This window comes from Thermobia domestica, chromosome 6 (assembly GCF_964235325.1).
Source record: "Thermobia domestica chromosome 6, izTheDome1.hap1.1, whole genome shotgun sequence".
Lineage (NCBI taxonomy): Eukaryota > Metazoa > Arthropoda > Insecta > Zygentoma > Lepismatidae > Thermobia > Thermobia domestica.
The window spans coordinates 46,947,208-47,079,670 of NC_137459.1; the positions used below are offsets into that span (position 1 = coordinate 46,947,208).

The 132,463-nt window shown below is 35.3% G+C and overlaps 2 protein-coding genes across 3 annotated transcripts; one reads left to right on the forward strand and one right to left on the reverse strand.

Moving 5' to 3' along the window:
* Positions 1–1,502: 1,502 nt before the first annotated feature.
* On the reverse strand, positions 1,503–58,612 carry LOC145687975 (UBX domain-containing protein 7). Its single transcript, XM_081761596.1, has 10 exons — positions 58,419–58,612; positions 51,462–51,728; positions 45,396–45,514; positions 37,525–37,671; positions 32,483–32,686; positions 30,748–30,921; positions 24,189–24,308; positions 21,183–21,378; positions 14,090–14,163; positions 1,503–8,532 (listed from the first exon to the last, which is right to left on the reverse strand). The coding sequence occupies exons 1-10, from the start codon at positions 58,474–58,476 to the stop codon at positions 8,374–8,376; spliced, it is 1,518 nt and encodes a 505-aa protein (XP_081617722.1). The 5' UTR covers positions 58,477–58,612; the 3' UTR covers positions 1,503–8,373.
* Positions 58,613–86,827: 28,215 nt separating this feature from the next.
* Ugalt (UDP-galactose transporter) lies at positions 86,828–121,228 on the forward strand. Of its 2 annotated transcripts, XM_081761597.1 has the most exons (6): positions 86,828–86,982; positions 91,851–91,914; positions 101,215–101,309; positions 109,919–110,038; positions 118,216–118,430; positions 120,582–121,228. In XM_081761597.1, exons 2-6 carry the CDS (start codon positions 91,895–91,897, stop codon positions 121,218–121,220), a joined length of 1,089 nt encoding a protein of 362 aa, XP_081617723.1. In that variant the 5' UTR covers positions 86,828–86,982; positions 91,851–91,894; the 3' UTR covers positions 121,221–121,228. The 2 variants fall into 2 exon arrangements, with proteins under 2 accessions (XP_081617723.1, XP_081617724.1); XM_081761598.1 differs by lacking the exon at positions 101,215–101,309 and having other exon boundaries at positions 86,892–86,982.
* Positions 121,229–132,463: the final 11,235 nt, after the last annotated feature.

Here is a 132,463-nt window from a genome sequence, read left to right on the forward strand (position 1 = left end):
CCGTAAAGTAGCCCAGCAGAAGGGATAGGGGGCCTGATTCATTCACTGTGGCTCAACAAATACATGGAGATCCGGAAATTAAACACTGAAATGAAGGAATAGATTGAAGAGTAGGGATACCATGTACGCAACAACTGAGTAATAATGCACATTTCAAAGACAATAACTTTAAAACCATATGTTTGACGGACAATCTATTACATCATAAGGTTTTGCTGCTTCATAACGACAAGTTAAACATCTCACCCAATGATTAAGAATGTGTTTCTTATGAGGAAAAGCAAGCTGTATGTAAGAAGATAGAAAAACCTATACACTTGATTAGTGAAGAATAGAACCCCGGTCCAAGTTTTCTGTCAGTCCCAAGAGACGTGTTTCTGTGTTGTTTTACAACATTGTTCCGTTCACACTAGTATTTATGAAAATTGAAAAAATGTTAGAAAGTTATATTTTCACAATATGAGGAGGATCTTTAGACTTTTTACTATGTATTATACATAAAAGCAGAAAAAAATATATCAAAGCCTCGGGAGCTTCATTTTTTTTTATTATTTTTTTTTTTTATATAATTTTATTTAAAGTTTACTGTATGGTTTGACTTCAGTTAGCACACAACCTTAAAAAATAAGTTTGGTTCCACTGATTTTAACTGTAGCATGGGTACAATTATATGGGCGCATGAAAGGATGGTTCAAATTAGCAAAATATTGGCTACTTACCGATGAATCCTTCCTTGGAAAGCCTAAATATTTTTCAAACGTTTCGGAACTCCGTTTGAAAGCTGGTTCCGTCCTTAGTGACAAGGTGAAAAGGATAAAAACGGATAGGAGATGAAAGGTGTAAAACCAGGAATACCTACCATTTAATGAATAAATGTAACGTAAAGAGTAGATTCTAAACTGTGACGAGCAGAGCCAAGTTGAAAAGGAGTGAACTGAATGGAACATAGCGAGGTATCTGTTACGTCACTATTGCCAGACTCAAAATATGCATCAAAGGTAGTTAATCAAATTCTATCAATGTTGTCACTATCCAGATTCAAAGCAAGTTTGTATTTATGAATAAAGAATGATTCTTTAATCTCCCGTAGTTTTTTGGTTTTTGCTATTACATTAACCTGTTTTATGTGTATGTTGTTTTAAATGAAGCACCAATCCGGACATGCCCTCTTGTTGTACCTTTTTTGATTATCTAATATGTTCCTTAACTCGAGTGTTAATATTGCGTTTCGTTTGGCCTATATATGAGGAGTCACATTTGTATTGAAGGCGGTAAATGCCTGACTTATTTAGTGGATTGACAAAATAACTTTTAAATTCGGTGAGATGTTTTGGTAGACTTTTTGGGGATACTTGAAAGAAATATTTAGGCTTTCCAAGGGAGGATTCATTGGTAAGTAGCCCATTTTTTGTTAATGTAGCATGGGTAGTTTCATTCTAATTACGCAGCACTAATCAAAGGATTAATTAACTACGTAATTTCAAAAAAACAAAACAAGGATACTTATTTTCATTCTTATTTATTTATCTCCACTATGTAGTATTACCCTATTATACAAAAGAGTATAACTCTGACCTATAGTTTTGAGAACTCAGTATACAATTTGTATTCAAAGAAAATCTTACAAGATATACATCGACAAAGTTTGTTACACACTTTACTATTACGACTGTTTATGTCATTTGATAACATCCTTTGTAATTTAAAAATGGCAGTGAAAACATCTCGTCTTGTCTTCAAAACTAGTCTAAACTGCAACACAATTTAATGCAGACACATGTTTATAGTTTTGAAATAAGTATGAGCTTAAATTTATCAAGATTAAACCAAGACACACCCATTAAGATGATATGAATGTCCATGACTTATATGCAGTGCAAATCCTCGAATATACTTTCCAGTAATATTACAGAATTTTAGTATATGTATATTTAAGAAAAGAAAAAGAACAACAACCCTAAGTTGTATCCCTTTAGTTTCATATTTTAAATTCATACGTGAGCATCAAAACCATTGACATTCGACTACACAAAATGTATAAAAGAATCAGTACCACAATTATTTTTAATTTTTGAATGCTTTAACATAGTCAGTTTATTTCTAGAAAGATTCAGTGAGTTTACTACCATAAAATAAAAGTACTTTTGATTTTTGAAACAGTTCCTCAAAGACTAAAAGGCGTACAGGGCTCACAAGTAGTTCAATTTCCGGTGGAAGTATGTAGGTTCAGATGCTAATATATTTTTTTCTTTCTTTTTTTTTTAAATTATTATTCTAGACAACTTCTGGGTTAGAAAGGGATGTTAAATATGAAATAAATGTTTCCATCTGAATCACTCATCGTGCAAAATGGAACAGTAATTTATGGAAACAGATTATTTTTATAGGTTATTGCATTTATCATTTTGACCATAACAATTTTAACGTTATCCCAGATTCGAGCCAGGTCTCTTTTACCACTATTTTCGAACGCCATTTATACAAATTTATAAAAATACTTTGTGGGATAAGTTTTGTCACCTTTCCGCGACACACTGGTCGAGAACCACTGTCACAGATTTCAGTGACAGCAAATCAAATTCGCACCTATTCACAAGCTAGAAGTTACTGGTTATCTGCCAATTTGTTTACAAGACGACTTTTTAACACAACAGATTGTAGTTGCCATATGTAAAATCATACACAATGAAAAAAAAAAAATAATAAATTTCACTTACTTTACTAAACATTGTAATAAAATCCAATATATAATGACTATGATGTTCTTACTATGAACATTAAAAACGTACGGTACATATATATATATTTGGCTTACTTAAATGGACGGGACATAAAATCCTGTCTCACGCATAGTGTTTAAATGTGTTCCCTGGACATGAAAGAGAACTTAGTCACTCGGGTACAATATTTGTTTATTTTTCGCTCATAAGCATTTCACGTTTTAATAAAGAGAGCAAAATACAACTCGAATTGTTTAATAAAAGGCTGAGACATACAACAGAAAGATCAAATATGGAAATTACACATATGGAATCAAAAACACATATAAAGCTGTAACAAAATCAAAATTCCTTCATTAACTACAAACATAGATTATATAAATCAACTTCGAAGAATTATTTAAATAACACATGGCAATGCGAGTAAATACTAAATTTCAATGAACTTACTTTGTAAACAGTAGCTCGCTCTAATCGAATCATGAAATTTCACTTTCGTAATAAACACAAGAAATTTTTTAACTTGCTTACAAGGGAAGTTCGGGAGAAAGCATTCGCTTGCAGAGAAACTAAGCATGCCATTTGGAAGACCAATTCATGCTGATTACATGCTAATAAAATTCCTGTATGGTTGAGAACTTTTCGAGAGAAGGATGCCAGAAGTATAAAACCGAAGCATTCTCTCCCATGGCGAAGCCTGATAGTTTGAACTTGCTACTGCTTGATCACTGGGGTCCATTCACAGACAAATTGTCCATTGTAAGTTGAACGACGGATGGCAAAGACGTAATGGTTGGAAATATACCAAAGAACTGAACACGATTTGTACAACCATTTGATGTGTTTGGACCAATCAGAGATTATGGCAGGAGATTTGTACATAGTAAGAAACTTTTTCATCCGGACGTTCTGATGTACCAGTGAAATAATCAAATAAAGTTTGTGTCCATGCTAATGGATCAGTTCCAATCACCGCGATACATTGGATTGTTTCAGTTTGCGTTCCACAAGTCAGGTTACCGAACAAATTAAATACCTTTTGAATCACCTGTCGAATTTGGTTTTCGCGTTGGTCATGCGAACTGTTCCGTTCACGGATGCAACTCAATTGCACCTATAAAATGTTCATGGTGCAAGGAAATGTTCATGGTGCGTCATTTCTTCATAGAACAGAAGAACAACAGTGATCAATCTTCATCTCTAGCCTATGATTATTGTAAACGGTATAAGGACTAATTTTGACAAACCCATTAGTTACTGCAAACCCCCCCCCCCTCTTTTTTTCTTTGTTATTCCGATAATTTCAATTCCTATGTCAGTATTCGTTGCTAATAATGTACTTAACACGTTCAAATAGCATGCTTCCTTTCTCTGCAGGCGAGTGCTTTTCTCCAGAACTTCCTTTGTTAATGTAGTAAGCACGGTACAAAAGTGAAACAACACTTAAATGCGATAGTTCATCAACACACAGGTTACACCAGAAAAAAACTTATTTCAAAGAAAAATTTATATTATTCATGCCAACTTTGCTAAACAGCTCGTTTTGTGTGTAATCTAACAAATTTGCATCAGCTATTTACTTCATTCAATTCGTCAAATTACATACACAAAAAGGCCATTTTTTCCTTTCTTTTCCAAACTTTCTACTTTAGATTCAGCTTTGAAAAATCTCACATTTCTCTTGAAGAGAAGCGTTTGATAAGAAAAGTTTGACACATTTTAGGGATTCCTTATCCAAAACAGTTGTATTAACAATACTCAAAAAATAAAGAGATTATAATAATACTTTTTATTAACATTTTTTTCTTTCAAAAAGATGATTAAAAATTTTTAATTGAATTCAAAATTTTTAAAAAAATAAATAAATAATTCTTCTAGACAAAAATTTATTCATGACAATGACTTTGGTTTTCTCTGTTGAGATAAGAAAATAGTAACATACATAAATTTTAATATTTACAATGCGACTTTGACTGTTTTTAACAGGTTGTTTCAGTTTCATTTACGTCTCGTAAGGAACATAAAGTGAGATGTGAAGAATGTTCATAAATGTGTCTTCTACTAGCACAAGTTGTGACTGGTTTTAAAACAAAAATGAGGAACCTTTTTACATCAACCTTACATTTGCACAAAAGGAGAGATTTTTTGATCCCGGAATACCAATCAGTACATTTATGATAGAAGTAGCAAATAGTGGAAAGAAAACTCGAAATATGATACTTGGAAAACTTACAGGTTGAAAGAAAGAAATTCTACCAATAAATCTCAGTTATATTACTTATATCTTGAGTCATTTGACTTTCACTTTCTATGTAAATAGTGATTTTTTTTTTGGCAAGTTCTAAAATACACAACACCTATTTTTAAAAAAAATACAGAAATTGAGCGAAATTCAAACTCTCACACACACATATATATACATACATAAATACACAAACGCACGGTATTCGCAAGGGAATTTAGAAGTTTTATATTGACCTGCATATTATTATTTTTTTCATACACACTGTAGGTTACTTCAAATTTTCTGAAACCATTTCAATTCTTGGTGCCGTGTGCTATTCTCCAAAAGCTTTTTCTTTTCTTTTCTTTTTTAAGAGGAACTTATATTTAGTATTAAATAAAAATAATTATATATATATATACACATAAGACAATCTGTCCCCTTCTGTACATACTCATTTACAATTAGACACACACACACACACACACACGCGTATGTTCAGATATCTAATTAATTACCATTAACAGAAGCCTTAATACTGCAACCTTAAAATACCTTCAACTCTTTCCTGGTTTTAAGCAACAAGTCTAGTTTCCATTTTAAGTCCATATCCCCATTTAGACAAATGTCTCAAGGATAAATTTACTAAATTGTACAGTAATCATCAAAAGTGAATACCAGCCCTACATGTTCTCGTGAGTGAAATGTTAACTAAATGAGCCAACTTTAATAAAATTTTCTCTGACAAAGAAATGATGTAATTCTTTGGCTATTACTGAAGACAGTTTTTAAGTTACATCTAAATGCTTCATTCTGTGTATACTCTCGTATTCAACAGTCTCAAAATTAAAAAAAAAAAACTATTTGTGGCTCTACTTTAGCAATAAATTCAGAAAGACAAAAGGAAGCTTTATTTTAAGCAAATCAGTAAAATTAGGATTATGGGAATTAAACAAAGATAATTAATATTTAATTTCCAATCACTGAGTTTATCGACGAGAAGAAAGGGGAGGGGGTATGTTAACTGACAACAGTGCTGAGGACGGTATTAAACGACTGCTCCTTGCTCTTACTTTCGACCGCTCGCAACACGGCTGATGTACATATCTAAGATAAATTTCCTATTCAGATTATACAGTTTTCTTTTTTACACTTACCCCTTCCCCCCTGTTTCAATTCAAATTTTGAAACTACACAATAAAAGATTATAGAAACCTGTGGTGTTAAAATCAACTCTTTGAGGTTACCACTTAACTGTGTTATTGTACCCGTATCGGAAATATCTAGTCACCGACAGTGAGAAATTGAATTCTGGTACGAGCAAAGCTTTACGCGGTATATTTGACATTTACACCAATGTAATGTACAACGTATTATATTTTCTGTAATCCTTCACGAATATACTGTTGTAAGCATATGAGTTTTCTCATGAGTAGGAGTGCTACCATCGTATGTACAATATGTTCTTAGTACAAATAAAAACAAGAATGGTTGCACTGCTATTCATGAAAATGCTGTCAAAAAACTCATAAGGTTACAAAGTTATTTTTGTGAAGGATTACAGGAAATATATGATGATGTACATTACTTGATATAAATGTCAAATATATCACGAGTAGCTTTGCTTATAGAAAAAAAAATCACACTGCCAGTTACTAGATATTTCTGATATGGGTACAAGGGTATTGAAATAACATCGTTGTTATTCAAGTGCACATGCTTGTAATCAACTATAGAAGTATCTGTGTAATTATCATTCAAGTCTTTAATAAGAATATACAATAAAATAGTGGATTTATCATCAGGAGTGTACAGCAACATACAAGTGAGGGAACAACACCGAAGAACACAGTAACTCATTATATGAACTTCTGTAATTCCAGCATGGCCGTGTATATCTGGTAATTACAATATTTTTACAATGGATTTCGAGCTGCTATTCAAACGTCATGTGCTGAAAATACTTTGTTCCATCTGGGAGAGCCATGAATAGACTTGAATACAAAAATTATTACAATTTTGAGAGGCACAGTAAAAAAAAAAAGAAAGCAAATATTTTTAGTTCTCAATTAATTTAGTCATTCATAATATGTTTTCATGTTTACGCAATTATATATCACATAGAAAATAAATGTTTATATATATATATATATATCTTAATTGATGGTTATTTTCTTCCCTTTTATTTAATTTTCTATACACTAGAAGCATTTTCAGAGGTATTAGCTCTTAAAGATAGATCGAGTTGTAATTACTTCCTTGATTTGTTTACCTTCTGTGCATTTAATGAATTCAACTTTTCACTGAATATTGAAAACAGTGAACACTGAAAAGCGGCATGTAATTACAACTTGATCTATCTTCAAGAGCTGTCTCATGATGGTTCCAGTATATAGGAAATGAAATAAAAGGGGAGAAACACTCTGAACATACGGTACGTACAAGCATTTATTTCTATATGAGAGTCATTCATAAGTCATAAATAATATATATGACTGGTGTATACTTTTGATAAAGACTGTACAATGAGCCATTGTTTTCTCAAATGTAAAAGACACAACAGAAGAAAAGAAAAAGGTTTTTGTTGCATGAATTTTGAAAAAGTTGAATGTACTATGTACATCTTGCTTGTAGAATATGCCAAAATAATTATATTCCTCTCTTCAAGTGTAAAGACGTATTTGAAACGTGAAAATCTGTTATATAATTGCGAAAATTATCTCTATTTTCTCTTACCATGTAAAAGATCTGTCAAAACCAACGATTTCAGGAAAAAAAATCACAACAAAAACAACTTAGTAAAGGCAAGTTAAAAAAATAGTAACAGGCGCATTTTAAAGCTTATCTATCTACTGTTGTATAGAACATGTAAAGGAAATAAAAGTAATATTCTTTTATTTTGAAGTATTATAACAAATTTAAATTTGACCAGTCGATTTGTAAAAAATAACGGCAGGAAAAAAACATCGCATTGTTCTCATTCTGAACGAGCTGTTACACATTAAATCATGCAAATAATTTGAATCGGTCACACATTTTTTTCTTTAAAAAAAGTAACAATTTACTTCACCAATCGGTGAATAGTATCGAAATAAAATTCTTGCAATATATAGTATAAAGTCATCGAATATATATATATATCAAATGTACTAATTCACCAACACAAATCTCGAACATACACGCACAACTTTCATAGAACGAAAGGAAATACGCCCCAATATTCGTAGAACATCATGTAAACATGAAATATATCACATGCATCAGCTAAATGTGTATTATATATATATATATATTTTATATATATACGTAGGGAAGTGGAAGTCCTTTGGAGAACACATTTTAAATTACGAGGTACGACCATCACAGTTGGAGCCAATTTTGGTCCTTACATGGAACATGAAACGAAAGTTCAACACGAGTTGTCTTCAATCACCGTGGGTGAACAAATACAATTTCTTGCAAATGGAGGCCAACTTGCCTCAAAGGAGTATCTTCTGACATTGAGGATAAATTTATTTTGGGAAAATTTGTTATTAATTCATAATCCTCAGTTGAGAAACCTAGGGATACAGCGAATGTCACTAGATCCTGCAAATGATTAAAATAAAGCATATTATATATATTCTACACTATACTTATAAATAAATATGTTTCCAATCTTTTTTCCCCTATATTACACAAATTTACAACTTTTCCCTATAATTTATTCTTGTGCTCCCCTGCACTCTTACCGACTCATCGTATTACCAGTTCTACCTTACTTCACTAAACCACCAAACTTAATCTATTTTCAGTTTGATAACACTAGTGAGACTGCATTCCAACATGGCGATCACCTGGATTCTCCACAGCTAATATGTGTTCTTTCTTTCCTATTCTTCTCTTCAAGTAATGAGACATTCCAGCTAAAGTGCTTAACAGCGTACATCTTTGGTGTATGTGTGTGTGTGATTATGTTTTCATTATATTCTGGTTAAATAATTCATTTTTCAATCCCACTTTGGGATTGCGTTGTTCCAAACAGATGGATGGATGATTTGATTTGATTTTGAGTTGTGTCCCGTTCAGAGGCGAGGCTATATGAGACGTGGATCTATAGTTGAACGTGGGATCCGAACCACATGAACTCCCGACAGGAATCGAACCTGGGTCTCCCACGCTAAAGGCGCGTACGCTAACCGCTTAGCCATGAGGGAACTCCGGATGGATAGATGAATTGAATCGATGATGTTGCTATATTATTATTATTGTGATTGGGCATTATTTTATGTATGGCAAGTGATTTTGTTACTGGTATTAAATGCAGTGTGTCCAGTGAGAACTGCAGATACTTTAGGAGGTGATAGGGCAGTCTGCGCAAAAGAAGAATATGGTAATAGATACTGAAACTGAAATACCTAGTACAAAGACACAATCTGTATTTAATAAGGTGTTGGAGCGCCTTTGGCGGCCACGCAGTACCAACCAACACGACTAGGGAAGAATTGACAGAGGTCCTGCACGTTTAGAGATATTTTCAGCCATTCCTCTTGAAACGCAGTGACAAATTCAGTGTGCACGTGGTGGAGGGAAAAGTTACCTCACTCGTTTCACTAACAAATCCCCATACAGGCTCAAGAATGTTGAGATCTGGTGATTGAGCAGGCCATGACAAATGTTCAATCTCACTGTCATGCTCATCGAACTACTCTGTGACAAGTTTAACAGTGTGAATGGGGCACTTATTATCCTGGAACAGTGCACCACCATTCGGGAAGAGTGTAAATGGTCCTCCAGAAGGTAATATAGTCCTTGGCAGTGACGCGACTTTCTAGAACAATTAGGAGGCTCGAAGTCTGCCAGGATATTGCACCCCACACGGATCTGCCTCCATGTCTGACTGTAAGTACCAAGCAATCGGGGTTGTATGGATCAGAGGGGCTTCTCCAGACGAATACTCTCCATGTTGTTTGGAAAGCAATTTTGCTGGACTCATCCGAGAATGACACGTTTTAGGTCATACAACGTCCAGGTTTTATGCTTCTGGAACCACTGAACCCGCTTTGCTGTATTTGTGCTACTGATGAACGGCTTCTGTATCGCAATGCAAGCATTGACAGACTGTTTTCGTGCACACAGGTTTTGTGAGGTATGTATTCACTTGTGCAGTGATTGTCGATGTGGTGGCTTTTTATTTTCGTGCAACAATCCTAGTCAACGTCTTGACGTCCCTTTCAGACAACTTCCGTTTTTCCCTGTAGTTGCTCCTTGTGGATGTGGTTCGTCCTTCCTGTTGATATGAACACATCACCTGGTTACTCCATCTCGTGAGACGTTACAAAGTGTTGCAGTTTTGGACACAGATACACCTGCTAGACGCGCCCCTACAATGTGCCCTCGGATATGTTCCACATTATACCGCTCTACACACACGATTTGACGTTCACTGACGAAACTCTTCTACTGGAGTGACGACCAAGCATCCTCATACGTGATTCATTGCCCAGAAGTACGATATAAACTACCAGATGGCTCTGGTGAGCCCCGCAAACATCCTATGCTCTTTGCGCAACTGTTTTAGTTTCAATGTTCACTACCTGTATATCAGTATATAATCTATTTCTCTTGTTTCCGAAATAGGAAAGAGGGTGAAGGGGCCCACCCTTCGAGCACCCAAAACCTCCTCAGTTGCAATTAAGAAATTATAGCACACCCTGTAGTTGATGTATCGACGAAAATAATACCTCGTTTGAAGCATTACGCAGTAGGCTTTCCGATGATGTACAATTATACCAGTAATACCGAAAAGAGAGAAGTAACAAAGAGAAATTTTAATGATTTTCATTCAAAATTCCACTGTTTTAGCAGGGTCCCCTGCTACTGAGTGACAATACTGTCAGTACGCAAACAGAAATATATTAGGTGCATATTACATTGCATGTCCAAATTGTGAAAGATGTAAGTGAGCCTCTGGAATATTAGTCTACTACTATTCCAAAAACTCTACCACTGTACTATGATAGGTGCTCCGAGTTATATTCTGTGGTGAACTTGAATTTCCATTTTTAATTCTATATTTTTACTATCATCTGCTGTTAACAAATGCACTTAGTACTCCTGTGCTTTGTATTCTGCATGTATTTTAACGTCGATGTTTTATGTGTACTGGTGTTGAACATGTAATTTACATGACACTGTTATTGTCGGTTAATTGCTGACACAAATGAACAGGTTCCTTTGGGAAATGAACAGTCCATAATACACTGTTTTTAAAAGCAAGAGTGTCGTTAGGATTTTTTTTCTTCGGTACTACTGCAAAACTCAAGGACCATCTTTCACATCATCTTCGGTATATAGTGTAGTATCCACCCAATGGTTTTCTGTTTGTCTAGTAATAGATCATGGTAAAACAAGGGAATTTTGAAGGGAAAATTTTTAAATTTCTTATGTTACTTCCCTCCCTTCAGCATCACTGGGATCGGAACACCATCTGAAATACTACTGTATAACTTTTCGAATAAGGTATTATTTTCGTCGATACAGCAACTACAGGGTGTACAATAACTTCTTAATTGCAACTCAGCAAGTTACGGGCGCTCAAAGGATACACCTCCCCTATTTCGAAAACCAAGGGGAACACAGATCATTTACTCATATATACTACTAGCAGGATACCTGTTCTTCGCACGGGGAAAATACATTTCATTCCGGCCAAGTCCAAAGAAGTTAATTAGGCAAACAGCGGAGAAGAGGAAATGAAAATGTCCACAGTTCACGAAATTCTTCACTGTCTACTGCGCTTGCACGCATATACCGTACAAATTGTGCAGGAAATCGAAATCAAGGCTGATATCGTCCAAAGCGTGAAACATTGCAATTGCTACGTTGGATCGCGCTAGTGATGTTAGTATTACCGAAGACACAACCATAAGTGATCCAAACGATTGCGTGGAATCAAAATCACTCATTTCTGTCGTAGTTAATTCTTTGGTACACATGTCATTGTAAAGTCGCTTTACTTCATCAGCAGCAGGACCACGCAAGCATTTTTAATACCAAGTTTATTTGTTCCTAACCAAGTTTCTGGTCTAAGACTAAGTTTGGAGAAGATGCTGCACCGCGTGATCTGTATTTCAATGGTGACAAATTTTCTTGCAGACATATTAAAATATGTAAACACTACTTACGAAAAAAGTTTAATATTAAGTTCAGTTAATTCCTCCAACCATAAACCTGTCCGAGTTACAAAACTGATATCAATATCTTACTATCACAAGGTCTTCTAAAGTCGATACTTCAAACCTGATCATGACACACACTAAAAGAACTATCAGTGGATCTGACTGAAAATTTGATAAGGTTGGATGCCAGGTGTAACAGTTTGGAAGAAAGCTAATTTAGCTCCTAGCAAAGGATCTCGATAGTTCTAAAACTGTTACACGATATGTACCGATTGTAACTTGAAACTGAATCAACGTACTTCTTCAAGATAATAAAATCGCTGTGTTCGATCAAGTACTTTTACGTTTTCTACCCATCAAATCGAGCAAAACTTTTGAGGGAATATACGATTTAGTAACTGCCACAATCTGTCCTTCGAGATGGAACATTTTTGGATAAGTTCTAAATATTCTAGCACTTACGAACAATACTACATTCCAGTCACAACTTGGAAGTTGTTTCGAAGGCGTTGTTAACAACGTGAAGGCAGCAGATACAAATTTGAATTAATTTCTTGCCATTTGGGTCATTTGCTTGACAATTTTTTTTTCATTTATTAAAGAATTTCCAATTAACTCTTGGTTTGTCCATGGATATCCGAATGCTTTTTTTATTTTACTTTTTTATATTTTTTATTTATGCTTCTTGTACAGTCTTCAAAGGCAGCGAGCAGATCCTAGGTATCTGGTGACCATTTTATTTTTATTGGTGTCCAAAAATTGAATTAAAATATCTATCTGTTCCTTTTCAGATACTTTACCATTCTACCTGAATACGTGGATAATTTACAAATGATTTAGATTGGTCTTGGCACTCGAACCTGAAAGTGGCAAGCCTTTGAAAGTACGAAATAGTCGGCCCTGAAAACTGAATAATGATGGGGAGGCCAGTAGATGTTAGGAATAGTGTGACTAGCGCGCCGTATGAACATTTGAACGCATTCGATTTCATAATTGCTGACACTGGAACGAAAATAAACCAGTGTATAGGTACCGTGCTATATCAGCATTGTATGATGTTGATTTGGACGGGTTCTTTACGCAGTTGGTGATTGGTGATGAATCTCGGTTTCATTATTACGAGCCGAAAGCAAGGCAATGTAACCACAAGAACAATTCTGTAGCAAAGAAGTTCCGGTCGACTTGATCCTGCAGAAAGCAAATGGCAACAACATGAACATCAACGTCATGCTGCTTCACGAGAATGCTCCTCTGTGTATCTGTAAACGTACTCACGAGGAATTGAGGTCACTGATGTTCACTGTAGTGGCATATACTCCGTACTCACCAGACCTTGCACACAGTGACTGCGCCCTCTTCAATGAAGTTCGTATGAGGTGTTAGATTTTCGGACAATGACAATTTGCAAGTAGCTGTGTAGCAGGCTGGGTACAAGATACCGCAAGAGAATAATAACATGTGGTCATACAAAAGCCGTCGGAGAGGTAGCATGATGCAGAGCTCTTCAAAATGAATACATTGAAAGTGCTAAAGCCTAAAATGAGAGGCAGGATCATCCATGACACAGTAAATGTCGTACGTCTAAATAATTTGTAAACACATCTCGTACATAATCAGTTCCTTGTTGTGTATGCTTTTCAAGATTATTGTGGAAGAATGCACAAGCAACTGTACATGTTATTTTTTTTTTTATTTCTGAGGTTCCATACCACCAGCGATTCCATTGTAAGGAAATATAAATGTGAACAAAGTAAACTGCAGCTGATGTTGCTCTTCAAGATTGGAGTGTTATAACTGAATACAAACACCACGAAATGCATATATAACTTCATAGTCAAACTAATATAGGTAATGTCAGTACGAACTCAAGCTACTTGGAATTTGCCTAAACAGCCATTAAAACATAAGATATATATTAACTATGCTGACTGGTATACCTGACTTATAATCCTATACTTGACAATATATGATCCTTAACTTCTTACCTTTACACGCGCTGTTTGTGGCAAGGAAACCTTTCTTCTATCTCCGCTAGGAAGTCTGAACAGAATATTGTACGCTGAAAAAAAGAAGACATTGTATTCACTCTCTAATTCTAATCTTCTCGTTTTTATTGATCTATGTCACGCATTTCGGGATTCACATAATAATCACTGATAAAACTGACTTCAAACACAAGATCACATTTACTTATGCAGAAAATCCATTCAATTATACGGCTATTAAAATGAGCCTTAGAAATACCTGCTTTCATCTAAAGAAAATGTTCTATCCTTCTTTCGGGTAAATGCTAACTAATCATAGCACCATTTACCCCATAACATCTTCCCCACCATGTGGCGATAGCACACCCTTATATACCCGAAACGTCATTGGTTTGAAAAAAAAAAAAAAAATATCGCAATGAAGATACATGGATATATATATATTTAAAAAAAAAAGTGCAAGAGAAATGGTTTTTATATAAAATATTGAAAACTTAGTTTTATATTGGCTTGTGTTTGTAATTAATGAACCTCTTTCTTAATATATGTATGTATATCATTTCGATAATTTTCTTTTCAACCTTTTCAAATCCATGACATTTCGGGTATATAATGGTATAACACAACGTCTATATAAAAGAAATCTTGACTGATTGATCAACGTCCAGGTCAAACCACTTAATCTAGAAACTTGAAATTTGGACAGGGAATAGCATTTGTGGCGTAAAGTTCCATTCAGGAAGGACTTTTGAAAATTTGACGGGAAAGGAGAGGAAATAGAGTTGGCAATTATTATATTAAAATGTGCATATCTCCGAATTTCTTAAGGTTAGAAACATGAAATCTGGTATATGGACCTCATTTAAAATAAGACACATGTTTCTGCGTTCAAAAAAACCTGCAGCATGAGCATATAAGTTTATTTTGAAATGACGAAGTCTTTTGCTCCAAAATAAGTGTGCACGGGAGGAGGCCGAGGTTTATCCTGGCATGATTCGTTCCACTTAGACGTTATGTTCATTCCCTGTGCTGTTAGGCGTAGTTTCACAATAGACTTACATCCTCATGGTGCAGGTTTTTTTTGCCGCGGATTGTACAAGAATGTGACAACTACAGAGGAATAAACTTATAAGCCATAGAATGAAGCTCTGGGAGAGAGTGATAGGAACAAGATTGAGAAAAGAGGCCGAAATAACAAGAGAACAAATTTAGTCGCATGCAAGGACAATCGACAACGACCTAGAGAAAGCGTATGATAGTGTCACGGGATCTTATTTGGTGGGCACTGAAGAGGTGTGTTCCGAATACATACATGTGTATAATTCAAGACATGTATAATGGATGTAGGACAGGAGTGAAGAGTGCGTGCGGAATAACAGAAGAGTACATAGTTAAAGTGGAACTTCATCAGGGATGTAGTTTTAGCCCATCTCTTTTTGTAATTGTGATGGACGAATTTACAAATAATATCCAAGAGTTGGTACTTTGGAATATGCTATTTGCGGATGACATCATGCTAGTGAGTGTGACCAAGGTAGCATTGCAAGAGAAATTAAGATAACTAAAGAGGAGCACTGGAGAGCAAAGGGCTTAGAATTAGTAAAACCAAGACAGAATATTTACACTGTTTCAGGAAAAATGTAGTCGAGAATATGAGAATACGACTGGACAAAGAGGTGGTAATGACGAGTAAATTCAAATACTTGAGATGAATACTGTAGGAAAATGCAGGAATAGAACATGTAAATAGGAGAATTAGCAGCGGTTGGCCGAAATTGAGAGAAGCACCAGGAGTATTGTGTAACCATAGGCTACTAATACACCTTAAAGGGAAAGTTTACAAAACAGTAGTGAGACCTGCTATATTATACGAATGTTGGACGACAACGAAGAGAGAGTTGCATGTTGCGGATGATGATGATGCTGCGGCGGATGTGTGGAGTGACGCGGAAGGATAAAATTAAGAATGAACTGATCCGAAGAATTGAAGGTGAGGCCAGTAGAAGAAAAACTGCAAAAAAAGTAGACTGAAATGGTTTGGACATGTAAGAACAACTTTGGAATACATAGCTCACCGAATGGATGCAATAGAACTGAATGGAAAACGATCCCGGAAGCGGCCAAAGAGGAAATGGGGAGTTTGTATTGAGAACGATATGATGCAATGTGGCACAAGCAGAATGAAACAAAAAAAGTAGAGGACAGCGATCCGAAAAGCGGACCCCAGCTAACTGGTGAAAAAGGCTTAGAAGAAGGAGGGGGAGGAAAGAAAAGAGGATGAGAAGAAAAAAAGCGTCAGGAATTACAATTATTATAACGAGAGTCCAATATTCGCAATCTCTTAAGTTAGACACATTAAATTTGATGCTTCTGGCCCCCAAACTACACAATCTTTGCTATATTTTTTATTCGTTGCATTTCCTTATCGTCTTGATGAAGCCGCTTCAAATAGACTTACGTAATTTTCGTGGCATCACCAGAAATCCATGTAAAAATTAGACTATGTGAAAGCTCCATGTGCCTATATCTGAAAAAGATTTTATTTTATTTTTCAGCCAAAGCCTAGGGTACTTTCTTAGGCCTTCCTTGCTTAAACCAACCAAGTACTTTTTGAATCCACTTACACTCTTCCATTGCTTTTGTCAATTTCGCATGATGTGACAAATGAGATTTTACTTGACTGACACATAACTCAGGTATTTCCTCATCCTTGGGACTCTCGGTTCATAAGAGAGAAAACATCCGCCGTCGCAACATTCTTGAGATAAATAAACGCAACATCATAGTTAATTAAGGTTAAAAAAAAAAAAAAAAAAAAAAAAAATCTTTAAACCCTAGGTGACGATGTGGGTGGAGGGAGTATTAACTTTGAATATCCACCATATCAGCTGAGAATACGTGAGAAGTTTGAATCTACGTTTATACAAAAATTGATGAAATTTCCCACTGCAGAAATCATTGCCAACTTTTCCCTCTCGACCTGGGGATAAATCTGCTCCGCCTTACACAAGGTTGCAGATGCACACTCAATGTTTTTTTTTTTTTTTTTTTTTTTAAATTTCCGCTTTCTTTGTTTAAACAAAACAGCTCCCACTCCACGGAAAGACGCATCTGTTATGACAGATGATGATATCATGCAAATACGTTCCTGTCCCCTGACAAAATGCTAATAGATCATCTACGAATTTTTGAAAAATTTGCGGCACACTGTTGGGTACGAAAAGCAGCCTTTTCTCCTTATATACTCCCCACGGAGCATTGATCACCAAAAACTGCTGAAACTGTTCTTCTCCCTCTAATTGTAAGTATGCTTGTCTGAGGTCTACTTGGACGTAATATTTGACATCTTGAGTCTAAGGTATCTTTAATCTTACATAACAGATACACCAACTTTTCTGTAAATTTATCTATAATTTGTTTAAAATCAGAACACAAATATAAGCACCATTAGCTTTTGTAACTACCATCATATGTATAGCCCAATCGAAGTGTTCATCTTTTATGATTCCCATGTTACATAAGATATCTAATTGCTGTTTCACTTAACTTTGTACCCCTTAGTGTTGAGGTTTCCTAAAAATAGGTAAACCATTCGGCCTCACTGGAATCATTGCTTTAATGTTTAATTTATATTTCTTCCAAACTCTTCTTGATGCAGGGACTATATTTGGTACGGTTGTGCACTAATTTGTTTTGCAATTTCATTTGCCTTGCAATCATGTATTGATCCATTTGTGAACTTTGGCCACCAAGTTCTCCTCTAAGGAACCAAAGAATCCAACCGTATCTCTCCCAACGAAGGATTGGACATGTTAGTTTCCACTAAAATCAATGGTGGTGTAAAATACTTTCCTTTGAAGTTTATACTTAAATCAATTTGTCCCCTGATTTTAATAAGAGATCTATTTACATTCCTTAATATTATACAAAAATCCTGTATGTTCTTATCTCTAAAATACTATGCATGTTGCACTGCACTCATCACCAGAGAACAGTTCCCGTACCCTTCTGTTTGCCATTACAAACTAGGTTAAAATACACTGGATTTTTGAATTTGGTTGTGTCTGTGGAATATAACAGGGGCTTATATTCTTGTTTCTGTTCCTGTGATATTTAGTAAAACTGGTCCCAAACATACAAAACCAAGCATTTAATTACTTATGCAGAGAATTCATTTATTCAGTCATACAGTCATCAAAACGGATCTACAAGAATCAAAAGCAATGCTGCTTTCATTCTTAAATAATTATATTTCTATTTTTAATTTGACATTCTCCTCTTTCGGGTAAGTGCTAATTAACCTTAGCACTTTTACCCCCATAACAATTATTATAGATGTTTTAAAATTATAGAACCCTTCTGAATTAGCGTTCCAGATGCTAAACACATCTGATACCACAATGGGATAAAAGGACACGAGAAAACTGATGTTAATAAGAAGTAAGTGTCCGGTTATGTTGCATTTGTGTACTTGGGCCCTTCCTGTCCTGGTTTGGACAGTCTTCGCGATACTTCACCCCCACATCACATTCAAGCATATATATATTGTAATCTATAGTTTAACAATTCATAAATTTATAACATTTATTAGTAATACCAACATGTACCCAAAATCCCACTGCTTTCCTTTCACAACTCTTTAGAGCAGAGTTCAACGTTTAGCTGAAGACAAAAATTTCGTGGTAATTCTTGTTTAGTGATGCAGTGTTTTCGCCCTATAAAAATCTAAGTTATAACATTTGTTTTTATTATTATTATTATTATTATTATTATTAACAAAGACAGGAATTGAATATCTTGAAATATTTTTTTTCTGAAATCTACAAACCTTGGTTCTTAGAAAATTTTCACGGAGCTGTGTTTATTAGATTTTGAGTTATAAAATTTTCAACTTAGAGTGCAAACTCAAAACAGAATCTCGGAAGTTGTGTACATCTGCTATTTTCCCAAACTTTGATCGCCTCTAGGGGCACGAGCTTTTCGCACTAAGAATTTGAAAATTTCGCCTTTTGTCGCATTTTCCAAATCAAGTTTCGCATTTTGTAGCTCTTGTGAAAAAGATATCCCTGATATTTTTACAATTGTTTCTTTTATCCATAGATCACTACAGAAATAAACCATTAATTACCTAACAACACAATACACTGAATATTACACTTGACGTTCTAAATTTCACTTAGGAACATCAGTAACTAAACTTACTATGAGTAGAGAAGTTTTGCTATCTTCTAGAAACACATAGGCACAAGTCATATTTAAGCATTACACATAAGAATGTTACATGTTTCCACATTTTCCTTCTTCATTGTTGTACATTTGTCACTTATCACCAGTCCATACTTGAAAAAACTCGCAATTGGCACTGCTTGTTGGAAGCCACACATATGTAAGTGCATTTACAACAAACTTCAACCATCACTTCGGAGCTCCCCATCCAGCTGCAATGACGATAGCTAACACGCAACGAATTCTCTACAGCCGTGTCCGAATCACCCAAAATGCACCTTTCATGCCACGTTCTACCGTTCCGTCAGCGGAAATCGAGCGTTTTTAAATGAAAACGTATTTTTAAAATTTCGCGTATTGTTAGAAATTTCGCGCAAAACTACCAATTTCGTGTTTAATCGCACATCTGAAATCAATGAAAATACACATAGAATATCATAAAACGTCAAGAAACTGAAAATTACTTAATTCTGATGCATTTCGTTTTATCGCGCATTGTTAAAACTCGTGCCTCTAGTTATAACGCTTGTGCTAGTAACAAGTGACAGGATTTTCATGAAGATCCGAGATGGTGGGTTAAAAGACATTTTACTGGATGATTTGAGATAGAATGACCCTATAATAAAGGTACAAAAGGACTTTAAAATCCTTGTGGACTAAACGCTTCAATTTCAAAATGTAGGTTCTAGAATTTTTTCTTTTTTTTTTCTCTAAAAATTACCACATCCGCTCAAATATAAATCAGTAATTCAACAAGAGGATGATTGTGCAGAGGAAGAAACTGACGTTCCACCGATCTCATAAATGTAGTGTTATCAAACAATCCATAAGTAAATAGACACTTCAAATATAAGGAATATTAGCATGTTTTACAACGCATTTTTGCACACATTTACAGATTTATTTGAAGTGATACATTTTCAATTGCAAAAGTATGCACGAGCCTCTGATGTCAAAAAAGTGAGTTATTTTGAAAGGGACGTACTACTAGCAGTACAAAGTTCGTATAAGCTTAAGGTAAATTATACTAAGACTTTAGTTTCACTCTCCACATCAATCGTAAAACATTATGTTCAAAACAAGCTATTGAGACACGTTCAAGTCAATCTAAACCACAAAAACAACACAAATAAGCAAATGTGTGCTAGTACCCATTCGTAGCCAAGTGGATACCGCGCGTGGTTCCGGGTTCCATTTTTGGTGGGGGTGCTTGCCTAGCGTATGAATACAAGTAGTGCAGGTACAAGTTTCATTTAATTTGTGGTGCAAAGATATAAGCCCTGCATGGCTGCAAAATTTCTTAAATGAACAGTAGCATAGCAATCAGGTACCTTTTATCAGCTAGACTGTGACGAACGTGAGAAACAAATAGATATTATGAGATGTGGAAGCTTAACAGCGAAAAACACACCAGAATCGAAGAAGGAATTTCTCCAAATAGTCTCAAGAGGATCGATAAACATCTCTATTCACAGTAGATGGTGATTCATCTACACCATAAAATTCACCCAAAATTGGCTGGCAGAAGAAAGTACGCGAAAGCTTCCATGGACCAAGTTGCCTGAAATGAGCCCCGCAGAAGATGTATGGGATATACTTGATCATGGAGTGAGGCGGCGTTCCCAAATACCAGCTTTTCGAGAAGAAGCGTTGGCATTTGAGTATCCATTGTGTCAACATTCTAGAGATCCCAAGCTAGCAGAAATCCCAAATTCCATGCGCGACCTACGTGTGTACCCAGTGGCTGCATTAAATAAGTAACAATATTCAAACGTTAGGGTGTCTATTGCATTATGGACTGTTTCTGTAATGTTTATAATTACAAATGTGCGGTATCTTAAGTAGTGGTTTAAAACAATGGAATTACCTGCTCCATTAACTGGACATCCTGTTGGTTCAAAATAATTTTGGTCGCTTGAATTACTATTTTGACACTGGCAGTCTTCAACAAAAGGCCGCGCGCCTTTCTCATCACAACTATCTGATGACAGAGCATCTGTGTCAGGTACATTAGAGCTTGTGCATGATTCTGCAGAGTCAACTCGTTTACTACAAGACTTAGACTGAAAAATAATAATAATAATTGTTGGAATACTCCAATAGCAACTGTAAAAACAATGGTTAACTGAAATATACATTTTCAAACAATGTAATTTATAGCTACATACAACAAATATTAAATTCTATTTACCTGAGATTATCACTATTCCATCTATTCGGTTGCTATAATAAATTACTAAAACATATACCAACATCTTGCAGGATTTTCAATATCTAGGTTCCAGACATTCGTTTTTCCAGCTATACCAAGAACATAAAGAAGATTGGCACAGATATAATTTCATAAATTGTTAATCGATGTTCAAATTCCCAAACAATACAAACTAATATTTGTGAAAGATTTTTAACTTAATGAACCGTACATTCTACTAGTTAAGAAGACACTTTTTACGACAAAGATGTAAAAAATACTTTGCAGTAGTAATGTTAAAATCGCATTAGGGAAGTGACTTAATGTGAACACTGATTACTTTATCGTTTTTGAAGTGTGCTTTCTGAAGAAAATCTGTAATTTATTGCTGGACATTCTGCTTGAAATTGAGGAACAAGCAATAATTAAAATACAAAGTGTTTCAAAAGTCCCTTAACATCCGCTAGTATATGCTAGTTAGATCAGAGATAGTTGTAAAGTAACATTGTAAAAACATGTGGCAAGGGGGACATTGTTGGTGTAGGTGACACTGGCAAAAGCCATCCTGAATTCAGGTTCATTTTTTTAAAGTGTGAAATGCGGCATGTGACACCATCTTGAACTAGAATTTTACGATACACACAATGGTAAAATCAGTTTCTACATATACATATTCTGTGAAAAGTTATTGACTCGATGTTGATAATTTATGATTGATTCTTGACTCGATATTGATAATTTATGATTGATGATAACTCATATATGTTCATAACTAGTATTATGTCTCTTTCCTTGCAGGTGTAATTGACTAAGAAAGTGATGTTCTGCATTGGTGAACAAATCCACATCATCCTGATGTCGACTGAGAAAAAATGAAATGAAATTTGTGAGTTTCACGTCCCATGGTTACCATTTGCCGGTTAGGCTAAGGAGATGGTGATGATGAGAGATGAATGAAATGGTGGAATGAAGAAAATGGGAGGAAACGGGAGAACACAGAGTAAACCACGCACACGGTGTTTGTCGACCACAAAGTTCACTTGGCGGGAGCAGGGTTTGAACCCGAGACCTCAAAAGCACCAGAGGTGAACGCTCTACCACTGAGCCACCGTGGCCCCAATGTCGACTGAGATGAATTCACAGAACGTTGTCACTGATTTCAACCAGAGGAATCCTCATGGACAGCAAATGTCTCATGTATCGTTGTCTATGTGATTAATAGGTTCAAAGAAACGAGTTCAGTGCAAGACCCATATCCGGCAGTACTGGCATTATTCGTGAAGTCCAACAAAAGTACTCGACGACTGTATGTGCGATATGGTGTTAGCAAGAGTTCGATAAGTACAATTGTGCGAGAACATCGAAGTTGCATCCATACAAGGTGTCAATGCGGCAACATCTCAGCGGAGATGATTCGGATCGGAAGACAGAGTATTGAGAATGATGTGTCAGTCAACTAGAACGTGATCTTAACTTTGAGTGAAACATTATGCATAATGATGAGGAAATTCCTTTTTCAACAGGGAGGTAAACAAGCAGAACATGTGTTATTGGTCACCTGATAATCCATATTGGGTAAGCTAGGTAAGGAGGGTTAGGGCAGGAAAGGTGATAATGTGGTGTAACATAAGAAAACGCATATCACTGGTTCATTTCTCATTGAGGAAACAATTAATGAAGACGACTACGTGTAATAGTTGCAACATATTGCTTTCAGTCATATATGCCAGACCGGTCCTTCCCAAAGTTCTTCCAACACGACGGTACATCATCTCTTTATGAAACAATGTTAGACAGCTAGTTGATGTCCAAATACGTGGTACGCGGATTGCCAGACGAGAACCAATTGAATGGCCACCCTGACCGCCACTCGATTTTTATCTAGGTCCATCTTAAAGCAATTGCTTATGCTGTTCCGATTCATGAAATTCTTTAACTTTTGTCACTGAATTACTGAGATCCGAGATGCTATCACTTCAAAAACTCTTAAATGTTCGGTGTTCATGGGAGACTCGCTCAAGTCAATTTATGGGATTATAGCAAGCACACACGAAATTTTGTATATCAGTAACTTTTCACAAAATAAAGATTTTGGAAATTGATTTCATCATTGTGTTTCTCGTAAAATTCTACCGCAAAATACTGTCACAATGCTCCCTTCACAATAAAAAAAAAAAAGAAGGATGCAGGCAAGGTCACCTACACCCGTAATGATTCCTCTTGCCTTAACATGTTCCCACAATGTTACGTTATGGTTATCTCTGACCTACAAGTATCTAGCACAGTTCTTAAAGTACTTTTTGGACATCCTACAGCATCACAGTCCTCTTGTGCGATTTCAATACCCTCGATAATTAAAAAAAAGTAAACAAAAATTAAAATTAAAAAGTTATTCTATTTGAAGTTCTTGAATTTTACAGCATTTCTATTCTAATTTTAGGAGAGAAATAAAGCAAACGAAACACATACATAATATGTACTCATATACCATTAATTTGTCATTAAAACAGTGAATGAGAATTATTAAATCCCACTTCAGATTCCAAAATTACAAAAGAACTGGATCGTAAATCCAATCAAATAAACAGCAATAAGAACAACTGTTAGGGAAATAACTAAGTGCATAATACAGACAGTACATTTTCTATTATAACAGCACACATAGAAACAAGCCATACTTACTGTACTGGAATTATTACACGCTTTTTCGTTTTCCACTTGGGATGTTACTGTACTCGAGACTACAACTTTTCTACGTTTGGACGCTCTTTTGCTTCTCCTTGGACTACACACATCATTTGCCTAGAAATTACAAAATTTAAATATTTTAGAATATATGTACTGGACGCAAAACAGCACTTCAATAAATATTTTGGAAATACACGTTTCTATGTATTACACTGAAAATATTCATTCCCTTATCCTCTAAAATACAATTATTATTATTATTATTATTATTATTATTATTATTATTATTATTATTATTGCTTTTGTATTATCAGTAACTCGAATTAATAGATTAGAGTTTAACGTAGCTTTCAGACATTTAGGTTATTGTATCATATGAGCGTTTAGTAATTTAACGTGTATAAAGAATCGGAGCAGAAAACTAACTAGAGTATATCTAAATTCATTCACCATAATCTCCAAGCGAATTCCCTCCTTCTCATGAAACAGCCTGACATTTTAAGCATGTGTGTGATGTCGCTTTTCACGACGGGTACGATGGGGACATTTTAAAGTGTTAGTGCCACGTGACTGCAATCACAGTTGTCTGAGCTGGATGAAACTCCACCAACAGAATACTTTGTATATCCGAGATTGTAAGTAGGACTTTGGGCAGGCTGGTAATAATTTTCAGGAAGGCGAGAAGTACGAATACTTCCAGAAAATCATATTCTTTGTCTGCATAACGTACTAAGTGGTACCCAGTGGTGACATTATCTGGCCTTTCTCCTTGTTTGTCACGTTCTTGACACTCATTATGCATTGATTTTGAAAAAAGGCCAATTGGTTATGCACAATATGGTACCCTGTTCCATACGAAATATTGAACTTTTGTGCTAGTCCTCGCAGATAATTTCGTCGGTTGTTCCGAACTGCTTTCTCAACGCTTTTCATAGTAGTAGAAGTTGCAGTGCTTATAGATCGACCGGAACAAGGCGAACCGGTAAGGTTTATCCGACCCTGCACCAGAGTGTCTACTAAAATCTCAAAATGAAATTTCGTGACTTTTTCTTTACCAAATCATAAAATTTCCTAACATTTTCAAGAGCGAATTTCGGTGCGAATTAGGCCGAAATTTCATCCATGCGATAGAAACGTACTTTGCTTGCGATTTGGTAGCGTCTAAAACCGGCCGTAGACAATTTTGATGGTGAATTTTGACGTTTTATAGAACAAAATTTTCCAATCTGTACTTACATTTGTACAGTTAAAAAAAATCGTGACCTAAAAGCTAAATTTCGTGACTTTCATGACAGTTTTCTGATTTCGTGACATTCGTGACCAACAGACACCCTGTGCACCATACAGCAATGATGTTGCGGTCCAATGCATTCAGAACCACACACTTCCACTATGTGTTTGTGAGTATCAGTCGAAGTTTTCCATTTCGGCTATAAAAATCTGATTGTAACTCGTTGCTCTTCCATTATAAATGACACTAAAACACTTGTCAACTTTGACAAGGACTGCAAATCGGGCATTTCTCTACTATCGAATGTAAATTTGCACTTACTAATGCGTGACGTCTTTATTATACAGGAATTAGTTGCAAAACGTAACATGACAAAGAATTTGCAATTAATGACGACGACGATGATGAAGACAGAAGTAAATATACAAACTGTTTCTAGTATAACAAAAACATTGTGCATTAGCAAGTACAAATTTACATTCAATACTCGACATTTTGTTAAGTTGGCCATACTTCTCCCACCCAAGCGACAGACGACCCACTACATCAGCCGTTCCCAACCTTTTTCAACTTGCGGCACACTACGGGTGTAAGTTGAATTCTCGCGGCACATTCATAAATATCATTATGATTATTTGTAAATATAAAATACCGTAATAATTTTTTCTATGATTACTAATCTTCTGAAGAAAGCTCGATCACTGGTTTTCCCCTGTGGTAAATCATTGTGCTTATTTTTCGTTCTAATTTAAAAACAGAAAACAATTGCAATGAATTAAAGGACTCAGGTTTTTAAAAATACACTTTCTTTTTCGAAAACTGTATCCAACTTTTCACTAAGAAGGAAGATCACTAAATAACGAACGAACAAATAAATCTCTTGTACTTTTAAAACACCAATGTAGGTAATTTGTATGCATGTTTGCTTTGTCGAAAGGATTGAATGATATTTTAAAATTTCAAGTTACGAAATAGTCTGCAACTATAAAGAGATAATGGTCATAACAATGATAACAAATACTTGTTTCAACATTAAAAATGTACAGAAAAGTTACACAGTATGAAACTTAGAATTGTCCAATAATAGTAGTAATGTAACAATTTTTCAGTAATATCTATTGAAGGTTACAATTATTTAATAATAATGTATGAAGGTTACAATTTTTAATTAATAAGTAAAACAAGTTGTTGCTCGAAGCAAAATTAATGTGCAACTTGAGCTTGATGTTCTTTCATAATCTTCTTCAATTCTGGACGGATAGTTGATACACATGCCCTTATAAACAGTTGTGACCTGTTCTTACACTTAATAGTATTCATAGCAGAAAATCCTGCTTTACTTAAGTAGGACGTGCAAAGGATTACACCTGGATATTCTCTCCAGAGAGAAATCCAGAATGATGCTATGTCTTGCTGTGAGTACTTGAGCTTCAAACCTCGATCATTCCTTACATTGACCAATTCACTTTCTTCCTGGAGGTTTAATTCTACTGTAAAACAGAAGGCGTAAAGGGGTCCCTCACCCAGTCAAATGAAATTAACTGAAGAATAGGAAAATACTTCTCAACATTAGTGTGTATGAGGCTCCGGCAAATAAAATTCTCTTTCAGACATATTATCTGCTACACAGTAATGTATTTACAATAATATATTACAATTACAGTATTTTTTTTTTTTTTTTCGTTGTGGAAGTTCATAGCAATGTGAAATATAAATATACATTTTTTCCTATGTCTTGCAATGTGGTTGCTATAGAATTAATAATTTTGTTTCGATTTCCTCGCGGCACACCAGCGGCTCATTCGCGGCACACCAGTGTGCCGCGGCACATCGGTTGGGAAACGCTGCACTACATAATCCCTACAGTGAACTTTAATAAATCGTCTGTCAACTTCCAAATGGAAAAAAATGGGGCTTACTTTTCAATCTCTCCTTGTTTTACCGAGACAATGTAACAGTGTGTAATGGAATTGTATTCAGAAGGATGAGATAGAAGCAACAATGGACAGAAAAAAAGAAGGAACTGAAAGAGGCTACTATTCATTCACTGTCTTAAAACGGAAAATCTCTACGTAAAGACGAAAAGGTTACCTGAGGAAAGGAGTACATGAAGTGACCTATACATGACAACAGAAAACCTATGATGATGGTGAATAGTTTCTAAGTACACAAAGGGCAGTGGATTGATTCACAAATAATAAGTAAAACTTTATACTGCGACTTTTTATAGTCTCCGACACATTCTCTCTAACTAGATTGACGCCTATATTGTATTGCATACTGTATGTAACAAACAAAATGTATATTACTCACAGGCAGTGCAAGAATTTTATTTTCATGTTACCTTCATTTTGTATTCACTGAATCAAATCAATTAAATTCATGTTTTTATTCCATTTACTTAACATTTAGTTCAAGTTTAGAAAATTTAAAAGATGAGTAAGTAGAGAATGCTTGAACATAATTTGATCTTTTAGTGGATTAAGAAATTATTTTTGTCTTTCTGCGTTATTTTAGTGATGCATCAAACAAGGCATGTTTGGGAGCTAAGTAAGCCACATGCGAACAAATTTAAACTAAAACACAATACACAATCAAACTGAATATTCATAATCATTAACAGGATTTTGTTTTTTAAATATATATTCCGACGGTCATATTAAATTTCAGACAGGCTATTTAGGTTACAAGCCATCGCTTGTTACTTATTTTGATCTCGTAATCCACTAACGAACGAAAAATGACAGCTATGGATGCAATAGTTCCGGAAATATTCTTCCTTGTATACTAGAAACAGAATGCTCTGCTGGATATATTAAATTCCCTCTTGCTATGACTCCAGGTGAACTATTATACGATAATCAGCAACGATTAATTATTTTGGTCATGCAACGCAACAGTTTCATGCCAAAATCATAGCTCCAGCTGCTACAGTTCTGAGAGATAGTTCTCACTTTTATCCTAGAAATCGAATGTTCTGACAACCATATCGGATTATGTTCCACAGAGTCTAACGTGCACTAGTCTGATGGCCAAAGCCACTTTCGTTACGCTTACATTCCTACTTACATGACTGACACTATCCGCCATATTGTATTAACGATGTGCATAAGGGGAAACGTAAGGTGAGAAAATAAACAGTGCAACAACAACAGTTTTCAAATTCATCACCCTACAACTGTTTTGTATAGGACCTAATAATGCTTGTTACGATTGTTAATACTGGTATGTTGAATAAAATATTTAGTAAACCTAAAAGCTCACTAGACTACATAAAAAAAAGTATTCGAAAATGATCGGCAAACTTTCTTTTACCGGCTCCCTAATGTGGCTGTAAGTAGAATATTTTATACATAAGTTCGAGTAGTTCTCTAATAGCTCTATAGTTAGCCTACTTGTCTTCGACGGAGAAACCCAAGTTCGATTCCCAGTGATAGCTCATATAGCGTTTGTGCAGTAAGATAAGAGCAATAAAATGTTGCTAAGATAAATGGGTATCAGTGAATATACCGAGGGTTGAAACTTTAATAGTGACAAGTATTTATTTACAATTGATACAGAATAGATACATGTTACAAAGTTTTACAGTCGTTCAATGTAGTCACCAGCATTGTGTGTGACCCGCTGGGAGCGACGTGGAAGTCGTTGGATATCTGTAGCAGCACCTGTCGTGTTGATACTTCTAATAGGCCGGTCTACTGACTGAAGATTCTCTTGAACAGTTTTGAAACGAATGCCACGAAGAGGTTCCTTCATCTTAAGAATCAAGTCAAAATCTCAAGGGTTTAAGTCTGGGGAGTAGGGTGAATGGTACAACAATTCACATCCCCATCAATCCTTGCGTTGTATGCGCCCGTTCTGCAAAGAGAGTCGCAGCTTCTTTGTAAAGGCTGTTCACAAGTTGTGTTTCAGAAAATAACAAAAATATACTGCGCATTGACGGTCTGATGGGGAAACGGTGTGCGTTAGGCTTACACCATTCCAGTTGTACATGAGAATCACCGTAACTTTCACATCCCTGGGGTTCTGACGAATTTTAGATTTTCGTGGTGACCAAAATGACGCCATTCGTTTGATTGACATTTCAATTGTGGCTCGTACGATTTGGCCCATGTTTCGTCAGCGTAATGATACGGCGTAGGGAAGCCTCTCCCTCTTACTCGTAGCGTTCCAAGTGGGTACGAGCAGCGTTGTATTGTAGCAATTTCTGCATTCCCGTCAACTCGTGCGGAACCCATCATGATGCAATTTTTCTCATGACGAAGAGTTCCTTCAGAATGTGCAGAACAGTCGTATGCTATAATCATGTCTCTTGGGCCAATTTACAAATAAAGTGGCATCGATCAGGGTCCAGTAACGCTCTAACAGCATTCATGTCTTCTTCACTGACAGCGGGACGACCAGATCGTTGCATGTATTCCACATTTCGGCGTCCGTCGTTGGAAGCTCGTAACCAACTTGCCACTGTTCTGTAAGGCAATGCAGATTCCCCCAAGGCTCTCGAAGATCTTCATAACGCTCTTGTACTGTACGGCCTCTGCCACATTCAATTGTTATCGAACTCCGTTGTTCTTATTTCGAAAATATCGTGACAACAAATAACCTTGCCTTAATTAAAACAAATCTGACGAAAGCAAGTAACTTCTAATAAATAACAGTGTTACAGTTTCGGCAATGTATCACTGCCTTCATTAAACACATCATCATCTGTTTTTCCAACAGTTCATCCTCCTTTTCAGACTCAGAAGTACTTTCTAACCTTGCCTTATACCGCCCGCGTATGTATGAGTGTGTATGTGTAACATAGGCCGCCCTCTCCACGAGACTCTGTACTTCTTGTATACTTCCCTTACGCTATACTTCCCGTGACGTCGGAAAGGAGAGTCCACTTGCGCTGAGGTAAGATAACATAGGTATGTAACTAACATGAGGTACGAGGGATACTATTTAATTCCGTTGCGTAACGTCTCTAAAGCAGTGTTGCCACTATTAAAATTCCAACCTCATACAGCTTCGGTGCTGAAAAGAAAATGAAATGAAATCTTTAAGTTTTACGTCCCACGGTTATGCCGGTTAGGCTAAAGGAGACGGTGATGATGAGAGATGAGTGAAATGGTGGAATGAAGAAAGTGGGAGGAAACGGGAGAACCCCAAGAAAACCCACGAGCACTGTGTTCGTCCACCACAAAGTTCACTTGGCGGGGGCTCGGTGCTGAAAAGAGACGCTCAACTTCTATAAACACACAACAAACCTGCTCTACGTTGCACTTGAGCTCAGCTCAATATACGAATTAAAGTGTAAAATATTAAATTTATACTTACCCCTTCATCTCCATTATTTTGCGCATCCTGACAGTTTGCTTTCGAAGATACAAGACGCTTTGTCAATTCTGGCGATTCCTGAAGATCATTAGCACTATCTCGTGAAGAGCCATCTTGACTATCTTGAGAAGTCACCGTGCAGCTAGCTCCAGCTCTTCTTAGCACAGGAGAGGACTGAAAATAAAATATACGCATCTGACAAGTTACATTCAAAAGTATTAATGATAGTTAAAAATGTGTACCAGGACGAATGTACTAATTTTTAAGATTATAGATATTACTATAAATCCAATTAATATTATGTCTAATTTACTGGAATATCACATTCAGTATCAACAGGATAAATAAATAAATAAATGACCGTGTCTTTTTATAAGGGAAGTTTCATAACTAAGAATAAATAAAGAAAAAATTGATCAAAACAGAAAATCGTACGTGAAGAGGAAGAGGTTAGCAGAAGACTGTGGAAGCTTCTCAGTTGTGGCAAGTGACTTGCCAATAATGGCAGAATACCTATGTTGATGATGATAATAATAACCATATATTAATAACTTGTAGTAATCACTAAAAATATAACGTTTTACATTTCATTTAGTACTTCAGTCCCTTAGATCTGACCTGTTACACAACAGAAACAACAAATGCAAAGCAAATAAAACACTTAACGGAACAAAAAAGATGAACGAAAACGTCATCTACAACTATAACTGACGCACACAATGCTTGTCTTCACACAACTCATACAGTATAACATTGTGATCCCTCGCACAGAATATAAGAGCTTCATCACAAACTGCTACCCTGTATTTCTAGAAATACTGGTATTCAACATTGGTTATGATTTCTTGTAACTTTTTCTCTTTCCTCTCATTATAGGTATTATTCAACATCTTATGTGGGTATGATTTCGTATTAACTTTGAAAGCTGAAATTACTACGTATAGCATTTGAGATGCAAAATTGTACTGAACAAGTTTACAAAATACGTATAATTCTACTCCTAAATCAGTCTCTTCAAAGCTGAGATCTAACTAGATTGCTTTCTCGCATCAAAAAACGGAAGATTCATTCTATTCAGCTTCATGTTCCAGAACAACTTTCCAAATTAACTCTACTACATAAAACTTCAGTGACAAAAAACACTCTTTCAGTGACCAACCACTATTTCGTTTGACTGTTTCCACTGTTAACAGACAAAACAAAACATCAAACTGAAACCACAAGTATTGCGTTAACGCTCAGCTAAGTCGTAAGTTTCAACTAACACCTGATATTCATTTACGATACCGTGATATCCACAAATATAAATACACAATGGATTTTATTTTGGTCGATATTAAAATTCTATTCAATATAACAGGACTTACGAAAAAAAAAAAAAAAAAAAAAAAAGTAATGGGTTCTAATGATACACAGAGTGAAAACAAATGCGACTGGACCGAGATCTTCGGCGTACCATGCCGATGTGTTAAACACTACGCTATCCAGACTAAGTTGCGTAGTGATTAACGCATCGGCACGGTACGACGAAGAACCCGGTTTCGAATCTCGGTCCAGTCACGCACTTTTCCACTATTTGGGTATCATTAAATTCACACCTGGATTTAGTGTGTTAAAAATCCTCCTCCTTTCGTTAATATAATAATAGCTTCTACTTTATTAGGATTACCACACGTGACTCACAGCAGCAATAAATACTAAAGAGGTATAATTTTAGTTATAATCAAATACTTACCATCTTGGCACGTTTGTTGGGACTTTCCACATACTGATTCTCTGACAAAAAGGAGAGAAGAACTTCACAAAAGGTAGACGCATCAACCTTATTCCACACTTTCATATTTTCTCCCGTTCTTGGATCAATCACAGCAATATACGGCCACTGACGAACATTATAAAACGTCATATATTTTTGCCCTTCTGGGCTTGTTGATACTACCTACAAGATATATGGTCAAAATGATTAGTAGTGTTGAGATTCGTTTATAAATAATAACTATATAATGATACATTTAATAATTTACATTATGTTTGCTTACACAAGAGAAACTTGTACTCCACATTTTCACACCATATGACAAAGCTTAAATTATACTGACACTTTGATATATACTCTCATTAAAATGTTCATAATACTTTCTTTTACACAAAATAATTTGTCTGCTGTACAAGTACAGCAAGTCGGATTACGTTTACCTGCTGTACAATATTGAAAGGTGAATATTTAAAGGCTCGGGTCAGTGAAGTGTTAACACTCACAAGGATAGTTTTGAAGAAAATTACAAGCATTTTTTTTTCTTTCTTTCTTCAGTTATATTTTATAATTTTGTGTGTCCAGTGTTTAGTTATGAAGGAGTTATAAAATCAGTGCCTTAACTTTACAGATTTTGTACTGTACCATACTCTCTAATGTGCTTAAGCACTCAAGCTGTGTTATTAATGATACGCTGCTTTTTGTAAGTCTAGCAATTATAAAGTCAAGCACATGATTGACTTTACGGTACAATTTGACTTTCGTTTATTTTTCTTCCTGTAGTAACTTCATCATAGTAAGTGAAAGTGTGCAATCGACGAATATTGTAAATATAATGAAAAATATTTTACGCACCTAATGGGTCCAGTTATTAAATCAATAACATAAATATGACGATAATCGCTCTCGTTTTTGTCAAATTTCTGAGCGTAAGAAGTGTCCTTGTCTTGTTTTGTACTGTCGTTTTAGGTCCTATCATTTATTGAAATTCTGTGCACTAAGAGATATTAGTACCAAACCAATAATAAGAATCAGAAAGCAAATTTATGCACAAACATCTATTTACAAATCAGGTTTATTAAAAATAACTACGGCAGCATGTTCAGCATACTGGTTTCCTGCCAGTCAGGGTTGAAATATCACATGTTCCGTTGATGCAAATTCGTAAGTAGTATTTCGGTATTCCATGTCAAAGATGTTATATATATATATATATATATATAAAGTAATTCTGCGGTCTCAGGATCAGCAAAACACTTGAACACAATACAGTATGTGATTAAAAATGTAAAAGTTTTACATATGCAATCTTGTAGTGTGTGGAAAGAAACATGTAAGAATCGTACTATATTAGAACCAAGAATCCTCGATTGAATTTGGAGAAAGGTAATTTAGAAAAACAATGTGTCGCCATCAACAACTTTAACATTAGAAAGAATTGAATTTTTCCTGGCTACGTGATTTTCTTTCTTGGCCGATGTTTATAAAAAATTGGTTTACAATTGTCAAAATTTATTTCAACAATTTGCATAGAGATATAACGAGGAATTATTAACTAGTTCAAAAGTTCTCTTTACCACCTGAGTGAAGAATCATCTTTTACTACATTCTATATAACGGACATTCTGTATTTTAGAGCTTTCTATATTATAATTGTAGCCCTTCCTTCTACTCTTCATTTGATTTCTGTTTCAAGAAAATCAATTTTAACTACAGGATATATCGTACGCAATCTACAGAACTCATTCGATCTGACCAAACTTGGCATGAAAATTGACTTTGCCTGGCTAAGCACGTTCTAATATTCTCTTGCGCAAACCTCTGGTTCCCGATTTTATGGCAATCAAAGCTGAGGTTTGGATTTAGTCAAATTTTCACAAAGAAATCATTAATTCTATTAATAACTAGCAGCGTTCACCCCGCTTCGCTGCGGTCACCCCGGAACGCAATAAACTTTGTTACTTAGATAATTTTTACTTTTTCGCTTTCAAGTGATATGATAAAAACCATAGAAGATTGCACTAATGTTAACATTATATCGCCTGTCATTTATGTTAACCCGCCCCGCTTCGCTGCGGTCACCCCAACCCGCCCCGCTTCGCTGCGGTCATCCCGGAACGCAATAAACTTTGTTACTTAGATAATTTTTACTTTTTCGCTTTCAAGTGATTTATAGCGCCTGTCAGTTATGTTAACCCGCCGAGTCACAGGGTCATGCGGGTTGCATATAAATACGTTTATTTTTATACCTATGATGAACTAATAACAAAGGATTTTTTGTACGTATTGACACCTGATTGGTCAATTATCTCAAGACACTGGTAATTGAAAATTAAAGTGATATGATAAAAACCATCTAGGGTCCACATCCTAACAACCCCCCAAAAATGAAAGAAATCGGTTCAGCCGTATTAGCGTGATGAGCGGACAAAGGATTTTTTGTACGTATTGACACCTGATTGGTCAATTATCTCAAGACACTGGTAATTGAAAATTAAAGTGATATGATAAAAACCATCTAGGGTCCAAATCCTAACAACCCCCCAAAAATGAAAGAAATCGGTTCAGCCGTATTAGCGTGATGAGCGGACAAAGGATTTTGTGCGTTCTCTTTTATATATATAGATAACTAGCGAAAAATATAAGGAACAAATGTATTAAATGTTAAGAAAAATGCAGTGTACACTTGTAACAAAAAAATTGCTAAAATCAATAAAGGGCAATTTTCTTTCTCGCAATCAGGAAACTAATTATTAAGAAATAATGATGACTGCACGATTAAAAAAAACAATCTGCATACTTAACATTAGGGTGGTCCAAAATTTCGAAAGTTTGAAATTTTATCGTGGCACCCCCTAAATTTGTTCTCCCTTCCAAATAAATAATATATGCAAAATTTCAAATCAATAGATCAATATTTAGAGGTTGTGCAATCAGCTTAAATTTAACAAAATTAGTGCTTTAATTGTCACTATAGCTATATTCACAATGCTATATAAAGTCTTTGAGCATTTGTTTTCTTCTGTAGGTGATGCTGTTCCAACAATAATCAACAAAGTCTGTCTTATCATGTTATATTGGTTTATCATTCCCTTTGATGAATGCATTACATATTGTATTTATGACGACATTAGAAACAATGTAAACTTTACAAATTTTAAACAATATTCATTGCAATGACGAATCTGTCCCCATCTACGTTACAAGTTCAGCAAAAAACTTAGTTTCGTCTCAGTTGATAAGTTGCAGTCGCACTTATTTGTTTTCCGGTGGCGAACTCGCATTTCATTTGTTTAACGATTATAATCCAGGAACGTCGCAGTCGGTGAGACATTTGGTGGCAGTAAATTGATAATACCGAATTATAGCGGTTGATTGTCCCAGTTTGTTTACCAGAACAAAAGCTAGAAGTGTGGTGGTGCAGTGTTGGCTTGACTGTGGTGTGATAGTGAATTTGGGATAAACTTGATATATACTTCGTTGCTGTCATTGCAGAAGAGATCTTCTAGTCACTTCTAGATTTAGTATAAGCATGGTGACGGAGGGGGATAACCAACAGAATTATTATAAATACGAATATAATAAGTTATATCTTGTATCAGTTTGACTTTCACCGTCATTCGATTGCGGATGAATGTATTTCGTTTAAGCCTCACTGTTATTACTCAACTAACTTTCTGTTTCGAAATCCAGGATATCTCAAAATTTGTTGTCCTTGTTGGATGTGCTAGTACTATTCTTCTGTGGCTCAAAATGACCTGCTTGTAGTTCTCAATAGGAAAAAATATCAATTTACTACACTATTATGAGTTTAAAGAAAATAAAAAAAGAAAGTGTTATCTGTTGCCAAGAAATGATAAATATAATTTTGACAAAAGTGTGCATTACCACCCTATTGTCACCGAGCCCTTCAATTTACCAGTCAAAAAACACAGTAATATTTAACAACAGAATATCGGACATTTTAAACACCTTTATTTTTACTCTTTCTTATCCTATTGTTGCATAATTAATATATATCAATAACAGTATAAAATTTTTAAATGAGTAGTACAGACTAATACTTCGAATTATTCTGTACACCTTCGCAAACTAATTCCAAGATTTTCATGCATTGGAAGAAAACAGTGCATTTACCGTTTGTCGTCACAAAGGCCCATGAAACGACTACGAAACGTACTCGTGCTCTATCACTGAGCCACTGTGGCCCTACTTAAGTAATCGTTACACTACATAAAAAAAGGAAAACAAAAAAATATTTCTCATAATATTTTATGATATTCTACATCCTAAACTGTTACTATTTACAGGTTACACAAGGATAAGAATTTTTTTAAATAATACATGTATAATATTTGCCACTAATTTCGGACTTTTAGTTCATAACTCCGAAATAAGGCGAGATTTAAAATAGAAGAAAGCTTAGCTGTTATGTTGAGCAGAAATACATTTTAAAATATAGCTTGAGCTTATAGAATATCAGACTTGCATCTTATGAATGTACTAATAATACAATTTAATTTAAACACTGTCAGGCACAATAACTGTAGAATTCCACAGCTTGGTCTAGAAGACCAAATTTGCTAATATTGTTGGACACTTTTTATGATTGTCACTAGATCCATCACAATATTTTGAATCACCTTTAACCCAACAAGTACTTGGCTATACAAAAAACACCGAAACTAAAAAAGTAGATACATTTACATTTAACATTAATGAACATTACATTATACTAGTTACAGACAGTATATATTGAGCAAATTCATGATATGCAAAGAGTGAAACAATACATGATTGGATCGCGATTCGAACCCGGATTTCCGGTTAACCACTATGTTACCCAGTTTGCTCCTGATCATTTGTTCACTCTTTGTGTATCATTAAATTGTACATACAGATAAATGTCATATAAAATCGGTTGATTCTTCACTTTATCAATGTAATAAGCGAATTTATTTATAAGAAATAAATAAGATAAAAATTAAAAGTACCATACATCTAACTTAGCTCAATATAATCACCTGCCAAAGAACAAAATGCTCAGCAAGAATCGTCCTCACAGCATCATTAGACCATATATCCCTATTCAAAACTTGACACGCAAATTCTTCAATATTTTGAATATCAACCAGAAGCCACTTTTTTGAGGCTGTTGCAAAATCCCGGGCCTGTAAGATACGTAAAACATACTGTATGAGACGTATCACATCAATAGTAAGACTCTGGCATTATAAAGGTCACAATAACTTAAAATAAATATTCCTACACTTATACAGAACATTAATTGTATATTTTAATCCAAGTAATGATAATATTAATAGTATCTGGACGTTCTATACTTCCAATACTGGTGGCCGTAATAACTAACTAAACTAACTCTATGGCCTATGGAACCCGGAGGTTCAGTGCCGCGTTCACAAAAGCTCTCCACTGACTTCTATCCTTAGCTAATTGCATCCAGTTTCTACTTTGTATTCCTATCTCTGCGAGATCCATCTTAATATTGTCCTCCCATCTGCGCCTAGGTCTTCCTAATGGTCGTTTTCCTATTGGTCTACCAGTCAAGACTTTGAAAGCGTTTCTACTTTCTTCCATTCTAGCTACATGACCTGCCCACCTAAGCCTCCTAGACTTCACGACCCTAACAATGTTGGGTAAACCGTATAAACTATGTAGTTCCTCGTTATGAAATTTCCGCCATTCCCCATTCTCGTTCCTCTTGGGTCCGAATATTCTTCTCAGGATCCTGTTCTCAAATACTTTCAGTCTATGTTCTTCCCTCAGAGTAAGCGACCATGTTTCACAACCATACAGAACAACAGGCATGATTATCGTTTTATATATTTTAAGCTTCAAATTCTTCGACAGAATTCGCGACGACAAGAGATTTTGAACCGAATAGTAACACGAATTCCCTGCTTTTAGTCGACTGGTGGCCGTAATAGGTTGAAAAGCTACTTAAATATATCGTTTAATTACCTAATTTAACTTTTTAATTTTCATTTTTAATCGTAGCCTTATTGTCATTCTACTGTAGATCTATGAACAGGGTCAAAAGCATCGTTCAATACATTAGAAATTACAACCTGGAGGTAGAATGTTGCATTAGTCAGTTGGCTGGATTAGAATTTAGCGTTCCATTTACCACCAAGGCTATATGAGACGTGGACCTGCATACAGCTCAATGTGGGGTCCAAATCACAAGAGCTTCCGCCGGAAATCGAATCCGGGTTTTTTATATCTAAAATGTTGCATGTTATTTATTAAGGAATAGTTTTCTGTAACTTAAACTAAAAATTGAAAGTTCTATTTCCTTAACTGCAGAAGTACCAAATCCCAATTTGCTACGTGGATTATCATGGTGGAGAGGAAGTTATTGTTATACTACATCAATTGAATTTAAATTAAATTAAACCAATAACAGAAAGCTTCGAAGTAGTTCTACTTTACATTTATCGTACATCATTCATATATCTCATATCGTCACATGAGAACGAGAGGAACGTAACTCCATTTTCATAGGTTAACAGGCGAGAGGACAAAAATATTATTTTCTTAGAAACGTGTTTTTAATAAGATGGTAACTGAGTTACATTACAACAGATGATCGACAAGGAGAATAGATGGTGTTCCGTTCCATTTACACGAAGTGGCGCTTTCGAAATTATGTCCAAAGAAAATTGCACTTTTGGAGTTACGTTTCTGTGGTTCTCATGCAACGATATGACTATTCAAGAAGGACGAAACTAATATCACTAATATTAGAAAATTCTTTTCTAAGCTTCAGTGATAAGAGACAGAATTAACACTTTAAAAAAAATGTAGGTTATAAACTAAAAGGAAAACTGAAAAGATTTGAATCGAAAACAAACATGGATTACTCTTAGTAACAAGAAGGGGTCAAATCAGCTCGTACGAAATTAATTATTTATTAGTATTATATAAATAAAATAAATATAAAACTACCAAAAGTGAACGTTAGATTCAAACCAGCAATGTGAAATGTCAAGAGCTCTTAAGAATCATTTTATCCTGTAGAAAAATTGAAAATCTGAACGTGCGGCCACCCCCCCGGTACTTCTTGGGTTAACGATATTTTTAAGTTTGTAAATTCCTTCAATTCTATCGGGATAAACAGCAACCATAACGAAAAAACATGAAGTTTTAAAATGTCATGAGCAACATTCTAAATTCGAGGAACATTTCCGTGACATGAATGGAAACAAAATACTTGCATTACTTCGAACTATCATACATGTATAGTCATATTTAATATAATTGCAAACTATCTTGTTTTGATGGACAGCAGGATTATTCCTCTCTTCAGCATGGTGATACTGTGTGTACTCATAAGTGTATAAGGGAGAATAAGTTTCCATTGGGAATTAAAAATCAGGGACTACAAGATTTACAAGAAGCATGTTAAGGATGAAGAAACTAGTCTCATCGTCAAATGTATACTTTTTTTTTCTTGTATAAACAAACAGTAGATTCCAAAGTCATTAATCTGACATCAACAAATATATATGGCATTCGTGAGTATCATAATTTACACTTATATTATTAATGTTTTGGTAATCAGATGTTCAACTTGAACCCCCTTATGACCATATGATTAGCGCAAGCGACTTGCGCGCCGGATATCCAAATTCGATTCACGGTGAGATCTCATCTGGACTGGACCCAACGGTAGGCTGTAGGCACACGTTTCATATAGCCCCAGTATTGAACGGGACGCTGAACTCCAAACGGAGCAGGGGCTGCGGTGGCTCAGTGGTAGAGCGTTCACTTCTGGTGCATGGGGTCCCTGGTTCGATCACAGCTTGCTCGCGCCAAGTGAGTATTGTGCTGGACAAACACTGTCTACGTGGGTTTCCTCGGAGTTCTCCCGTTTCCTTCCACTTTATTCATTCCATCTTTTCATTCATTTCTGATCATCACCGTCTCCTTTAGCCTAACCGGCGTAAGTGTGGGACGTAAAACTTAAAAGATTTCATTTCATTTCGAGACCGACGAACCAACATATTTAGCTTGTTACGGAACTAAATGACGACGAAAATTCAAAGTGAAAATGAGTGAAGCTGAGCCGGAAGTAGATCCCATGTCTCCGCGAAGACTAAAATAGCAATGTCACCACTTCCTCTCCGTTACCATAGTGATCGACATGTTCTTTTTTATACACAAACGCATGAAGCGAAAGATATTTTGTAAAGTCCAGATAAACAGGAGAAAGATAAACAAGTACCTAGCATTTCACAAAAAAGGTGTAACATTTAAGGAACTTAATTCTACACACACATCATTTCTAAGCAGAGTAATAAAGGAGAAATTGTAGCCATAAAATCACGGGTCATTACCATGTAAACCACCGTAAGGAGAAGCAATTATCCACAATATGAACTCTCTAACGTATAGAATAATGAGCTGTCGGCACAAGGAAAATATATAAATATTTAAAGGGAACATATACCGGATACCTATTTTCAGAATAATGTTTATTCTATTGGTTCATTTACGTTCTTATGCTCATCTTGCGACGCCCTTCCATTACAATAATATTGCACAATTGTAGCCATGTGTCTGTTCGGAGTTTTTAGTCTGGACCAACTTCTGATCAGTGGATATGTACTGGATATTTCCTTACTTTCTCTATGAACTTACAAAAAACTATTATATAAAAGAGAACGCACAAATCCTTTGTTAGCTCATCACGCTAATAAGGCTGAACCAATTTCTTTCATTTTTGGGGGGTTATTAGGATTTGGACCCTAGATGGTTTTTATCATATCACTTTAATTTTTAATTACCAGTGTCTTGAGATAATTGACCATTCAAGTGTCCATAACGTACAAATCCTTTGTTAGTTCATCATAGGTATAAAAATAAACGTATTTATATGCAACCCGCATGACCGTGTCACTCGGCGGGTTAACATAAATGACAGGCGCTATAATGTTAACATTTACTGCAATTTGAAAGCGAAAAAGTAAAAATTATCTAAGTAACAAAGTTTATTGCGTTCCGGGGTGACCGCAGCGAAGCGGGGCGGGTTAACATAAATGACAGGCGATATAATGTTAACATTTACTGCAATCTTCTATGGTTTTTATCATATCACTTGAAAGCGAAAAAGTAAAAATTATCTAAGTAACAAAGTTTATTGCGTTCCGGGGTGACCGCAGCGAAGCGGGGTGAACGCTGCTAGTATATAATAAACAACTTAGACAGAAATTCTGTTCACATTTGTAATACTGCCTATGATACCCGCACTGCTAACTTCAAGTCTTCCACTAGCGCGGGAGACCCGGGTTCAATTCCCAGCGGGAGCTCATGTGGTTCGGATTTCACGTTAATCAGAACGTCCACGTCTCACATAGCCTCGCTGCTGAAAGGGACGCTAAACTGACATTCAACTCAACTCAACTCCAAGTCTTCCACGTCTAATATCTGAGGACAAACTAGATGAGTTGTGAAGACTCATTGCCGTCCCAAAATGTACATCAGAGTAAACATTTCACAAGGCATGTGAACTCATTACACTTCAAATGCTTATCAAATCGTTCGATAACATATTTAACATAATAATTATCTTACTAGTTTTCCTATAATTTTTCAGTCCCATTCATTCAAAGTAAAATAAAATAATAATAATAAATCTAATGTTTGAATCTGGAAATAAATACATCAGTATTTTCGCTTTGTATTAAGGTTCTTAAACGAGTAGTACGGGTAGCACAGTCGTAGTCACGTTGTTGAGAAAATAAAATTTCGATTACCATGGCAACGAGAAGGACGTGATGTCACACTTTTTCACTCCATACTGCTACGGCGTGCTAGTAACTGTGCTAAAAAATCCGCTCACTGAACAGTCACATACAATTTACTCTTGAGATCGGTGCATACATTTTAAGATTACATGGAGTGTACTACAACTATTGTCGTTCTTGGGAAGCCATTGTCTGTATTAATGAACACTATGACGATTGAACCTGATATTATACGAGAAAATGGGAAGACGCAACCTAATTTTCTTATACGGAAGAATTCAATAACAATTCAAATCGTCAGAAATGTAGGACTGAACTAGGAACTGGACCAGGACCTTTGAACCACTACGCTGTTACAGGGGATATGTGTAAGGAAAATCATACAAATTATACATAATAACCGCAACTAATTTAAACAAATGAAAAAATAACTAGGTTTGTGGTCGCCCGCTCGCTGTTAAAAGATTACCATTTATGCCTTTGACGTGGTGCAATTCCGGTGGAAGCTCAATATGGTTCTCATCCTACATTAAGCTGTAGGTCCCCGTCTCATGTAATCCCGGTTCTCAAAAGAGATACTAAACTCAAACCGAATCAGAAAGCGGATTACCGGCTTACTTTCTGTGAGCCAACCACTGTTGGCAAAAACCATGTTTCAAATAGTTATTTTTTTCCTTTTGTTTTCCTTTTTCCTTTTTTTTTATTTTCCGTTTTTTTTTTTAAATAATTTGCTTTATATATAAATGTTACACATGGATATATTGTTTCCCTTTAACGTTATTATACAACAGCAGAGGTTATGAAGTACGGGACCTACAGCTTAAGGTGGGATCAGAACAACTACTTCGTTTGCACCCGAGAGAAACTGCTCTCCACCTGGACTCAAATCCCGGACCCCTTGATTACCAAGGCGACGAGTATTCCGATTCATCCACGAAGATCCTTAATAGAAACACCTTGTATTGATCTTGCATATATATGGATATTTTAAGAGGCACTTCAGACGGACAAAAAAATTTACAACTGCAGAAATGAAATTACTGTACACAGCTATACACATTATTAAAATAAATGGACAATTTCAAAACAGTACAAAGTACAGAAGATCTAATTTAGAGACACGAACACAGCGACTTAATTTAAATTGCATATTAATAATAAAAGAAGTGAATAAAGATTATGAATCATCATTTCACTCTGGTTCTGAACCATTCATTCATATAAATATGTAGAAATACTTTTAATTTCAATATATCATTTAAATTCATGTTCCCTCGCTTTGTAATGGACAAGAAAAGATCTTTTAGATTGTTTGAGACATATGGAAACGTCACCATGAAGTTTAGACAATTCACGGCATTTTTGGTTTTAAATTTAATTTTTTGTTTAACCCATTAAAAAAAAAAGATTTACAGCAGCGAACTCTGCAATCTAGTCCTTCCTCTCCTCTAACCCGACAAACGTTTACATTCTTCAGGTTGGGGTTGGGTTCTGACTACATGGTCTGTGCTTTAACAACTCTTGCGCTTAGAAAAGAAAGCGTCTCTCTACATTAATGAACACTTACGACGGGTGATTTGATGTTTAACCACGTTCACTTTTTCACTTTGAATTTCATTGAATCTACAATACCAGGGGGATTTGGTTTTACAATATTTCGGTTGTTTTCTCTATTTTTTTTTTTTTACATATAGTCAATACTAGATACCCACATATTAAAGAACCAATCCCATTTCAACATAAGATATATGTTTTGTTCTTTGAAACCTAACGTTAAAAGTACCAAACACGGTACAGGAAGTAAGGAATAACGTATTGAGTAATGAACTTGTGAAAAGCGTCACAAGAACAGGAGTTTCTGCGTTTGGTTTTAAATTTGTTTTCTGAAAACGAATTTACCATATCTTTTAATACGAGCAATCGAAAGCTGCTACTGAGGACAATGAATTCTTTTGTAGTGGAAGCACGTAAATTTGATCTGGTCGCTTCCATTTAAAATGTTCGGAACTTAAGAAAGACCACCAGCAATAAAGTAAGTATTACGGAAACAGCAAAATTAATTCTAATCGAAAAACTGTTTATATTGATAAAAAGAAAAAAAAAAAAACTGTCGCTAAGATAAATTGACCTGAACTCCCTGGTGATACAGTCCACACAGCTATGATCAAACGCGCACGTTCAATTGGTGATGAGTTGTCAGAACATATTTGCTTTCTAAACCGAAATTCACTACTTATTAATTCAGGTAACTCCCATAATGATGAGCTTCCACATGGCTATACAATTAGTGCAAAGTTTACAGCGCGGAAGACCCAGGTTCGATTCCCGACAGAAGTGCACGTAGTTCGGGTCCCACGTTAAGCTGTACGTCCATGTCTCATATAGTCTCGATGCTGAAAGGGACTCTAAAGTCCACTCTAACTAACCAACCAATCCCATTATCCTGAGTCTGTTCTCTCACTGGGAACCGAACCCGGAAATACGGCTACTAATGATTTGGATATATGGAAGCACTTAGCTAAAAGCTAGCCGAAGTGAACTATGAACTAGTGAAGCTAGCCGAAGTGAACTATGAACTAGTGAAGCTAGCCGAAGTGAACTATGAACTAGTGAAGCTAGCCGAAGTGAACTATGAACTAGTGAAGCTAGCCGAAGTGAACTATGAACTAGTGAAGCTAGCCGAAGTGAACTATGAACTAGTGAAGCTAGCCGAAGTGAACTATGAACTAGTGAAGCTAGCCGAAGTGAACTATGAACTAGTGAAGCTAGCCGAAGTGAACTATGAACTAGTGAAGCTAGCCGAAGTGAACTATGAACTAGTGAAGCTAGCCGAAGTGAACTATGAACTAGTGAAGCTAGCCGAAGTGAACTATGAACTAGTGAAGCTAGCCGAAGTGAACTATGAACTAGTGAAGCTAGCCGAATATGGCACCCTATAACTACGAAACTATGTACTTCCGACCACAGGCCCATATGAACTTTTTTTTTTCTTATTTTGATGTGAGCAATCCATTCCCAAAATATCGTGACAAATTTTTGTAACACCCTGTATATTTGAAAGACACAACTCTATATAAAGAAGATTTATAAAATAGCAAATACTTTGTGACTATAATTGATCTTACTCGTAAAAATGTGCCATGGAACATTATGTCAATTGGTGGACGAAACAGATCTTCCAGGGTCCTAACATGGGAGCGGTCCGATATATTTTGGCCTCTGCTGAAGAATTCTTCTTGTCTCCCTGAAATAAGTCAATCTTTAAATTTTACGGAAATAACGATAGAAATTAGCTATTATTACATTATATTTTAAAAATGGTGAAAGTACTGAACATCTATTATTCAAAATTTAGGTTTTTACATGATCAAGCTACTAACATTATACATAGAAATGAATGTTTATTTATATGTTTGCCTGGTATACAAATCCACACCGTTGACTTGGCATACGTTAAAGTAATTTTATCGAAAAGACCCTAGTATGAATGAAAGGGTTTCGAAGGAAAAGAGGATTTAATATTTATGTAAAAGCTAGAATATCTCACGAATTTTTTATGGTAGGAAGACAAAACTCGGTATGTAACTCCACTTCTAGAAACAAGTTGACATACGCATATGACTTACAATCTGGAAAAATATCGTGAGAGTGACACAACCGCAAGGAGGTGGGAAGGAATTGGCATGTAAAAATAATCAAAAATGACCAATATTAGTGTCGAATCCATAATTTTCGAGGTCACTAAGCTGTTAAGTAACAGTCCCGATGGCATTTCAGTCCAGGTTTAGTCAAGAAGAGATGTGGCAACTGGTCCGGAAACTGACAGGGGAATTCAGTATTTATTTATTTCACTCATATTGAGAGAGACAACACCGAAGGTGTTGCTAGTTGCTATTTAATTACTGCACTCATAGTGACAAGAAAAACGTCGAAGGTGTTCCTCTTCCATATTTATTTACTTCTCTCATTTCTTCACCTTGAAATATCTTATTCCAAACATCTTATCCTTCTCGTGTGGAAAACGGACATTTCACCTAGTTTGCTGTAAGTGAACTAAGAATTCACCTATAGGAAAAGTTAGTCACTTAGACAAATTAGCTATTGTCTGCATTTCTTAAATATATTAATAATAATTTAAGATTTTACCTTTAAACTGACTGAGGCATACTCTATATATTCAGAACTAATAATGGAATTACAGAATTCTTTCGCTAGTAAAAATCACACAACTCTCTACAGAGTTAACAAAATATTTTTAAAATATGCTCATAAATATACTTTCGGTGTTACGTACGCATTGTTCCTAATCAGGTGACATAATACATCTGAAAAGCTAGGCAAAAATGGTTGATAAGAATATAAGAATCAATCAAATCAGAATTATACTAAACATTTCAACGTATCCTCGTAGAGCACTCCTTTTAGGGCCTCTCCCGGACTCCTAATGGTACTTTTTAGAGGAATAAACTACGGAAATAATGCATCTGTGGAAAGAATACTGTATCAAGATCCACGGGAAGACTGGATGCGGATTTTAAGTTAGCGTCCCTTTCAGCACCGAGGCCATATGAGACCTGGACCGACTGATTAACTTGGAATCCGAACCCCAAGAAGACCTACACACACGGCCACAAAGTTCACTTGGCGTAGACTGGGATCTAACCAGAGATCCCATGCACCAAAGATGTGTACTCTATCACTACCTACTACTCTAACAATGTTCTTCATAAATCTCAAAAATAACCTAACTATTATTACTCTTTTTATGTAACTGGCCGAAATTCTAAACTAGACTCTTCATTTTTATACACGATTTCCATACCCTCTTCTATACTGCCATTAGATTAATGTAACAGTTTAGTTTCTAACACATCATGTATTAATATTGAAATCGTGAGCATATTACTCATTCAATCGAAAGATTAGTTCCAAATATATCTGAGAAGCCATTTTGCACTGTAAACATGAGAAGGAAATCGGCCAGGGCATATATCTTGAAGACATCATCGCAGCATTCAACTAGACTGAGAAAAATTCTGGGGAAAATAAGGATAGCCGATAAGCAGGATTCAAAGCCGAGGCCTCTTAATGGAAAAGCGAGAACGCTAACCATTCGTTTAGCACGCTCGCTTCAGCATTAATTTAGTAGAGCATACATCAATTTCCATTTATGGGACTATCTTCTCAACACATTAATATATCGATTTCTGCAGGGTTTTGTCCCTCGACTTTTATGTTATTCGAAGGATGGGATGCAGAGGAACCAATTCATTAAGCATACTTAAAAAGCTATTCTCACACCTACTTGCTATGACTGACGAAACTCATAGAAAAAGCCTCTATGATGGTTGAAGACACCAGTATTCATATTTAAAACCTCTATAGGATGTCCGAGAAGTCCCCGTACTCCTAGATTTGTCCGATATCAGTATAATTTTAGTCTATTTATTCAGTACCTGTATCCAATGGATCTGTATATGTGCTCAATCGTGTTGTATACACACAGATGTATCCGTCTCCATGCCTTCCTTGACATATTGCGTAGGAGATAGACTTATCGTTTGACTCTACACTTTTTCATCTGTTTTGTAGCGACGATAAGAGGCATGCAACTCGACTATTCCTCATAATGAGTTATCCGGTGTTGTAAGGTCCATGCTTCGTACGGATCATTTAAATGGAAATAGAATGTTGGAGAACCACAACCGGAAATTGATCATTAAGGAAATAAAGCACCTGGAAAAGAAAATGGACTGGAGCCCCGTCCTGCTGTACCCACACACGATCTATCTATCTATCTATTATATATATATATATATTCAGTTGAGGTATTACTCACATCTACAACATATGTAAGTAGGAATATTCATTCACACATTACTCAGAAAATAGGCTCCGTACGAGTTTCGTGATGTCATTTCGGTCCATATAACATGAGGCCGGTTTTGCTCCAACCCTTTCACATGAGGATTTTTCCTAAGACCAGAAGACCACATTTCTCTGTATATATATATATATATATATAGCATATTCATCTGAAATTAACTCTCGTGAGCGAGACTCGACATTTGGAAATTGTATCAAGCACGGTAGGCTGCAACATTCACCAACAGCGGTTTAAATGTTTTCATATACAAATATTTTTTAATGTAGACATGGATAGCTGAACGCACTATATTCACTTCAACTGCTCTGTTGGAGACATCGCAATTGGCCGTGCGACGGCAGCACATGTTTCCTCACATGTCTTCTTAATTCCACTACGCGGCCTGTCTTAAGACACACCCTGAAGAAAGCGCATGTTTCTCCCAATCAGGCAAGGTTGCTTTAGGATGTGGGTCCTTGCCAAAGCGATCTCTAAACGCGGTCATTATCTGCGTCATTATTTGCCATGTGTGTTCGTTCGTGCACCCAGATACATAAGAGTAAACGTTTCTCAATTGTTTAACTGCAACCACTTACGTCAGCCATGGTTAAACAACTGGAATGCTCCACGTGATCTTGAACGCAGAGATAGCAGACAGTGCTGTCTGACTATGAAAGCAGTGTTAACACAATACCACACTAAACTTATCTTGATATGTTTCTCAATGATCCTTAAACCTAGGAGGTGCGAGGACTTCTCGGACAACCTGTACTTTGCGAGAACAACTGACTACTGCCTACACTACAGTGTTTAGGACCTAATTTCCCTTTCTGCTAAAATATGCACAATAAATGAATGAATGAATGAAAAAAAAAAAAAAAAATTAGGGACACTTGTTTGGTAGACTGATTTGACTAAACCACACAATAATTTTCTGATTCAGTATCTCACTTAATAAATCTATTTATAAATGCGAACTTTTAATATCAGTTGTGAGTGCGACTTTATTACATGTCGCACGCGCATAATTTTCTACATAGGAAGGAATAAAGATTAAGCCGAAGCATTTGGAAAATGTACCGTCACAACTGTGTGAAATTTTAGTACACAATACTCATATTTGGAGTTGAAAAAAAGCACAATCTTCACCGACAAGCACCAACGGTCTGGTAACTGTCATCTTAGTTTAACCTCCTCTTTCTGACCTAATTTCTACCTAATAAATAGCGTATGGTTAAAAAAAAAAACGGGTGGACATAATTTTACCTTAGAAAGATAGTGGCAATTTCAAAATGGAACCACAGAGAAAACTGTAAATTTTCGAACAAAACCCGTTTCAAGGACATGTACGGTAAAATATTAAAACTAAATACTAGTACAGTATATTAATTATGCATAATATTATTATGTATCTGGCACAGGTGCCTAAAAAGCAGTAACCTCCTTTCTTTTGTTAATTAACAAATCTCCTCACGCTATATATCGGATATTCTTCTAAGAATTAGGTGGTAACATATTAAAAGTAACACTCGACATTCGGCTACCACTTCCACTTCAAAACCAACTGGAAAAAACACACTTTTCAATCGTCTTCAAAATGTTTTATGATAGATAACTAATGCGTACGGAGGCCAAATTTTACCCGAGTGATTTGGCAAACAAAACTCAATTTGGGCACATGGTTAGCTAAGACAAATCTATGAAAGGACCTACTGAAAATCAATTATAACTGAGTAGTAGTGATTATGGCTCATCGTGCTTGTCTCATTCTTAAAAAAAAAAAAAAAAAAAAAAAAAACGAAGCAATGGCTGTGACTGGGTGATGTTGGAGACGTTTCTCCGAGCACTGTTGGCACTTAGAAAAAATTAGTTGCAACAAGGCTAAATAATCTATGACACTGCAAAGCAAAGCATAACTACTTCAATGAACATGTCCAAATCACGTGAAAGTTCGAAACAGGCAACGTGTGCTGGCCTCTGAGATCGCTAGATATAGTTCCTAATTTCTTAGTCTGGAGATTCCGAAAAATGTAAATCAAGAACATTCACTGATGTCAAAGAAAATATACGAATGGCAATTAGCGATATCTAACATAAAAATCTGGAATTATAGTTATGGAAAGTATGTTTTCTCAAATTTGTTACTGAAGTGATATAAATGGTGGCCACATGACCGATGTTTTCACGCAGTTTTCTATCTGTACGTATATCTATAGTATCTTCTGAAGAAAATACGGTATTCTAGTAGCAAACAAACAAATGAGTTCACTGTTTTCTGGACACACTATACTTCCATAATTAAGCGATTGCATATGGATATAATTACAAAAAAGAAAGAAGGCAATTATTTGAACATGGCTGCACTCTCATTAGTGAAAGTTGGCTGTTTCTAACAGAAATTTCGGAACATGTTACAATCTTTTAATTACCAATAAAAACAAAACATAATAATACAATACTAACATTAGAACGCATCAGGGCGTTCCAGGACAAAATAACTTGAAAACTCAGAAAGCATCCTATAGTGTGTCACTGAAAAACCACGTTCACTGTTTCGTTTACTCTTCTTCCTATCGCTTGACTTACAATATCAATAGTACAACATCGTTTGAGATACAAATGCGTTATGTCATTAGATGCCCTAAGTAACAAGCTTATAAATACAGTAAAATTCTATTCATAATTACTGTTGTTAAGTTGAAATGTGACTACATCTACAATCTTGCAATAGTGAGCAAAGAAAAGGCTTACATAAAGAAATCATGTAAGATCATGGAATAGGCCACTTCAAATGGAGGGAAAAAATGTATAAGCATGTAACTTCATGCACTCCTGTACTTTTCCTTCATTAAATCCTGAATTCACCTAATTTCCCATCATATTCTAGGGAACTTCAAGCTGTTGAAGTAATCCACGTTTCACTGTTTCGTGTGTTAAGATTTACGTTTTAAGACGTGATTCTAAGCCAAAAACTACTTTCCTATCAAGCCGTCAATATTTTCCATAAAATCTGCACAGCAAAGCAAAAATGTTATTTTCTTAAGATTACAAAGGGCATTATTTAAGTTATTGAAGACTACACTCGTATGTTTTAATTCACTCTGGAATTCTTAACAAATTTAACAAGTTACTGAATTCTAAAATAGGCTGTATAATTTTTAGGTTTATTACTTTGTTTGCAAAGAAGATAGTTTCCTTCATCACATTTCTGTAGATCTAATATAAGCTGTTACTGTCAATTTCCCATCACCTGGTCATGCAACTACATAAAACATATCTCTACAACGTTTTTCCAAGATCTTTAGCAAAACTTTCAGGTACTTACGTATTTCAACTTGAAAATCCCTAAATGGGTTGAAGACACTATTTCGGCCACGTCGCCTTGACTGCGGAATCGGTGTGAATGTCATGTACGGGTCTACTAGTATATCACGTTGCGCTGGTATGGGTGATCTTACATATTCTTCACCTTGAGTCGTCGAGTTATCTTCTTGTGGAACGGATTCATTTCCCTCCATGTGAATGTTAATAGCCGACTGAATATCTCCATGGCATGCCTCTAACAACGATTTCGCTATGTCTTCATTTGCACCTGTAACAAAAGTTTATAGCTATATACAGAAAACTAGAACAAAAGAATCTAGAAGCGGGGTGGCTGGTACACAAATTACTTCCCTGGGAAAAAGTGAAATATTATAACAAGCAATACTAAAGAAGATACATTATAAGTGACTTCCGCTCGCCTTCTGAGATGTCAGAAACCTTATAGACCGAAGTCTTTCGCTCAACGTTATATTAAATAAGGAGGGGAAGGAACAGGATGAAAGAAAAAAAAAATTAAGAGAGACATGATTGTGAAGAGTCCAATTAGGTGCCAAATTGGATTCCAGGGTTAGCATACAGCATATAATAAAAGAGTAGTCGGGAATTGAAATTCATTACTGGTAACCCATAAATCGAATCTCAAGTCAAGTACAATCTTGTTCAAAACATTCTGGCGATTTATCTCTATTTGAAAATGTCTGTATCCTTACTCACAGATAGAACATAGTTGAACAACTGAGATGTGAAGACAAGTATTAAATTTCCTACATAAGTTGCATGAACATGGCCTTTAAAAGATACATGGATGCATATACGGATATGGCGTGACATTTTCTCAATGAATACTCAAAACACGAAGTAGTAGTAATTTCTATCATTTCCAGTTTTAGTTGGAAGTTAAACACACGACAGATGGAATATGTTCTTGGGATGCTTAACTGATTGCACAAAACCAGTTCTCGCTATCTGTTACCACATTTACTTTATAGCGATCAACGTTAAAACCGGAAGTGGTTGATTTCTCCTACTTCCGGTTTCAATGCCACCTTTCCAACGAACTCGATTCCTAACTTTTGACCCTCTACATAACGACTAAAATTGATTGTCTCCCGGACGGACGGACACACGGACAGAATAAATATAAAAAAAAAGTTTTGGCAATTCAAACTTCTTAAAAACTAACAGACATATATACATTACTGAAATAATCCTTTCTTATGAAGGAATCTCCGCGCGAAATATAACATTTCGCCACATGAGTTCGTCTTCACAAACTTACGAAGAGAAGAAAAAAATACTTCTGACAGTATATTGAATAAGATACATTTACTTTCCTCATAACAATTGTCTATTTGAATGACCTAAACCCAACCCTCTGTCCAAGAAAAAGGACATATTACTAATATGTTAACATATTAATGGCGTTTACCTCAACAACTATTTCACTGCCTTTACTATTCACTCACAATAACTTAATGTACGTATTTTAAATCTAACAGATACACATAAATATTATTCAAATGTGCGATTCCAGTCAACAATTTGTAAGATTATCGAAATTCTCATAATTACATTTTTTTAAATATGAATTTCTGTATTTATGAAAACAATCCATACCTCACCTAACATACCTACAGTACCCATATTTCTAATGTACTTATTATCAACTATTTTTACCTCAATTTCCATCTTACATTTTATGTATTTACTTCTAAATGTACCATTTCCATACTTTCAAAAATGTAGCAGATAACCAAAACTGCATGTCCTGCTACTACTGCCGTGCCTGTATGCTTATGTTCTACTCCTTTTCATACTGAAAAGGAAACTGCAAAGTTCATACTGAATTAACTAATAACCACGACATTAGGTCGGAAACAAAAAGGTAGTTTTCTTACCTAATCGTTAGTTCTCAAGTTTGCAAGATTCAAAAAAAAGAATCACAATAGGCATACAGCCCAGCCATTTTTACCTCTCGGTATTTAGTGTACTTTGCTTATAATCTATACCATTTCGCAAGAAGTTAGTTTAGATCTAATCCAGTTTCCGATCTGGGGCAAATGGAAGATAACTTATGTTCATATGTGTTTGTAACAGTGAGTGCATTAGCGATAGTGTGTAACACTGCTGGAATAAATAAACAAATAAAGGTACGCTGCTTCGAAACTTCGGATGTCACTCGCTGTCGGCCTACCCAGTTCTTTGCTTTTTATTTCGTTTTCATTTGTTTCAAAACGTTAAATCATAATCAGCACTTAAAATTAATGATATTTATCTACAAAAGCCATGTAGTTCACAAGTTACGAGTGACACCATACCACAAGTGTTCGCAATCACTTTGCACCTTACATACCACATGAAAACACTACCTATTGTCCTACGCTCATTCGTTGATTTAAGGGAAACATACTAATCTGTACCGGACGTATAAAAGCCTAGCATTATACATGTAAACTCTTGCACAATGGGGTGACACGTTCCAAATTTTAGCCTGTGGTTTACTCCATAATGTGTTCTCTCAAATTCGAAAATTTCAGTATACATTAGATTCAACATTCATGTTTACCAATGGTTTTCATCTAATTCACTGAATATCCTTGTATATTAAAACTGTTCAAGCAATACAAAGTCCACAATAGAAAAGTGAAGAAGTTGATTTTAGCACGTAGCCTATCACTTTTGATTATATAATCAGGATGTAGTGTTGATTCATGCTGCAAGCAACGAAAAAAAAAAAAAAAAAAAAAAAAAATCGAACAATACTTGAATTGCGACATAATACCATGAATCATCCCAACTCTTATCACAGCTCATGAATTCCGAGAACTCCGTACAGTTTACAGACCCCACAAGAAATATTTAAAAATTCTTTCATCACTTCATTTCAGAACAATTGCATCGGGCGACATAACATTACCACCACCATACGGTACAGATGATTGTGTACGGTACCGTTCATTGCGACCACTGGAAACGAGTTTTTTTTCGCAGAAACTGTCACATGAACTTCTATATTAGTGACCTCCTATTGTATTAGGCATAGATGAAGTTCACATTTGAATAAATATTTCTCTGCAAAATTAATAACTTAAAACCTTGTGCTCTATCACCAGAAGATTTGCTTCGTAACTCAACGGGAAATTGAAGGCTTAATCGAGTCAAAGCAAGGGAGTAATAGATAGTTAGGGGGAAGAGGCATTGAAGCAGGCGTTATCTGGATTCTTGGTTCCTGTGCCCTGAAATGGAGGTGCATATTCTTAAATTCACCCACTATTTTATTAAAACTTGAACCTAATTTATACGTGGTAACGTTGAAGAGGTCCTTAGCTTTGCTTGTACCTTCTGAAATGAAAACTCGCTAATAGAAGACGAGTTTGCAAGACAGGGCCATCAAGTGGAAAAGTTTTATCAAAAATAAAAAAATAGGAAAGATACTTATCCAGTTATGTTACCCTCTACACTTGCCCTTTGTATGTACACGTACGTAATCTCATGTAGACCAAGCAAAACATTTTGCAAAGGTCTGCAGTTGTTCTGTAAAACATTACGTAAATTCCAAATTCATTTTCTCCCTTGTTATTCAATGTTTAATTCTGTTGCTTAAAAGAAAAGGAAAAAAAAATAAAATAAAATGTCTGGTAAACTTCACAATACACACTCCAGCTGCGCATCGATAAGTAGGACCGCTATAAAAGGGTATAGTACAGTAGAGTAAGATACGGATAAGTAGAGTTGGGGTAGGGAGGGTTAGCTTAAGGTTAGGGGAATATTGACCCAGTTTCATAAGATTAAATAGTGTAATTTCTCGTTTCTAAGTGAGTATACCAGTTAGAGCGGGCATTGTAAAGTTAACCCGTATTTTCTTATGCTGTTAACATTCAGTACTAATGTGCACAGTGACAATCTGCTGCATTTATACAGCCCAGTGACAATCTGGCTATTATGTTACACACGACGCTCAAACATTGACTGCATAAAATGTAAGATTCACACAGTTTTCAAAGTAGAGGCAGGTTACTTTAGGTCAGGTTAGACATTAATTGTATAAAATGTAAAATTTTCACGATTTGGTGCTACCCCACTTAAGACAACCATACCTGAATTCATGAATTATGACTTCCCTCTTCACATGGACTATTAGTTATAAATTGTTTCTTATTGGGGGGGGGGGGGGGGAGAGAGAGAATTGCACTCATAGCAACACATTCACTTTAGGAGGACTTAAAAGTTATGACATTTGTGGGGACAAATACTCTAAAACCAGTCTTAAAAGCACGGACCAACCAGTGTTGGTTTGTCACTAAAAGGTACGAATGCTCCCAGACACAAAAGGGCGAAGCAGGTGGGCCGCTCTGACACGGAGGTGTCCCCGTAGGGTACAGGCGCGTCAGCGATGATGCGTAACTGCGTAAGAGAGAATGAGGGAAACAAAGTTAGTTCACGCCGTTAAAGGTAACAATGTCGGTTTTATGCTTTTGTATTTAACAATTATATACATACTTCAGGGTTTGTACAGCCTAGACGCAGCCATTCAAAAACTATGAATTTCGCTTTGTTTATTCAATTGAAAATCATGATTTAAAATACTCCATGAAGAATAATGGGATAACTGCGGCAGAGTGCGGCCCCGAAGCACAAAATTTACAGGGAAATGAACAGAATAAAGTGAAATGTCAACATGAGAGTAACAGAATAGGTAATAATCGTCATCAGTGTAGAGTCACTAATTAAGGAGTAAAACAAAGTTAAAATTCTGGACTATATTAGTACGCGTATTGATTCGATACTTGGCAAACAGGTAATACAGTATAATATGGCAACATTTTTTAAACCCATCGTCTTATTAACTAAATTAGAACATGTATGCTGAAGTAATGGAAGGAAATAGAAAAATGTAGAGCGCAAATTAATAAAAGGGGGACTTGCATCTGAACTAAATGTCGTAAAACCGGACACAATTTTGGGTGCATAAATTTGTAAAATCTACGGACGAAATATGTTGATTGATTTCACAACAGGATCGGGATCTTACCTATTACACGTATAATAAGGTAAAATTCGAAATGGAAATATGCTCTTTCTACATAGTACTCCATAAGAAAAATATGATGAAGTGAAGTGCTATATGAAGACAATGTATAAAATGATCGTAGAATGTCGCAAAGTTGTAACACACACAAAACATGTGGTTTACGCCAAATAATGTATTTTTCAACTAGCCTAGTTCATGTGTATACCCACCGTTGCTGACGCGCCTGCTTCCCTTAAGTTAATTCGTCTTTTATGAATAGCAGTTATTATGTTAATATGTACACGTTGTAGTTATACTATCTTCCTGAAGTAAATTTGCATCAATTAATCCAAATCCACCCTTAAAATACACTTTCTAAAACAGTAAGAGCGCATTTCCTGTACAAAATACTAGTAAAGAGTACTTTCGTAAGTGTTTGCAATTGTTTCCGTTGTTCCAGGGACATGTACTTGCAAACCTCTTGTGAGAGTTTGTGGAGTGATGTTTATAGTGCTGACTGGAAACATGAGAAGGTAAGGATTTATTGTTCTTGTTATTACTGAGTAGTCGTAGTTTGCAACAACAGTTGGAAGGTACTAATTTTTTCACACTAATGCAATACATACGAATACGTACTTAGTGCAGAGCAAAATAATCCTGAAAATAAGAAATATTGACGAACAGTTAAGAATGAACGATGGAAAAGAAAGAAAACTAATTCTACGTACAGTATACGAAAATAATAACGACCAAATAGTAATACAAAGTTAAAAATAAGGGGTAAACTTTACAAGACACGCTCCAGCTGCGCATCGATAAGTATAGTACAGTAGGGTAGAAGTTAGGAACGGGTTAAGTAAGTGCCTATGTTTAGCAGAAGGGGTCCAGCTCTTTTCTCTAAAAAACGTTACATTTGGTAATTTATGTTCACATTCGGTTAGTTTAGAGTAGTTCAGGCTAGTTTAGTTTACCTTATGTTAAATTAGTGTAGGGGTCCCGCATAATTTTCCAAAAAATGATAGAATTTCGCTTATTTCCACTAATATTAGGTTAGTTTAGATTTGGTTACGTTATGTTACGTCTAAGTTCTTGCATCATTCATTTCTTCTGTAAATTTTGTGTTTTTACGTGCTTCTGGACCCCTTGTACTAAACATACTCCTAAGTAAGTTTTGATCCATTTTCATATAATTATTAGTGTGTAATTTCTCGTTTCTGAGTGAGTATACCTGCTGGAGCGGGCGTTGTAAAGTTAACCCAAAATAAGTTCACGTGTATCTAATCCGGCGCCGCCATATACGGAAAATTAGCCGGAATAATAAACCACATTTAAACGTATGGATAAAATGAAAACCTGTTACATTATGTTTCTCCAATTTATGGTCCCCCTCTGCAACACTTAACCCATATAGCTGTCTATACTCTATCTATATGTATAGAATTTACCGTGTTGAAATCCTACATAGTAATGAACACCTTTATTTGCCACCATACAGAACAAAGCATGAATCTATATATCCACTAGGCCCTACATTCTTTGTACAGTACATTAACTGTCACACATTGATAATGTCTTAGAAACTTGTTTTTGACTAATACGCTTAGAGATAAATTTGAACTGTACGAAACAATACTTTATTGCTATTATTTGTTAAATTACTAAATTATTAGAATTATATATTCTAAAAGCGTCACTAAAAGTAAGGCGGAAAAACGACTGTATGTATACAAAGAAAGGTACTTAAATAGATATTGACGTTCAATTACATAGTTATAATTATGGTTGAAATATGGAGTTTATATAGAATTATACACTACTAAAGGACATTTTAAGTTACCAGTAAACCATAACACGCTCTACTTGTAGTAGGACAAAATCCACACTAACCATGTATTTATTTATAACAACATCCTACACAAACTGAGTTCCATTTAAAGATTTGTTTACCTGTTATGGTCATAAACTGTTCCACAAGGGATTTTTTTACTTTCCCACGCTGAGCCATTTTTATTAACTACGATTATTTCTAACAATTTATCGTTATTTTATACGTTCTTGACTCAAGAATACTTCCCAAGCCACACATTCAAATACCTCAGTCTATCGCTTGTCACAGACTACATCTATGCTAAACGTACTCCTTGCATCTCAGAGTGACAAACCAATCTCTTACGAGTTACTAGACAACTAGCATTGAATAGTTGATAAGTAATTCTAATCGTGCAGATAAAGAATACTCCAGTAAATTACCAAACTCTTTTTCACTTTTCTTGGAGAAAATGATTCCCTAAGATGTTTTGAACTGTAAACACACTTGCGAATGCCCAAATCTACCGTTCAGATTGATAATAGGTATGCAAACTGATATAGGCTACCCTGGAAATTACTACGTGCTATTCTAGTCACAGATCTACATACCATAACGGTACTCACTAACCTATTATATCCATTTATTCCATCACGAAATTTACTCGCTGTGTTTTACAAGTTATTTCTTAGAACAGGAGTTGTATTTGTGGGTGCAGAATCACTTTATGAGGGCTTCCCCTTACGGGTATAAATACATTTTCGGACGTATGTGATGAAAACGACAGCAACAGCCTAAGCACAAATTCATTTGAACATGCATTACAAAATTCTCTTTAACGTGCACACACTCATTTCCAACTTAGTTACCATTTTTATGTTGGACTATAATAATCCGTATTTTTCTAATTATTATATATATTAAAAAAATGTTATATTAAGAGCCAAGGGAGTGACTTCAATTGATACGAATGTCCCAACTCTTGGGGCGTCATTGTTCGCTTCGCAAAAAAATGTGGATCGGAACACCACAAATAATTCATAAATCAATTATAACTGCTATGACTATTATCGCAAAATAAACCACAGATCTAAAAACAAACGGTTGAGGAATGTGACCCTGGGAATAAAATGGGGTCTCATTCTACAACAACCGTGATAGCCGTTATGATTATAGCCCTTTTCGAGAAAATCGCATTATTTCATTTTTATCCTTAAGTGAACTATTATTTTTAGGGATAGGAAGAAAATTTGAAACCCCCTGGAGCATCACGTAGAAAGTTAAAATTTTGATTGGGATACTTTAATGAGAGAACGTACAACATCCTACCGGAGGGAGTAACGTCCTAAAAGTCCTACCATTTTTATCTATAAATTAGAGTACTTTGTGTACTTCAGCAGGACAGAAGTTCTCCTTGTGGAAAGAACATGAACTCTAGTGTTAGCGCAGAAAAATCATGTTGGTACGACTGGTAAAACGCGGCTCTGTACAAAAGTCCTTCGGAAAGAGCCGTATAGAAGGACATAGGCTTGTACGTTCTATCATTAAACGTTATGACTTGTAGGGGCTATGAAAGGTTAAAAGTCGACGAAATCTCGAATTCGATTTTCTTTACTCGTTCGAAAGTAAACATTGAAAATTAGGCAAGAATGGGACGTATATGAATCCGGGACGCATATTTGCGGATCCCAAACGTTTCAGCATATCCTCTGATCTGATTGGTTGATACAGATGCGATATCACAAGACATGATCTACATATAGCACAAAATAAACGAAAATTGTTGTCGGCTGTGGTAGTCGAGTGGTCTAGCGTAGCATGCTAGTAACAAAAATGTTTTTGGCGAGGGTTCGAATCCTGCCTACGGACAGTTTTTTTTACTACTTTTAAAAATGTTTATAACACTTCTTTCGTTAAAACAAGATTAAAAATAATATTCAAAAAGTGATTTAACGATCATTGTTTTAAAATTTTCATTAAAATAAGTTTGCCCTTGTACTATATAGATCCACAGCAAATATAGTAGTAGTAGTAGTACGTTTGCCCTTGTACTATATAGATCCACAGCTAATGTAGTAGTAGTTGTAGTAGTAGTAGGAACGGGTTAGAAGCCCCGCAGGGGTTGTTTGGATTATGTCCTCGACATCAAATTGGCAAGAATGCTGAAACGTTTGGGATCGGCAAAAATGCATCCGGGACTGGAGTGGAGGTGTAAACCTGATTCCCAGGTTCCAGTTTGGGACCTGAATTTGTAAGGTTTTTTTTTTTTTTTTTTCTTGTAAATGAAACTATATTTTTTCCATAGATTTAAATTAAATACTCACTTCCGTTTCGGACGCATGGTGGTGTCATGGTTCCCTTCACACATAGTCACAGCGATATATCAGATGTGCTGTCGTGCACAATGCTGGTACGAAAGAAAATACTATATTGACGATGACGTTCATTTTAACGAAAGAGTGTCCAGTTTGCTATAATCATATATTTTGAATAACAATTGTGGAACAACAGTTGAAAAAAGACAGGCTCAGTCTATGCAAAAATAGATAGCAAAAGTGTACATACATAAAGAATAATAGAAAATTCATATATCTCTATATTTGTGTGGGGCCCAGGAAACAGTATAATTTTAGCTATGCATACAACAACAATTAAATTATATTATACTAGATTACTTCTAGGTGGGCTTTCCCCCCCAGAGCCCCAATTTGCTCGGCATATGGAGTCTTCCTTTTCTTTTATATGAAGTGGCAAAAAACGATCAAATACATGAGTAGAGTGGTGGCGCTTGCATATTTTCCAAATACACTCAGCCCTAGCCAGATGGCATTAGGTTTGGCAACATCGCATGGAGACAAATGAATGTTGAATTGCAATCTAACCCGTTCCTATTATTATTATTATTATTATTATTATTATTATTATTATTATTATTATTATTATTATTATTATTATTATTATTATTATTACTTTTGCTATGGATCTGTATAAGTATAGGGCAATCTTATTTTAATGAAAATTTAAAAAAAAATAATCGTTAAATCACTTTTTCAATATTATTTTAATCTTATTTTAACGAAAGAAGTATTATAAAAAATTAAAAATAATAAGAAAAACTTTCCTAACGCAAGATTTGAACTAACGCCAACAACGATTTTCCTTACTAGCATGTTGCGCTAGCTCACTCAGCTACCGGGCCCGACAGCATCTTGCCTTTACTTTCTGCTATATGTAAGTCATGACTCGTGATCGCGATAAAAACGTCATTCATGTTTTCTACATTGTTGCCAAGCGTAACCCCGTTCACAGTGCCTTATGGCTAGAGTTCAGTGTATTTCGAAAATATGCGTGGCACTTGGGGGAACTTTTTGAACTCCTGCGCATGCGCAAACTGCTCCGGTTCCTGTTCCATTTCCGGTTTCTATTCCGATTCCGATTACTCTTCCGGTTCCGACTCCTGTTCCAGTAGTACCTGTTCCGGTTCCCCCGGAGCAGATTACTCGCAACGAGTAGCATTTTACGACACACAGGAACACGCATGCACAGAAACATTACAGTTCGAACAGCAAGACATTGCCAGTAGCGTTTTCTTCACCTGTTATATAACATCGTTATCTTTTACGAGCATTTTTTCAATGGCAGCATAGTAGAGCAGAGATTAAAAAATAATAACAGCATTTAACAATATAGCATAAGTCTGGTTATTCACACACACGACACACACACACTTGGTGGAGCTTGCGCATTTCCAATTTAGTAGAAATTAAACGCATGCGCAAAAACATTACGCACAACAGCAAGACTATGAACATGACACATTATATAACATCAGTGGTATACTCATTCTCTTTTACGGGGCCGCGGTGGCTCAGTGGTAGAGCGTTCACCTCTGGTGCTAGGGGTCCCGGGTTCGATCCCAGGCCCCGCCAAGTGAACTTTGTGGTGGACAAACACCGTGTGCGTGGGTTTTCTCGGGGTTCTCCCGTTTCCTCCCACTTTCTTCATTCCACCATTTCATTCATTATTCATCATCACCGTCTCCTTTAGTCTAACCGGCATAACCGTGGGACGTAAAACTCAACGATTTCATTTCATTTTTTCTCTTTTACTAGCACTTTTTTCAATGGCAACATAGTAGAGCAGAGATTAAAAAATAACACCATTTAACAAGTCTGGTTATTCACACACACACACACACGGTTTACGGAGAACTTAATCCCGCTCCAGTGACCAACACATATGGTTTACGGAGAACTTAATCCCACTCTAGTGACCAACAGACACACACACGGTTTACGGATAACTTAATCTCGCTCCAGTGACCATTATATTTTCATAAGTGGATAAAGCATAATATCATTAGCATCAACGATTGAATTTGAGAATTTATTTAAGAAATGCTGTAATGAATATCCAGAAGCACGACATGCTAAATACAGAAAACAATAATGTCCACAAAATTGAGATAAATCACCTTGAATGCCTTTATTGTTCCATGTATAAAGTAAGCAGTTACGTTTTAGAAACCTTATATGATATGATATATACGGTGGAAGACCGTAACTATCGAAATATTCACCAACCCCTAATTTTGAAATATAAACGGCAACCCAGTGTTCACCTGGTTCATCACTAGAATCAGTGTTTATAATTATCGCAGTAGGAAATGTGTGAAATAACGTGGTAATTGACCTGCAGCGTACACATCGATAAAACGATCGTTAGACAGATTTTGTTGTAATGCCTCATAAAGTTGAAGTGTACGTAACATGTTAATCAATATATATTTTTCTTTGGAAATCAATTTTTAGTTCTGAAGAGAACTCGCCGTAAATAATTGCTGTTACAGGAGATGTCAGTGCTTGGCTAAAATGAACTTCTAAACGTACATTTCCTTGGCCTTTGTGGACTAGTATGAAATGAAGCACTAGCACTAGAATCAGGAGTTAAATCAAATACCGGTAAAGTATAACCATGAGGATATTCGGCAAGCGAAATAGCATTACATTGATTAGAATAATAAATACCAGACCCTGTAAATAACGTAGAATATGCTTGCATATATAGGTTATTATCAAAATCTGGCTGCAATGGTTTGGATGAAACAGGCGTTCCGTCAACATACAGTGAAAATAAGTTCATACTGAAATGCTTAAAATTAAAAGGATTTGTGGTATGGGTACCATTAAAATCAGCATTAATAACGAAACCAATAATAATACGTTTAGGCACTATTCCGGAAAAAGAGATCTGGAAGTGTGCTATCCATAATACCCTCTGGCAAAGTATCTGTTTTTACCTGCACCTTTGTTATAGGATATTTCACTCTAAATTTAGAATTCTAAAATACTTTATTTTGTGCTATTTTTGCAGCTTGGGATACATCAAACTTTTCACAAGCAGTGTTGCATCTGTAATTTTAACTTTTCTCTCAGCACCAGTTTCGCCCATTAGACAAAAAGCTGCTTCGGCAGGAATTAGCTTAATACGGATTTGTACACCATTCAATAGAAATTTTTCTTGATTGGATATATCACCGTGAATATAACCCAGTATTTCAAATGGTTGACTTAACCCAGTGAGAAGATGACGTTGTTTAAACCCCACATTACTATCGGCCACACTATCCATATGACCTGCAGTATCTTTAAAATACATAGCAGTCTGAAGATGTTGTTTTTGCATTGGCGTTATAATTTAATAGTTTTTCTATATAGGATCGATATGGATATGTATCCGAGGAGTAGGATATAAGTTGATTATTCAGATATATTTGTACTTAACTGAACATTGCACTGAGAAAATCACTTACAGGTCCAATTTTCTTATCGACAGAAGTTAAATTAGAATCATCAGCTTTAGTGATTTTACTTTTAACATGTAACATGCTGTGTGGTAAATCAATATAATCATCACCATGACCGGGGACTACAAACTATATTGGCGCATTATCAGATAATGACGCCACCGATTTATATGACACTATTTTATTACCTATAATACCTGTTTGAGCAGGCAAATCCACAAATAAATCTAATTGTGATTTCATACACACACTGCATTTTCTTACTATTAACATTTTCATTGTCTTATTTTTAAATACATTATTATTATTATTATTATTATTATTATTATTATTATTATTATTATTATTATTATTATTATTATTCGCGACGTCGAAAATGTAATTTTACACATACACTACCATATTGGAAGGGAAGCGGATTACCTGTACTATGTTAAATCAATAACAATTTGATCAAACTGTTTACGCTGCACAGTGACGTACTAAGGATTTTCAAAGATATGCACATTACTAGCACCATACTCTTTAATATTTGTAGTTATAATACGTAACAGTGGAGCAACAGTATCGCCTACCAGTTGTGGTTCTATATATTGCTATAAATATACATGTTTGCAGGTAGTGATTTTTGTAAATTAGGTGGATAACGCGCTTGATGGACAAGTGTAATATTTTCTTTTGAACATGATCAAAACCTAGTATTTCGGCTAATTCGGAAGATAGCCGTACTTCTACATTCGCACCCAAATCTTTTCTCACTCTGGCAACCTCAATTCGTTTTACCGATGTTTTACTTTCAAATGTAAGTCCAATATATCGCTTTTATGATTAATTTGCGAAAGAATATCATCAAGCTGATAATAATGACCTGGCAAAATGGTAGTTATGCGCCAGTCTTCTTTATCCGTTAAACGATAATAAACATAGTATATTTGGAAACATTCTGCAATGAAGCTATATAATGTACTTGAACAACCGCTGTCTCCCACACACCTTTCTCCTACACAACAGGGTGATATAATTTGGTAGTACAACATGACAAAATATTTTGTGGGAAATATTCCATAGAACTGTTACTGGGGAGGATGAGGTAAAAACTACATTGCTGCATAGTTTAGTTAAAAATATATGTTTTCTTTTCTTCCTCCTCCTGCTCTTATCACCTGTCTAAGCAAAGTGAATTTTTCTTTTTCTTTTTCTCTTACCTGACCCCTCCAAAACCTGATTTAATATATTTTGAGCTTTTGTTTTTAAATTACTTTTTGCTTCCTCCCACCGTGACTGTAAAGCCTCGTCAATAGGTCTATTATCACCCAGTATATCTCTGGCTACATTCATACTTGTACGTAATAGTTCTTTACCAACAGCTTTTAAATCTTGTTTTATTAATGGAAATATATTACGAAATATACGACCTAGAAAATTACCAATGCCATACCCTTCTTGGAAGGGTGCACCACGATATACATTATAACCACTACCAGCCTGATGAGAGTAATATTGAAAATAAGGGTCGTTCATTTCGCTATATACTCAAATATATTACCATCATATAATATAGTATTGTTGTTGTTGTTACTAAACACTCTTTAAATACGATACAGGAATCCGTGAATTGAATGATGCAGGGTACCCGCGCCAACTAACAGGCACACGTTTACCTTTCACCTCTAACATCTAATATATTTCATACACACTGTTGTAATTCCTCTTCGTAAAATGTACCGTCAATAACTTCTCCGTTTTAATCCTACAAAACATAAACCACTTTTTTCTCCTTATATTGCACGTGTTTTATTTTAAATATTTCCACGGTCTAATTTTCTATGTAACCTTTTTCAAAATGACGCTTTGCTTTAGTAATGCGCTCAGTATCACCTTCTTTATATTTTGCAGCATTTAACAACACTAGCATGCGGCGATATTAATTTATTTCACACTTGTCGAAACGTATCCTGGTTTACACTGGCTGCTGGAAATTGATGTGCTCTGTGGGGCCGAGAATTATATGCCAGAACTAACTTGGGCAACGTCTCTGTGTAACGGTACGTCTTCTTACAAATAAAATATTTCCACATTTGCTCCTTAAGAAAGCGATTAAAGCGTTCCACTGTACTTGCTTTAATATTTTTTGTTGTGAAAAACTGAATATTTTGCTTTTTCAAATACTGAATATTTTGCTGGAATGGTTTGTTAACAAACTCTCTTTCTTTATCTGTTTATAGACGTAGCGGTTTACGCCGGGTAGATGCAAATATTTTCTTAAATGCATTTATAATATCGACACTAGTTTTTGTACGCACAGGCACGGCCCATGCATACCGGCTAAATATATCTATTACTGTTAAAATATACCTGTACCCATCATTATATTTTTGTAGACTTTGCATATCGTTTAAATCAGCTTGCTACTGCTCATTAATATTAAACACTAGATAGGAATTATGTAGAAATTGTTTTCGTGCAGGCTCGTGTAGTGTATATGTCGGTTGTTCTTTTAACAATTGTTCCACATGGTGTAATGGTACTGACTTCTTTACGGCTTTCGATAATGCCGATGCAGTTGAAAATGAAGGAGGATGTCAGGGGTTATAATAAACGGCAGCTACCTTTTTCATGTTGTATAGTCATGCCATTTACGTTTACGTGGTGCCTTCTCCTCCTCCTCCTGTTCCTCCTCCTTTTCTTCATCTTCTTCCCCAGTTGTTAGCTTACGAATATATGTTATACGATGAGGGTTAGCTATATACTCTAAGGGGATATTAGATTTTGCTAATATTATAGCAAAGGGTTCCCAGCCGGCTGTTAGAATATTCTTCTTACGACATCTAACAAAATCCGATATTAAACCTACTATATTAGCCCCCGGAATTAATTTATTATAAATATTAACATTACCATTATCATCCCATTGAATATTGGGATTCTGTTTTAATTTACGTAATAAAGGTCTTGCTTTACACAAGCAAAATTCGGGGAGTGTAGATAGTATTTCCTCGTCCTCTACCTCTCCCTCCTCCTCTTTTTTAAACAATTCCAGCATTAGCTGATGTTGTCGTTGTTGTAAGTTTCTGTACGATGTGTAAATATTTTTGAGTACCTCTTTATAACGTACCCATTTTCTTCAACACTCACTTTCTTATTATTGAAAATATTTTTCATTTCGTCATCTAGATTAGATAGTTATTCAATTTTTCTGGTGCAATTAAAACAAGTTTTTTCGCATGCTGCATATTTATTTAATTAAAGCAGACAGTAAACCTCCTACAATAGTTGCAAGCAGTTTCAATGATGGACCTTTTTCACTAAATACTTAAGATCCTTTTTATACCTTCCTAATCTATTTTTCTCTTTTTTTATTTAATGGAACGTTTCCCTGCAATACGTTATATGAACATTCGCAAATGGAGGGGAGTAAATCGGGGTCTGTATTGTGTAATATCGCGTACTTTAGGTTTTGTTCTAGCTAAAAGCTTCAGTAAATGTGCACTTTCTTTACTAACCATTTTTATGGCCTATTATAGTAAAATTGGTTGTTAAAATGTATATACTATTGAGAATATTGTTTTACTGGTACATAAAGATAATTGTAAGAATCTGTGGGGAAAATATTTGTTCGAACACGATGTTCATCAGGGGTATTCCCTTTTAAGTTGAAAGGTAAGTAACCATGAGGATCTCGAGTTGCGTCTTGGTAGGCCTCCTGCACAAATTTTATGTTACCTGGATACAATTGGCGTGCTAAGTAATTAACTTGAGCCTGATCACGTGGATTTTTAAAACATACGAAATAATGACTATTTAACGATATATCAAATAGGTAAGAAAATAATTTCAGCACTAATAATTTCGGCGGCAAACAGATTTAGTAAGTTTTGTTCTGTTTTATTGCTGTTTTGTATGCTGATTAGAGTACGGCCTTTCGTTAAAATATATAAAAATAAAACTACGTACTGCGTATTATAATTCTTGGATGTTTTAAGTTGGCTTGGAAAAAGATATCTTGTAGAGAAATATAGAGAATTCTAATCAGTACATGTATTTAAAAACTAAATTTATAGCACAGTATGCCATTAACTTGTGAATATATTTTTAAAAACGCATAAAACAAAAGAAAGGAATGATAACATAATATCCTGGTTTAGATAAGTATAGCCTAAATAATTCATTCTAGAATACATACATTCTAAACCATTATGGCAAAAAATGTACCATAGAGGAAACTTTCTAACTTAAAATGCAGACAAATATCTATATTAAACAGTAAATACTAATCTGTCCTTGAGCTTATTTGAGGCAGACTTAAGAGAATTTAGCCGGTATTACACTATACTTCGATAACAATAATAGTCTGTAGGAGTACAGTTAATTTCTCGATTAATAGTAGGTTTTACAAGAACAATACCATCAGTTTTAAATAAGTTATGTTGCGCAAGATTTTCCAATTAATAGCAGTCTTAAGAGTATTTCGGTGGCATTACACTATACTTGGATAATAATAATAGTCTGTAATAGGACAGTTAATTTTCAGAATAATAGTAGGTTTTACAAGAACATCAAAAGCAGTTTTAAATAGGATACATTGCACAAGATTTTCCAATTAATAGCGTGTTTAAAAGGGCAATAACATAATTTTTAAAAGATTTCGACTGCATAAGGTTCCCTAATTTTCTATTTCTATTATATGATCAAAGGTACTTTCTGCTTTAAATTTGTGTATTATAGTATACATTTTCTAGTCTACCAGCAATAATAGCCGCAGAATAAATTCCTCGTTTTTCTTTTTTATGTAATAAATAACCGCTGAGATTACTACAGTTTATACTCTTAAAGAGTTATTAGTTAAAGATAAAACAACAGTGGAGAGATTTAACTAATGGCTATTACTAGAAAACTTCCACGATATCAATTTACTTAAAAATATTGGATATATTATTTATGTTAGTGGAGAACCAAGGCTCCAACCTTTAGAACCAATTACACCACCATTCTGCGACAATGTACTTCTTGTTAAGGTAAGCTCCTGGGAATTATGTTGCGAGGGGCAAAGAGTTAATAATAAATTTCTAATTAAGAAGGAAGCTTGTAGTTCTTTTAACACTTTTCACCTCCGGTGCTTGGGGTCCTTGGTTCAATCCCAGCTCGCGCCGTGTAAACTTTGTGGTGGACAAACACCGTGCTCGTGGGTTTTCTCCTGGTTCTCACGTTTTCTCCCACGTTCTTCATTCCACCATTTCACTCATCTCTCATCATCACCGTCTCCTTTAGCCTAACCGGCATAAACGTGGGACGTAAAACAAAGATTTCATTTCATTTTTTCTTTTAACACTTTTATACGATCTAATTTCTCAGATTTTTCTTCATCTTTGCACGGTGTTAAGGCTAAACAACCTTTCCTTCTATATTCTTGTACTAAAAGATCAAGTGGTATAAAGCGAATTGTGCTAAAGAATTTGGGAGATATAACTAAGAAATACAAGGATCCGATTATTAAACCATATAAGGTGGAATTAGTAGATGTGCCAATTGAAAAATTACTAAAGCGTTTACCAGAAATTTTAGAACATTTACAAACAGAATAGTATTTTCTTCTAGATTTTGATATTACACAAGATTTTGCAGGTATTTTTTTAAAGAGAGAAATGGAAAAATATCTAATTAGTAATTTTAAATTTTAGAATGGAAGGTTCTTCTATAGCTAATTTCGAAATGGACAAGCCTATTAACACTACTTGTAACAACGATGATTCCGTGGGCTTAGATTGTCTTAGATGGAATATAGGTAATTCTTCCATTAAAATTTGCCACAAATTTATTTGCCAAACTACTTCTCCAGGCGTGTCTAAAGTTTTGGGTAACCACCTAATTGATTTTCTTCATTGTCCAGACAAGCGTTTACAGGGTACTTTCGAGATTAACTTGGCACAAGAAAATGGAATTAAAAGATTGGAAGCGACTATCTTTAACTACTCTACTGACGAGTGGATAAATTCTAACAAGTGGGATCCAATACAAGACTGTTTAGATCTAATTTTACACACCGAAGAATATTTTACAGATGCTCCGTTTTACAGGGTCCCGATTTCAAAGATGTAGGTAAAGTTAACAGATGCTTTACAGACCAGTTATTTAGTAGTTAATAAGACACAACAGCTTTTAAGTTTTGCTTATTAGGGTAATTTACATACTGAAAAGTTAACAGGCTTCCAAGTAAAGTTGCCGGTTAAAACAGAAGATCGAGAGAAGTTAATAATGTTTGTATTTTCTGCTTTTAGTTTAAATACATTGCCTATTAATTATATTGCTATAGAAGAGTGTGAGGAGAATCAAATTACTATGCAGCAGAAGTGATATTTAAAGGCGGGAAATACATATTTTACTACTCTGTTCTCTACTATTCCGAAAAATATTCATCTTGCCACTCTTGGTCTAATGGACACCGGTAATGTTCTTCCAGACGTGTTTCGAAAAAAACTTAATATTACCAACCGTTTGTATCCATTTACTGTTCAGGAAATATCTCCACCTAATAAGGTATATTTGCAGTGTATTAAGAAGATAATGCAAGAATTGGAAGAGCTAAAAATTCAACAGATTCATGCAGAATATCGAGATTTAAATAAGAAAACCATAGAAGAAAGAGTAGATATCTAGAATTATTAGCCGTTATTAAAGTGAGAGAACAGCAAGAAGAAGAGCTAAATAATTTGTTTTCTAATTTCTGGAGCGAACTCGATATTGAGTCGTCTTATTTTATGTTTCCTTTTACTGTTAGAGAGATTAGGTCTTTTAAATATGTAGGTGCATTGGTGGCTAAGAAGAACCATCCAGAGCTTGCTTGTTATTTAAAAGGTGGTTATAAGAGTATGCTTGTAAAGTGATACTCCAGTATGGATTACCTAAAGAAAGAAGGATTTAGTTTTTTAAAGCATAATGAGCGTACAATTGTTTATTTCCCAAAACATAAGTTTTGCTACTTTGGTAACAGGTGGTGTAAGTTATTTTAATGGTTATTCATTTACATGTATTAGTAGTGTTACTGTAGCGATAAAGTTTTTAAGAATAAGGAGGAGTTTAATTGGAACCAGGATATTTTGGACGAGATCGATATTCTATTAATGGGAAAAATACAAACTAATGTTAAAGTGAGGTCTTGCCAAAGATTAGAAGATTTACAGGAAGGACAAGAACTGTTAATAGAGGCTATCCAATTATTAGAATATAGAGGTAAAACTCGGTACGTTTTAAAGTTTGTAGGTATTTCCGAATTGTATGTTTCTAATTGTTGGCTAGAATACGAGTTAAAAATAAGCAACAAGATTTAAATATTAAGTTTAAGATAAAGCTTGGTCCTCTTAAGTCTGACCCAAATAAGCATAAGGAGAGGGTAGTTGTTTAATATAGATTACTGTTGTTTAATATAGATTCTTATCTGCTTTCTTACTTTGAAAAATTTCTTCTATGGTATATTTTTGATATTATGGTTTAATCTGTGTGTATTCTAGAATGAATTATTTAGGCTATACTTATCTAAACCCAGGATATTACGATGTAATACCTTTCTTTTGTTTTACTTGTCTTTTTAATACGTTCCCAATCCAATGGCATATTGTACTATACATTTATTTTTTTCAAATACATGTACTGATTAGAATTCTCTACATTTCTCTACGATATCTTTTTCCAACCCAACTTAAAAAATCCTAGAATTATAATACGCAGTACGTTAGTGTTATTTTTATATATTTTAACGAAAAATCGAACTTGTAACGCTCCTATCCACTCGTCTCCGCATAAGAACCCGAAGCAATCAAACAAAACTAAATTTATCAAAACAAATGATTCCTCCGGACTCATACGAGGAAATTAATGGCAGACGGAGCATTGAGGGAAGTACAGGTCTCAGCCGAGTTCTCTTTCGGTATACATCTATGATTCAATATTCGGAAATTTGCATAAATATTTTTCAATAAATATAAACAAAACATAACAATTCAGATGGTCATATAAATTTTATTACCAAACTGGGGTGGTGTATATGCAGTCAATCGTTAGCTGACCATATATACACACCGTTAAAAAAAAGCAGACAAAATACACTAGAAAGCAAACACTAGAAATTCTGTTCAGTAGAAATTTTAAATGAGAATCCGGGCTCTAACTTTTCTCTCAAAAATTTCAAAAAAAAACTATCGATTGTAATCAATATCCAATAATTGATCAACAAAGCAAAAATGAGATGGAGAAAAAGCAAATACTAATCAACTGTGAATATACCGACCAAAAATTTTTAAAAAAGCAAAAACAATTCAAAATTACAATAATCTCATAGATCGCAAAAAATATATGAATCCGAGCTTTTACTTTTATTTTTACTAATCGTGATTAAATTTCAAAGAAAAACTCAAACTCTGAAAAATTCAAAAAAATCCAAAGCTATTTGACTTCTAGTTATAACAAATTACAATTAATATTTAAAAATTCCGGAAAAATATTACAACAAGGTTATCTCAGCAGCCGAATAATTCAATATAAACACCAACTTCGATATCTCTTATCAATCAGATGAAAAATAATCCAATAATAGCATAAATTAAAAAAAAGGTATACGAACTTTTGAAACAACCTAAGAATTTATAGAATTAATCGGGAGAAAGAAAAATCATCCAATCAATTTACTAATTTATCAGTCTAGAGAAATTTATTTCTCGCAAAATTGAACTATTAAAAAAATGTAAATACTACAAAAATTCAAAAATTTATAGAAAATCACAAGTTGTATTAAGTTTCAGCCTTAAACAGTCATATATCCTGCATTTCTAACTAATTAGAAGCAAAAATAAGGCAATGAATGATTTTTCAATTTTTAGTACGAACTTTCGACTCAACCTTAAATTTGTTCTAAATTTCTTTTAAATACAAAATCACTTATACCATGAATTTCCATTCAAAAAATCGGATTAGTCTTACATAAGTAATGAAAGTTATAATTCTGAACTTTCTCGTTCAATTTCTAGATCCTGAACGATTAAATAAAGTAACTGGTGTTCAGAGCATTAATTCGCTTTTTCTGACCAATTCAAAACTATCACAAAAAAGTACAGGAAAAATATTCTTAAATTAAGCAGATAGGATGGAGATCAAGAATACTGGATCATAAAACCGCGACTCGACACTCTTCATGGGGGGGGATTTCCGAAGAGAAAAGAAATTTAAAAAATTGACAAAATCACAAGAGATAAGCTGAAGGACCAACCAAAATGGACTAATCTACAACCCACTCTTAGGTAAAGCACTTCTACCCCTCTACACATGCAGTCAAAATAGGTCACTTACCACAATTTTATAGACGTAAAAATTTATTCCTTTTCGTTTACCTGTCCAGGACTTCTAAATCTGCACCCTTTGCTCTCTTTGTAGACTTGTATATTTTACACTACTGACCGAATAATGGAATTACGACAGTGTAACGTCGTTTTTGTCAAGGCGAGCCTATTGATCATAAAGGACTCTCGACAAAGATAAATTCAAGCAAAAAAACAAAAGCAGCAAAAACCATTAATCTTGTGCGATAAAAGGCACAGAATGAAAGCACAAACTTCAATAAAATAAGACTGTAACACACTCATTCCTATAGGTCAAACAGACCATGCTGCCCACTTGAATCACATCCGACCATTTTAAACTTTTCTTCTTTTTTTAAAAAAAGAACGAAAAAGAACAACACAAATTCGTAATCTTTCACTCGTATTTAAACAGAATTAAACAGCACTGAAATAAGTGATATTGCGTTTCATAAGTCATGCACTTTCAAAACCACGCTACACTGTCTCTCCACGTCAACCATAACAAACTATACGAAGCACAGCCAAGAGGCAGAAACAAGCAAAAGAACATATCTCAAGGTCAAGACATGTTGTCCCCGAGAAAGATAAAAGTCAAGTCCTCGCCGGGAAGCTTCCTCCCACGAACGACAGCTTGAATTCGAATACAAGGTTGCCAGCTCTGAACACCAACTTTATTCTCTCGTTCTTTCTAACATTTTTATTAAAAAAACACCAAATGATTAATACATTTGAAAACCTTAGCTATATTATTTTTAATATACAACCAATGGAATCTTTTAAATTTTAAAAGTCGGCAATTATGAACAACTCAGAAAAAGATAAAAAGTAAATTTTTTACAATAACAATTCTCCTTTGACTCAAACCATAAGTGAAAAAGGACTTCTAAGATACTTATGTAACAGATAGTTACATCTGCTGCCTCCTGAAGAAAAAATAATTCACAAACAGGGAAATATTTTTTATACATAGATAACCTGAAAATAAACAGATATACAAAAATATAAATATTAAAATTTCAATAAGTATAAACATTAGATGGTTGTTCAAAAATTATAGTTATCACTATCATGTCACCAATTTACTAATATTAAATTCTAACAGCCTCAAAAATTGAATTTTATAATTACTTTGTAATTATCCAAATTTTAATATTATCAAAGAATGATTCCAGATCATCTAACAACAAATTCAAGTTGATAATTTAATTACATTAACTGTATAAACTTTACTATTTTACATTCTAACTACCATTAATTTAAAGAAATATTCATTCTAGAAATTTAAAGCTTTTAGTTAATGGAAGCAAAATAATATCAATATTTACAATTTTCTATATCGAGTTAGAGTAAATATAATTCCTCAACAAAAGTGTTTTTAATATTACAAATATAAACTCGCAACAACACAAAAAAATTTTAATTGATGGCCATCATCTGAGAAAATCATAATATAGCTATTAAGGAACATCGAAGGAAATTCTTACATTTTTACAAATAAATTACAAACAGTAATAGAATAAATTGATTTTCCTTTCCTTCCAGAACCAGACTTTACCAAAATCAATTGTAACGAGGCTTTCTATAAATTTTAATTTCCGAAACGTGACTTCTGCGGTATGATCCCAAGTTATCATTTTCGTCTGAGACCAAAACATTATTGGGTGTTAAAAATTTTCTAATAACAAATGGTCCATGCCATTTATCGCTCAGTGACTTGGCTATCTTATCCTTCAAAGAAGATTTTCTGTGAGTCCTTAACAAGACCTTATCACCAATGCTAAGGTTAACATCCCTTCGACATTGCAACATTAACTTTCGTCAACGATTCCAACTTTTTTCCATATTTGACAATGCAGATTGCCAAATATCATTAGATGTTTTTCCAGCGAGATCTGATTCAACAATGTCCCATCGGATTTCAAGAGGAGTGTAATTTGGACTTCCAAAAAAGGCTTCGATAGGTGACATCTTGAGTCCAGAATGCTCGCTCAGATTTAAGGTATATTGAAGATCAGGAATGAGAGTAGACCAAAGATGCTGTTTGTCTGAAAAAAAACGTTCTCAACGATGATTTTAAGGTCTTTATAAAACGTTCAGAAATTTTCCCACCTGGATGATATGGGCTCAATCTAATGTGTTTAATACCTAATCCAAAAAGGAAGTTCTTAAAATTCTCCGAAACGAAGATAGAAGCATTATCAGTAGAAATAGCTTCTGGGAAGCCTAATCTACTAAATATCTCCAAAATCTTATTAGATACACTTACAGAACTCAGAGTTCTCAATTTTTCGGGAACAACAAACCTGCTGGCATTGTCCACACCAATTAAGATGAATCTATATCCTTTCTAATTAGGCAGAATTCCGATTACATCGAACATCCAGTGGGCTCCAATGCGTTTGCTGAATTCTGATACTAGCTGACCCATCTTCTTTTCATTTTCTTTTTTAGATAGTTGACATCGATGGCAAGATCGAACATAATTCTTGACATCTGATATATTGTCCCAAGTAAATTTTTTCATCAGCTTCTTTAACGTTTTATAAATTCCAGAATGACCACCGACTAATTTATCATCGTGGTGATATTCCATCATCACACGACGTACATCTTTCGGTATAACTACCTTATAGGGATTTATGGCTGAGTTAGTTTTTTTCATCAAAACACGTTTATTCAAAACATACCCGGGACAAGATTCTCCATTTTCTATTTTGTCTATAATAAGCTTTAACATTGGGTCTTCTCTTTGCAAAACATCAATAGCCTCTTTTACCAATGGTAGACGCCAAGTATGAGCAATTTTTAAATTTTTATTGAATGTTGCCAGACCAACTGGTCCGTCAATAATTCTAAATTCAAAAGGGTCATGAACCCGGGTCAATACATCGGCAACAAGATTATCAGATGACCTTACATGCCTAATTCTAAAATTAAATTGGCAGAGAGTCTCTACTAATGGACCATATTTCAACACCCTTTTGGAATTTCCCAATATCCAAGTCAAAGCCTTATTATCGGTAAGCACATCGAATTCGTTAATCAAATACTGACGAAATCTAGAGATGGTCTTTACAAGACTTATAAATTCGATCTCGTAAATACTTCTGTGCTTATCGGCTTCAGACAATTTTTTATTAAAATAGGCAACAGGTTGCATCTCCCCTTTGCTATTTTCTTGGGACAAGCATCCAGCTATACTTTTCCCGCTTCCGTCAACGTTAAGTACAAACCGTTTGTTTAAATCTGGGGTCTTAAGGACCACATTATTAATCAAAATGTTCTTTAACCGATCAAGGATTTTTTGATGATCTTCGGTCCAAACAAATTTTGAATTAGTTGACTTTAATTCGCTAAGCGGTCCCATAATTTCTTGGATCTCTGACGCAAACTTAGCGTAGTAACTGAATAATCCCAGAATCTCCATTAACCGTCTTCTATTCCGAGGAGGAGGAATATTCTTAATAGCAGACACTCTTGAAGGGTCAATTTCCATTTGGTCACCGGAAATAATATAACCTAGATAGTTTATTTTTTATAAAAAAACAGACACTTGTCTGGAGAAACAGTTATATTCTCTAAATCTTTCTAAAACTTTAATTATCGTTTTCTTATGTTCCTCAATACTATTGGAAGAAATCAGGACATCATCAAAATAACTCTTAACACCTTCTTCTTCCAAGTCTCCAAGTACTTTTTGCATCGCTCGAGCTAGAATGCTACTTCCGGTTTTGATTCCAACGGGCACCCGGGTATATTGATATAAACCCTTCGGGGTGACTATGGTCGTTATATCTCTCGAGTTTTCATCTAGATATATCTGATTATAAGCTTTCTTGAGGTCTATTTTTGAATGAAAGATCTTATCTGCTAAACCTGTAAGACAAGCTTCAAGATTAGGAGCCGGAAAAGCATCATTTACTATTAACTCGTTAGCCTTAATATAATTTCCAACTATCCTGAAAGTGTTGTTCTTATTTTTTACAAGGAAGCAGCTACTTGCAAAATTAGAATGATCTACTTCTATCAATATACTTTGCCTAACTAGCTCCTGAATTTGTTCATCGAAAATTTTTGATTTATCCTTTGGAACCGGAAATGGATTTTGTTTAATCGTTTTATTTTCTTTCAAATGAATATGACCTACAAAATTCTTAATGCAACCAATTTGTGTTGAAACAACATCTGTATAATCATTCTTTATCGAGTCAATGAAATTTACAATGTCAGGACTTCTATAACTCCAGGACTCATTTACTGAATTTGGTTTTTCAACCTGAGTGTAAGGCTGGTTTTTCACCTGTCCCGACCGATGTTTAACAATTTTTGAAATCGAATTACCATCCGGCAAATACTTTTTATTTCGTTCCAAAAGGGCATGGAATTTTTCCGCTTGCTCCATGTCCACGTCTGAGGTTTCTGAAGAACTGTCTTTTAAAAAGTCCTGCCTTGGCAATAGTTCTTTATCATTTTCAATACTTTTCGTATCACTAAAATGCCTAGCTCTCTTCTTCTGCTCTAAATCAATTGCTAGAAGACAGCCTTCTTCCTTGAATTTGTTTTCAGGTAAACTTTTCTTTTTCTTCTTAGTCCTCTTCTTTTTCTTCTTCTGATTACTAGAAATTAACGAAGCATCAACCACCGAAGACTTCCGAGGAACACTCTGGGACTGATCCGTTGACACCTTTTGTTCATCACCTTTATCCATCAATAAAGTCCTTCTCGAATTTTTACTTAACGGAGAAGCAAGCTCACCTAACTGTTCATCACAAGGCATTGATGAAATCCTAGCCATTTCTGAAAAAATTTAACACCACCATCTTCTACCGAACTCTTCATAAAGCCCTACTTTCCATTATCCTGAACCTCAGCCACCTTTGTTATATGATCTTTATCAATCATAGTTCCCAATAGATTTTCATCAGCACCACTACATGGACTAAATCCCCTAACCACTAATGGATCATCTTTATTTAAATCGCACTCAATCATATTACGCAAGTCTAACAATTGAGTAGGATTAGGAGCGTTGATTTTCAAAATTTTTGATTCGAAATTATCATAGTCTAAATCGCATTGCACTTCTTTATTAGACCTTCCCACTGAATTCAAATCGGCACGAATGAAGATAGAAGTCAATCCTGAATGAAGAACATAATCAAAAGCACCATCTTTTTCACCCATGCTCGAACAGTTTTTGTGGCCGACACGATCACCAGTCCTAAACTCCAAATGTCGCATTCCTCGGTGGTAACTCAAGCGAATTCTTTTCTTTCCGTTGTAAAGAATTAAACTATTATTATTATAGTCAACCACTGCACTAGTTGCTCTCAAGAAAGACATTCCCAAAAGACACTCGCACGGTAGTTGTTCTACAACTCGAAAATTCACCCTTTCAAAAAATCCAGACAAATTCACATTGAGCGATATTTCTTCTTTCGTAACGAAATTTAGTCCCGAAGGAGCATTAATCACTCGTTCTTCAACTACTCGAATGTATTTCTCGGCATTACAACGTCTCACTAAGTTATAAGTGACGAGATTAAAACTTGATCCACCGTCAATGCAAATTAAAACCGAAACACCATTAATTTTGCCATTAACAAACGTCGCCACAGCTCCATCTAATTCGGATGGGATTCTTCGATCAAAATTCGATAATTCACTCTTAGGTCGGTCTTTATTTTTCTCTAAATGCAATCCTGAAGTCATCTGATTCCGTGACTTTCCTTTCAATTGACACGATTGTTCATTCGGAAATAGCTTACAAGATTTCTTATTAATTTCGGATTTATGACCAAAATTTCGGTTTTCCCGACTATTAGATTATACTACATTCTGTTTTCCTTTATTACTTCCCATAAATTTATTATATTCAAGCTGATCCCTATTTCTAAGTACATACTGTAGAGCAATACTAATCAGTTCAACTCTATCACGAGGAACATAAAAGTTCAACATACGAAACCTTTGGTTAGGATGCATTCCATTCAAAATGATTTTAACAAGCTCTGATTCTTCCATCGTCATAACAATAACATTCACGGATATCATTATTGATTTAACATAATGATCCATTAATTCATAAAGTTTTTGTTTCCTGTAAATACGCTCGGAAATAAGGGTATGAATACATACAGGAGTGATAAACTTCTCTAACAAAATACGTCTCAAAGTTTCCCAATTCATACAATCATTTAATGCGGAAATAATGTTCCGTAATACAGCCCCTTCGCACTTCGAAACCAATACTGTTAATATCATTTCTAATGAATAGCTTGTTTCCAGCAAAACTTCTTCAATCCTAAATAATAACTCAAAAATCTGCAGGCTATTATTGCCATCAACATTCCTAAAATCTCTAAATTTATTTTCCAAGTACTCAGAAGATCGTTGAAAACAACATTTTACCATAAATTTATGTTCCATATCCAAAGTCATACTCTGAGGAATGGAATGTGACACTGGATTTACTAAATTTAATCTTTGTCCTTGATTATTTGGATTCCTACCATCTAAATCCAAATTAGGATTTAAGTAACCAAAATTAGTATTTCCTGCTTTAGGGGTAGTTCCGAATATAAGAAACCCTTCTGTAATAATTACCAAGGTTTAAATATCTACTGGCAAATCTATCATTTGGATCATTATTTTGATGCGGCCTAGTATAATAGTTCTCTGGAGATGGCTCAGCAAAACTAACCTGACGATTATCTCTTCTATTTTCATCTAAACTCGGAGCATTCGCTACTCTACTATAACCAAAGGTATCATCAGATAAATGTATTGAATTATTATAATCATTCTCATTTTATTTTCATCTAAACTCGGAGCATTCGCTACTCTACTATAACCAAAGGTATCATCAGATAAATGTATTGAATTATTATAATCATTCTGCACATGGGAAGGAAACCGTCTAACATCAAAACTATTTTGAGCCGGGGGAGTCAACTTCATACTCATGGTTCCGAAACTCGACCGTTGGTCTAACTGAAATTGACCAGTTGCATCTAAAGTCACATTATCTGATTCGGGTATTTCAATACTGACATATTCCCTACTTTCCATAATGGTAACAGGAAGAAAAAGCAAAAAATTAAATAAAATAAAAGATTAATATTCAGAAATATCTACTATGACTATTATAACCAATATATCTACGCCAAATGGAAACTGATCCACCAAGGTGGCAAATCAAGTTCTGGAAGTAAAAGATTTTTTTTATAAAACTACAAAAAATAAACAATATAAAACTCAGGAGAAAAATTCTTATCAGTAATTAATATTAAGTTTAATAAATTAACAACAAATTATTAAAGAAGAGGCAGAGAAGTACCAACCAATTTCCAAATTACCAATAATCCAAATTACTTATGTCATCACATTTAAACATGAGGACAAACACGTAAAAAAATAATATGTGGACTTGACTTTTATTATATGTAACGCTCCTATCCACCCGTCTCCGCATAAGAACCCGAAGCAATCAAACAAAACTAAATTTATCAAAACAAATGATTTCTCCGGACTCATACGAGGAAACTAATGGCAGACGGAGCATTGAGGGAAGTACAGGTCTCAGCCGAGTTCTCTTTCGTTATACATCTATGATTCAATATTCGGAAATTTGCATAAATATTTTTCAATAAATATAAACAAAACATAACAATTCAGATGTTCATATAAATTTTATTACCAAACTGGGGTGGTGTATATGCAGTCAATCGTTAGCTGACCATATATACACACCGTTAAAAAAAAGCAGACAAAATACACTAGAAAGCAAACACTACAAATTCTGTTCAGTAGAAATTTTAAATGAGAATCCGGGCTCTAACTTTTCTCTCAAAAATTTCAAAAAAACTATCGATTGTAATCAAATTCCAATAATTGATCAACAAAGCAAAAATGAGATGGAGAAAAAGCAAATACTAATCAACTGTGAATATACCGACCAAAAAATTTTAAAAAAGCAAAAACAATTCAAAATTACAATAATCTCATAGATCGCAAAAAATATATGAATCCGAGCTTTTACTTTTATTTTTACTAATCGTGATTAAATTTCAAAGAAAAACTCAAACTCTGAAAAATTCAAAAAATTCCAAAGCTATTTGACTTCTAGTTATAACAAATTACAATTAATATTTAAAAATTCCGGAAAAATATTACAACAAGGTTATCTCAGCAGCCGAATAATTCAATATAAACACCAACTTCGATATCTCTTATCAATCAGATGAAAAATAATCCAATAATAGCATAAATTAAAAAAAAGGTATACGAACTTTTGAAACAACCTAAGAATTTATAGAATTAATCGGGAGAAAGAAAAATCTTCCAATCAATTTACTAATTTATCAGTCTAAAGAAATTTAATTCTCGCAAAATTGAACTATTAAAAAATGTTAATACTACAAAAATTCAAAAATTTATAGAAAATCACAAGTTGTATTAAGTTTCAGCCTTAAACAGTCATATATCCTGCATTTCTAACTAATTAGAAGCAAAAATAAGGCAATGAATGATTTTTCAATTTTTAGTACGAACTTTCGACTCAACCTTAAATTTGTTCTAAATTTCTTTTAAATACAAAATCACTTATACCATGAATTTCCATTCAAAAAATCGGATTAGTCTTACATAAGTAATGAAAGTTATAATTCTAAACTTTCTCGTTCAATTTCTAGATACTGAACGATTAAATAAAGTAACTGGTGTTCAGAGCATTAATTCGCTTTTTCTGACCAATTCAAAACTATCGCAAAAAAGTACAGGAAAAATATTCTTAAATTAAGCAGATAGGATGGAGATCAAGAATACTGGATCATAAAACCGCGACTCGACACTCTTCATGGGGGGGGGGATTTCCGAAGAGAAAAGAAATTTAAAAAATTGACAAAATCACAAGAGATAAGCTGAAAGACCAACCAAAATGGACTAATCTACAACCCACTCTTAGGTAAAGCACTTCTACCCCTCTACACATGCAGTCAAAATAGGTCACTTACCACAATTTTATAGACGTAAAAATTTATTCCTTTTCGTTTACCTGTCCAGGACTTCTGAATCTGCACCCTTTGCTCTCTTTGTAGACTTGTATATTTTACACTACTGACCGAATAATGGAATTACGACAGTGTAACGTCGTTTTTGTCAAAGCGAGCCTATTGATCAAAAAGGACTCTCGACAAAGATAAATTCAAGCAAGAAAACAAAAGCAGCAAAAACCATTAATCTTGTGCGATAAAAGGCACAGAATGAAAGCACAAACTTCAATAAAATAAGACTGTAACACACTCATTACTATAGGTCAAATAGACCATGCTGCCCACGAATCACATCCGACCATTTTAAACTTTTCTTCTTTTTTTAAAAAAAAGAACGAAAAAGAACAACACAAATTCGTAATCTTTCACTCGTATTTAAACAGAATTAAACAGCACTGAAATAAGTGATATTGCATTTGATAAGTCATTCACTTTCAAAACTACGCTACACTGTCGATCCACGTCAACCATAACAAACTATACGAAGCACAGCCAAGAGGCAGAAACAAGCAAAAGAACATATCTCAAGGTCAAGACATGTTGTCCCCGAGAAAGATAAAAGTCAAGTCCTCGCCGGGAAGCTTCCTCCCACGAACGACAGCTTGAATTCGAATACAAGGTTGCCAGCTCTGAACACCAACTTTATTCTCTCGTTCTTTCTAACATTTTTATTAAAAAAACACCAAATGATTAATACATTTGAAAACCTTAGCTATATTATTTTTAATATACAACCAATGGAATCTTTTAAATTTTAAAAGTCGGCAATTATGAACAACTCAGAAAAAGATAAAAAGTAAATTTTTTACAATAACAATTCTCCTTTGACTCAAACCATAACTGAAAAAGGACGTCTAAGATACTTATGTAACAGATCGTTACAAACTCATTAATCAGCATACAAAAGAGCAATAAAACAGAACAAAAACTTACTAAATCTGGTTGCCGCCGAAATTGTTAGCGCTGAAATTATTTTCTTACCTATTTAAAAAAAGTGCTTGTAAAAGAGAATGAGTATACCGCTGATGTTATATAATGTCACATTCATAGTCTTGCTGTTGTGCGTAATGTTTCTGTGCATGCGTTTAATTTCTACTAAATTGGAACTGCGCAAGCTCCACCAAGTGTGTGTGTGTGTGTGTGTGTGTGTGTGTGTGTGAATAACCAGACTTATGCTATATTGTTAAATGCTGTTATTATTTTTAAATCTCTGCTCTACTATGCTGCCATTGAAAAAATGCTCGTAAAAGATAACGATGTTATATAATAGGTGAAGAAAACGCTACTGGCAATGTCATGGCCGTTCATAGTAGTCTTGCTGTTCGAACTGTAATGTTTCTGTGCATGCGTGTTCCTGTGTGTCGTAAAAGGCTACCCGTTGCGCGTAATCTGCTCCGGGGGAACCAGAACAGGTACTACTGGAACAGAAGTCGGAACATGAATCGGAACCAGAACCGGAACTGGAACAGGAACCGGAGCAGTTTGCGCATGCGCAGTAGTTCAAATAGTTCCCCCAAGCGTCATCACTCTACTTACATGTTTAATTATTTTAAATGAAAAACCATATTATTATTATTATTATTATTATTATTATTATTATTATTATTACCCCATTTCTTCCCTTCTAGGTAAAATATCAAAAACGCTGAAATACATATACCAAATTACATGTTTCTAATGTTCAAAGATTCTTAGATATTGATTTCTTATTATAATAATTGCAGTCCGCGCACCATTTCTTTCCACCTCTTTTCTTCGTTTTACTAAAGTATAAAAAAAATGTTGCAACGCGTGTCAAATTATTATAATTGGGAATTCTAAATACCAAATTTCAAGTCTCTAACCTTAAGTCATGGCCATCTTGTTAAAATAATTTCCACCCATTCTCCCCTTCTTTTCTTCTAATTTAAAAAAAATCCTTAGTGATATCCTAAGTCACAAATCTTATCTATTGTCCGAATTTGAAGTTTCTAGCTTAAGTGGTTTGGCCCGTACGAAGATCAGTTGTTCACTTTGGAATTTGTCTTTTATATATGAATTACAACAACAGCTTGTGTTATTTCCCAAGAAAAGATGAAATGCCATTTAAAGTCACAATGAACCCCTTGTCTTTTACTAATGTTTCCGTATTGAACATCAAAAGTCACGGCTCTCTTTTTTGATCTAGTAGCTAGCGAACCTTTGACCTTTGATGAATGAAGTTCTGTGGTTTGATTCTCGGTGAGTGAGCATCGAACGCACTACAGTGGTTCAGGTTCAACTTTAAACTCTAGTTGTCCTTCTGCGAGACATCGCTTTTGACAAACGACCTAAATCAATATCAATGAATGAACCAACCGAAAAGTCTCATTTCAGATTCAGAGAGTTTTTCGGTAAGGAGCGATGAAGATTCTACACTTCTCTTTATTCAAGGAAAAGATAATTGAAGTTTCGGGACTCGAATTCCATTTCCTTATCCTTTCTCTAGGATACATTTTTAAAATAAACATTTTCAGTTCAAAGAGTGAGCCGTCTTACCCTCCTTCCTATAACTGTTCGTCCAACAAATTAATTATATTCTCGCTCCTTTGGGGCTTATGGTGACCGCCTCAAGAAATTAGGGACAGAAGTATTCACAATTCAAATACGTCTGTATTAAGTACTATTAAGTACAACACATTTTGATTAAACTCCGCTAGGCTTGTCGCACAGATTGAATCGGACGAGAGAAGACCATATTTGAATTTACCAACGATAAATGCTGGAAGTAAAAAATAAATAAATATATAAATAAAAATAAAAAACTTTGGGCGGGCGGTAGCCTCCTCCGCCCTCCTCGTGGATCCGACAGTGCATAAAGGTACATATTTGGTCCACAATAGTCGTGAAAGAGAGTGATGTACGTCTCTATAGCAGCAAGCCACCCATCATAGTGAACAAAGAACGTTATGCTGGTTAGGCTAAAGGAGACGGTGATGATGAGAAATGAATGAAATGGTGGAGCGAAGACAAAGGGAGGAAACGGGAGAATCCCGAAGAAACCAACGCACGCGTGTTTGACCACCACAAAGTTCACTTGGCGCAAGCTGGGATCGAACAAGGGACCCCAAGCACCAGAAGTAAATGCTCTACCACTGAGGCACCGCGGCCCGCTTTGTACTCATATACACCACATATCCCTTAAGTCATCCATCTTATGACATCATACTACGTGACGTATTTCATTGACCAGAGGTGGCATGACCAATGACGTCATTCAATTGCCTAGGTAACCAATTTCTTACCATTTTCAGCCAATCAGAATCATTCGTCGATACTCAGACCTATACTGCTTCATGTAAGTATTATCACGTCTCTATTTTAATATTATAAATATACCTTAAATTAAGCTAGTTACCTTATTACTATTACTTAGTTGTTTCGTATTCGTTCTCAATAACTATGTAACCTAATGGGTTTTACAGAATCGATTAGGAAATTAAATGCCCTCTCTGCTGGTTTAGTGGTTAGCGCGCGCGCCACCGATCCTTGGTTCAATTTCTGGTGGGAGAGCAGAAAAAATTAATTTCACTACCATACACTTTCATTAACAATTAGTTTCTTTTAGTCTAAAGAGAACTACTGGGACGTTAAACTAAGATTTCGTTTCATTGGTAAATTAAAACTGAAGAAATAAACTGAGGAATTTGGGCAAAATCAATTCTTTTTCTTCTTCTTGATTGGTTTGTGGTGAGCGATGTATTTAATATTAAGGTCATTAATTTTGTGCAATCCTAAACTCTTTGGGCCTTATGCAGAGTCGTTTTGAAGCGCGATTAGTGCCATACTAAAAAGTTCGACTAACATAAGTCTCCTGCAGTAGTCTATAGTTTAGTATGATGCTAATTGTAAGTCTAAACGACTCTGCATAAGGCGGTTTGCTTTTTTCTGATATTTGTAGCTCGTATCAGAATTTAAAGAATGCCTTCAAACTTAAAAATCACTAGAGGATACCAAAGCCAAGAGATTTGCATGTTTCACTACCGCTGCCGATGTGACCTCTCTTATAGAATTCTGAATTTTCCACTGTTTAAACGTTCTATGTAAATTTAGATATTAATTTCACCTATATTGTGTATATCAATGCATCATTCCGTAACAGTATTGGCTAAATTTGCGGAGCGCAACGCAACATGACCCAAGACACGAAAAAAACATTTATCAATACTATGCTTATTATTGCAAATTAAAACGTATATTTTGCATTGCATTGACCAAACATTAGGCTTCGAATTACTGACTGATAAGAAGCAACAAAATGATGTGGATTCAACATGGCGGCTCTGCATTAACCTGATGGTAGTAGGTTGGGTAGATGGGGTTACTTACATGACTGAAATGTTCTACGAATGGAGTATGCTGTGTTTGTTTATTTACAATGTATGCGTGGCACCTCTAAGGATGTGATATGCCGGGATGGTGAAGATTATATGAAATATCTAATTCTGAAAGGAACCAAGTGGTTGGATTGTACAGTTAGGTAGGGTAAAAGTATTACAAATTGTTGTGCTTTAAATGTCGTATAGTACGATATATTAATTACTGTAAATATTTATATAAGTGTGATGTTAAAAGAAATTGAGCGTTAGATTTCAAAAAAATACAATCAAAATAATTAGTATAATAATTTGTAAAATTACTGGCATTTTATTGTACCCGTAAATTGTAAGGTCTGCTTCTGTTATAAGAGTTCAGCTTACGATATTACAACATTCGTGGCATCGTAAGTCATCATTCATTGTCAATGCCAAAAGGCACTAGTTGTTTGTGCTTCCCGGTTGCATTACTAGAAGTAAAGAAGGGTCCTGATTTACTTTATTCAGGCCAAACTTTTGCAGTTGTACTGTTCAGATTGGTAGGGTTCTAGATCGCTGGCTCGCATCCGTATTAAGTCGTAATAAAGGAAACAAAGTTAGCTACTAATCAGCCTAACTCTCTTGACATTACTATGTGACTTTAGTATTAAGCTTTGTTAAACAAAGGAACCAACCTGGCTCTTGACTCACCTTTACCAATATGTGCAGGCCAGCATTATAGAACCTTCCCGTTCAAATTTGATCCTTCAGTTGAAATGTATATAGTTACGTACGATTGACCTTGGAAGACCGCAACAAATACTGTTTCCATTAAAATGCATATGTAATGGAAACAGTACAATATAAACACTAAGTTGCATGGAACAAATGTACACAATCTTCGTTGTTTCTGACGAGAATCATCACAATGTGGAAGGAGCGTCTATGTAGATTATATTTAAATTTTATATACAATGAGCTGCTTTTATATTTTCAAAGTCAGCCACCAAATTCCTCAACAGTATATACTTTCCACCAGTGGCTCGCGTACAACTATCGTAAATTTTTTGATCACATTCAATATTCTTTATATGGTGAGGTAGCTTATTATGAAATATTGCCCTTACTCATTGAAATCTTTCATGTTGCAAAGCAGCGGAAGTTTCAAGTAACGTATATACATAACTGATTGTAAATATAGTTGTACTTTGTTTGGGTGAACTGCCGCAAATGGCGTCCCCAAAATCCAACATTTTTGGAGAAACGAACAGAATCAGGCGAAATGTCAGCATGAGAGTAACGAAAAAAGTCACCTGTGTAAGGTGATTGATTAGAGAGTAAAATGTAGTTAAATTCTGTTGTATATGAGTTCGCGTATTAATGCGATGTTCAATGAACAGGCAATAGAGCATAATATGGCAGTGTTTCAAACCTACTGTCTTATTAACTAATCTATGTTGCAGTAGTGGGGGGGGGGGGGGAATACAGAAATGTATAGCAAAAACTAATAGAAGGCTACTTACATCTGAACAAATGTGGTGAAATGGGCCAAAATTTTAGGTACTATCCCATTTTATGGACGTATAAATTTGTAAATATCTACGGAAAAAATATGTTGTTTGATTTCACAGTAGGATTCTACAGTGATAAAAATATATCGGGATTTTACCCGTAAATGTATAGTAGGGTAGATACATGAAATGAAACGTGTGTTTTTTTACCGTGTACTGCTTCATAAGAAAGGCATGATGAAGTGAAGTACTATGTGAAAGCAGTGGACAAAGTGATAATAGAAGTGTCGCAAAGCTGTACCACACACAAGGCTTGTATTTATGCCATATGAAGTGTGTTTTCAGTATCCTCTGTTATGCATATGCTCATTGTTGCTGATGCGCCTACTACGTCACTACCGCTCAGTTTCCCCTGTTGTGCTCCTGCTTTGACTTCGGTAGATAGCATTCGTTCATTTTAGTGGTCACCTAGCACAGGTTTATTTGGGTTTTGAAAGTTAATCCTTGCTTTATGTACTGCAGTTTTTGTGCATATGCTGTAGTTATGTTCAGCTCTCCTAAATTCAATCTGCGCCCTTTAATGCAACTTCTATTTTAAGAAAAATTTTCTGAGGCAGTAGTGGGGTTTTCCTGCCAAGAGAGGTTCATATTTTATGAATATAATTATCCTCTTGTGTGTGAACCTAGTACAGAAGAGAAGTATTTTCGTATGTGCGTTGTAATTTTTATATCACTAGGACATGTATTTGATGAGAGGCTCCGCTCCCAAGCCCCTTCCAAATGATTATAAAAGCAATTCTTGCCATCCAAATGTTTATGGTAAGTGTTTTCCCACCTGTTTAGTGTATAAGGGAAGTACGTATATTATGTGTATAATGCTACTCTTATTTTACTGCAAATACTTCATTCAGCTTGTCTGCTTGTAATGCAGCTAACGCAAAAACTTAGTTACTTTCTTTTTCTTACTAAAATGTTCTACGGAGACTGTAAATTATTCATGTTGGCCGAGTAAGTGTTCAGTATCATGGGTAAATGTAAAATGAAGATTTATCTGTTGTCTATTTAAGACTACCTACGTATGCATATTTAAAATAATAATTATAATAATAGTTAAGTAGTTGACTGCTTATCCTGTTTTCAAGTTTTTTAATCGGTATTGCCACGCCCTTACATGGCATCCATTTTTTTTTTTTCATACTTACGAAAACAATCGATATACGTTCAATTTATGAACGGTACATCTGAAGTAATAAGTAGGATTAAAGTTCTAAATTCTACTTCCAGAGCCATCTATTGAATGAAGCGTGAACTAATTAGGGAATTAAGTATTGTTGAACTTTTAAATTATATACCTCTTTATATATAGTGCTATATATCTAAACTGCGCGAGAGAAACAGTATAAGAAAAAAAGAGTTTCAGAACTCGATTTTTTACTTTACCAAGCATATGTATGAATCACTTATACTGACAATACCAAGACGCGATTATTCAACTCACGTTTAGAATTGACTTATACCAAGTTAACCAGAGGTGGAGCATGACACATAGATCTTCAATTTTGACTTATCTCATTTTGGCCAATTTCTGACTTATACTGTTTCTCCCGTCCAGTCTAGATATATCATCGTCATTGTAAAAATATACCACTCTGTACCCATGTTCTAAAGCATATTACATAACTGAGTTTTCCTATTGCAATATTGGCGTTAGACAGTATTTTTCGATTTTTTCTTTCTTACTTTTTTACGCGTTTTTGTGACAAGTATTAGAGTTATAGGCTATCTTCTATACAGGCTAGTAACCTGTCATACTTTTAGCGTTGCTTTGAATAAGCTACATAACTCACTCGCTTCACAGTTGTATTCTTCCTTTTACATTCTCTGTTCACTCGGGAAGTTTCTCTTTGCCTTTTCTTTGCTCCTTTCTGGCTACATGATTATAGCAGAGATCCTGATTTGATTCCCGAGGGAGCTCTTGTATTTCAGACTTAACGTTAAGCTGTAGATCTACGTTTTATGTAACTTCAGCAATGAAATAGTGTGTTAAACCCAAATCTATTACTTCTTTCATCAGGTGACTACTTACACACAAAAACGAAGGGCTAATCTTCCGGCAAATGGTGGCCCCCGATTAGACTCACACGAACCTGTTTTGAATGTTGTATTACTGCTTATTTGTTGTTTTTTTAACAAGGTTCATGCTGTATGAAGACAGTTCTTGGGATTTACTTATGTATTAAGTTAAGGATCTTGTTCCTTTGGAAATGTTCTAACTGTTAATGAGTGCAGCCATAAGACTAGGTATAGTACAGTAAAAAAGAAACTTATTTAATCAATTACGTAACCACCCTTGTAAGATTATTTATGTACATCTTAGTCTTCTAAGGGTGATTTTTGAGCGTGCAGTTGCATATTAAGTTGTGTACAATGAATGAAAAATGAAATGGTGGTTTCTATGCTTTTGAAGGTGACAAAGTACAAACACCATTCAGCAAAATTAATATCTCTGTTGTTGCTAATGCATAAGAATAAATATAAGCTCTTGTAAATGTATACTTCTATTTTGAAAAGCAGTATAAATGGCACGAAAACTTATAATAATGTTCCATTTAGTTGACCATATACAGGGTGTTTCAAAACAATACCGACAACGTTTGGGAAGTGATTCCTGACACCAGGATAAGACAAAGTATAGACTAACCTGGGTGCAGAAATCTGTCATTTCGGAGTTATAGGCAGGCATTAAAAAAAAATAAAATAAAAAATAAAAGATAAATAATTAACTTTAAAGTTCCATATCTCCAATACTATGGGACCTACCTCAGTTGGGTCAGACTTTATTATGAGCTACTACGTGCCCTATCCATATATATCCATGTTTCAGGAATCATGCGGTACTTCAGCAACAATTTTAATGAAGTAGTTGGTGAGTACTTCAAATATATGCCGAAACTCTCTCCATAAAAATTTTTGCGGAGTACCGCAGGATTCTGAAATTTTTGTTTTTGGATAGCGCACATATTAGTTCCTAAGTAAAGTCTTGACCTGACTACGGTATGTCCCATAGTATTGAAGCTACGGACATTTGAATTTCATTTTTTCATCTTTTCGGCAGCTTATAACTCCGAAATGACGGATTTGTGCACCCAGGTGGTTGGTCTATATTTTTTGTCTTATCTTAGTGTCAGGAATCACCTCCCAAACCTTGTCGGTATTGTTTTGAAACACCCTTTATATGAGGTGTTCCGTTAGTAAGGGCGAAAAGTTACATGGAACAAGAACGCTCTGAAATTACGTTTGAGGTGTTCGTATACTATTATCAAATTGCTCAATTGCTCCGTACGGGCAGTTCTCTGTATATATAGTTTGTTTCCTCTTTTCCTTAGAAAATATAGTTTCAAAATAAATGGACGATATTTTGATCATTCAGAGTACATTTTAAGGAAACCAACCTTTGTTGAGTTCGCTCTTACTACCTAGAACGCCTCTTGTGTAAAATATGTTTGTTTCATTGTCATAAATGTGTTTTATATTTTTTTCAGGGCATAAGTTCTTTTCTAGTACTGGCTAATAATAAGAATGATCTATGGTTGTAACCAATGATGGGTAAGTTAAAGATTTTGATGTTGTTCATTTCTAACTGTGATCAGTATTATTTGATGAAAAGTATTGATATTTTTTATGTATTTTGTCATTAAATGTTTCATTCATGTAATTTAGTGAAGCAGGAAATGTAATTCTTTTTTCTAAGTGAGGATTCCGAAGTATTAAATGTATTATGATTTTTTTCGAGATAAACTGTTGGTATGCGATTTATGTTATCCATGTTATATGCATTCACTACTTTAGGAGAAAGGTAAACTTAGGTCTGGTTATGATTAGTCACAAACCTTCCCAGTTCTGAATTAAAAGGCATCAATGAGATAGAAGTTATTATACAATCAGTATTTTTTTTCCTTGATTAGAATGTTTGCAGTGATATATTTTTTTCTTTCTTTAAGATGCTGTGAATGTAAGTTGTACAGTTACTATTTTGATTTCTTTTAGTAAATTGTCTTTTCGAAGAACTTCTGAACCTATGATCAGGTTTCAGTATAGTTTAGTGTAGATTAGTGACAAATGATTTCCTGTACAGCGGGAAAAGTAATCAATTCATTAAGTTCATATCGAAAGAAACTTCATCTGTGGAATGGAGAGTGCACGTAGGTTCCATAAGAGACTATTCCTCTCTGCGCAAACGGCGCCTCATTCAATCGCAGATGATGATAGCTTGTGATGAGTATTACCGTATTTACGCGTATAGAGTGAGCAGAGCGTTCCCAAAATTGCAGGCCTAAAACGTAGGATGTGCAGTATACACGGAATATTTTCGACAGTTATATTAAACTACTCAGTCTTTCACTAACTCACTGTACAACACCTATATTTTGCGATATAATTGTACGAATACAGAGAAAATTAACAAGAATACCGGTATAATGGATAATTATAATACAGAATACCATATCTTCAGGCGCAATGCAATCAGTCGGAGAACACGAATTAATACAAATTGTTAAAGGATATACTTCACCAAAGGAATACGTTCCTCCCTGTTTGTCACAAACTGCAACAGCAACACAAGGAAATACTGGTTGACGTACTCTCGAGTTGATAACACTCTTAGAGAATTCTTGAATGACTCATAAGTGTCTCTTTCCTCCATTGATTCCTCCTGTGGGGCCGTGGTGGCTCAGCGGCAGAGCGTTCATCTCTGGTGCGTGGTGTCCCTGGTTTCATCCTAACTCGCACCAAGTGGACTTTGTGTTGGACAAACACTGTGTTCGTAGGTTTTCTCGGGGTTCTCCCGTTTCCTTCCCCTTTCTTTATTCCGTTCATATCTTATCATCACCGTCTCCTGTAGCCCACACAACATATTCGTGGGACGTGAAAACTCAAATATTTCATTTACAATGATGATTCGTCCTGTTCTAATTTATTTTGCTTTAACATTACATTTGCCGGCATTGCATTAGAGGCATCGTTATATGTATATATTAAATGATGCTTCCAGTGGGAGAACGGTACATGTTGGGTAAATTTTAATTTTATTGTCTGTAATTAAGGGGGTGTAAATTTTTGTTAGAGAATCATTTTTCCTGACTCAGGAGTCGTCTACAGAACTTTTGTTTCCAAATTCCCGTATTTGCTGCTGTTAAATTAGTATATAGTGTCGTACATGCGAAATATAACGTGTTTCATTTCGTCCTATCAGGGTGCGCATTATACACATAGAAATAAAAAAAAGAGGGGGGGGGAACAACCGATTTTTGACACAGTGATTCCTCTATAGATACGAATTCAGTGCCCCTGTCCAGTCGTTCGATTTTTTTAACTCTGTGTATCGTTGAAAAATTTTAGTTTAACGTCACACATTTATGTCCTTTAGGCTAAAGGAGACGGATAATTACCGAGACGCAATGGGTCTAGCTATAATTAAGTTGGCCAGATTTCCAGATATAAAAATACGAACACGTTCAATTTTACTAAAAGTTGCTGAAATCATTTAATTAAGATTAACAACCGACTACAAAGTGTCAATACATAAGAAGTTTAACATTAAAATTAAAACTTTACCGGCATAAAATTGGTATTTTAAAAGTTAAATAGATCTGTTTATGTTATTTAAACACACATGGCACTGAATGTTTTTTGTTTCTTTTTTGAAAACTTAAATGATATTTGGTTCATTTGCATGTTTTAATTTCAAATATGTTTAGCAAAGCAACATTCGTGAGAACTTAGGGGCCTAAAGTCTGTATCTGTGATTAGCTTCTCAAGGTGATGCTTGTTGCTCGACGTTCGAAATAACGTATTTCCAGTTTCAGTAACAGATTTTTTGTCCTTGCTCACAATTCTCTGCGCCGTTTTAAACTCAATTCACAGGCCGCTTCAGTTCTCCCACAGAGACCATAGTCTGTTTCATTATCTTTCACGTAACTTTAATATAAAAAAAGTACAGAACTCCCGCTATTTTCCTTGGTGTATTTATAATCAGTGCGTTGGTAAGAATTAGCACGTAACTAAATATATTTTCCGAAATCAAAACAAATATACTTGCCACTTTTTTAAGTGGTACAAGCCTTAAAATACAAACTGTCCGTGCTGCGAGGAGGTGCTGAAAATTTCCTGGCTTTGGCAAGAAAAACATGTGTGAGAGGTCTGAGATTGCATAATTATTAAACGTATTCTCCGTTGAGATCAGTGCACTCTTGACGTTGTTGAAACTTTTCTAGCCTATGAAGAAAAAAAAAAAGTCCCTGAAACCAGCTCTCAGCAGCTTGTGCGACGTCAGAAATATCCTCAAAACGGTGACCCTTCAGGTATTTTTTTCAGGTAGGAAGTATAAAGTAGTCAGAATGGGCCAGGTCTGCCAGTTACGGTTGAAACAATTTTCGGGAATTAAGAATGGACGATCAATAATGAACTGCAAAAATGAATTTGGCGAAGAGGAAATCCATTGCAGCCATTAAGTGTGTGTGTGTGTGGGGGGGTATTTTTACTGAATTGAAATGAAATGCAATCTGTGAGTTTTACGTCCCACGATTATGCCGGTTAGGCTAAAGGAGACGGTGATGATGAATAATGAATGAAATGGTGGAATGAAGAAAGTGAGAGGAAACGGGAGAACCCCGAGAAAACCCACGCACACGGTGTTTGTCCACCACAAAGTTCACATGGCGGGGGCTGGGATCGAATCCGGGACCCCTAGCACCAGAGGTGAGCGCTCTACCACTGAGCCACCGCGGCCTCTTCTACTGAATTATAATGAGCTAGGTTTCTTTTTTTGTGTGTATTACTTCTGTATGTTATTCAAGTTGGTAATACTGGACCTTATTCTTGCCCATGTGAATTATTTCGTAACATATTTTCAATATTCATGTGCTATTGTTATGACATAAACTTTCAAATCCGATATATATAGCAGTACTAGCAGCGTTCACCCCGCTTCGCTGCGGTCACCCCGGAACGCAATAAACTTTGTTACTTAGATAATTTTTACTTTTTCGCTTTCAAGTGATATGATAAAAACCATAGAAGATTGCAGTAAATGTTAACATTATATCGCCTGTCATTTATGTTAACCCGCCCCGCTTCGCTGCGGTCACCCCCGAACGCAATAAACTTTGTTACTTAGATAATTTTTACTTTTTCGCTTTCAAGTGATATGATAAAAACCATTATAACGCCTGTCATTTATGTTAACCCGCCGAGTGACACGGTCATGCGGGTTGCATATAAATACGTTTATTTTTATACCTATGATGAACTAACAAAGGATTTGTACGTAATGGACACCTGAATGGTCAATTATCTCAAGACACTGGTAATTGAAAATTAAAGTGATATGATAAAAACCATCTAGGGTCCAAATCCTAATAACCCCCCAAAAATAAAAGAAATTGGTTCAGCCGTATTAGCGTGATGAGCGGACAAAGGATTTGTACGTTCTCTTTTATATATATAGATGATTAGGAATTATACTACTCATCTCTATTTTAATTTATATAGAATTCTCGCTTTCGGCTGTATTCAGGAATCTTTGTCGTAATGGCTGAAAGTTGAAGAAAACAATAAAAACAGGATTGACAAAGGATCAGTGTTACCGGGAGAGAACAATATAATAACTCATCCTACTTCAGAATGCTCTTTCCATGTATATAGGTTCGTTTTTATTTCGATTTTTCTTCTACTTTAAAAGGCGACCAAGGCTCCAGGGTAAAGCCGAAAGTAAGAATTCTGGACGGTAAGAATAATAATTAACAGTATGGGCAATGGTCATTCTCGAATCACCTGAAGGGCTAGTTGCGTAGGTCTTTGTGAGTAATGCACCGTATTTATGCGAATCTAATGCGCATCAGTGGTAGGACAAATTCGTTATTTATTTACTCAACTTTCAGCCATCAAAAAAAGAGTAAATAAATACGGTGCATTAGATTTATTGCCGTATTTAAGTAAGCCATCAAAAAAGAGAGTTTTAGGTAGCTTATTGTTACGTGACAATCATTGTTTGAGAAGTTTCTGTACTACCTAGATGAAATAAAGATTTAAAATGAACAGGAACTATCTTTGCTTTAGTAGTTTAAAACAGAAATAACACATAGTCTCTGAGCAAAGCAGAATGTTTTTTTCTTTCTTTAAAAAATTAAAATATGGATGTGTAAGTTTCGCCAACTAACTAAACCATTCATCATACAGATAATGCATCTGATGAAGGCGAAGGTTTAATTGGCGAAACTATTATACATCCATATTTTCATAAAAATATTGTGCTTTGCTTACAGACTATGTGCTATTTGCATTTTAAAACGAACAGTTATATACTATCAAAAAACTCAAATTTATCCACTTTCTCTCCTTCGCATTATTATAGATCGTGTAAGAAATTATAGTGAACATCGATTTTTTGCTGACAGCTGTTTGCATTTTCCAGACTTAGGTTAAAAAAAAATCTTTATTTGGGATAGGATGTATGGAAATTAAACGTTTAAGCTCGTAAATAAAAGTATCTTGGAGCTCTACAGAATATATATCTTAAATCTACTTTACGCTTGAAACTACCGTTGTGAGATTTTTTTTTTCTGTTTGCCTTTCTTTTTATGTCTATCTAACTCAAACACTTTATGGATAATTAGGCTAGCAATAATGTGCAAAGTCGAGAATTGCAGCAATGCACTGTGACGTAAGAAAGGGTGTTTGAATGAAGTTGCAGATTCAAGTTACACACGAATCTAATGCGCCGTCAGTTCTAATATCCATAATTTCGAATTCTATATCTGGACAAAAAATAGATGCCCATTAGATTCGCGTAAATACAGGTAATACTGAAGTGTTTTAAATGTTTTTTAAAAAAAGTCAAGAAATAAAGTAAAGTAAATGGTTTGGATACTCCTGGAGTTCTCGAACTTTTTGCTAATATGTCTCTTCGATTCCCAGTGGGGATACTCGGTCGAAAAGTGTAAGAACTTTCTCAGGCCAGCCATCTTGAGTGAGATTTTACCTTATTCACAACAAGCAAATGCTGGGGTGGTATCTAACCTCTGCAAGTCTCAGCTCGCTTCCTTCCTTTTCTATTCTTTTCCCCTTTCTTCGGATAGTGTGCTCGCCGAGACACATAATCCCTCATACATGACAGGCTTGATGCCATGGATACCGTCAATGCCCAGAAATGTGTATAAATAAGTGAACTAATGTGTCTGCCTTTTGTTATAGAAAATTCTTCGTGGATCCCTCAGTAACTTGTATCAAAGCATATATATTCCCATAAATAATGTAGCAGAATAATCATGCTAGACTAGTTCGTTGATTTAGGATACTGAGGATACTCTAGGATATCAATAAGAGTGATGTGATTGCTTTACTTGACACAGTTATTACAGTAACAATTGGAAGCGTATTCCGTGCAATAAGTTGTTATTAAAGGGATCAAAATACGAGTAACTTCTTTTGACTGGCATAGATGTTACACATTATAATTGTGAAAAGAAAAAAAGAAAATATAAACCTCATGAAAACCCAGATCGGAACATTCGGATTAGGATTAGGTTTCTTGGCTTTTGGCATCTTTGGCCATGGCTATTTTAGGCCGTCGCGTATAAGGAATTACGTGTCAAACTAGTCGAGGAGCTGGGGAAGGAAAGAAGGGGTCTGGGACCTTTATGTTAGGTACTGTTCTGGCGATATTTGCCTAGTGAATGACGAAAGCTCAGGAAAAAATCTCACTCAGCATGACTGACCTGAAAAGGCTTCTTTCATCTTTCCGACCGAGTGTCTCCACCAGGAATCGAACCCGGGACCGCTCACACCATAGTGACTATGCTACACGATACCACATCGGATTATTCAGCTATATTATCTAATGACTGGTCTGAAAATTCCAGCTTTAACACGATCTGTGAATAATATATTACTATAATTCTCAATGTGATTTTTTGAGCACGCTATTTTCGCACTGAAAAACAGATAGCAGGTGCGGGGATTTCTTCATCTTTCATGGTGACTCCTATACCCCTTAAGATTTTGACTGACTTATTTACATGTGAATGAATCAGTGTGAAGGCTAAAATCGTGCAGAATGAGTCATATATAGGGCGAACATACGTCACGTTTTGACTGGAACAGTCCCGTTTTATCATTTATCAGCGTCTTTCGGCTGTCCCGTCAGTAGATGGAAAAAGTGGTATTTGTCCCGTTTTTTGCAAGTGAAAGGAGTAAATAACAAACCCAGTACCTTTACTCCTTGTAAAGATGTTAATAATTAATAACAAAGCGGTAAGAATTGAACTTTAATTGCCTAGATTATACATGATCTATTGTTTGCAGTACTGCTTAAAAGGCAGCAGAGGTTTTAGCAATTGCTTGCTTGTTTAACTAACTTCAACGTATCTTTCCTTTTTCATAAGTATCGAATTACTTGACCCCGCCCTGTAATAGAAAGAAGGGCGTTGATAAGAACAAAGTTGGGCCTAAAAGTCCAGGGTTGCTAATTCACCACCAGTAGCAATCCTAGCCACATTCTGTTCACTTCTGGCCATTTTATAGCCAATTTTCATATTCATTCTTACGTCTATAAAATTATTGTCATTGTAAGTAAATTGTATGTAGGTAGAGGAAATTTAAACGCGTTTTTTTTAAAGGCCAAATTTCTTAAGGGGAATGCCGAGAGGTACTTGCGGCTTCGCAACTGGTGGGCAAGGGTATTAGATATTGCTAAGGTAAACAGGAATTAATTTATGCACTGACCTATTTCTCATTTTCCACGATTTTTAAAAAGTTGGAACTTGTCCCATTTTCACCTGAAAACTTTATGGTCACCCTGGTTATATAACATTAGTGCCAAAGTAATGCGGTAATGGTAGTTTCCCTGATAAGAACAGATGCCAAACAAGATGAATGACTGTTTCGTTGTCTGTGTGTCGTTGTTTCGTGTATTGTAATGTCAAGTATAGATCTAAATGTATGTTGAGAATTACAATGCAGACAATTCGGTAGTTTGGGATTAATATCTGTGGCTTGATTTTGTCTAATATGTAGTGGTGGTGGATGATTGCGGGTTTCTTTCGAAGTAATGGAAGGATGGCAGTAGTGACTTTTGCATTCTGTTTTTACTTTTCTGATAACTTTCTGATATAAGTCAAGATTTTTTGTTTTAATTTTTAAATTGGGTATTGAATTCGATGTTCAGGCTTTCGAAAAAGTATGTACATTACCTGTATTATTTTAGTGTACGGCCCTAAAATTTTTCAAACGTTATATGTTCAAGTAAATGTAACGTGCTATTTCTTTTCTTGATGAGAAAGAGGTTATAAATAGAATGGGACTAACAGACCTGTTAGAAATGAATTTAATACGTTTTTAATTAGGATTTTCTGGAGACTGTTTGGAATTTAAATATATACAGAAGGTTGTTCGCTGTATATCCTACCATTTTCGACGGGTACTTACCTCAAGAGATACCACGCCACCAACACCGATTATGTTTTATTGAACCCCTAGCATTGTGGACTTTCACACGGCATCGCACTTTCCATTGCAGCAAGCTTCGACGTAGGACAGGCATGATAATTCTGTCTCACTTCCCCCTGTACGCTTTCCATAGACTATTCAGGGTGCGTGGATGGCGATGTTAAAGACGTCGTTTCGACAGGCCAAATGCGCAAAAATCCATTGGACTGGCATCTGAGTTTTTCACATTTTGCATTCAACCATTCGTCTATTTGCAGCAAAATAACAGTTTAATGTGCGGTCTTGTTTATTGTGCGATCGAAATAGAACTGAATTTGTCGTGTGCTCTGTTAGTTTGTGCCTGAACTACTACAGTATAGTTAGTGATATATAGTTGTTTTTCTATGAATATAAGGGTAATTCCCTTCTTTTAAATTATTTAACTCTTCATGAACTTATATTTTAACAGACACTTGCTAGAATAAAGATCTATGTTCTTACATTGGTGAATACTTTGAAGTAACTCTCTGTCATCGCGTACTGTGGACTTGTATGCGTACTAATTGCGTATTTTGAAACTTAAGATAACTTACTAAATGGTGTGCGCAGTGTTCATCTTTTCTCAGATGCTTATTAATAATGATATACGTGATTTCTGTGAAATAATCCTGCATTTTAAACTTTTTAATATTAATCACGTGAGGGTATTTTTCTCATCATTTACAAACGTGCAACAATAATAAATATGGCGAAATGATTAACTATCTTTCTAGTACTTTTAATAATTGAAGTTTTAGTTGTGATTCGAACGCAGTTTGATAGAGTTCTTTTGGTCCATGACTACAAGGTAATTTCATATTCAGATATGAAATCAATGGAAAATAAACAGAATAGTTTTGTACGTTACTGGGTGATTATTTTGTATTACTACGGTTTACCGGTAGGCTAACTGAAGACATCTATTCTCCGGTAACCAAACTCTGTACCACGCACAACAAAAGCTAGTAATCATGCTGTTTGTTACTTGGAAGCCCCTTGTTATTGACGGTATTTAAAGTGGAATTAAGCCGTCTTTAACACATAAAAATATGTATAAAATACACAAACACAATTACATCGAGCGTAAACACTAAGAACAGAATTTCACATTGTTAATGCAAAGTGGAATATGTATTACCATTAAAATACGTAATATTTTAAATGATAATTTATGAGAACGAATGAATTCATATCTCCTGTTCTCCCTGGGTTTCTTGTTTTTCAGATTTAATAAGGTGCTTCTAACATACTTTCTGAGTGAACCCATCTACTCGTGGTACTCGAGAAATATTTTTGTGTAGATTTTTATTTGGAGCGGAACGTAACCATGTTTTCTTTTCTTTTTTCTTGAAGAGTTTTTATATATGTATATATATTTTTCAGCATAAAAGTTGCTCTTGTACGGAGATCATCTGGAAAGGGAGAAGATGATGATGGTATACTGATCACCGTACCGTTGGCAGAAAATATGAAGAGAAGTAATTATAATTTCTTTAAAACCAAAGCACTTGTCCTTTCTTGTAGTTTGCATTAGAGAAATGTAGAAATTGTATAGGGTAGATTTGCAAGCCAGTGGATGAAATGATTGGGTTCCAACAGTTGTCTTGAAATTTCTAACATAACTAAATGAACATGTATAAAATTGATACAGTTGTTTCTGTTTTATTCCTTTATTTGAAAATATTACAATAGGCTTATTAAGTGCATGATAACATGGTAAATGCCAAATATTGGATTGTGGATTTCAATACATTTTGACTTTCACCGCATCTCAAAGTATGTCGTCTGAATGAAAATTTTAGTCACTAAAGTTCATTTATTTGTGTATTCTGTTCTACATCGCATGGTTGTTCAATGTGAACCAACGGAGACATGACTTTTACTAGGAATTGAACTCAGGTCCCCTTCTTCTATATAGAACAGCACTACTTTATTTTAAGCGACTAGAAGGTTATGAGTACGTTTTATTATTTTCGAATACAGTGTATGTGGTGCCTTAGTCGGTAGAATGAGCTTTCCTATCAGTAGAATTCTGATTTCCTGTTTTGGAATAATTTCAAAATTAGGTTATTAATTTCAATACGAGATCAGAGACTTGTGTTCTTCCTACATTGACAAAATTGTTCATATTAATCCAAGAGTACCAAACATATCGAAAAAACAGCATGTAGGGGGCGGGTTTGTTCCTTTGGACTCAACTGTACACATTTTTTGTATATTTCTCGATCTCCCCTGTTTTCTCCCTCAATATCATTATACCAATTATTTGAATATCCTTCACTAGTATTTGTCAATACTATATTTAGCCTTCAAGCTATAGTCACGGAACGATTCACTGAAGATTTCATTTACATTGTAGATGAATAGAATTGTGCTCAGTTAATTAAATGAAAAATGAAGAGTTCTCTTTTAATTTTTTATTTGTGCGTAGGATTTTATTGGTAAGACCAGGGGTAAAAGTGGATCTGAAAAAGTAGAGAGGTGGTAAGTAGCGGCATGGCATCCTGCCTATCTATGTCCATTGTATTTTTTTAGGAACTGGGGGGACGCAGTACAAATTTTTTGGAGGTAGGGGCACGGCGTCCCCTCGCGTTTTCCCGTACTTTTACCCCTGGGTAAGACGTATATTCACTCTTTCTCTTGCTTTCATCCCAGGTTCTAGTGGCTACCGCATATATACATTTGGTGCGCGAGGCCCTGGGTTCGATTTCTGAAGAGAAAATCGAACTCACTACTGTGGTCATAACCCCACTTTAAACTCTGTCATTTTATATATCACTGCTGGCAATGGATGTAAATACAGATCAAGTGTTCCTTATTTTAAACCTTCGTTTCAAAACATCCAATATACGACGAGTTTATATATATAACTCTACTGCGGAAATTTAGTTCGTAATGACATGTCTTTCTTTTTCTTCATTTTTAAATGTATGTATATATATATATATATATATATATATATATATATATATATATTAAAAGGTATATCAATGATTTTTAATCATCTGAATAAACTTGAAGGAACTGACTATGTACCCAAACGTTGTTCAGAAACCAAGCTTATGAATTAAAATCTACAATTTCATCTTGCACCTTGACCCTGTAGACAAATAAACATGACATAGTAGTCGAGTCATATTTACTTCGGTGTCCAAGGCTAAATTTCAACTCTATCGTTTCAGTAGTGTGTGAAGGGTAGCTTGCAAGTTCGAATTCTTGTTCAGCCATGCGAATTTTATGGAAGACTTATACTACACCCTGTTTCAAAAAGAATATACGTATTACGAAGAATTATTTTGTCCAAACTATCGATCGCTGCGCCTCGGCTCGGCTATTGGAGAAACTAACACATAGTTTAGTTTATATTAATAGCCGCTACATGTCAGTTGTCTTCTGTTTTGCTTGGTAACCGTCATGTGTTTAAAATGGCTACTCCGCAGCAGAAATCATTTTGTGTTCTCGAGTTCGCGAAGTGCAATTCCGTGATTACAGTGCAAAGACGTTTTAGTTTGAGGTGCCAAATTGATCCTCCGAATGGGTGGAACATTCGCAGATGGTATCGACAGTTTGTAGATAGAGGATGTGTATGTAAAGGAAAGAGTCCTGGCCGCCCTCGTGTTCCTGAAGAAAATGTTACACGAATTCAAACTGCTTTCCAACGTAGTCCTTCAAAATCAACTCGTCGTGCCAGTCGGGAGTTGCAAGTGCCGACAACTACAATTTGGCGTGTTTTGAGACATCGGTTGGTTATGAAGCCGTACAAGCTACAGCTGTTACAAGCTCTGCGTCCTGATGACAAACGCAAACATGTGTGGGATTTTGTAACGAGATTCTGCATACTATTGAGAATGATAACACTTTTGCACAACGCATCGTGTTCAGTGATGAAGCGACTTTTCGTGTTAGTAGTCAGGTAAACAAACAAAATGTTCGAATTTGGGGCCTACAGAACCCACATGCAGCCATTGAACATGTACGAGATTCGCCCAAAGTTAATGTGTTTCGTGCGATATCCCGATCATCTGTTTACGGCCCATTCTTCTTTAATGGAAACACGGTTAACAGTCAGCAGTATCTCGCTATGTTACAAAACTGGTTGTTTCCGAGGCTGCACGAAGACAACTTCATTTTTCAACAAGACGGGAGACCCACTCACTGGAGTCGCCAAATGCGTGAATATCTGAATGAAACTCTACCGAACCGTTGGATTGGTCGTCAAGGAGCTGGCGACTTAGCATGTCTCAGCTGGCCTCCACGGTCATCGGATTTGACAACTCTGTGGCTTCTTCCTGTGGGGTTTCGTTAAAGACAACGTTTATGTACCACCACTCCCACAGAACCTGGAAGAGTTGAAGAAGCGGATCCCCTTGATACATGCTTGCACGAGTATGGAAGGAATTTGAGTATCGATGTGATATTGTTCGTGTTGCTGATGGAGGACATATTGAACATCTGTAATTTAAACTTTGAATTGTAATTTTAACTTGAGAGGTTCTTAAATATGTGTGTAAAATTTCATATTCGTATGTCTTAAAGTTTAAGAAATATATGCATTCGAAATACATATACTCTTTTTGAAACAGGGTGTATATTTATAGTTTTTTCTCTTGTACTCTGGTTTGTTTCTGCTTGTTAATTGCGTCACATATTTTAATGCTCATAATCTATTTACATTTGTAGTTCATTTCTCTAATACGAGCGGCAGTCAAAACGTTCCCGGAATTCTGTTGCAGCTCTTTATTACCACAATATAAGTAGGCACCTTCGGAATACACACACACTAGTTCCACCGCTCCAGCGATTGGTGCAAACAGCGACGAATGGCCTCTTTTGGTATCTTCTGAAGTTCAGCCTTCGTATTAGTTTTGATCTTCTACGTTGGAGAAACGAAAAAGACCCATTTTTAGCTTTGTTAAGAGCTAAACATCCGATGGTGCTAAACTGTTTTTAAGGCTATTAAACTCTCTGAATCATATATTTTGCACATGAACTTGATGTTTGCGTGTTGCACAAGCTGTGAAATTACACTAACTGATCACTACATACTCCTCCGTTTAGTTACACTATTCGTACACTGCCTGTTATGACATGTTCACACTTGTTAAATTCAGAACTTAGTAACCTAAGGACTGTATTGCACAAGATTCATTGCGATTTCATCACGAATGCCAAAACTGCAACAACATTCTGGGAACGTTTTGATTGCTTCTTGTATAATACCTTCAACTTAGGTGTTCCGTGTCATCTATTAAGTATCAAGCAATCTCAGATTTTTGAGGTCACGGTGGCTCAGTGGAAGAGGTGGTCTTGTGGTAGGGTTTCGTGGTTTGATTCCAGTCCATTTGAGTTTGCGGTGGATAACGTCGTGTCCATTTTTTTTTAAGGTTCTCCGTTTCCCTCCACATTCTTGTTCCACCAGTTCTTACATAATCATTCACTTTCATTAATTATCCGTCTTCTTCATCACACAGAACATAATCATGACACGTAATATTAAATATTCCATTTCAAAAAAGGTATGAAATTTCTGATAAACTTTGCCCTTTGATCCATGCATTCAGTATCACCAAAGAATTTTCTCTGTGAAGGATGTTCTCATTGTCAAAACTTCATGTCAAAGCATATTTGTCTTTTATCTGATTCTTAAATCGCGAAAAATTATCGCGTAACGTGGCCGCCCTCCATTTCATCGTGTGATGTTTTACTCTCATTGTTGCTCTACTTCAACTTTGTCGATAGTATTGCAATGGAGAATTACTTGAAAATACAGGTAGCATATTTTGTTCATTGTCTGAATTTCACTGTAGCATCAAACTATTATTAGACATATTTAAATCTAATAAAATATCTAAAGAAATTAAACATATAGTATGCGGCAAAACAAACAGTGCTGAAATTCTCGTACGAATTGCGGGCAAGTCCAAAGTGGTGTGAGCTGTAAGCGCCATATGTGTGCTTAGTTGTGTGTGGACTAGCGTAGTGTACAGTTGCTGCGAAGATAATGTTACTTACAACAGAGGAGGTGTTTATTGTCGAGCACTATTTCCACTCATACGGTGTGGGGCAGAATCTTACTGCAAGAGATGAGCGCGCACATGTACTGTATTGCTCTGGAGCTATTCGCGTCCTTAGAGCGTAAAGGTTCTGTGTCCAATTTTAGAAATAATGGACATAGGACAACATTTCATTCATTATTTCTTGTAAATAATAACGATTTCGTACGCTTTTCTGTCGCCATGTGAAACAGCACATCATGCGCCATCTATAAGTATAAAAAACTCAATTTCGAAAAATAAAAAAATGGACTTAAAACCTTTTGCGCTCTAAGGACGCGAATGGAAATTTAAGATTTCATCAGCAACATATGGTTCAGTGACGAAAACTATGTGTACCTTGATCGCTACATCAACCGACAGTTGATTATTGATTCATTTCTGCGATTTTTGCCGCACCAAAAGTCTGTCGTTACAACAGTGGATGCAGCAAGATGGAGCTACTGCTCACACTACAAGTGAATCACTTGTCCTTCTGCCCATAAGAGCTTGGACATCGCTTGATTTCCCGTGAAACGGATTTCCCATATCCTTCCCACTTCCCTGACGTCTACATATTGGGTATCCTTAAGGAAGCAATTTTCTGAACAAATAACCCCCTGCTACTATACCGGAGTTAAGAGAGAAGATTCGGTCATTTGTTTTGTCGTTCCAGCAACTCGTGTTCACTAACATGTTCGTCGGTCAACAGGAGCTCTACGAAGAATGTGTCCGACGTAATGGTGAACATTTTGAACACAAGATGTACAGACGCGATACCTCTTCAATTTACAATAATGTCTGTTGAGTAATATTTAGTTGACATCCATTTGACATTTTTTATGTTTCATTATTTTGTAGAACAAATAAATAAATAAATTTCAACGAGGTGATTTCAGTACTGTTTGTTTTGCAGCATACTGTTATACAGGAAGTGTATTGGGGACCATTGTTGTTGCTAAATGGTTAGCGTTTTCTTGCTTTCTCTCTCTCTCTCTCTCTCTCTCTCTCTCTCTCTCTCTCTATATATATATATATATATATATATATATATATATATATATATATATATATAAGATTCGGATTTGATGGTCGATGAGAAATAGTTTAGATTACACTTAAAACTGAGGAGAGTACGTCTCACAGAGCCTTGGTGCCAAAAACGGACCTAACCTTCTAGATAGCTGACCAAAAACGAATTTTAATTTTACTATTTTACTCACCGTAAAACCAATTTTTTGACACGTGGGACATTGGTTTTGAATTTCGGGCCACGACATGGGTTAATGTTAAAACTGTCCTTCCGGGAGTGCAGATTCACTCGTTCAAGACAACGCCATGCCATTTGACCTTCGTAGTCGACAAATACTGCATGCATATACTTTCTCAGTGTATTTCCACCATTTTATCTTGAAACTAATTATCATCCGTACCCTTCAACATAAACAGAGCGTATAACCATGGGACGTTGAAGTGTATTTTTCATTTGATGTTGGTTGGTTCCCGGGCATCATTAAGTTCTATATACCCCAAGAATTAGGGATAGACTGTACCTAATATATTTAAAAGCGTGTTACTGTATGATATTAGTTCTGACCGTGGTGGTTTCTAGGAAAAAATGGTAGGTGGGTGTATGATGTAGTAACATCTTTCTTCCTTTGTATACAAGCTGTGGAAATTCTGTGTGTACCTCCATCGTTTGACATTAATTTCAGTACCAATAGAGTCGATAATTTACAATTTTATGTATTGGTGAAAAGATTATATTTTCGTTCGCACCTACGTCTCTGTGACATAAGTATTGGATCTATTTTAAGTCATATTGTACGTCAGCGTTCTTTTTTTTCCCCTGCGTACTGCCATATATGCACGGTGTTCAAAAAACTGAAATCTTTAAGTTTTATATCCCATGGTTATGTCGACTAGGAGACGATGATGATTAGAGTGAATAAAATAGTGGAATAAAGAAAATGGGAGGAAACGAGAGAACCCCGAGAAAACCCACGCACATGGTGTTTGCCCACTACAAAGCTCACTTGGCGCGAGCTGGGATAAAATCAAGGACCCCATGCACCAGAGGTGAACGCTCTACCACTGAGCCACTGCAGCCCATACAGTGTTGAAATACGAATGGATGTTTGGTAAGATAAATTGAACTCTTTTATGTATTATGTGATAAATAGACAAAATTAACTTGTTTTTCATCACACTACGTTGTAGCGTAGTGGTTAGCCCGCCGAGTCAGATACCCGTGTTTGATTCTCAGTCCATTCGTGCATTGAATTTTAATAAAAGCTTTTATTTATTTATTTATTTATGTTATTGGTTTGAGTGGAGATGTATTTTTTTTTTTTTTAACTTTGTAAACACAAATTTTTCTTTTGTCGTTAAATAACATACAAATCACTCCAGTAAATGAAATGGTTCTCTTGTACATTATTTTCTTATAATTCTTGCTTTTCTATGCGCAAAGACAGACACGTAAAGAAACTAATTATTATTCTTCAACTAAAACTAAAAAGTGGTATCTTTCCATCGTATACTCCGTTGTCAAATTATTGCTTGAAATGCTCTGTAGTTTTTGGTGCCTACTTTATTCAAAAGCTTTCATATCTTCGCATGGGATTTATGTTTGGGCTTTTTCGAAAACTATTGTACCGTTATATAAAATGTTAAGTGTTTTGTTTTCTTCTTTTAGGGCACAATTACTAATTTCTTGTACTATTTAGTTTTAATTTGTAAAATCCACAGTATTTTTGAGATCATCAAGTACTTTTCCGTGAACTATAGTGAGTGTGTTGCTTAACGTGTGCATTAATGCTTTTAATATTTCAATTACATGCTCTGTTTACCAGATATTTAAGTTAATGCAATGATCATTCAAATTGTTTACAATAGCTACTACTCTGTCTCTGATGATAATTTCTGTTCTCTGTTGGATGTATCTTAGTACGTTCTTAGTGTGGGTATTTTTCAGGAAGTTTGGTTTGTAAATAGTAAGCACCAACAATTATCACTATGGAACAATTGCAATGTTCAAGTAAATCTGTAGATAAACTATTTCAGTGTAGGACAAGTGATATCTCATTAATTTTGACAGTTCATATCCCATTAGCTGTTACCTAACATCTGTCTAAAGCTACCGTTAGTAGACCTTAAACAAAGTTCTTAAAGCACTCCGTTCTTTAAATTGAATGTAGATTACCTTAACGGTTCTCAAAAGATACTTTGTAAGGACAAATTTTCCATCCTGTTAGGAAATAGTATTTGTTATCCACTGCAGGTAACATACAGGAGATTTAAATAATAAAAATAGTGATTTCCAGTTTAAAAAAAAAAAAAAAAAAAAAATCATTGAACTTCTTCACGCTAAACTGGAAACTAAAGACGGATGAAAAGTATGGCCAAAACCTAACTCGAGTTGAGTTGATTTTGAGTTTAACGTCCTTTTCAGCAGCGAGGCTATATGAGACGGGATCTACTGATTAACGTGGAATCCGAACCACATGAGCTCCTGCCGGGAATCGAACCCGGCTCCCCCACGCCAAAGACGAGTACGCTAACCGCTTAGCCACGAAGGAGCTCAAAACCTAATTCGAAACCATCTCTTATTGAAACCGACCAAATTAATTGGCAAGGTGAACTAACTTTTATCAATAGTGCTAGTATTCATTATCAATTTAGGTTTCTTTGATTTAGTAGAGATTTTCGTTTTCATTTTAATTTCATTCGTAGTTTTGTTACTGACTCTAAATTTCATCTTTACAAAGGAAGTTCGGAGGACCAATAAGGTACCACTTGAATTGGTGAAGTGTTTGGGTATTAAAGCTTCTGGTTTTGTGTACTTTTAACAAATTATATTCATTTCGAATTTGCTGCTGTCCTGCCCTTTAAAAATTGTGCTTTTCAAAATTTACTATGAGTATTTTAATGAAGTCATTTCGTGCTAATATACATTGACTTCTGTTATTAATACTAACCATTGTGTAGCATGTTACTGATAAGTGTGCAAATATTATACGTTCATAATTAATGAAGTTCTTTAATTATTTTAGGACAAAGTAATTATTTAAAGTACGTCAGTTTAGTGACGTTGACAGTTCAAAATGCAGCTTTGGGCCTCAGTATGCGTTATGCCCGCATTAGGGAAGGTGATATGTTCCTTTCAACGACAGGTAAGGTTTCAAATTCGTTTTGTACTGACTAGGCTATGCATCTTCTGTTTAGGAACATAGTGCATATTTTTCGAAGAAGTTTAGGTTTCAAGGGAATATCTTGCACTCTCTTTCCTTATGTGATTTGGTGATCGTAGCTTTACACGCTGGACTGCTATCATGCATGTTCCATTACCTTACGGTAGGCATAATTTTGAAGTTTGGTAACGTTGCTATGATTAACTGCTGACACGAGCTTCTTGGAGTTGTCAATTTACTTCTGTTAATGAGGCATAGCTACTGTTATATGTTTAGAAACTGAATATATTTACCGTATTTACCCGATTCTAAGACGTGCTTTTTTGTCGATTTTTTTGCCTCCAAAATCAAGGTGCGTTTTAGATTTGAGTTGTGCAAATTTAGGCCAGATTAGATGAAGTTTTGCCAAAAATTGCTAATCCCGTTAGAAGGAAGATAGTGATACAGATGAGGAAACAGATGATGAGCAGTAACATGTCAGTGTTGTGTTTTCCGAGTGTGAGTGCAAAACAAAAGAAAAAAAACAAGTTTAAATAGTTGTTGAATAATTATTTGTTCGTTTGTGTGTGTGTGTGTGTGTTATGAGGGTATGAGGTTTCGATCCTTGTCAGTCCCTGATCGGGAAGACAAATTTATGACCGTCTTATATTCATGTCTCGGTAAGGACACCAAGATATGAAGGTCTAGGGGTTCCCATTCCTGTTGTCCCTATGAAGGCTTAGCTAAATTATGACGGTACCTGGGTTCGGGTGCTATAAGGTTCGTGAAGGGGGTTGGCCAAAATGTAGCAAATGAGGGTTCTGGGGCGTGTACCCACCGTCACTGACGAGTCCATAATGTCGTGGAAAACACGTATAGAACTTTCCTCGTCAACAGTCTCATATAAGTTATGTTCGTGTCTTTGAGCGTCTCTTATAACCTCGGGAAGGAAGTTCGTAAGAGTCATGAGACATGAAATTAAGCACCTAATGATTGTATAGAGGAATAAATGTACCCTTGCACCGTGCTACGTTAACTGCACCATCAGTTTGACAAAAAATAAAAATGTAAATATATGCATGCAAAATATGACATTACTTATCCTGCTGAAGGAAATATCATCATGATATACCCACATTTATACTTTTAGCGTAATATCTCTCGACACAAGAATTAACATTCACTATATATATATTTTAATATATGTATTTTAGCCTTTGGATTGTCACAAGCACATGCGTTTAATACAAACCAATAATATATTTTTGGTAAATAAAATATAGGCCCAAGATCACTATTTGCGGACGAACGCGAATGTTACCGGCACCGATTATAACGCACGAACACCAACGATTCTGAAAGTTCATTCACCGAAATGCGCAATCATTATTCGAAGTAACAAACATATTCGTTTCCTATCACCATTAGGGAAATGCAATTTCACTGATTAGTAATTCTTTTAGGAGGGTCCTTGGACGTTTTCCCTTTGCTCCGTTGTCTTCGGTGCCATTGAGAGAATAGAACTTCGTCCACCATTCTTCTTAGTTGGCCGGTAACCTCATAGTCACATTTTGAGTATGGAGTCTTTAAGATATTCTGATCTTCACTTTGGACATAGATCGCAGTTTTACATTTTATAAATGTATTTTTAAACTTCAGAGCACATTACTAATTTATATATCTTGGTATTAAACATCAAAAAATTCAAAACAACTCGTTGTAATGAGTAACAACAAGTGATGCCTTTACTTCCTAAAATCTCACTGCCCGCCTCGTAAGTAATGCCTTTTTAATACAGAAAGAACGCGTATGAATACACTCTTGTGACAAAAAATACTTCCTGTCAAACACTCAATTTTTAGATAGTTGGTCCTCTGATAGGAGGTGATTGGTTAGTTATAGCGTTATTCACAGTATATAGATTATACCCAACCAGAGAATGAAATGAATAACTGCAAATTAATGTTAAATATGGAAATTATAAAAGGTAGTTCGCTGCTCTAGAGTTCAGTTTGTACAGGAGTCGAGGGAGGCCAAACTGTGACGAATTCTTCTTCCAAATTTAGCTATGCCAAGAGAGAAGTGGGCGACTAACCACACACACACATAAAGAAATTTGTAAGCGAGAAACTTCGCAGCTTTTTTAATTTCCTAGAATTTTGTATCGCTGCATGTTTATTCTAAGAAATCCTCTTGTATATACGAAGGTTGTTTGAAGAGTATATATAACGTTAACGTTATAGTGTGTGTGTGTGCATACTGGTATAATATGATACCGATAATGGATTGCTATAAAACTGATGCAAGCAAGTGTTGTACCGTAATTACATTAGGAAAATAAAAGTATCAGCAGATGCACATGAATATACCGTAAATTCCAGCAGTAAGTTCAATGTTTCTTTATTTTCCCATAACATTATTTGTTTTCCCATGCTTATTATTTTTTTCATTCTTTAAAATCAATGCAGTGTAGTTTTTTTTTTTTTTCATTCATTTTCGCCAGGGGTGCGTGTTACATTTGACGGTGTCTTAGATTCGCGTAAATACGGTATATTTAATCAATTCAAGCATATATGGTTCAGCTAGTAGATGGTTTCACATAATCTTTCATAAAAGTTACTTACTTTTCGTATTTTGTACTCTTTAATATCTGCGTTGTCTGCGTAATTAGTTTAAAGATGAAATACGTTGTATCACGTCATTTTGTTATGTAAATAAACATAATTTCCCTTATCCTACATTGAAAAGTAGTGAAAGTTGCTTATAATTGGTTCTGATTCCTGTATAGTTGTCGTGTTTCTTAGTCCTTGTGTTGTTACTGTAACTATTTTATACGTGCAAAAGTTTTACTAGTTTGTGATAGGTTCCAGTGAAAGGTATTGTGCGCTCCAAGAGCTTGGATCGGTAGTAATGTTATCGGGAAAACAGTACAGCAGCAGCAGGCAGTGAGTATGTACTAGTGGTTCGTTATTGCAGAGTGTTGTGCTGATCTAATGGAGACCAATGAGGAACACATCAGACATTATTTACTGTTTGAGTTGGACGTCCGTTAGCATTTCCCGAAGATGTGGATCAAGCCATAAGAGTCAGTCCTAATTCGACTGTAGCGGAAACCTTTCAGGTTCACAGGACAACACTGAAAAAAAAAAAAAAAAAAAAAGTGTGTGGCGCTGGATTTCACAACCAAGTTCGATCGTTGGATTCCACATCAGCTGAACGCAACTCAACGAGAGGGGCGAGTCACATGTTTCCGTGCTTTCCCTGTACAAAAATGACCTCTTGACACGAATTGTCCCAGAAAATGAGAAGTGGGTTATGTACCTGAACGTGAACCGTTGCAGGACTGTGTCGCGTTTCTGAATTGCCTGCATCGACGTCCAGACAAGAACTTCTCAAAAAGATGAGAGTGCGTGTTGGGATGTTCAAGGCATAACTCATTGGGGGTTCTTGAACCTAATCACACTATTAATGTGACGTTTTACTGTCAGCAGCGAGACAGACTGCAGGAATCATTGCGGTCAAAGCAGCTAGGCTTTGTTAATCGCCAAGGGGTTATCATCTAACACGATAACGCTAAGATGCTGCTCCGATGGCACGTCAGAAATGAATGGACTTTGGTTTGGAGGTTTTACTTCACCCGCCCTATTTCCCTGAGTTGTACCGTACAGATTTCCACTTTTTTTTTTCCAAAGCTCCTTTATTGGCAAGACTTGTGCTGATGTGAGGACTGTGAAAATTCCCTTACGTAAGTTATTTAACTCCAAACATGTGGAGTTTTATCGGTGGAACTTCTCCTCTAGCGGAAAGATGGCAAGAGGTCATTGAATATGCTGGTGATTATCAGTCCTACGTGAGTTACATTTTAAGTTCTTCGCACTTCGATATGCACACCAAGCAGTGGTAGAACTTTTGCACGTACCCAATAGCTTAATCCCTTCTTTGTGTTCGGCGTAATATTACATTCTCACTCGGTCACTATAGGCTATTCTGTTGGGCGTAATATCACATCCACGAATATATCTTACTGAATTTATCTGTGTTGAACGGAGTAATACATTTTTTATTAGTAAAGCATTTGGTTCGCTATTTAGGAAACTAATATCCTCTATTTAATCATGATTTCCAGTGCTGAAAAAGAAGAAATAATTTGATATTGTCAAATAGGATTGAGAAATATTTTTTTTCCTCGTAACTATTCTAGATACTGCAATGAAATTTGACATACACATTACGTATACACGACAGTATTTTTCAAAGTAGGTGATATTCAGGTATCTGTAGCCGGCCGCTCCAAAGAAGGCAAAGTTTAAAAAGGAAGGGATATCTGAGGGTAACTTACCGAATTATCCCCAGTTCATTTTTCTCGTACCTCATGTATACATGAGCATGGTATCATTACAGAGCCTGTTGTATTCTGAAGAGAAAGACGTACGAACCATGATATTCCAGTGAATTGTGCTGAAGCAGTAGCTACTTAAAAATATTACTACACAAACTAAGTAAAAAGTACAGGGTTTGTCAGAAAATTACACAGAGAAGGGGTTATAAATGAATGTGTTCATCGTATCATTTTGTCATTTAACATGCATCATTTCATTTAAAAGAACTAAAATAACGAGGTTGCGAAACGTCCTTTTATTTCTTTTCTTTTTTTTCCGTTGAGTTGATTTTGAGTTTAACGTATTGAGTTGAGTTGAGTTGAATTGAGCCGAGCCCATATTTAGCAGCGAGACTATATGAGATATGGACCGCGAAAACTATGGATTTGGCATCAATATCGCTCTTTTTGGAATACTTTTATATGTCTCGGTATCTCACTCCCCCCGGTGACCACCGGCCCGGAGCCTAATAGCGTGAATTTGGAAGTTAATGCGATCGGAGTTTCACCATTGATTACAGCGACGGCGAAAACTATGAATTTGATACTAATGTCGGTCATTTTGGGCTATTTTTTACATGTCTTGGTATTCCCCCCCGCCGACCACCGGCCCACATACAATTGTAGCTGAATTTGCAAGTCATCGCTAATGGAAGTGTCACCATTGATTTCAGCGACCGCGAAAACTATGGATTTGACAGTAATATCCATCATTTTTTGACTACTTTTACATGTCTCGGTATCCCCCCCTCCCCGGTCACCCCCGTCCAGGAGCCGAATAGCGTGAATTTGGAAGTTAATGCGATCGGAGTTTCGCCATTGATTTCAGCGACCGCGAAAACTATTAATTTTGACACTAATATCGGTAATTTTCTACTACTTTTACGTGGCCCGGTAAACGCCACCCTGAGACTCCCTGGTTCGAATTTTGACAAAAACGTTTAACTCTGGTCTGGAGCCTGGACCAAGGTATTCGTGACTAAAATTTGGTAACTCTCGATCAACTTGTGTGGTTCCCAAGCCGGTTCCGGTAAACGCCCCCCTGAGACTCCCCTGGTTCGAAATTTGAAAAAAGGGCTTCGTCTTGATCTGGGGCCTGGGCCAAGGTACCCCTGACCAAAATTTGCTAACTCTGTCCACTCGTCTGGTCCTCAGGCCGCACACAGACAGACAGACAAACACACAAACAAACTCATTATTTTATTTAATAATATATATAATGCCACTCCTCCTTAAAAAGAAAAAAATTCAAAAATGCTGGGACATGTGTCTATTTATTTTAGTGTAGTTTATACCGAGTCTCGTGTTTGTAGTGTGAGGGATTTGTGAGATACTTTTTTTTTCATATATTTTAAACCCTCCTGCCCTGTTAGGATGTGGGTTTTAATTAGAGTAACATGATAAAAACCCAGTTCAAGATAGGTGATAACTATATCCAAAGAATCATTTTGATCGGTTCAGTTGCTTTCCCGTGATTGAATCAAAAACAACACTTTCATTTTTATATAATAGAACACGGTTCACCTCCGTACGGTCCTTTTCAGTACGGTCCAACTAAAAGTTACTCTTCGTTAAAAATATAGAAATATATGAAATTAATAATGTAATATTGTGTTCTCATCTGACTTCTATCGCTGTACTAAATTTCGTTATTGTATGACGTCGGGAAGTGAGTTAAATTAAGGTTGTAATATTTGGTTTCTCAGTTGAATCATTGTTAAGTTGAAGAAAATCATGTAAAAATAAACAATATCATTGATTTGAGTATGTTGACAGTGTAAACTTCTATTGTCGGTTGTGTAATTTTTCAGTTGATAACACTGCATACAAATTTAAGCATAGTATTTTTCAGAATTGATCGTACTATCGGTAACGTTATCTTGAAAGATACTTCTATTCTAACAAGTCACTGGTTTTGCTGCTGCTGATGAACTGTTGGTTTCTAGTTGCGTGAATTTTCTATAGTGGTATTATAGAGGATGTTTGTATCCACTTACTCTAACGGGTCTTATATTCGAGTAAATACGGTATTTTTTTTTTTTTAAAAAAAAGAAGCGCAAAATATATTATATTTATATAATAGAAATACTGATAAAAAATTATCGAATTGCTTGAGAATATAACGTATCCTTTAACCCTAGATTTCAGGGTATAAGCTAAGGAAGCTTCCGAAATAATTGTTTCGATTGGATTTCTATTTTCTCCCAGTACGAGGGTAGATCGGAAAAGTAACGCACAATATATTTTTTTTTCCAAAAAGTTTAATATGTACCAAAACCAAACAAGCACAAATGAACTTACATCTTTGACCTACTTTTCTGAACAGACACCAAGTTTCTCAACACATTTCTCCCAGCGTAGTAGCAGTTTCAAGATGCCCTGTTCGTAGAAGTCCGTTTGGTTGGAGTATAGCCATCTGCGGACTGCTGATTTCACTTCCACGTTTGTCGCAAAGTGTTGGCCGGCCAGGGATTTCTTCATGGAACCAAAGAGGTGAAAGTCCTACGGTGCCAGTTCCACACACCGATCGTTCAAAATTGCTGCCGCGATGGTGCAGATATTCTGCGGTGTTGAAGCTGTTACCGGCTGCTCGGAGCGTGGCGCATCATTAAGGTTCTCACGGCCCTCTTCAAAGAATGCACACCACCTGGAGACATTGCTACGGTCCACACAATCGTCCCTATACACGCCACGCATGTCCCTGTGAATTTCACTCGGTGTATGCCCTTTGACCCCAAAAGAAATCTAATCGCACTTCGCTGCTCTTCACACGTGGGCGACAGTAACATGCGTGCCATGTTTGTTTCGTAGATCACGTTTCTCACGCTAGAGTTGCACAGGAGAACAAAATACCCTCTGTAGCGCGATCTTCAAACTCTCTCGTCGTGCAGTTTCACCATTCCAGCTGCAATGTCTGGGAAGAAAAAAAATATTATGCGTTACTTTCCGATCTGCCCTTGTTCATTTGTTTTCACTGAAAGCGTCTACATCTTTCAATCTGATGTACGTTCCTTTAAGTTCTTTCAACTTAAGAGCCTGATATACTAAAAATAATACAAAATTTACCATTTTTCTTTCGCTTGCTTTCATAGGTGAAAGGAGATAATGAACTTACCACAATCATAGATAATGTTATTCTACAACAGAAAATATAAACCTGGAGAACTTTCAGTGTTGCTACCCATAGAAATTACAGTGTTATCAGAATAACATTTCCCCCAAAATCAAAGTTAAGGCAGCGACTAGGGGAACGAAGTCAACTGCGTTTGATTACCTATCATGTTTTCTTGGAATCCTGTGGACTACTGTTTAAATAATGGTTGTATTTAATTTAAACAAAATAGTTTTAAGATACAATTATTAAAACTAAATAATAATGATATTTAAAAAGTAGTCACAGGATATCAACAACAACATGATACGTAATCAAATGCAGCCAACTTCGTTCCTCTAGTCGTTGCCTTAACTTAGATTTGGGGGAATTGTTATTCTGGCAATACTGTAATTTCTATGGATGGCAACACTGCAAATTCTTCAGGTTCATATTTTCTGTTGTAGAATAACATTATCTATGATTGTGGTAAGTTCATTATCTCCTTTCACTTACGAAAAACAAGCAAAAGAAAAATGGTAAATTTTGTATTATTTTTTAGTATGTAGGCTCTTAAATCAAAAGCCAAAACACTGATTTAGTAGACTAAATGAAGCCTAGAATAACCATGCATTTAAAGATTTTAAAAGAATGCTCGTGGAAAATGCTAATAATTTTTAGTTGATTTATTTGATTGTTCTTTGATGACAGCTGTGCTTATGGCAGAAGTTGTTAAGTTGATAACATGCTTGGGATTGGTTTTCAACGAGGAAGGCACACTTCAACATTTCCTCGCAGCATTACGCCGTATTATCATAGAAGAACCAATTGACACCTTGAAAGTGTGTGTGCCGTCACTAGTCTATATCCTGCAAAATAATCTTCTTTATATATCGGCATCTCATCTCGATGCTGCAACTTACCAGGTACAGTGTAATTTATATATATATATTTGACATTTATTTGTAAAATTATTCATACAACATGACTTTGAGAACGAATTTAGACATTTGGCTACATTGTAATGTTCGGTTTGGTAGAGTCTTAAATTATGGACTCGAGATTTAAACCATCACCTTATATTATAAAAATAAAGTCTTATAAAAGTTCTTGTAACTTTGTAAATATATTCAAAATTCAATAAAGATCCTCGGCACACGAAAGTGGCCTCGGAATAAAGGTTCAATTGTCCTTAGCTTGTAATGGCTTTAGACAGATATCGAGGATAACTCCTTCGCTCATAGCCTTAGGAGTGGGTAGTTACAGGATAACTCCTTCGCTCATAGCCTCAGGAGTGGGTAGTTACAGGACATCTCCTTCGCTCATAGCCTCAGGAGTGGGTAGTTACAGGACATCTCCTTCGCTCATAGCCTCAGGAGTGGGTAGTTACAGGACATCTCCTTCGCTCATAGCCTCAGGAGTGGGTAGTTACAGGACATCTCCTTCGCTCATAGCCTCAGGAGTGGGTAGTTACAGGACATCTCCTTCGTTCAGAGGAGCCTCGGGAGATAGTTAAAGGAATTCTGCGTAGCTCATAGCAGCCCCGGGGGAAGGTGAATAAGGGATATCTTTTTCGCTTATAGCAACCTCAGGAGATGGTTTTAAAGGAGTTCTCCACATTCGATCTGGGCCCCATAAGAAGGTGTTGATCAGATATAACTGATAGTTTCCTCTTCTTGACGTCTTCTTGGAGGGAGGACCCATGAGGGGAAGTCGACCTTCTACGTGGTTTTCCCGAATCCTGTTCGGGTCTTCCTGGTGGTCTCTTACCGTCGGCTGCTATTGTTTGTATTAAGAACATGAAAACACGTGTCCGTAGTAAAGATATATGGTTACAGTGCGTATGGGAATGGAACCTTACAATATCTGTTGTAACTTTCTCGATTAACTGAGCTTAGTTATAAGATTCTGTAGTAGTGCATCCGGAATTTTGCTTCTAGGAGCAGAAACAAGTTGCACATAAAACCTATAATCACGCAGTAGATTGGAACTAGCGACATTTTGTTAATTCCCTTATTGACTATGCTGCACTGTACTTATTAATGAAATATTAATTTATAAGATACAAACAGAATCGATACTATTTCTATATGTTTTATAGAAAATTGAAAGGGGTAGTTATATGTTTATGATGTAAATAAATTCGTTAACACATTCACGACCAGCAGTTACACAAGGTATTTAAAGTACAGGCCACCCATTTTTAAATGCCATTTCTCCAGGAGCCCTGTTACCAGATGTTTAGGATTTGCGGGAGGTGCCAGGGTCCTACGATCTATGTCTTTACAATTCGTCCCAGATGGGCTTTTGAGTATTAACATCCAAGGAGTACCTTGAGCACATAATCCGCTCAATAACCTCTTTCTGAAGTATCTCGTCTGTCTTTCTTATCCTATAAAGACGGGGATTATCTTCAATAATATGAACGAACCACTGTTACTGCAACCAAAGGCACAACATAACACTGAACTGTTAAGATGCCATCCGTCCATTATTAGTAACTCCTGTTCATATTATAATTTCTGCCACTATGATATTGGTACATTTTCACGCTTATGAGCTGGATAATGGTGAATACCAAGCAACTTCTAGCTCAGTACGTGTCGGTTATCTGATTAGAGACTGAAACCTGACTCTTTTGAGATCAGAACAACCCCACTCGTTATCGTTATTATAAAAGGAAAATATCTCTGTCTGTGAATAACACTAATTCCTGGTAATTAACAGTCGTCGTCCCACTCCGTGCTCTGCGTGCCTGACGTCAATAGATGGCGCTAACGTGCAGGGAATTTGTAGATTGAAAACTATTATGACGATTTAAATGCAACTGAAAAACTTAATAGTTTCAATGTTATTATTTCAAAATCAGACAAGATCACAACCATATTTATATTTGAGCATTAATATTTGCGTAACTGCAGGCTAGTTGGTGGGCATACTTAAAATTATATAAACAATTACAACTTTTCATTAAGGACAGTTTTAACTTAGTGTACAGGGAGCTGAAGGGGGATTTTTTCATTAATTGTATATCTGTTTCTTTTATTTATTTATTTATTTGTTTGTTTGTTTTTCAGGTGTCATATCAGCTAAAGATCCTAACGACAGCAATGTTTACCGTTGTGATTTTGCGACGCAGTTTAAGAAATCTCCAATGGGTTGCCCTTGTTGTGTTACTAATTGGTGTTGTGTTAGTTCAGTTGGCCCAAACAGAACCTTCTGTTACAACCAGTGGAATTCAGCAGAATCGTTTTCTAGGTTTTGCTGCCGCTCTGACTGCGTGTGTTCTTTCCGGATTTGCAGGAATATATTTTGAGAAGATCTTGAAAGGTTCAGATATCTCGGTTTGGATGCGAAATGTGCAGTTAAGTTTCTTATCTTTACCATTTGGGTTAATTACCTGCTTTGTATCTGATCATGAAGCAATCAAAAACAAAGGGTTCTTCTTTGGATATGATTATTTTGTTATTTATGTGATAATTTTACAGGCAGCAGGTGGACTTATTGTTGCTGTAGTAGTGAAATATGCAGACAATATTCTAAAAGGTTTTGCTACATCATTAGCTATTGTTATTTCGTGCGTTGTCTCAGTTTTCTTGTTTAACTTCCAGATATCATTTCAGTTTGCTTTAGGTGCATTATTAGTTATTTGTTCCATTTTTATGTACGGCCATAAACCACCGGAAAGTCAAAGTGGACAGACAATAAAAGTGTAAATTTCAGAGAGAGAAAAAAAATGTTCAGTGGCGACAGTATGATGTGCCTTAAGGAAAACTTGCAGTAAAAGTATTTATATGTAGATAATAAGGAAAATTTTCTATTTACCTGTCAACGTAAATGAATGAATGAGAGTCGAAGGCTAAATACTTGTATTGTACCTAATCTATTGTAACTGCATGTACCAAATTCAGTTGAATTTCTAATGTGATAATTATTGGTATTAGCTTATGTCTTCTGGTTGCCACAAGATGTGATTTTGTTGTTTGATTTTTTTTTTTCCTTTTCTTTGTACCTGTAGTATTAGTTGTCACTACAGACTCAGGTATGGCTGTAGAGAAAAATGTGCAATTCGTTGTAGTCTTCCGTGTTATTTCAAGAAGTAGCAGTTGCATAAGTAAAAAATTGGTTCTACGTTTTTTATTAATTAGACGTACTTAATCATTTTATTTAACAGAAGTGTATGTCAGATTAATATTTGTTTGTGGAAGTGAAAGAGAAATATTAATGTGTTCTTTATATTATAAGCGTAATAGAAGCTTCCGTAACTTCCATGACCATTTAGTATATATATTGTGTTCGTTGAAGTATGAATATACGATTATTATTTTATTCTTAGTGGTAAGTTGTTATGCTATGTGATATTTTATTGGTGGCAGTTTTTCTCTCTCTTTTTTTTTTTAAATTAAATTTTACTAATGGTGCTTGTTGAAATTCCTTTTTAAACATGTTCTTCCATTGTGGGAAGACCACTGTAAATATTGGCAAGAAATAGTACTTGTTGTAAGTTGCTTGAAATACCAAAATCCGACGTACACTGTCTTTGACAATTCAAGATCTTGCCATAACATAATAATAATAATAATAATAAAATAAGAAATAAATTCAAACTGTCGTGAGAACGATGAAAATTTTTGTGTATTTTCACATTGTTATAATGTGTTTTCTTATTTTCATACATCACTATATAATGCAACGTTTTGATTATGATTACAGCCAGACTCCGTAAAATAATACTCAATTATAATTTTTTCCCTTCACATTCGATGTTAACCGTTGTGTTGCACTTGTCTGCAAAGCTTTCTCTTGCCATTGTGACATACATTTGTATCACGATTTCATAGTAATCTGAATTGAAGTCAGTCAGAAATAGAAAAATAATACTGCAAATGTTGTGTTAGTTCAGTTAATCGAAACAAAACTTTTGTTACAACCAGGGGAAAGGTGTGTTGAATTTTATACATTTTATGTTATCTGTGGTCAATATTAACAGCAAAATAAAAAATTGTTCTAGGAAATCAAATTTTTTGTCGAAAGTGAAATATTTTTGGCCTCCATTTATCAGTAAATTTATGAACTTATACATCTAATATTATTAACCAAATTCGTAAGATAAAGTGGGTTTCAGAAGCTTATGTATGGGGTATCAAACGCACACATCTCGTAATATTTTACATAATTGTCGATTAAGCACATTAGTTACCAACATAAATTCCAGAATCTGACTTGACTTCAATTTCAGGTAATGTGCGAGAAACACTGCGGAGAAACTATTCATTCTTCTTTTATACATCACACGTAATCATGACAGAATTGTAGCTAGTCTGGATGCACATTGTCTGACACTTTTCTTTTCCGAAATGTATTCGAACCCAGATCGGAATGAAGGGAGAAGTGTTTGGTGTATTGCATAGATATTTAATACGAAACTTCAGTAGTATAGTGTTTTTATTTCTCATAGGGACCTAATAAAAATTATCTCACGGAGAAGAGATAGATAAAGAGAAAGTGCGTTCGGTAGTAGTGGAAATATCTTTCAGAGATATTAGTCCTCAACCTGGTACCAGTAATGCTGATGACAGCAGTATGCAGTATATGCATTTCTATGTCTTCTATAGAATTTAGACTGAAATCGACAATTAAATCGTGGCTAATGAAAAAGCTTAACTGTGGACTATGAATCTTATGCTAACAGATTTCCTTTTAGATAACTAGAGTAAAGAATTACCACCACAACCACTGATAGATAGTTCAGTTGTACAGCGAACTCAACACCATTGTAAATTAGCTGGTTTCTATATGGCTCTGAAAGAAGTTGCTAATTCATTGTGTAAATGAAAAGAATTGTCAGTAATGTACGATTATTTTCAAAATAAATATACACTTATGAATGGAATGAAAGCGTACATATTTGATACTTAATTCAGTACAAAACTTTATAATCTCAAAATTTTCCTTGTGTTACAGCTTTTACTTTAAAATCTTTTCACAGAACGTGCCTAGGTACAATTAATTCTGGAAGAACAGTCACATGCGACATTATGAATCTTTCAGTTTGAACTAAGCGTTTTGGTTATGTAATACTTATTGTGTAGTGTACATTAGAATTTTTTAAAAAACAAATTACATAGTTATTTCTGATTGGTGAACAAGGAACATTTAGGAATTAGATAAAATTATGAGATAAGGAATTAGATAAAATTATGAGAAACGTATCATAATCTTACTTTTCGTAAAGTTCATAATATACCTTGTGCTGTAGGTGTTGTTCCAGAAGTTATGATTTTCTTGTGAAGTTATGAGTTTCTGCTTAAGCTTCAGCTTGTACCTAATTTTTTGGAGTATCCTCAAGATAAAATTGATCTCCTGAAGTACAATTTATTCCATATTTTGCCTAGAAGTTGTAATTTACCCTCTGGTGTATTTGTTGTGAACTTTTTCATAAAGCACTGATTCAGCTTATGAGTTATTTATTGTTCCGAAAGTTACGATTTTCTCCTAAAACTGTGAAAATCATCTCAAGCTACAGGTTGTACCCAATTTATTCTTACTTTTCTTATGTTATTGCACCGTATCTTATGTAACTTTTGTGGAAACTCTAATTTATATTCGAATATGTGTTGGTCCAAAAGTTATGATTTTCTGTTTAAGCTACAGACTCTGTTCATTTTTTTAATAATCTTCTTAAGCTAAAATTTCTCTCCTGAGGTATAGGTTGTTCCATGATATTTATGGAAATCTTTATTTAGTACATGATGTATGTGTTGCTTCAAAAGTTACGAGCTTTTCTTAAAACTCTAATTATTTCTAAGTTATGATTTGCTCCTGAAGTTATGGGGTTCTCCTTAAAACTCATTTATTTTCAGACTTTTTCTTTAAATTTTATTTTAATAGTTGAGTTTTCTTTTAAGCACTAAATGAGATTCTAATGTATGTATTGCTTCAAAGGATACTATTTGCTCTTCAGGTTATGAGGTAATCTTTAAGCTATAGGTTATACCCAATTTACCGGACTTTCCTTAATTTTTAAAGCGAATCATATCCAGAAGTGAATCTATGTTCTGATTAAAAGTTTATCTTTTCAGGTTTGATTAATTCTCTATGTTTTCTTAAATCTTTAATTTCCTTTCTGATCTATATGTTGTTCCAAGAGTTATGATTTTCTTCCGAGGCTACAAAGTGCTCCTTGTGCTATGCAAACTTTGTCTTTTTAATTATGATTTATTCTCTTCTTTTCTTTTCTGAATCTCCTGATATATGTGTTCAAAAGGTAGTGAGCTTTTCTTAAAGTACTAATTGAGTGTTGAAATTATATATTAATCCAAAAGATATGATTTGCTTCTGAAGTTATAAGGTTGTCCTTAAGCATCAGTATGAGTTGTTCACTTTGACATAGGCTTGTCTTCAGACACTAATTTCTCGGTAAAATGCTTGATTCTGACTGTATTAATTGGTTGAATTGATACAAATCACCATATTATTTGAAAGTAAGTGTGGTACGTAATATAAAAAGGAAAACAATGATGTGATGCATACAGTTCATTGAAATCGCAGAGTACTAGGATTATCTATTGGACGTATAATTTTTAGTTAAATATCTACGTAACCGAAGTAAGAATAGAAAACTAAATTTCATTTTTGTTTACTTTCGTTACGATGCTGACTGTATAAAAAGTAGCCACATGCATAATTTTGTTTAGTAATGTTGAGTGAAATCTATGATGGTGATTGTGTTAAACCGTTTTACACACTTTCTATATTCGGTCTGGGTTTGTCTTGACTAGGGACTCTCAAAATTCTCGGATATCCGAATAATGATGATGAGATACGTGAACTTCTCGTTTATTTTGCTGTTGTGCTATACGAAATTCATGCAGTGGAGCAACTGACCAAAGATGCGTCACTTAGCGTTTTCGAAACATCATGAACCTAATTTATTAAACTTCCTAAACATTGTCGGTAAGATTTATTTTGCTTTCTCAACTCTTTGGTGTTAAGTTCACGTCCATGTTAATACTATTTTGATAACAGATACATCCGGAAGTGATCCGTGATGTAATTAAAAAATTATTGGGATATTATCGTCTGTAGTCTTAATATGAAAGATTTAAAATTATGTTATAGATTTTAATACATCACATACCTCCCCATATCATTATTACACAGTATTCATTTTCGCACAAAATGCCTTCCCATTCTTAGAGTTAAGGCAAAAATCGTTTGAGTGTCAAATACATTTTATTTCTTATTATGACATTATATCTAGTTATATCATCTTTACGTAGTGTTTGTTTATGTATTAATATTTATCGTTTAGTTATTTTGCTAGTCTTTGTGTGTGAGTGTAAATATTTATTTCGTAAAGCATTGATATGATTCTACCATTCTAAGTCTAAAGGTTAACGATATTGGGTTGGGGTGGAGGTGGATGAGTTTGACATTGAGGGCTTGCTTATTGGATTAATTTTAAGAAGGGAAGGGGTAAGGTAAATCTGTTATGAGTAAATATAAGAGTCTACTCTATCATGATTCGTTGCGTTGTAATTTTGCTTTATTATTAAATTTTTTATTTGCATCGTAAAATATAATATACACATTTGATTGTAGTTATGGAGAGTTACATGTATATAACGGCATAGCTGATGCAATAATACTTTACATGTACCCGTTATAATTGAAGTAAATATTCCACAAGTTTTTTTTTTTGGGGGGAGGGGAGGGGGTATTTATGAGTTCTCTTTTGTAGTTTGTTATTGCAAAGTAAAGCAAGGACTGTCAGTTGTTAAAACATAAGTAGCAAATACGGTAGACTATCGAGTATCCGGTCTAATGTGGCTTAAGGGCAGGCCAGATTTTTTTTTTAAAAAAAGCCAGATAAAAAAAAAAGCCGGATAGGTCGGAGTTCTATCAACTCATTTCTTTATGAACATTAAGCATACCCCAAGATCAATTTACGAATACAGTATTGTACGTACTGTACAGTTATAATCAGGAACAACAACAAGCGTACTGTATTGAGGTCCGTTACACATTGACGAAACAATGAACAAGGAGAGCAGAATGCTGCTTTCTTTCTGTCACAACTTGTATTTTGCACACGACACGTAGGAGGATCGTAGCAGACACCCGCTTCCAATGCCTTGACAATGTTGCTAATGGAACGCCTTGCCTTCCTCATTTAAGTACGATAAAAGAAAACTAGTCTGATAGTCGCGAGCCGGATACTCGGGAGTCTACTGTATAAATTGTCACTTCTGAAATCAAGAGTGTTAGAAATATAAGACATAACGGTGTACAATGTTAGTATCAGAAAGAAACATGTATCAATAGTGTAACAATACACAAAAGTCAGTGATAATTTATAATTTGAGGTGCTTAGCTATAGAGATACAGTAGAAACATAATGTGATTTCTGATTTGGGATTGTAAAGGATAAACTTTTTGTATGTAGAGTTGTCATATATATTTATATATAACTAATTACGTATTAAAGCCTTTATTTCAAATTGAATTGTGATAACTGCATTCCAAACTATTAGACAAGAGAGATATTTGACTTATTTCAGTACAAATGTCTTCCGCTGTAGATAAATAACTGAGCATCTACAATGATAAGACTATGTTTCGTTTATCATATTTTTAAAGAAATCAAAAGCAGTATTTTAATAAATGTGTGTTTTGTTTTGTTTTGTTTTGTAATATTTAAATTAACTATTTTGTTCTGTCTGGGTATGGAAATTATAAATATGTATGCAAAAATCTTATTTACAAATACTGTCTGCGAAACAATCATATAAGAGTTTTAAGTAAAATCCGTTTTTTTGTTTTCATGTACGCTAAAATCTTGTATTTATTTTATGTTAACCATCTTTGTGATCTGACAGTGGAATATATAATTTTCACATGGTGGTTGTAACACCAACATAATGAGAGTTATGTCAATATAGTGAAGCAGTTTAATCGAAAATTATTTTGGAGTTTTTCATTTCATATTTCATAAGGTATCATTCTAAAAAAAAAAAAAAAAAAAACTGAACACACTGTGAATGTACATTTAATATTTCACAAAGTATGATTCTGAAACCAATGATTAAAAAAACTTCACACACTGTGAATCTACAGCATGTCTCAGAAGTCTGAAAACATAGGGAGTTTCTTCGAACTGTGCTTGATATGTTGGCCTCTCTGTTGTACGCATTAGCCGAGTCTTAATCACTCACTGCTTGAGAACACATCGAATGGTCTATGATGTGATTTTTGAACACGCTTCAACGATACGCTCCTGTGGGGGCGTAAGGATAGACTCATCCCTATGTTTCAAGAGCTATGAAACACACTATAAGTAAGTAATCTCCCAAATGCAGTCCTGTTTTTTAGGTTTTCAAAAGAGCTGATAAAACGTTGATCATGTCATTTTCTTAAGCATATTATTATGGCAAAAGAAAAAAAAAAAAACTATAAACGAACGTACACGTACGTTTGTTGATATAACACAGCCCTGCGAAGATTTTGCAACATGAACTATTTTATGACAGATAAGTCAAATTTAATGTTCTGATTATAAAACAGTTGTTTTATCGTATCATGTACAGATTTTATACAATCAACGCCTTTATATATAGTAAGTAGCATATGTCGTATTAGAAGTAGTGACTTCATCAGCGTATCTAGAACAGTATTTTAGTTGCTTAAATATTTCAAAATATAGTTTTCCTGTAATACATTTCTTTATGAATGTAAATTCCTTCCTTGGAGATAATAATTGAAAAAGGACCCCCTACCTCTTCCATCATTCATACCGAGACCTTGAAAATTATCGCATTGCTTGCTTCGTAGCGTGAAAAAGCAAGATGTGGTACGTGTGTCTGCTTGAAAGTGCATTCTGGTGTTGCGACTTCATGAACAATATGTGGCTGCAGTGGATCAGTGGCAGAGCGTTCACTTCTAGTGCGTTGGTGAGTCGATCCTACCTCATCCCAATTGGAATTTCTGGTGAACAAACACCGTATGCGTTGGTCATCTCCAGGTTCTCCCCATTTTCTTCATTCTATCATTTCGTTTATCATCATCATTATTATCTCCGTTACCCTAGGATCATAATCGTGGGACGCTAAACTAGGAAGAATTGTGAACAAAATGCCAAGTTTGATTGATATCAGAAGACAGTGTTACCTTCCTTACATGTTAAGTTACGAATAATAGAACAACTTGTCAAAACATTGGACAAAAATGTTCTTTGCTTCCAATATCTAGTTCAAACATATCTCTTGCTGATCAGGTGGGCATTCTTAACCATTTTCAGTCTAGGTTTTTTATAAAGGAAATTCTAGACTTTCAGTTAAGTGGCTACTGCTCCAGCACTATTCATCCAAATTTCTTCGTTTGTATGTAATTTTCTTCAGAATGAAACCAGCTTTCAGATGGTATGCAGCTTATACCCCCACGATGTACGTGGAAAAGAATAATGGGGAAAAATCCCTTTTTGAGAGTTTTGGGCCTCCTAGAACGGACACGAGTGAATGTACGCACCCATAATGTCCCATGAAAAATCATGTGAATATTCTAAATGTTTTTACCAAGCACCAGTCCTATATTGTTTCTAGTTATAAGGGAAGAGATTTTTCCCAGACCTGTTGGAATGTTTAGAATCGCATATATGTAGAAATAGAAAAAAGATAGGATCTGAAATAAAAATTTCTGGACACAGCAATATTGATTCGATTATCATGGTTGATATGTCATTATCTTCAGAATGGACCCGTACAATCACAACGCATTGTTATAACACCATTTGTAGACTGAAAAAATCCGTGCTAAGTGCCAAAAATGGAAACGTTCGGTTTAATGTAAAAATGTGGGCTATGTGCCTAACACTGCTCAGTTAAAATCGGACTATCTAGTATTCACTGTGGAAGTAGTTCAAGTAATCGCCAGAAGAATGTGCGTGGACCGATGTGCCATCAGTTGTGAAGTAAAATCTGGGCTTTTTGCTAACAGCAAGTGCCATCTTGTGTCCTCATTGTAAAACGAATCTAATATTTTCTTTTATTTGTTACCTTTTTCGATATCAGAAGACACAACCAAATAAATCAGTGTCCTCTGTTGTAGCTGAAACATAACTCTATCTTATAGTACAATATTTATAATATGTAACGTTTCATTGTTCAGTAGTTAAGGAAATAAGCTAATATATTTACTGACTTCCGGGTGGTGATCCACCCTAATAATGGAAGATTATTATTGGTGCCTAGTGCAAGGTAATCCACGTGAAGACCACAAACGCAGGACGACAAAGCGCACGTTTACAAATAAACGACGGGGTAGATAATTCGTATTTAGGCGAGTTTCAGGAAGTTCAAGCTTTTTTGAATATTTCGTAACTGTTTTCATTATATTTTGTTGTTGGTAACTAGTGTTGTAGAAATTTCATATTCACATTGATTCTGAATATATATATGACAAATCAGTAGGTCATTAAATACTTCATCTGCACGGTGTAGAAAATCCTTGCATGATACGGAAAAACGGTTGATAATTTAAAATCAGCACACCGAAATTCTTCTTATGCCGCAAAGCAAAAGTTTCATTTCATAGTCCTTTTTTTTAAAAAAAAAAAAAATTTTAAAACAACTTCAATAAGTATACACACACGATGGCTGTAAAATCTGAATAAGTGGGAGAGAACCAATGGAATGTCTAATGAACGCATATTAAGTTGTTCTACATGTCCATCAGTATTGTAAACACGCTTTTCTACATTCTCCACCATGTTACTTTCAACTTTCCTTAAAAAGATAAGTATCCAGAGCAGCCATTATAGTATATGGTCCAGGAAACCATCCGCATCGTGTACTTTTACAGTATTCACTTCAGGGTTCCAAATTCCCCTTACAACGAAGTTTACTGAATTGAAATTATGTGATCATGATGGTGATATGCAGCTTTTCATGGGAACATGAAAGTAATTTTTCTTAACTCCAAGCCTGCTCCCCATCATCACGTGCGAAGTTATTACTGATAAAGAAATTAAGTACGTACTGTAAGTTAAAAAAAAAAAAAAAAAAAAAAAAAAAAAAAAAAAAAAACTAGTTATTATTCATTTAATTTTCGATAGGGAATAACTGAGTAACTATCAGAGATAATTACACCAAATTTTGTCATGTGAAACATTGTACCCAAAGCATTTTATTATAGTTTCCAGTATTATTTAGAGTCTTCAATCTTGTAAGTTATGAGGGTGTTTCACAATAGTCCCATTGCTGTTTCAAAATAGGCCCAAATGAGGGACTATTTTGATACACATGTTTTCATTTTATCCTCTGAAACTAAAAGTGATAACGAAAAGCAACTGCATTATTTTCAAAGGTATTTGCGTAATGTATATAATGGTATTTTTTCATGTTTCTAACCCAAGCAAGTTTTGCTGTACACTCAAAAGTATGGTTTTTCGTTTCACATTTTTTCTATTTCTAAGCATACTCACCTTAAATTTACGAAAGAACGAACGTATTACGGGGATGTATGTATGCTATATCTTTTTTAAACGGTCGAGCGTATACCTACCAAAAATTCCCATTACATATGTTAAGGTTTAAATTCTACATGACAACCTCAATATAATTAACCACAGATATAATCTCAAATATCTTTTATTTAAGAGTATAACTCTATAATGATAATGCCCAAAAGTAATTATCCATCTTCTATCCTAGCATTTTTTTCAATATTATTATCAGCTGGTACAGACCCATTGCCAAATTAACCATATTCTCAGGGGCGTAAATAAGGACCCCGCAGACCTCGCATTGCGGGGGGCCTCAAGCCATCAGGGGGCTCCAAATCGTGAAGTGGGCTGTAGAGAAGGGGCCCCCAAACCTTTAGTTACGCCACTGCATATTCTTTATGTTTGCTTTCCAACAATATCTACACTGCATAATTGTGAGACGTAAAACTGAAAGTTTTCGTAAAAAGATATCCACTATTATGGTATTTCTGTTTTGCGATGTAAGATGTTTTCGTGCAGTTTTACTATACGGATCCATAGTATAAGTAGTAATAGGAGTAGGAGTAGGGATAGGGGCAGGAACGGGTTAGAAGCCCCGCAGGGGTTCGTTGAATTCTGTTCTCGACAAAATGGGCAAATTAAAGACTTTCCGAAATTTTTCTGTACATTTTACAATCTGTGGATCCGTATAATAAAACTGCACCGATATCTTTTGGTATTTAATACATATCGAAATCAAACAACATTGAACAATCCCATCGGCATACATGATAACGAGAAATGCATCTGCTTTTGAAAGCTAAAGAAAAATAAGGCGAGAAAACTATGCTCCCTTTACTTAATAAAATTACATACATACATATATATTACTAAAGTAAGTTTCTGTTCATAGTAATAGGTTTTTATTATTGAAACGATCGTTTTTCTTATTTTAATGAATAAACAAATATACTTTAGAAATAAACAAAAATATATTGTGTTCCTCGTGTTTATAAACCGCTTGTTGGACTATGATTTTCTTTCTTTCACAATGCGAAACCCTGTTTTCTTTCGAGAAGAGGCTCTGTACACTGGCCAACAAACTGGCGGTTTCAAAATATCAAATTTCAGTACACCTCTATAGACATTGGTTTGAATTAGACGTAACTTTTGGTACTTTGTATCAGGGTTACCAGGTAATCTTCCCCTTAACTATTACAGATGTTTTCTCTCCTATGAGAAAATGAAATGAAATCATTAAGTTTTACGTCCCATGGTTATGCCGGTTAGGCTAAAGGAGACGGCGATGATGAGAGATGAGTGAAATGATGGAATGAAGAAAGTGGGAGGAAACGGGACAACCCCAAGAAAAGCCACGAGCACGGTGTTTGTCCACCACAAAGTCCACACGGCGCGAGCTGGTATCGAACCAGTGAGCTCAAGCACCGGAGGTGAACGCTCTACCACTGAGCCACCGCG

Excerpts from the sequence above, each read along its gene's own strand:
- LOC145687975 (XM_081761596.1), bottom strand. The coding sequence starts at position 58,476 with ATGGCTCAGCGTGGGAAAGTAAAAAAATCCCTTGTGGAACAGTTTATG. Across the intron at positions 45,515-51,461 it reads GGATTTTCAAGTTGAAATAC|GGAGACAAGAAGAATTCTTC; the intron begins GTAAGTACCTGA and ends GACTTATTTCAG. Across the intron at positions 32,687-37,524 it reads AGCATTTTGTTCTTTGGCAG|GTAGTATCAACAAGCCCAGA; the intron begins GTGATTATATTG and ends TATATCTTGTAG.
- Ugalt (XM_081761597.1), top strand. The coding sequence starts at position 91,895 with ATGGTTGTAACCAATGATGG. Across the intron at positions 110,039-118,215 it reads TATGTTCCTTTCAACGACAG|CTGTGCTTATGGCAGAAGTT; the intron begins GTAAGGTTTCAA and ends CTTTGATGACAG. Across the intron at positions 118,431-120,581 it reads TCGATGCTGCAACTTACCAG|GTGTCATATCAGCTAAAGAT; the intron begins GTACAGTGTAAT and ends TTTGTTTTTCAG.